Raw genomic sequence first — 109,356 nt, forward strand, 5'->3', positions numbered from 1 at the left:
TGTAATCAGCTTTAGTTTTGACTGAATAATTTTGAATTCTTATTATTCAACAATGTGTCTAGATCATTTGTGAATATATTGAATAGCATGTATCCCAGGGTGTACTCCAGAGATATGGAGGTGATTTTCTATTGTGAGAACTAACCATTTAGCCTCACCCTTTCTTTTCTCTCTTTTAATGAGTAATTCTATTTTTAATTAATTAATTTATTAATGAGAGCACTTTTGATGAGATACCTTAGCTGAAGATTTTCTAAAGATACAAGTCTTCTTATCTGCTTCCTTGTGCAGTGCCTCAGAAAAAGGTCATCAATTTGCAAGGAGCAACTACTCTCTACAAAAAACATGTCGACTTTTGCTTGTTTAATCATATTTATTCATAGATCTATTCATTCTTTCTTTCATTATATTTTCATCCAATTTTATTTGGATGAAAGCCAGACTTTCTAGCTTGTAGTACCCAGGAACACTTTTCAAAATTCAGCATGACATTTACCACTTTCTATTTCTCCGGTAGCTACATGAATTTAAGTAATAGATTGCACACTGCAGTTAGTAACTTGGCAATCTGTTTTATAATCTTGTCAAAACCCACTGATCCTGATTTTTTAAAAATATTTTCCATTCTTATTTGTGATTGTCTTTCTTCTCCTTTTCAAGGGAAAATACATTTGGGTACTCAGTTTCCCTTCATGATTGTTAAAAGTGGTAAAGAAACACGAAGAATGATCATGTTGACTTACGGTTCATAAGAATTTTAACATGTGAAGAGCAATCTAGGAAGAGTTTGACCCACCTCTTCTATTTAATTTTGTTTTGATCCATGTTGAATGTAACCCTTCTACCAGCTATTGAAAGAAACCAAAAAAGTTGGGTTCAGTAAACAATGAGTGACGTTAGGTTACCTGTACCTTTAAAGCAGATTTTTAAAAAACTAATAAAGACATACGACTTTTCTATCATACCTTTCTACAAAATCCCAGTTCATTTTTAACTTCATATTCTATTGTACTCTACACTGTAAACATATAAAAGTAGATAATAGATCAGGTAACTAACATGTTGCTGATAATTTTGCTATGGCATTAAAAAGTGTTCCTCTCTATGTTTTAATCATGATGTCTGCTACACAAAAATGTGATCAGTTAACAAGAGTTACAATAAGATCACTTGATCCTTGTAAAGGTCTGTCTTGGAAAAAATTGAGATACTTTAAATGTGTGTTAGTCTAGATCGCATGGGCCTAATCAATTTCCTGAATATATGGGTTTCTGATTAAAGCTAGTGTAAACATGGATGTTTCAACAAGGTGTCTTCTGTTACCCATGTTACTAAGAGAAGCACAAGTTTTATAACTTTACTGCCTTATGGGGATACAAAAGCAGTCTACCTGAGGATTTTCAGAGACATCTAGGTGCGTCTAGTACTATGAAGTGCTCTTCTGAAGTTGATAGGGAGGACTTTACAGGGAAGTTGTCACTAACTCCACCATGCCATTGCAAATGTCAGCTTTGAACAAAGAATGTACATAGCTGAAAAATGACTTAGTCCTTGGTATTACTGTCACTCATTGGAAAGTCTGAATTCTTTCACTAAAAATGCATTGCTTGATCGTATTGTCATACCGACGACTTTGGGATTGGTTTGCCTTTTAGGTGGATATTAGTATAAAGGATTCTATAAAATATTCATTGGAAAAAAAAAAAAAAAAGCTATGAAAATTCAGTAGGTTTTCTAGAACAACTATATGGAGTCCTTTTTTTCCTAGATGTAGACTCCTAGTAAGATGACTTCAGGGGACATCCTGAAGTAATCTAGTTCAACACCCCTCTCAAAGGCCAAACTTGTTATTTGGAGGTCTTTTTTTTTTTTTTTTTTTAACCTGTCATAGAATTCTGAGGGATTTTTGATATTTATAGCCTGTGACTAGAATTTAAAATGCCTCTGAAATAACAGGTTGAGACCTGTTAAGTGACCTTTAGTGCCAAAAGGAACATAGCAATGAGTCTGTAGGAAATCCAAAAGGGGGAGGAGGGAGGCATAGTTTCAAATATAGTCAAGTATGACATTGTAAAATATTTGCATGTAAGTGCAAAGAAAATGGACATGGAGCCAGAATGGCCTAGGTGAAATGGAATTCGAAGGTAAGAGAATGGGAAAGGCAGATGGAAGCAGGGAGAAGAGGGTTAGGAGTAGTGTGGGTAGTAATGGCTGACAATGAGAAAGATGTATTTATATGGTGGGGGTTCATGCACTGGTGGTACTTTCAGATAAGAAGGCATGAATTCTGGTTGAGCAGTATGTGGATGCTCAGAAACAGGAAGGTTATAAGATTTTGAGCTCTGACAAAGTGAAAAATTAAGGTTCCCAAGTAGGAGTTTTAGGAACATCCCAGAAACATCTAGATTTTGGGGAGTATTTTGTCTTTCCCTGTCCTGTGTTCAGTATATCTGATATGACTGCTTTCTTATTTGGCTGTTCTGTTTCAATTCTGCGTAGTTAGCATGAACATATTTCAAGTTCTGACTTAATCCTAAAAAGGAATAAAAAAAAAAAAAAAAAAAAGATTGGGGAAACTACTCAAAGATAGACGACAAGCATTTTCAAAATATTCTGCTAAATATCTTGTGAACACTGCTTTTAATCCCAGATTACTGGAAAAAGAAATAGCAAGGTCTTTTTTTTATTTTTATTTTTATTTTATTTTATTATTATTTTTATTCCCAGGTTCAGGTTTTACAGAAGCAAAATACTACTTTGAATTCCTTGTAGATGTTTAGCTTTTGTCTAACACTGCAAATTCTTTATGCTGAATGTTACACTGGTATATTCTTTTCCTTTTCTGATTCTGTGAAAGCATTCTTCATTTCTTAGTTGTAGAAAGAAAGTGATCATTCACCTTAACCTGTTTGCTATTTCTTACAAGCTGTTCAGATACTCTCATACAGACCTCCAGAGGAAAATTTATAAAACAACTTAGGGTGCAAGTTCGATTGGTATACTCTGTTCTTCAAAGGAATTTACTATTCCATTATATTCACATGGATCTGTTTTTATGGAGAAAATGATATGAAAATAGATTGTTTCCATCATAAACAGAACATGTTAGTAGAATTTTGTCTGTATTTGAACTGTGGTAACATAATGTCAGGGAAGTTGCTCTTTCTTTTTAATTTAATTCTTAGGTGTCCTATGGTACACATCGAGTTTGTTTGGTTTTGTGGGTGTACTGAGAATCTAGAAATAAAAAGTAATTAGAAAATAAGGTATTGATGAGTAACCCTTGAGCCTTAGCTGTAAGCAGACTCCTAGTTACTCAGGTCTGACTCCTGTAATAGGGGTTCTCCTTGAGTGTAGCAGGTAATGAGATATTACCTCCCAGTCCCAGAGTCACTGTTGTGCTAGATGTGCACCACCTCACAGTGGAATAGTGGGAGCTGTTTTGCCACCTGAAATGTTTCAACTTTGCAAAAATGTGAGTGAAGAATAAAATGTGAGACAAACTGAGTTGCATTAAATGTAGGATAATAACTAGACTGTTGTCTTAGATGGAAAGGTTTTTTATTAAAGAAAAAGATTTTATATTTTTGTTACAGTTGAATATATAGTGGTGGCTCTTTTTGGCTGGAAATGATGTGTAGGTTAAGTTAAATTAATAATGTAACCATGGTAATAAAGTAATAAGCACTAATGTGGGCTTAATGAAAATGATTTTGTTAGCTAATTTTACTGAACACATTAACTAAGGGCTCAAGTAAAACTAAGGGTGCAGATTTTTGTGTCTTTTCCTAATACAGTGTTTCTAGACAACAAAATCCTCTGCTTCCACTAGGGGATGATGAGCAAAGTGGGATACTACTTTATATTAGCAATAACTATGGTGTTGCAGTGTTTTAGTTTAGGTCAGGAAAGTGTTAAAATTCAGGGAATGTTTGCTCCAGTATAACTTGAACACAGATACCTCATAGCCAAGAATAAAAAAAAAACAACCAACCAACCAAAAAACAAACAAACAAAAAAAAAACCATGGTTCATGGAAATGGGATCATAAAGCTGTCCCCAACTTTGACATAGTAATGTTGCATCAAAATAATTCTGCTATATTTTAATTTTATACATGTTGGAGAAGGTAAAAAAAAAAAAAAAGAGGGGGGTGGAAGGAAGGGGGGGGGGGCAGACCACAGAGGGACAGCATAACAACAGAAACAGTACTTTGATTAGAGGCACTGCTGTAGGAGTTTGTAGAACATCAAGCTGCTTGCTCACCATCTGATTTGCAATTACAGACTTTGGACAATACCTACAGCTGCTGTGATGCTTTGTAACCTGATGAATCATTGCTGTACATAAGCACTAAGTACTTGTTGATTAAGACTGATTGTAGACTGCTGAATCCACAATTACATTATAACTTAAAATCTTTACATTAGATGATGCAAAGGAAAGCTTTTCCTCTTTTAATCTTCAGCTATTAAAATTTTACATGGCTATTCACATGGAATGTAGTGATATGACTTAAGAACTGGATCAGAAACATAATTTGTTCCTGATCTTAGGAAGACAATTAAGCCATAGCATTTCATTTCTTATTAATGTAAATAGTTTTATTAATCCTATTATCATAAAACATTTATTTTTTTGTGCTCAAGTGTATGATTTACATAGAATAGCCTGAGTTGGAAGGGACCCATAAAGATAATCGTCTAACTCCTGGCTCCACACAGGACAACCCGAAAATAATATGTCTAAGAGCATTGTGCTTCTTGAACTCTGTCAAGCTCGGTGCTGTGACCACTGCCCTGGGGGACCTGTCCCAGTGCCCGACCACCCTCTGGGTGCAGAACCTTTCCCTATCCCCCAGCCTGACCCTCCCCTGTCCCAGCTCCATGCCATCCCCTTGGGTCCTGTCGCTGTCCCCTGAGATCAGAGCTCAGCTCCTGCCCCTCTGCTCCCCTCGTGAGGGAGCTGCAGGCAGCCATGAGGCCTCCCCTCAGCCTGCTCTGCTTGGGGCTGGACAAACCAGGGGGCCTCAGCTGCTCCTCGTATGTCTTACCCTCCAAACACTTTACCATCTTTTTAGCTTTGCTTTAGACACTCTAATAGTTTTATGTCCTTCTTATATTGTGGTGCCCAAAAATGCATGCAGTACTGAAAAGGAGATCAGAGGAAAATACTGGGAAACAACTTCCACACAACAACCCTTATGTGAGAAAGACTACTGCTAAAGAAACTTGATAGAAAAAGTCAATAGCAAAAATGTGATTCAATGCTACTTTAAAATCTTGCAGGGCCACAAGACAGAAAGCTGACAATAACATATCTTATATTAACCAGAAGCTAACATACTGGTCTGGATTGGAGAGATGAGTCATGGTCTATGCCTGGGCCCTAAAGAAGAAGAGATTGGGCTGTACGTTCCTGTCTCAGAATCCTTCTCTATGAAAATCTAACAGGCTTTGTGCTCTTTCCTGCCCTGTTCTACGTTCACACACAATTGGCTTTAAAGACCATATACGGAAGTTGTGAATGATCAGGCTAAATTAAATTGTATGTAATTTACCCTGTAAAGTTTTTCTGGCCTCCTTCCTCCACTCAGGCAGAAACTATGAAAACAGACTTCTTAGAGTTCTATATGACTGTATGATGCTGAAATAACAAAGCTTCATCAAGGGTCTCAGGGTATTTATCTACAAAAATAAATATTTATATTGAGCTACCTGACTGAAAGCTAATCACATTTAGCACAAAGACTCAGTTTTCAGAGGAAAAAGGCACCAAGGCTACGGCCCAGCATAGACTATGACAGGAGACCTGCACTCTGATAGCAGGAGGATGGCAGCACAGTTACAGCATGAGTTGTACCTTTCCTCATCCTGGTATTCCAAGGAGGACAGACTGCAGCCATAGGACACCCAAACTGAGGAAATAAAAGAAAATGAGCAGCCACCATATCTAATATTTACAGAGGATGAAGCAGGCAAAATTCAGAGATGAAAGATAATGCCTATGAGTCAAATAAATTTTTGATTCCTAAAAGACAGGAAAGATCTATCTTAAAATACCTTCATTGTCAGTGAGGACTTGATAACTCACATGTCATGTCCCTTGTTGCATACAAGTGATCATGGCCAGACCCTTTAGACAAGTGTCTTTGTGCTTGGATTTTGGTGCAAGAATGTAATGGAACAAGTCAATACTTAGAAACCTTAATAAAACCAAAATTATATTGCTCTTCCATATGATCACAAAAGATAAGACAACTAGGAGAGGAGAGCCCACTGTAACTCCATGTGAAAAAAAAAATAAAAAAAAAATCTACTTCCAGAAATCCATAAGTTTATGATGATGTTTTAAGTTCTGGAAAGAATTTCAGCTGGTCTGAGTATGTCTGCTTTGCAAAGGCTGTTGACAACAGCTTCTAATTGGTGGTGGCGGAGGGTGCTGCTTAACACATACTTGGTGTTCAAAATGATGGTGTTTTTGCTCAGTGGAAGAAATCTTGAGCTGTTCATGTGTCATCAATATTTCTGTCTTCCCTAGATTTCACGCTTAGTCATGGCTTTTCATCTTCTTCAAATTCACTAAAACAGTTTATCAAATCATTTAAAAATAACCGTATGTTGCTGATGTCAAGAAAATAGCAAAAGGATACCCATCCACAGTAAAAATGAACAAGCTGCCAGACAATCCATTGCATGGAGGTTCTGAGCTACTACTCTACTACACAGTATTTTTGAGCATGGCAGCATAGCCGACAACATTCACACCACATTATTCATATATATATATATATACAAACAATATATATATATATGAATAAGTTCACTGTTTGTACTTAACAGAGGATTTTCTTTACTCTTAAGTTCTGAAGATTTCTCCAGCTTCAGGCTCTTCCCCAAATTGTAATTGGTTACATGTCTTCATTTTCCAAGTGTACATTACAAATTATTACAAAAAGTTATTTCCTTGAGTCTTCCTGCTCTTTAATTTGTAGGCTGACACACAAATGATTATTCATGCCTTGGAGCAGAAAATAACACTCATTACATTGCTTTCTTTTGCCTTTGTGATTCCTGCCCATGTAACAGTGGCGCTAGCACACTGAGTTTTAAATTGGCAGTCAGCACAGTTCTTGCTGATCTGCAGCTGTGTGTGTGTTTAAGTGCTTTTTGAACAAATATACTGCAATTAGTGCAATTCGAAGACCTCTCACCCAAAGTTGTCTGCATGTGTTGCACTCAAATAAACAAAACAGAAAACATCAAGGCGGCTGGGACTGCATGATATCTAGCCAGAAATTTCTCTCTCTGGCAATTTATTTACATCCAGAGCACCACAGTGACCGTCACCCTGTGGCACATCTGAATACATTGGAGTGTTGTGCATTTTGAAAACATCCCAAACGTTTGCTCACTGCTTGAAATCCCCTGAGTAATAAACTGCATATGTTTTCTAAAAGTCCCCCTATCACTTAGCATCTCCCTTTGACCAGACCACCTTACAGCTTGATTTTTGCCCCTGCTAATAATTTGACATCTGTTCAGTCCCCAGTGGACATGAAAGCAACTATTGCCTGTACTATTCACACCTAAAATTATAGCTCTGTGTGCCACAGGCTGTGTTCTTTACATGCATGAATGCTGCATACACATGTGTTTGCTACAGGAACTGTGAAGGGAAAACATGTTATTTTGGACATAGGGACTCAGAGAAATCCTCCTTCCTTGCCTGGCATGCCAGAGGCCCCAGGAACAGTTCCAGTTCTGGCCAGCAGTGCCAGGCTGAGGTGATTCCCTGCTTACGGGAGACTGGAGCTCTCAACATTCACACAGACACCCGTACCACTCTCCAAATCTTTCCCTTAGGTCCCCCTTGTCTGCCTGTGAAATCCAGTCACTCCTCACAGCACTGCCTGTAACTTCTGTGAGCTTCTCACTCTGACGTTTGTTATGTCCTGAAATTCCTCATGTCACGTTCAGCAGTTTATTGTGTTCAGTTACCTCTACCTCAGGCTGGGGCCTAGCGCTTTCATGTAGACTTCAAGAGCAATAGTACGGATTACTGAACCAATTCAAAAAGTAGTATCAGCAGACAGGTAATCCCAACTGATTTTTTTTTTTTTTTTTTTTTTTTGGGGTGGGGGGGAGGATCAGTGGCATAACATTCCTTCAAACCTTCCTGTATATCTTTCTACAACACCCCAAAAGCACTAGCAATGGTTCTAGAAAAAGCTGCCATCTCCTAATGCATAAGGGCCTCAGACACTTAGTCTTCAAAGATGTGAATTAACAAAGCAAAATGCCCTTGAGTGTATACTCCCTTCTTAAAACCCAGCATGCCTTGAATCCATCATATTTGTGTCATGTACATGCTAGGCAGAGCCCGTTTCAACCTTAGGTTTACTGCTGGAACAGAAACTCACATTTCCTCTGTTCTACCTCAACCCTCATGCTATGGAGTCAGTCCAGGGTACAAATAACAACGAAGGACAATGGCAAGCATAACACTGGTATCAAAACCATGTGGATACAGACTAAAAATCCAAAGTTACTATCTGACTAAGACTCTGCAATCTAATAGAAATAATCACAGGTAAAATGCTGTGAACTAGAGAAGACTGATTCCTGGTCTACTTGGGAGAAATCTTCCAATAAGAATGGCCAGTTCCACTCCTTCTAAATGGGGCTGCTGATCTCAGGTGAAAAAAGAATGCACATTAGGGGAAAAAAAACAAAACAAAACAAAACAAAAACTTAATATTTATAATATTTTGAATATAAACTACATATTCATAATTCTGCCAGGAGACACATGGATATGTGATTTTGAGCTCGACTTGCTGACCGTAAGCTTTTTAGACCAGTGCTTCAGTGAAGGAATTTCCCATTCAAGTATTACAGATTAAGAAGTTATAACTGTGCCATGGATAATATAGATATCAGGCATTTTAAAATCAGCTGGAGTTACAAGGAAGTCTTCACTGCAGAAGAATCAGAAGTCAGTGTTTGAATGTACATACTACAGTCAATATATTCTGTTGAAATGCTGCACTGAATATGGTTTATGGGATATGGTTTAGTGGAGGGCTGTTAGTGTTAGGTCAGAGGTTGGACTCGATGACCTTGAGGTCTCTTCCAACCTAGAAAATTCTGTGATTCTGTGAAGTATATTAACAGGAACAAAGTGGGGAAACGTAGAAATCAAAATGCTAACCAATCAAAACTACTCATATTCATGTTCTAGCCACTGGCAGTTGTTAAAGGGGAGCAAATATTTTGTGGCTGACTGAAAGTAATTAACATCTGGAATGCATGAATTTTCTAATGATTCTACATGTTGAAGAAAGGACTTTCAAAATCACAGATTTTCTGGAACGGTATTAAATTAGTGCTGCAGATGAGAAGAAAGAAGTGTTAGCTTTATGCACAATTGCTGAGTTTGGCAAGGATTTTCTGAGGTTAGACGAAGCAAAACAATCAGTTCTTAAAATCTCTTAAGAAGCATGATCATGCAAGTCCTCATAATATTCTCCGGTACAATTATCATTGAAAAGAAAGGAGACCAAACTGTGAACACCTTATGCTGGTCTTGCAAAATTATTATAATGAAAGTTAATCAGAAATTGTTTGTCGTGGTTTAACCCGGCCGGCAGCTAAACACCACGCAGCCATTCGCTCGCCCTCCCCACTCCCTCTCTGGGACGGGGGAGAGAAATGGAAAGTGAAGCCCGTGAGTTGAGATAAAGACAGTTTAATAAGACAGGAAAATAATAATAACAAAATAATAATAACAATAATAACAATAATGTTACAATGGTGATAATAGGAAAGTAATAATAATATGTACAAACAAGTGATGCACAATGCAATTGCTCACCACCCGCTGACCGATGCCCAGCCTAACCCCGAGCAGTCCGGCCCCCTCCCCCCGGCTAGCCACCCCTATATATTGTTTAGCATGACGTCAGATGGTATGGAATACCCCTTTGGCTAGTTTGGGTCACCTGTCCTGGGTCTGTCCCCTCCCAGCTCTTACTGCACCCCCAGCCTGCCTGTTGGCAGGACAGAGCAAAAGGCTGAGATGTCCTTGGCTTGGTATAAGCACTGCTCTGCAACAATTAAAACATCGGGGTGTTATCAGCACTCTTCTCATCCTAAGCCAAAACACAGCATTCCACCAGCTACTAGGAAGAAAATTAATTCTGTTCTAACTGAAACCAGGACATTGTTGAAATTCTGCAAAGCACAACCTAATTTTATTGCAAAGCACTGATGTAGGCATATGTTCACATACTGGCTATGAAGTGATGACAATCCATGTTAATAATAGCAAAGAGATCACTGAGAAATGGCATGATATTAATACAAATGAGAAAAGAGCATTTTAATTGCCTATAGCATGTCTTCTAATGGAAAAAAAGCACTGACTCATCGTCATATAAGGTACTTCTTGCTTGATAATGTTAGCACTAGCAATCTCATTCTAGAAACACACTCATTTGCTGGCTTCATATTCCATATTTCCTCTATGACTAAAAGTAGGATTCTCTCACACTGTATGCTACACCTACTCCTCTCCTTCTGGTTAACTAAGGCATTTCTCAATACATGACTGCAGAAGATGTACCCATGAGGTAGTCTCTGTAAGCTACATAACGACTAAATTTAGTTGGGGCTTATGTTGCAAACTTGGCCCAAAATGACTCATGGCCTTTTCAGACTCATTTATTCTATTGGCAGCATTTTTTTTTTCTTTTCTTTTTCTCTTTTTCTCTGTTCCTCTTGATTAGACTACTCTTCTGATGTCTTTAGGAAGAGACTCTGTACCTGATTACCTATCTAATCCAGCCAAACCCTGATCCTCTGATCAATTTACTATGTTATTACCTACTTTGCAGGACATGATATGTGGTAATATCCCTTTATTACTTGAAGTGGGTTAACTTTTGCTGATTCTTAGGTGCCCACCAAGCCACTCTCTCACTCTCCTGCCTCAGTAGGACAGGAGGAGAAAATACAATGGAGAAGCTCATGGGCAGAGATAAGAACAGGGAGGTCACTTTTAGTGAAGTAATACTTCTGTTGGAAGGGACTTGTAAGGATCATCAAGTCCAGGTCCTGGCATCACACAGGTCTACCCAAAAGTTTAGACCATGTGACTAAGTGCACAGTCCAATTGCTTCTTAAATTCAGACAGACTTGGTGCAGTGACTACTTCACTGGGGAGTCTGTTCCAGTGTGGAACCACCCTCTCAGTGAAGAACCTTTGCCTAATGTCCAGCCTAAACTTCCCCTGCCTCAGCTTAACACCATTCCCGTGGTCCTGTCACTGGTGTTTACAGAGAATAGGTCACCTGCCTCTCCACTCCCCCTCACGAGGACGTTGTAGACCGTGATGAGGTCCCTCCTCAGCCTCCTCTTCTCCAGGCTGAACAGGCCCAGTACCCTCAGCCGCTCTTCATACGTCTTCCCGTTTAGGCCCTTTACCATCTTCATCACCCTCCTATGGACACTCTCAGTTTAATGTCCTTGTACTGTGGTGCCCAGAACCGCACACAGTATTTGACGTGAGGCCACACCAGCACAGAGTAGAGTGGGACAATCACTTCCCTCGACCGACTAACAATGCTGTGCTTGATGCACCCCAGGATATGGTTGGCCCTTCTGGCTGCCAGGGCACACTGCTGGCTCATATTCAACTTGCTGTCAACCACAACCCCCAGATCCCTCTCTGTGGGACTGCTCTCCAGCGTCTCGTCACCCTGTCTGTATGTAAAGCCAGAGTTGCCCTGTCCCGGCATTTGCTCTTGTTAAACTCATGTGGTTGGTGATCGCCCAGCTCTCCAATCTGTCCAGATCTCTCTGCAAGGCCTTTCCACTCTCATCCAAGTCCACACCTCCTCCAAGTTTGGTGTCGTTGGCAAATTTGCTCGGAACACATTCTAGTCCTACATACAAATCATTTATAAAAACATTGAAGAGGACTGGCCCTAAAATGGAGCCTTGAGGGACCCCACTAGTGGCCATCCACCAGCTTGATGTAGCCCCATTAACCACTACCCTTTGAGCCCTGCCCATCAGCCAATTGATCACCCATTGTATAATGTTTTTGTTAAGTTGTATGCTGGACATTTTGTCCAGTAGGATCCTATGGGAAACCGTGTCAAAAGCTTTGCTGAAGTCCAAAAAAATCACATCAGCATGTAATGAGTTTATTCTGCAAATCCTTATTTAACATATAGTTTAAATTAGTTTTTACATTTGAGCATATTCCTCCATGTTAAGGAGGAAGAATCCTTAAAAGAAGAATCAACTTATCAGAATGGACAGTGGCAATTACTTTCTCTGTATGCAATGGATAGAAGCCAAACCTCAACAATTAATTTTAATTTCTATTCTAAATCATTCATAATCACATCAGCACAAGATGACTTGATTCTAATGTCACTTTTCGACAAAGTAGGGAGAGAAGGGCTACAGAAAGGTCTTCTGCTTGTCATCTCAAACTTGCAGATAACATTGTAGAGGTTAGACATAAGTCAGAGTATTGAACACCTTTTGGTTCTTACTAAACAATGAATCAAATCATCAGTGAATCCTAACTAATGGGATGGAATAATGATGAATAAACCGTCCAGTAAACCTGTAATTTATAAAGTTATTTTCAGTAGTGTGTTACACCCATTTTAAAGTGAAATAAAAGCACCAGGTGAGATTTAGGGAGAATCTGCTTAGCAGCTGGTGATTTGGGGATGAAATGCACTTGCACTTGCTTGCCTTTTATTTCTAGGTGCACACACATCAATTTTTCCTAGTAATACCAGTCTGAAGTAATGCTGGTCTGAAGTGTTAGACCAGCTTTGTTAGCTTGTCTTGTTCCACAGAAAAAGAAAAGCACAAAAACCACAAACAACTTATTTTACAGTGTACAGTACAAAAAAAAGTCTACTTATAAAAACATCAGGCAGTGTCTCAGATATATTCCCTGCAATACTTAATTTGCTCAGAGCAGGCTTGAATGCAGCAGAATGTAGCAAAATGTAGCAGGCAGAAGAGTTTTGTTTAGAAATTAAAGGTTGGAAAAAATGTAGTAGTCAAATTCCTGTTTATAATCTGAAAGAGGCAGCAGGGATTGTCTTTTGGGAATGAAAGGCTGGAGCAGGAAAGAACAGAGGATAAATAGTCTCATTCCAAATTTCTCAAATGGGGAATGCAGAGTATTTTGTTCCTTATGGAAACCTGATTTCATTGCAAAAAGATAGTGTTAAAGTTTTAAGTCTTTCAGAGAGTTTTTAGAATAGAATGGCTCCCAGTTTGTACTCATTCTTTATAAAAACCCACAAAAACCTGAGGTCTAGAGTACATATTGACAATAATTACAGCATCTAAAAGGCATTCCTACAGCTAAAACACAAACAGCACAAGTTACTTATAATTGCAGCTGCAGGAGGGTGAACGGAGGAAGAACAGTAACATCCAATTCAAATTATTTGGAGGAAAGGAAAACAACTTGAAGCAAAAATGAAGCTCTCCATGTTAGCTATGCTCTGGTTAGTACTCTTGCACAAGATAATCCAGGTGGGTTGTTTCCCAAACAATGAAATTGCATTGAAGTGCTTGGTCAGAAAGAATGCTTTCCCCTCCTGTGCTTCTCTTGCATGTTTGTATTCACTGCAAACCACGGGCACCACCCCAGTGTCACCCTCAATTTTCTGGTAGGGCAAGATGCAGTCAGATCCCAGATCTACCATAATATCTCCACACTGAAGTTTCCAGCCTGGAATTTGTTGTCTTAGGTCTTGTGCTCTAGAATCAGTCGGAAGCATTTAGCATAGTTCAATTTTCAATCATCCAGAATTTTTCAGTACTTCATGATGAACAAGCATCCAGTGACATCAAGTAAAAAGGGTAGGAGAACCCTGCCCAGATAGGAGACATCTCTTTGATAGATGAATCTTTATTGGAGATTCAGTAAGAACAAATGAAATCTGTTGTGAAAATGATGTGAACAAATAGGGACTAAACATTCAACAAAACAGTTGTTTCACACATTAATCAGCAAACATTTATGAAGGTAGTTTACTGGTTATGTTTCCAGACTATACCCAACTGCATTTTTAAGCAATGTATAAAAACAATATATAGGAACAATTTCTCTAACTAGAAAGATAAACCATGAGGTATTAACACACACGATTCAGTAGCCTTCCAGAAGAGAAAAAAAGGATGAGATCTTGAGCCTTTAAGGAAAGGCAAAGCATTTGACATCTTCTTTTCTTACCAAATTGTCTTTAATGTTTTCTGTTTTAATGCCAAGACCTACCAAATATAAGTGTATATAATAATATAAGAGGTAATGGACTGACAGAGATACTCTTCTTTCTCTCTTTTTTATTTGTTTCTTTTATTAAATGCTATTTAAAAAGCAGAGCTCTAAGCATAAGCTTACAGTACCTGGTTAGGGATTTTTTTTTTTTCCTCCATAAACTGATGCTCTAAAGATTGTACATGTAATTGTTACTATGTATTTTTCTTAGCCTATGTATTTATTCTTAGATCACAGCTCAAAACTCTTTGCAGCATGAAAATGAACTGCAAGGGTCAAAGCTGCCACAATCATCATTTCTGACATTACCAGTATGGCAGTTCAGGATGCCGATGCAGGAAGGGAGAAGAGAAATAGGAAAAGCCTATAATGTAAAGGGGGCATTTTTTAAAAAAGGAGATAGATATGTTAGGATAAAGATGACTGCAGAACACTACAAGAGTCTGAGGAATAGGAGATATATTTCCCTGTATCATTCCTAACTTTTTTGTTTTGTCTTTCAAAAATGGCCATGTAATGTTGCATCAGCAGCATTTACATCCATCTGTCATATTTTCCAAGAGCAGAAATACAGACAGATTAGGATTTTCTGACTAGTAAAACTGTTTGGAAGTACTTTTGCCACACAGATTCAATGAAAAGCTCTACATAGAAAGTGAACAATAAAGTTTTCTATTTTTTACATACACTTGTATTCAGTGAAATTTTTCTCAAGTTTCAAATTAGAGAGAGGTGTCAAGCATATTTCTTACATAGTTTGACTGATACCATGCTTATGCTGAATTGTTTATTTTCAGCTATACTTAATATTGAAAACAGTCTTCTTTAGGCATATGAGAAGGTGAATAAGAAGTGGCTCAGTTTTCAGAAGTATCAGATACTTGCTGCTTAAATTCAAATCAATGCATTTTAAGTTAAAAACTGTGGAAGCACAGAATGTGACAGGTGGAGCTTGCCTGGACCAAACTTATGTTTAAAACAAAAATCAAATGAGTGCTTGCATGCAAAGACCATAAACCATCTGATTGCTATCATTTAGATTCTTGTGGCAAAAAATGGTGAGGTCTTCAAGTAAAATGGATATATCCAACTAAACAAATTAAACCAAATACTAAAAGTAGCCACCTGTTAGTCCTCTCTTTGATTGCATGTCATATTTTACCACTCAATTAAAAATATACTTGGCCAGAGAACAAAATGAAAAAGGTATTATGTATGTATGTATTATGAAAAATATATTATGCATGACTAGTCCAGTGATCAGTTCAAAGGATGAATGGACAACTGTCCTCTATTCCTTGCTCCACTGAACAACTTTATCTGTGATTATGAAGTATCAAAGTAGCTATGATGTGCTGTTGAAGACTTAAAGAACTCAATCCCTAATCAAGAAACAAAACAAAACAAAACAAAAAACACCCCGCAAAACATCTAAAACCGAGTCTGCTGTAACCAAGCTGAGTTCTCCCAGCAGCTGAGTATAGCAGACTGATAGATACTACCCTCAGACTGTTTTTAGGAAGGTGGAGGCAGAGGCACCATCTCTGGACCTATCCTCTTGTGCTGAGTTGGATGCATGAATTCACGGGATGAATCCCAATGGTGTATCAGCATTTCTTCAGTTCACCACAGCCCATACAGACGTGATCCTGCTCTTGCCTGCCAACACACAGAGAGTGAGGAAGCCTGGTGTTCTGAAGATCTCTTTCTCTAATGTGAATACTTACTAAGGCAGTCAGAAATACAAATCTTCCTGGTGAATCTAGACCTGTTTTTCCTTCCAGAAACTTGCATTTACAGCATCTACAGTCTAATGCTTGTTTCATGAACTCAAGAGGATGAGATTTCTCTGGCATTAAATGTACATGCGTATTGAGTATTAAATATCTCCAATGAATTTGCTGCAAGATTTAAGAATTATTTAAGAATAATTCACTAGAATAGGGCACTCACTGAGTGTCTTATATCTTTCAGACATACTTTATTCAAGCAGAAGCTTGGCTGTGTAAGCTATTTTAATTAACACTTTAAACTAAGCCTTCACCACCTGCTCTCCTTTATAATTACAAATGTAAAGGGAATCTCATTCTCAGTAGTATCATTAAAATTCAAGATATTAAAGAAAAGACATAAATGCATGCCATTTTATTCATTCCAAGGACACTCATTTGCTGTTTTCCTTTTTACTGTTTTGGTCTCATCTAGGACTCAAAGGACTGAGCAGTGCTAAATGGTGCCAAAATATTTCCTTGACTGAGCTCCTGGGACTGCCTTTGAAATCATGGATGACTCACGTGAGCTTCTGAATCACAGAAAAGAAATATATACAGTAGCAATATTATTCTGGGCCAATAAAAATATGGTTTCAGGAGAATTTCATGGAATTTTTCTGTATCAAATTCCTTAGCTTTATCTGTTGTGGGGGAAAATGGTATTATGGTTTTCATCAGACACAACAGCAACAACAACAACAAAAAGGACTTGTACCACCAAATAATGCAAAATGAATGACAGAAGTTAAAAAAATAAATCCTCACAGTACCGTGCTACTTAAATTTATTATTTCCTTCCTCCAGGTGCTCAGAAAACTACCCATTTAAGGTTTATTCTGTCCTGCACTGGCCCAGCAATTTGCAGAGCAATCCAATCATCCTTTCGAGCAGCATGATCAGCGGGGAGAATATTCTCAGCCAGCTTCCTCAGAAATGTCCCAGTGCCTCCTACAGTATTAAACGGCCATAAGCACGTTACCAGATGTACACCAAAGACAGAGCTGAGTAAACAGCCAACAAACTACTGGGACTGTGGGGGAAGAGTCCTTTCAGCAGCATTGAACAAAGATTTTATATAATTAACATAAAAACTCTTGCTAGTTAGTTCCTGGTATATCAGAATACATGAAATAAATGATTCTATCATTAATTTCTCTTGCTAATGGAAACTCAGCACAGGAATGTGGATACTAGTCAATCTTTTGGATTCATAATGTCCATCTGAAAGACCCTATCCTTGGCATCTACAACCCAAAGAAATCCTCTAGAGATTTCTTCTGACTTGCTCAAGAACACAGACAGATAAGGTTCCTTTGCAGGAGATAATGGTTATTTTGAATGAAATGAGTTATACTGGGTATTAAATTACTACTATTTTTAGATGTAAACAAAAAAGACTGCATGCTATAAATTATTCAACAGCTGTTAAATAGAAACATTAGGACTTACAGAGGTTTTAGCTTGCCCAGAATTGGAGTCTGATTTGTTCCCAAATGAAAAACAGAAACCATATTTCTGAAATTAATTCAGATACAAAATTATTCAAATAATGCATTAATATTTACAGCTCATAATCCCAGCAGCTTCTTTATTCTTTTAGCATTTCATATTTATGTTGATTTTTTTTTTCTGTATTTCTTGGTAGTTAATATTAAATAGTTTTAATTCATTAATGTCCTAATAGACTCATGGAATTATTTCAACTTCTTCGTTGGCCCAAATTTCCATTAGAATCGATCATTTCTGATATAATTACATTTCATTAATCAAACTAAAAATGAGACATATCTAATGCCAGTAATAATTTAGATATGATCTATTATCATTTTAGTCACAGCAAGTGATTTCTAGCCTGCCACACTTCTTTTTTTTTTTTTTTTTTTCCCATTCAGTGTGCTATGGTATGTAGCAAAATATGTAATGTCAGTTTAAATTACCATGCAAGATTCAAAGATAAGAACTGAGGACACTATTACTTCCACTCTTCTGCCTAGTAACTTGAGGATCTCCCTCATATTAAAAATGCTGAAGTTACATGATATTTAGCATTGACAAGGCTTTGGATAAGAATTTCAGAGAGCCCTAGAAATGTCCGGCTTCACTGCTTATATCAGTGGAAAAAGACACCCTAATGTGATGCTCAAAGTGATTTTAATAAAATGCATCAACACTGGGAGGAGCAGGCAGACTCCAAATTGTGCTCCTGCCCACACAGCTGTCTTGATAGAAAACTGTTTCCACCCAGAAGTGTTATATTATTCTAGTGCTTAAAAGGATCTGGAAAGAACTCAGGACTATCATTGTTTACACTGTTACAGTCTCTTGCCCATTGCTCTCCTGTCCCACCAGGTGGTGGCATGGATGAAGAGGCTCATAAAATAATATAGGTCGGAAGGGACCTCATCTGCTCCAGCCTATTTCTCCACCACTGTATCTAGGCTACGTCAACTAGCCTAGATATATGCTACATGCTCAAGACTTTGCCCAGAAATGTTTTCAATATTTACAAAACCGGAAACTCCACAAAATCTTTGGGTAACCTGTCCCAGTGTATGTTTGGATGAGGCTGACTAAGCTATGTAGTCCGACCAGTACTTTGCACAGGAGGAGGTCCTTTTCACAGAATCACAGAATTGTAGGGGTTGGAAGGGACCTCCAGAGATCATTGGGTCCACCCCCCCTGCCAAAGCAGGTTCCCTAGAGCAGGCTGCCCAGGTAGGCGTCCAGACGGGCCTTGAGTATCTCCATAGAAGGAGACTCCACAACCTCCCTGGGCAGCCTGTCCCAGTGCTCCGTCACCCTCACCGTGAAGTTCTTTCACATGTTGGTGTGCAACTTCCTGTGCTCTATCTTGTGGCCATTGCTCCTTGTCCTGTCCCCACAGATGACTGAAAAGATGTTGACCAAACCTGTCTGTCTTCCACACCTCAGGTATTTATACACATGGGTGAGACCCCCTCTCAGTCTTCTTTTCTCCAGGCTGAACAGACCCAGGTCTCTCAGCCTTTCTTCATAGGGAAGATGCTCCAGGCCCCGTATCATCTTTGTGGCCCTCTGCTGGACTCTTTCCAGGAGATCCCTGTCTTTTTTTGTACCGGGGAGCACAGAGCTGGACACAGTACTCCAGGTGAGGCCTGACCAGGGCAGAGTAGAGGGGGAGGATCACCTCCCTTGACCTGCCAGCCACACTCCTTTTAATGCATGCCAGGATCCCATTGGCCCTCTTGGCCACCAGGGCATGCTGCTGGCTCATGGTCATCCTGTCTCCCACCAGGACCCCCAGGTCCTTCTCCGCAGAGCTCCTTTCCACTTATAGCATTTGTACAAGTTTTTTACAACAAACTAGAGTTCTGCAAAAACTTCTTATTTTCCTGAGAGTCTATGAATATGCTTCATGCTATACATGCTGTTTACTTAGTTCTTTAATGCTACTAAATGATGGATTCCATTCTCTGAAGAACACTCAACCTATGGATTGAAAAGATTGAAATAAGACTATTGCTCTAGGAATTCGGATTTAAATGCAACAAAAATCTCAGACATGTAAGCTATCAGTTACATACTTATGATTACATGAGGACAATTAACTACTATATAAAGTATGCCCAAATCTGGCACATTGACCAGGGAACTGTTTAAAGGTAATACCAGAATGAACACAGTGTTTCTCCATGAATAACACAGGACACCTGAGAAGTTGCAGAAGAGCAAAGTATTTGTCCTTTCTAAAGCTAAATTCTCTCCTGAGAACATGCAGCTAACAACTGTGAACAGGATTCATAATCCTTTTCAAGAGGGATTGCTGGAAGCGTCAGCACTGCTCCTAAGCACCTCTTTCACAGCACTAGTTACAGCACTCATTCAGAGTTGCTCGGAAAAAAAGAAGGTAACACGTGGCTGAACGCATGGGTTTTACTGGCCTGCATCATTTGCCTAGTAGTAGGACTCCTGGCTTCTATTTTCTCCTAAAGCTTTCTGTTTCTGAGATTGTTGACCCTACAGCTATCTAACATAAAATTGTCTTTTCTGATCCACTGAGTTAGGGCTATTCTTCCATATATATATGCATATATATAATTGACATATACCTCCTCCCTGCAGCCATGAAACTTGGGTACTTTTATGAGCAAAGTGAATCCTTAGGATTCATAACAGAAGTGCAAGCCACTGGGTTCATGACAGAAAGATGGACATGGACACCACTGTCTAAGGGAAAACTAGACATAGCATGAGACTTCGCTGCTGTTCTTGATCATTTCAGCATCCTGACTCAACTTAGCCAGGAGATATTTTAGCAGATGTAGAACTGCAGTTGAAGCATATGTAGAACCTGCAAGTTTATCAGGGAGATGACTGGTGAATTTCATATGCTTTCAAGTTCAGCTAGCTACTGAGCAGATGTTTTCTCCTTTGCAATTCTGGAGTCTGACACCTGAGATTTATCTATATATTGTAACTGGCTCCGAGCACCTTTCCTGTGTATTTTAATTACTGAATTTACCACTGAAGTTGAAGATAGCTGCCCTTTTCTTATGGCCAAATTAAATTCCAGCTAGAAGCCTTTTAATTAGTTCTGATGTTCAGTAGACCAAACATAAGAGAAAATCACAAGGGATTTTTATGGTTTCATTTTGCCCATGCTTACTCCTACTGAAATTCTGACTCAGTTGGCAAAGAGGAGGCCAATATGTAGCACTGCATGATTCACTACAAATATTTCAGAACTCTCTGGCAGCAGTTACATTAAAAAATTTATAAATGTATTTTTTTCTGGAGAGAATCCCATGGTTCAGCTCTTCCAATGTGGGCAGACTCAGTTGCACCCAAAACAAAGGCGGGCAACAGTAACTTCAAGTGAGGTTTAGTCTTTCAAATTTCTACATTCCTGTGAGATAATCTCAAGAATTTTTGAATTTATGTCCATTTTCCCCAAGCTTTTAGAACTGGCATATAAAGACTATATTGTGCATTATTCAAAGACCTGAAAAGTTCTTGAGAACTAAGAGAATGTAATTTTATTATTATTATTATTTTTAATATGACTAACTTGCATAGATGACTTTCTGTCTGCAAGTACATATCCCACTTTACATTCAGAGCTTTGTGACCCTTCACATTATCTGCCCTGACAGTACTTTTCCTTCTTTTCCTCATGCTCATGCTACTGTGCCTTCTAGTTGAAAACCCCAATGCTGTTGCTATGGTGGGGTCTCATGCAAAATAATAGCCACCAGTGTAAGAATGACCTGTTCCTTTGTCCTTTTCCTACACCTTTATTGTAGCTTTTGGTTTGCATTATGGGGGGAAAAACTATGGGAGTTAGAGAATGGAATGAGCCATCTTTCTCTGGGTTTACCATTTCTTGTCTTGTTCTTTTTCTTCTTGATCTGATCAGTCTGGTGTCCAGTGCCACCCTTTAAATAATTTCAGGGGTCTGGAGTGGGCTTTGCCTCTGGGGAGGTGACATGTTTCTTTCTTTTGAAGCCTGTCCTTTGGATAAAGACCAACCCCAGACCTCCTGCCCTGTTAATATTTCCAGTTTGTCTGGAATGACCTGAAAAATGTGTCTGGCCACATTTTTTTGTAAAGTGAGAGGTGCTCATGATGTGGGTCTTAGTTACTTCCAAACCTTTTTTCAAGGTTTGGAGTTTATAAGCAGGCTACAGAATAAGATCTCCTACAACTCCCGCATACATAACAAGAACACCTTGAAAAAGAGAGAGGCTATTGCCATGGCTCCATATAAATCCATGTACACTAAGGGGTCCCCATAATTCTCTACCATCACCATTTTCACCTGCCTTCTTAAAATAACAGATTCTTCTGGGGCCACAAATGCAACTTCATAATCACCTTTGCAAATTGAAAGGAGGTATGTTTGCTCTGATCAGTCTTTGAGTCTTTGTTTCAGTGCTGATCACATTTGTGTGATGTTGTTGATTTACTTCTTATATCTCACAACCTCCAAGTCTACGTCCAGGTAAAGATTAATTTTGTGAGAGCCTCAGTCAGGAGGAAGTGCATGGACCAGATATTTTTTTAAGAGGACTGCTCAGGGAAGGACCTATTCTCAAAGCACCAGTCATTGGCTCTTTCTCTATTGCAACTCCTGAGCCCTCATATTTTTTTTTTTCTGGGACAAAGATTGCTTTTGTGAGTGTTGTTATCATTAGCTGTGTTAGGAAATATGTATGGTAAACTATGTCATCTCGGTAACCTGGTATTGCAGATACTATTGTAGAGTATGAACCCAGAGTTTGCTGGCAAAGTCACGGTTAAATTTATCTGAAAGGTCCATACATGTTCATCATGACAAGATAGCCATGTCTATAGCAGGACAGATACACTTAGCCATGACTTGCCTGGCTGAATGCAAAGTTTATATGCCTTTTGACATCTCCTTTATGCAGTGGTCGAAGGATATTACATTATATCCTAAATTCAGCAGATCTGTCTTTATTGCTCTTTTTCTGCAAGTACAAGGTTCTTGTACTGTTCCTCCTGATCTTTTCTTCATTCTTGTGGAGACGGTTTATCTGCTAGTTACAGCTTTTATGGATGATATTCTGATTACTTTTTCAGCAAAGTCTTTATATAAGAACACATACTAATAAGTACTCCAGAAAGGCCTATAGGTATAGGTATCATACTTCTGCTCCTATGAGCCTGTGAGGAAGGACATTTGCCACCCTGCAGCTGCAACCTGTGCCATAGCATGCCATCCTGATAACAGAGAACAGATACCACAACAGATAACTCTTTAACCAGCAGCCATCCAACACTATCTGAAGAACTTCTGCACAGCAAGTTGGTAAAACCTTCCCCACCCGAGAGAGGAGCAAGCACAGGCCACATAGGTGTGCAAGTGAATCCCAAGAGCGTACCCCAGAGATACACAGCCTCTATCACCCTTTCCCTGCTGTTCAAATGACAACACTACTGTCAGTTTGAAGCTTGCTATTTTAATTATGGAAAATCTGCCATTGCATTCATCCCCAGAAACAGAACTAGTTATCACATTTACGTAGTATCTCCTGGCAAAACAGCATTCACAGCATCCCTTCCTATTCCCCCAAACCTCTCTTAGGCTGGGAAACTGTTTTTATTAACTCTTACCAGCCTCTCAGTTGTGTCATGAGCTTACTAAGCTGCAATTCTCCTGCTTCTTCTACCCCTCCCAACATCTCACCCCAGAAGACAGACACTTTTCTATCTGCCTCCCCAGCTCACACAGGATGCACATAGTGAGAAGTCTGAGGAAGGTCTCATGCCAGGAAGGCTTCGCATACTACTGCCTTGTGGCTCTGCTGGAACACTGCATTTGCATCCTTATCAGACTCACTCCTGAGGATAGGCATGGAGCCAAAACCCAGTTCCAGACAAGCAGAGATAACTTGAGGTTTACGGTCACAACATGGCTCCCAAGTGCTGCATGACAAACAGTGATGATGTGTAATCGTAGCTGTCAAAGTCATCGCTCGCTTTCCAGAGGAGTGCCACTCAAGGCAGGATGCACAGACACAGACAGGTGCTGTCAACACAATTCCTTCACAGAGCAAACACAAACCTTTGCCTAAGCTCGTTTCATGCCCTTCCTCTTGCAGTGGTGATATGAAGATGCTCAAGAGGGCTTATGATTGCCAGAGATGACAATGAAATATGATCACATTAAGACAGCTAATGTTAGGTCTCATGAGCATAGGGTGCGGACCAGAGTCATACCAGTTAATAGGTTCCAGGGAGACTCCCTTGTATACTTTACTTTTATAAAAAGAGCCAAAAGGGCTGCTGCAGAGGTACCAAACCATGGTTCCCGCCACGTAATATTCAGTAAGTCTGTACTGTTCACTTTGGAAGTGAACAATACAAAGGCAAACTGGTGCACAGCAACTCAGGAGCAAGCAATCACTTAAAGGCTTAATCGTCAGTGACAATTTAGATTGATTTCTGAGAAAGAAATTCTTGTTCCAAATAATTTGATAAATTATATAATTTCTATAGGGAGAATTAAGCTGCACTGAATATTGACATGCTCTCCTTCTCCTGACAGTATAAAAAAGAAACATATGAATGCTATATGTTGAATGAAACATATGGCTTAGGCTAGCACAAACAAACATGAAAAGTTTGCCTATACTTTTCTGTAGTGTTTCTACTGAGATGAAGTATGTTGATTAGCATATGACTAATTCTCTAATTCTTCTGGTAGAAAAAAAAAAAACGTGAAGAAATTATATACCTTATTACCATACAGGATGTCTGTGCTCATGAGTTCTAAAGCTGGAACAGAATAGAAAAGAGGCCTTTTTTAATCATCTCTTGGTGTTAATACAAAGGCACCAGAAGGAGCAGATGAAACAAACCATTTAAGTTAATACACACTTGTCAAGCGAAAAGCAGCATGATGACATGACTCTAGTCTCTCAGAGGAAAGATTTTTTTTTTTTGCTCAATGAAAATTGATGTACCAGTAAAATGTCCAACACAAAAATAGAAATGAAGTTAAGAAATACAAAGCTCTTTGACTTGTCTCATCTATTCTCCCTGCGCTAATAAATTATTATTATAGGAGTATAAAGAGGAGAAAGCAATATACCACCATAGCTTGACAAAACTAGCAAGATGCTTCCTTTTAATGTCAACATACAATGACTATTTTCGTAGTACTGATACAGGTGTCAGCTCTCTCCCATTATAGGTAAGCAACACGCAGGACACAGAAACCACTTGAATGAAAACCTATCCCTTGCTAAACAAACAACCAATAGTGTGCCAAAAAATGTCTTGTAGCAGATTCCGTATGACATGCATGTCACAGTTCATTTGGATCTGCCAGATTTACATGACAATATGCTCTGTGTATCAATCCAATGTACTCTGTGTATCTATCTTTATTTCATAAGCACGTTAGGTAAAAATAAAACAAGGTCTCAATCTCCTTTCAACAGACCAATCAAACTTGGTAATTTCCCAATTGACAAATTTGTTAATTCACAAATTCCTTAAATCACAAATACACTAACTCATAAATTCACCTTCTTGTTCACTGCTGAGTAAAATAGTTGACGTTTGCAGGCATGGGAGTGGGCAGCTCAAGGTATAACCCAGTGTTAGTCCAAGTCAGAGAAATTTCAAACTGCATACTGCCCACTGTGGCATACAAGCCATCATCTCAATGGTTAATTGGCTTGCAGACTCCCATAATGATTCCTAATGGTTCCATTCCCAGCAGGCATCACCATCCCTTGATGAGTTATCTAATATTTTAATGAGTACTATTATCCAAGAGGACAAACTTAAGAGACCCTTCAGTAGTGTTGTGATCATTTGGGCAATGGTGGTGGTGGTGGTGTTTATGTCTCCTTTATAATGTATTAGCTTCTCCACCCAAGTCTAGGTCGCAGATACAGACTACCAATATTTAAACAAAAGGTAAGGCTGGTGTGGGCAAGTAGGGTAAGTGGAAAGTTCACTGAACTCCATGCCTGAGACACCATTCCTGTAATACTTTATTTTTAAACTGTGACCCATTAGCTGATTATATCTCTTGTGGCATTGTGTGTGTAGCAAACTGGTTTAATCCTGCTTCAGTTGGCAACCTGGATGCAGTGCATGCACAGTAAACATTACCCAAACCACTCACTACTTTAGCTACAGTTGTAATGAATTTCCACCACTTGGAGGTGCATGTCATGCATCTGATATAGTCTACTTGCCACACATCCCAAAGGACATTTCCTTTTCTAAGATCTGGACAAGATAATCTTTAGTTTCCTTATCAAATCCACAGGTTGCCACTATATAGAATCATGTAAAGGAACCAAAAAAATGATTAAGTTGCAAAAGACCTTCAAGATCATGAAATCTGCCACTGTATGATCTGCTTGTTACTTAGTAAGTGGCCAACCTCATCTTGTGATGTGCAAATCCTATGCTCCAGTGTGTCCAAACCATTCATGCAGCCATTTACTGAGCCATTCAGTATTCAAGGCAGAAGAAAATCCTGCCTGATTTATACTAGCTAAGTGGTTAGCTGGCCAAGTGGAACAATATTTGTGACCACTTTGTGAGCATAAATGGGACAGGATTTTCTTCTGCCTTGGGTACTGAACATCTAGGTAAATTCCATCATTTTGTGGTGTGCTGCTACATGCCCTGTAGTAATAGGATGACTGTTGATGGTATCTTGTATTTGCTCCCAATATTTGCTTCCCCGTATATCTCAGTTCTATGCCTGTCAATCGTGTTTTATCCAGTTTCCTCACCATTGTATAGCACCAGCCCATACAGCAAAGGAATCAACATGTACAGTCTGTGTGCCATTTCTGTGAGCTAGTACTATGGCACAGAGATCCACTAATTGAGCAGAACCTTCTAGTTGCTCTGTTAGTACAAGTTCATTGGTTACAGATACGGTAGCAGCTGTTTCTCACTATTTATCCTGTATTTTGCAAGCACTCCTGTCAGTAAAACACAGACCATCTGGCTGAATTCCTGAATTCGCAGCTATAACGGATAAGGAGACTCCATGTATTCAATGGGTATTCCTATGTGCTTCACAACTGCAACAACTTTACTCTCTTTTGTTAAGTCATCTCCAATTTTGTGATGACAGGTATACCACTCTTGCCTTTGTACAGTGGCCTTATGTGCTACACCTAAAGGTACTGGTTTACCAGCAAGAATAGGCTTAAGAATAGGTCTTGGCAATGTGATTTTACTCTCCTTCCCTGGGTCAAGGGTTCAATTGCTACTAGCTTTTTGTAAGCTGCTAACAGCACCTTTTCAAAAGTGGAATCCTTGTCCTCAGCGCTCTGCATTATATACATGACATATATGTCACAACAGTGACCTCCTGTGGTAATTTTACTGCTTCTAGTTCTTTAGACAGAGAATGAGCAGTGGTAGGACTATGTTTCAAACCTGTGGTGAGTAAATGTATACTGCTGTGCCCGCCAGGCAGAAGCAAATCTCTCCCTATCCACATGCGACACTAGGGTCATTAAAAAAAAACAACACATCTACAGTTGCTGTCCATAGAAAGGCATGCAAATTATGGCAATTGACTACTGGTTACACTTGAAGCAGTTTGGTGTCAGCATTCAGGGCATTATAATCCACTGTTAGTTGCTGCTTGCCATTTGGTTTATGTAATGGCCATTCAGGAGAATTTTAGGGGGAATGGGCCTTAGACATGATTCCTAGTTTCTTCAGCTGCTTTTCAAATGCAGTAACAGGACAGATGGCATCAGAAGGTAACTTATACCATGCAATATGAACTACCTTGCTAGGTGATATGGGGCAGCTGTTTGTAACAAGCTAATAGGGGTGTGTTGATGCAGGCACACTGTGGGTCAAATGGGATGGTGTCCCTGTTTCCCATTTTCCCCACAAGCGCACCCATGACTGGTCCTTCGATATATCCATACATAAGATATTAATAAGGTTGGATGGACTCTACATCTGTTAGACAGAATTAATTTATCCCTGGCCAGTGGGTGAGTTGTGACTTGCCCATTGATGCCTACAACTGAAACTAGTTGCTTGCTAAGTGGAAGCTGTCCTTTTTAAGTGTCCTTTATTACCATTAACATCTGGGCTTCTGTGTTGACAAGGAATGTTGCAAAGTAGCGATCATTAACTGCAACCATCATCTCAGGACTTGGATCCCTAACAGTTGGAGTAGCCACCATGAATACTTCCATTGGATCAAGCCCCTACCCTAGTTTCCCATGCATTCATGGTCTGAGGTTCAGTGCTGATAACTTTGGATATCTCTACGAGCTCATACCCGTAACGTTCTCCAGCTTTCTAGGAATTACTTTATCGAGTCATACACCATCACTCCCATCCCCTGGTATGGACCCCAGAGGGCTATCATGAGGAGTTAATGAGGGAAACCTGGCCAGTTGCCATAAATGGGAATCAGCAGCCCATTTAACTGACTTGGAGAGATCCCTTGATCTGGACACAATTTCCATAACCTCTTAAGCTCAGTAGAGACTGACCATGCTACCCAGTTTCACCATCTTGCTATTCCATTTTGCAGTGACAAGCTAGCTCTTTTGCACTGCATTTACTTTAGCTGAAGTTCTCCTATTTTTTGTGATGTATAGTGTATATCTGCTAAAATACAATAGAGGACTCCAGTTTAAGCCTGCCTTAACAGTTAAAGCTGAGTCCAATGTTTATTCTGCTCCGTTTTACTGTATGGCAGACATGTCCCTGGCCAGAAACTACATCCCAGGGAACTGGCTCTGTGGAAGATGGTTGTTTGGTACTTGGGGCAATGTGTGCTGGTCCTTCTAGATCAGTTAAAATGTGGGTTTTCAGAAAGATAGTTTGCAGGCTTGTTGCCAAGGTCCACTGCCATATGCTTTACAGTCAGAAGGATGTTAGCTAGTAGGCTGTATAGTCAGAAGGATGTAAAGTATATCCTCATCACAAAATGCAAGTCCGTAAAGTACTTAAAATATTTGGAAAACCTCTGTATCTCTTCTAGTACCACAAGCTTGGAGCAGAGTGGCTCGAAAGCTGTGCAGAGAAAAATGATCTGTGGGTGCTGGTTGATGCTTGCCTAAACATGAGCCAGCAGTGTGCCCAGGTGGCTGAGAAGGCCAACAGCATCCTGGCTTGTATCAGGAATAGTGTAGCCAGCAGGACCAGGTAGGCGATTGTTCCCCTGTACTCAGCTCTGGTGAGGCCCCACCTCAAGTACTGTGTTCAGCTTTAGGTCCCTCAGTACAAGAGGGATATCGAGGCCCTGGAGTGTGTCCAGAGAAGGGCTACAAAGCTGGTGAAGGGCCTGGAACACAAGTCCTGTGAGGAGGGGCTGAGGGAGCTGTAGTTTTTTAGTCTGGAGAAGGTGCCCACTAGTGGGGGGCACAGGGCTGCTGCGCTGCCTTCCATGGGAGCAGACGTCACCCCAGCGCCCTGCTGGCAGTGCCCACTCCTGCTCTTCTCAGGCTGCCTCGCGCTGCCTGTGCATTGAGGAGGCAGCCAGTGTGGGGCCTGGTGCAGAGCGAGGACTCCACTTGGCCCTGGCTCAGAGGGAGGCAGCGTCCCCACCGCTGGGGAGGGGAGAGGATGGAGAGGAGCTGCTCCCCTGCCACTGCGCAGCTACCTCGACAGTTCTTGGGAGCTTTCTGCCCTTGTCTCTCCATAGGTGCTCTGCACTCGGAAGGAGTTCAGTGAGTACAGGCAGGATCTGACCACACTCAAGCTGGAGGTGGAGAAAACCAGGAGGCAAGAAGAGGTAGGCAAAGCTCAGCAGATAGATGTCAGTGGCACGGTGCAGAAGGCTAGGTCTTTCCTTGTTGGATCTGAGGGAGGCAGGGAATGCAGAAGATGTGAGGGCTGTGCTGGAGGGCCAGGTGTTGTGGTAGCGAAAGGACACCCAGCCCCAAGCTCAGCTAGTGCAGGCGGCTGGAGGTGGGGTGAGATGTATCTGTGTGTGTGTTTGTGTGGGGGGGTGGATCAGGAAAGCCACTTGCAAGCACACAGAGCCCTGACGGAAGCCCTTCTCTTCAGCCCTCGTTGCATGGCAGAAGCAGGGCACTGGAATGGGCGGCATGAAACCTCAGCATGCAGGGACGCGAGGCATTTCTGAGGCAAGAGTGAGCTAAAACCTGCTGTTCCCTTTCAGGAAAAGCTTCAGCAAGAGCTGGCCAAGTTAAAGAAACTTGACAGAAGACTGACGGTAGGGATTAACCGTTCTCGCCAGAGCTCCTCCAGTAATGCGTACTTGGTCACAAGAGAGAAAGTCAGCCTACTGCAGCCTCAAAAACCAGCTGGCCCAGCTTCCTGCAAAAGCAGAAGAAACTTTCTCCACTCTGGCCAGTACAGAAGGCTGAAAGTGACTCCAGCCTTGAGTCTGGCGAGGCTCTGAGCAAGGTGCCCCCATGGCAGGCTCTTCTGCCCCCACAGGGGAATCCCAGAGTCAGCTGAGGTCCGAGAGCACCACAGGCTCTCAGACCTCCCACGGGCCCACAGTTTGTCAGGCAGCCCGCTCCTCCATCTGTTGCAAAGCACCCTGTCCAGAGAGGAGCACGGAGCCTACGTGTGCGTGTCAAACCAATCCCATTCAAGCCTGAGGCGGAAGCAGAAAAGAAAAGAGTTTAGAGCTCTTGGAAGGAGCCATGGAGCAGCATGTCACTGCTAGTTTCCAAAAGTCAGACGCACTGCTCTGCATAGTTGGGAAGAACAGAGAGGTGAGCACTGTGCCCGACGAGAGGGCTCAGAGGAGGAGCCCGGGGTCTGCGGGAGTGCTCTGGGGCCAGAGGATGCTCCCAGGAAGCTGGGAGGGATCGAAACATGGTCAGGCCGCAGGAGGCTTGCAGGGAGCCGTGCCTCTCTCTGCCCATCCCGGGTAGCGTACTGCTAGCAAGTGGGAAGAGAGCTGCAGGATGGTGTGGGGGTGGGCTGCAGAAGGGATTGGAGAGCCTGAGTGTCTGAGTGCCCCTGTCTTTCTAGCTCTGGCACAGATGGGGACTTGGAGAAGGAGGTAGTGGGCTGCTGGACCTCTTTCTGCTGGACTCCCAATCGGAGTCAAAATCCCTCTGCTGCCAGGCACCAAGCCTGTCTTCTGCAGGACAAAGCTGGGGGAAAAGGTAACAGAAGAAGTAAGGGGTGGAAGGGGTGGCAATGGTCTCTTCTGTCACGGGCTCCCTCTCCATCGTTCCAAGAAGGCCTTGTGGCCACCTGCGCTACGGTGGGAGCCCCAGCACTTCAGTCCAAGTGGAGTCAGGGATGGATGCTCCCGGCTCCGCAGCACAGAGACAAAGGAGGACTAGCCTACAGCAGTGGCCTGCGCTGGCCAGAAGTCAGGAGAGGGTGTTCCACGGCTGGGCTCTCCACAGGGACATGCTTGCCAGCACCAGGCTGGGGTCTCTTAGGGGAGGGTGCAGCCTTCTCCTGCTTTCCCTCTCAGATGTAGAAATGTAGAAAATCCCAGGCTTCTCTGCTTGGGATCCGCATGCAGTGTCCTCCTCCTCTTCCTCCAGCCTGGGGGAGGGAGCACTGCTCCCGAGGCAGAGACTTCCTGGAGGCAGAGGAAGGAGGGAGGCAGGCTGCCCGCCCCTTGGGCCTGCGTAACCCTGAGGAGGCCATTTTCTGTGGATTTTCCTGCTGTTCCCTTTCAGGAAAAGCTTCAGCAAGAGCTGGCCAAGTTAAAGAAACTTGACACAAGACTGATGGCGGGGAGTGACCGTTCTCGCCAGAGCTCCTCCAGTAATGCGTACTTGGTCACAAGAGAGAAAGTCAGCCTACTGCACCCTCCAAAACCAGCTGGCCCAGCTTCCCACAAAAGCAGAAGAAACTTTCTCCACTCTGGCCAGTACAGAAGGCTGAAAGTGACTCCAGCCTTGAGTTGGGCAGGGAAGATGCCAAGCTCCTGGGCAGCATCCATCCTGTGACTGAGTCCGAGAGAAAGTCACCTGTCCCTGCAGACGGTGTATTCAAAGCTGCCTCGGAAGAACAGGCGGCTAGAGAAAGCCAGAAGATTGAAGAGATGGCTCGGGCTGTGGTGCGGCAAGTGTTGGAGAGGGTGCAGGCACTGGACCAGTCTGTCTGTGTCTTCAAGAGGGCTCGCCCTGGGATCAGAGAAAGACTGTGTGCAAGTGCCGAAAGCGCAGAGCCTTCAGAGACATCTCCTCTTGCGAAATTGCACTGCTGGCTAAGAAGGTTGTGGCGAGCGTGATGAAGGTCTTTGAGAAGTCCTGTGAATCCAGCACGCCCAGTGCATCTGAGCCAAGGCCAGAAGCCAGGCAGAAGGAGCAGCCCTTGGCCAGGAGAGCCTCCCAAGTGGGGAAGCCGGAAGAAAAGAAACCAAGGGAAGCCCTTGAGGGAGCATCCTCGCAGGCTTCCCTTGACAAAGCCACCAAAGAAGCCGTTGGAAGTGTCTGCGACGCTTTGGAATCCTTTGCAGCTTCCCGGTTTGAGCAAGCCTACAACTGCACATACTCTGAAATCGTGGCGCTTCTGACTGTTGATCCCTCTGAGAGGCAGCCACAGCCATCCCAGGTGCCTCTCTCAAGGGAGGCCATGAGGGAAGGGTGGGGACTACGAAGAGCAGAGCCCAGAAGCAAGTCAGAGAGAAAAGTTGCCCAGGTCTCACGACTGAGTCGCAGGATTGTGAGGGAGAGCATCCAAAAGGCTGTCTCCGAAGTTCAGCGGCTGCACACAGAACTGCAGGCCTATGCGAGAACCATTGTCCTTCATGTGGTTGAAGAAGTGAAGGACAAGTTGGAGAGGGAAATGAAGGCAAAGGCCACTTCAAAAAGCAAAACCGTGGCAAGCGGGATGACGAGCTCCGTATCGGAGCAGAGCTCTCAGTCTGCGACTGCACGGAAGCTGGAGAAGAACTTGGGAAGGCGTGTCAGCCAGCAGCCTGTCCCAAGCAATGGGAAGGAGAGCTGTCCCTCGGAGCACCTCTGAAGATCACCCGACCTCCTCCAAGTTGTCTGGTGAGGCTCTGAGCAAGGTGCCCCCATGGCAGGCTCTTCTGCCCCCACAGGGGAATCCCAGAGACAGCTGAGGTCCGAGAGCATCACAGGCACCATCCCTCCCACGGGCCTACAGTTTGTCAGGCAGCCCGCTCCTCCATCTGTTGCAAAGCACCCTGTCCAGAGAGGAGCACGGAGCCTACGTGTGCGTGTCAAACCGATTCCATTCAAGCCTCAGTAGCCTGAGGCGGAAGCAGAAAAGAAAAGAGTTTAGAGCTCTTGGAAGGAGCCATGGAGCAGCATGTCACTGCTGTTTTCCAAAAGTCAGACGCACTGGTCTGCATAGTTGGGAAGAACAGAGAGGTGAGCACTGTGCCCAATGAGAGGGCTCAGAGGAGGAGCCCGGGGCGTGCGGGAGTGCTCTGGGGCCAGAGGATGCTCCCAGGAAGCTGGGAGGGATCGAAACATGGTCAGGCCGCAGGAGGCTTGCAGGGAGCCATGTCTCTCTCTGCCCATCCCGGGTAGCGTACTGCTAGCAAGTGGGAAGAGAGCTGCAGGATGGTGCGGGGGTGGGCTGCAGAAGGGATTGGAGTGCCTGAGTGTCTGAGTGTCCCTGTCTTTCTAGCTCTGGCACAGATGGGGACTTGGAGAAGGAGGTAGCGGGCTGCTGGACCTCCCACTCGGAGTCAAAATCCCTCTGCTGCCAGGCACCAAGCCTGTCTTCTGAAGGCAAAGCTGGGGGAAAGGGTAAGAGAAGGAGGAAGGGGTGGAAGGGGTGGCAAAGGTCTCTTCTGTCACAGGCTCCCTCTCCATCATTCCAAGGCCTTGTGGCCATGGTGGGAGCTCCAGCACTTTGGTCCAAGCAGGTGGAGGAGTCAGGGATGGATGCTCCCGGCTCCGCAGCACAGAGACAAAGGAGGACTCGCCTACAGCAGTGGCCTGCGCTGGCCAGAAGTCAGGAGAGGGTGTTCCACGGCTGGGCTCTCCACAGGGACATGCTTGCCAGCACCAGGCTGGGGTCTCTTAGGGGAGGGTGCAGCCTTCTCCTGCTTTCCCTCTCAGATGTAGAAATGTAGAAAATCCCAGGCTTCTCTGCTTGGGATCCGCATGCAGTGTCCTCCTCCTCTTCCTCCAGCCTGGGGGAGGGAGCACTGCTCCCGAGGCAGAGACTTCCTGGAGGCAGAGGAAGGAGGGAGGCAGGCTGCCCGCCCCTTAGGCCTGCGTAACCCTGAGGAGGCCATTTTCTGTGGATTGTCCGCTGTTGACGTGTGAACCAGCGGGCTTGAAGTTTTCCATCTGAAGGTTCATTTCTGGCATGGAAAGCTCTTGCATTTCTAGCCGGTGGCCCAAGATGCCTACTTTGCTGGTGGGGTTTGGCCTTCTCTCCCCAGCCCAGGCCGGACCCTCAGCCTGGTGGGGGTGTTTTTGATGTTTCAGAAGGAAGGTCCAGCCAGGAAGTAAGCCAGGAATCAGAAACCTATAGCGCAGAGGTTGGAAAAGGCTAGCCTGTGTGCATGAGGAGCTTGGAAGTGCCTTTGTCTCTCTGCTACTTTCTCCTGCCCCATTCATAGTCTGGAACACCCCTCTTCCAGCTTCACCAGCCTTCTGCTCAGTTTCATCTGGGAGATCCATATTGTCGCCTACTGCGCACAGAGTACAACTGCCTGCACGACCCGCATCTGCAAGCCTACTACAATCGCAAAGATAACCTGCAGCGCCTGAAGAGCAAGGGCTACATCACCAGTGATGGCAAAGTAGGTTTGGACGTTGCACTGACCAGCACAGGTCTCCTCTGGCAGAGGCCAATGGGATGAGGTTTATCATGGAAGCGCTACAGGCTTGGGGCAGAGTGGCTCAAAAGTTGTGCAGAGGAAAAGGACCTAGGGGTGCTGATTGATGCTTGCCTAAACGTGAGCCGGCAGTGTGCCCAGGTGGCCAAGAAGGCCAGCAGCATCCTGGCTTGTATCAGGAATAGCGTAGCCAGCAGGACCAGGGATGTGATGGTCCCTCCCTGCACTCTGCTCTGGAGAGGCTGCACCTCGAGTGTTGTGTTCAGTTTTGGGCCCCTCAGTACAAGAAGGACATCCAGGCCCTGGAAGCTGTCCAGAGAAGGGCTACGAAGCTGGTGAAGGGCCTGGAACAAAAGTCCTCTGAGGAGCAGCTGAGGGAACTGGGATTGTTTAGCCAGGAGAAGAGGAGGCTCAGAGGAGACCTTATTGCTCTCTACAACTCCCAGAAAGGAAATTGTGGGGAGCTGGGGGTCAGCCTCTTTTTGCAGATGACTAGGGATAGGACTAGAGGGAATGGGCTCAAGTTGTGCCGGGGAGGGTTTAGGTTGAAAACTAGGAGACATTTCTTCTCAGAAAGAGCAGTCAGGCATTGGAAGGGCCTGGAACACAAGTCCTGTGAGGAGCAGCTGAGGGAGCTGTAGTTTTTTAGTCCGGAGAAGAGTGGCCACTGGCGGGGGGCATAGGGCTGCTGTGCTGCCTTCCATGGGAGCAGACGTCACCCCAGCGCCCTGCTGGCAGTGCCCACTCCTGCTCTTCTCAGGCTGCCTCGCATTGCCTGTGCATTGAGGAGGCAGCCAGTGTGGGGCCTGGTGCAGAGCGAGGACTCCACTCGGCCCTGGCTCAGAGGGAGGCAGCGTCCCCACCGCTGGGGAGGGGAGAGGATGGGGAGGAGCTGCTCCCCTGCCACTGCGCAGCTACCTCGACAGTTCTTGGGAGCTTTCTGCCCTTGTCTCTCCATAGGTGCTCTGCACTCGGAAGGAGTTCAATGAGTACAAGCAGTACTCATTGGGCGGCAGGAAACCTCAGCACGCAGGGACGCGAGGCATTTCTGAGGCAAGAGTGAGCTAAAACCTGCTGTTCCCTTTCAGGAAAAGCTTCAGCAAGAGCTGGCCAAGTTAAAGAAACTTGACACAAGACTGATGGCGGGGAGTGACCGTTCTCGCCAGAGCTCCTCCAGTAATGCGTACTTGGTCATGAGAGAGAAAGTCAGCCTACTGCAGCCTCAAAAACCAGCTGGCCCAGCTTCCCGCAAAAGCAGAAGAAACTCTCTCAACTCTGGCCAGTACAGAAGGCTGAAAGAGACTCCCTCCAGCTATGAGTTGGGCAGGGAAGATGCCAAGCTCCCGGGCAGCATCCATCCTGTGACAGAGTCCGAGAGAAAGTCACCCATCCCCTCAGACGGAGTATTCAAAGCTGCCTCGGAAGAACAGGCTGCTAGAGAAAGCCAGAAGATTGAAGAGATGGCTCGGGCTGTGGTGTGGCAAGTGTTGGAGAGGGTGCAGGCACTGGACCAGTCTGTCTGGGGCTTCAAGAGGGCTCACCATGGGATCAGAGAAAGACTATGTGCAAGTGCCAAAAGCGCAGAGCCTTCAGAGACATCTCCTCTTGCGAAATTGCACTGCTGGCTAAGAAGGTTGTGGCGAGCATGATGAAGGTCTTTGAGAAGTCCTGGGAATCCGGCACGCCCAGTGCATCTGAGCCAAGGCCAGAAGCCAGGCAGAAGGAGCAGCCCTGGGCCAGGAGAGCGTCCCAAGTGGGGAAGCCGGAAGAAAAGAAACCAAGGGAAGCCCTTGAGGGAACATCCTCACAGGCTTCCCTTGACAAAGCCACCAAAGAAGCCGTTGGAAGTGTCTGCGACGCTTTGGAATCCTTTGCAGCTTCCCGGTTTGAGCAAGCCTACAACTGCACATACTCTGAAATCGTGGCGCTTCTGACTGTTGATCCCTCTGAGAGGCAGCCACAGCCATCCCAGGTGCCTCTCTCAAGGGAGGCCATGAGGGAAGGGTGGGGACTACGAAGAGCAGAGCCCAGAAGCAAGTCAGAGAGAAAAGTTGCCCAGGTCTCACGACTGAGTCGCAGGATTGTGAGGGAGAGCATCCAAAAGGCTGTCTCCGAAGTTCAGCGGCTGCACACAGAACTGCAGGCCTATGCGAGAACCATTGTCCTTCATGTGGTTGAAGAAGTGAAGGACAAGTTGGAGAGGGAAATGAAGGCAAAGGCCACTTCAAAAAGCAAAACCGTGGCAAGCGGGATGACGAGCTCCGTATCGGAGCAGAGCTCTCAGTCTGCGACTGCACGGAAGCTGGAGAAGAACTTGGGAAGGCGTGTCAGCCAGCAGCCTGTCCCAAGCAATGGGAAGGAGAGCTGTCCCTCGGAGCACCTCTGAAGATCACCCGACCTCCTCCAAGTTGTCTGGTGAGGCTCTGAGCAAGGTGCCCCCATGGCAGGCTCTTCTGCCCCCACAGGGGAATCCCAGAGACAGCTGAGGTCCGAGAGCATCACAGGCACCATCCCTCCCACGGGCCTACAGTTTGTCAGGCAGCCCGCTCCTCCATCTGTTGCAAAGCACCCTGTCCAGAGAGGAGCACGGAGCCTACGTGTGCGTGTCAAACCGATTCCATTCAAGCCTCAGTAGCCTGAGGCGGAAGCAGAAAAGAAAAGAGTTTAGAGCTCTTGGAAGGAGCCATGGAGCAGCATGTCACTGCTGTTTTCCAAAAGTCAGACGCACTGGTCTGCATAGTTGGGAAGAACAGAGAGGTGAGCACTGTGCCCAATGAGAGGGCTCAGAGGAGGAGCCCGGGGCGTGCGGGAGTGCTCTGGGGCCAGAGGATGCTCCCAGGAAGCTGGGAGGGATCGAAACATGGTCAGGCCGCAGGAGGCTTGCAGGGAGCCATGTCTCTCTCTGCCCATCCCGGGTAGCGTACTGCTAGCAAGTGGGAAGAGAGCTGCAGGATGGTGCGGGGGTGGGCTGCAGAAGGGATTGGAGTGCCTGAGTGTCTGAGTGTCCCTGTCTTTCTAGCTCTGGCACAGATGGGGACTTGGAGAAGGAGGTAGCGGGCTGCTGGACCTCCCACTCGGAGTCAAAATCCCTCTGCTGCCAGGCACCAAGCCTGTCTTCTGAAGGCAAAGCTGGGGGAAAGGGTAAGAGAAGGAGGAAGGGGTGGAAGGGGTGGCAAAGGTCTCTTCTGTCACAGGCTCCCTCTCCATCATTCCAAGGCCTTGTGGCCATGGTGGGAGCTCCAGCACTTTGGTCCAAGCAGGTGGAGGAGTCAGGGATGGATGCTCCCGGCTCCGCAGCACAGAGACAAAGGAGGACTCGCCTACAGCAGTGGCCTGCGCTGGCCAGAAGTCAGGAGAGGGTGTTCCACGGCTGGGCTCTCCACAGGGACATGCTTGCCAGCACCAGGCTGGGGTCTCTTAGGGGAGGGTGCAGCCTTCTCCTGCTTTCCCTCTCAGATGTAGAAATGTAGAAAATCCCAGGCTTCTCTGCTTGGGATCCGCATGCAGTGTCCTCCTCCTCTTCCTCCAGCCTGGGGGAGGGAGCACTGCTCCCGAGGCAGAGACTTCCTGGAGGCAGAGGAAGGAGGGAGGCAGGCTGCCCGCCCCTTAGGCCTGCGTAACCCTGAGGAGGCCATTTTCTGTGGATTGTCCGCTGTTGACGTGTGAACCAGCGGGCTTGAAGTTTTCCATCTGAAGGTTCATTTCTGGCATGGAAAGCTCTTGCATTTCTAGCCGGTGGCCCAAGATGCCTACTTTGCTGGTGGGGTTTGGCCTTCTCTCCCCAGCCCAGGCCGGACCCTCAGCCTGGTGGGGGTGTTTTTGATGTTTCAGAAGGAAGGTCCAGCCAGGAAGTAAGCCAGGAATCAGAAACCTATAGCGCAGAGGTTGGAAAAGGCTAGCCTGTGTGCATGAGGAGCTTGGAAGTGCCTTTGTCTCTCTGCTACTTTCTCCTGCCCCATTCATAGTCTGGAACACCCCTCTTCCAGCTTCACCAGCCTTCTGCTCAGTTTCATCTGGGAGATCCATATTGTCGCCTACTGCGCACAGAGTACAACTGCCTGCACGACCCGCATCTGCAAGCCTACTACAATCGCAAAGATAACCTGCAGCGCCTGAAGAGCAAGGGCTACATCACCAGTGATGGCAAAGTAGGTTTGGACGTTGCACTGACCAGCACAGGTCTCCTCTGGCAGAGGCCAATGGGATGAGGTTTATCATGGAAGCGCTACAGGCTTGGGGCAGAGTGGCTCAAAAGTTGTGCAGAGGAAAAGGACCTAGGGGTGCTGATTGATGCTTGCCTAAACGTGAGCCGGCAGTGTGCCCAGGTGGCCAAGAAGGCCAGCAGCATCCTGGCTTGTATCAGGAATAGCGTAGCCAGCAGGACCAGGGATGTGATGGTCCCTCCCTGCACTCTGCTCTGGAGAGGCTGCACCTCGAGTGTTGTGTTCAGTTTTGGGCCCCTCAGTACAAGAAGGACATCCAGGCCCTGGAAGCTGTCCAGAGAAGGGCTACGAAGCTGGTGAAGGGCCTGGAACAAAAGTCCTCTGAGGAGCAGCTGAGGGAACTGGGATTGTTTAGCCAGGAGAAGAGGAGGCTCAGAGGAGACCTTATTGCTCTCTACAACTCCCAGAAAGGAAATTGTGGGGAGCTGGGGGTCAGCCTCTTTTTGCAGATGACTAGGGATAGGACTAGAGGGAATGGGCTCAAGTTGTGCCGGGGAGGGTTTAGGTTGAAAACTAGGAGACATTTCTTCTCAGAAAGAGCAGTCAGGCATTGGAAGGGCCTGGAACACAAGTCCTGTGAGGAGCAGCTGAGGGAGCTGTAGTTTTTTAGTCCGGAGAAGAGTGGCCACTGGCGGGGGGCATAGGGCTGCTGTGCTGCCTTCCATGGGAGCAGACGTCACCCCAGCGCCCTGCTGGCAGTGCCCACTCCTGCTCTTCTCAGGCTGCCTCGCATTGCCTGTGCATTGAGGAGGCAGCCAGTGTGGGGCCTGGTGCAGAGCGAGGACTCCACTCGGCCCTGGCTCAGAGGGAGGCAGCGTCCCCACCGCTGGGGAGGGGAGAGGATGGGGAGGAGCTGCTCCCCTGCCACTGCGCAGCTACCTCGACAGTTCTTGGGAGCTTTCTGCCCTTGTCTCTCCATAGGTGCTCTGCACTCGGAAGGAGTTCAATGAGTACAAGCAGTACTCATTGGGCGGCAGGAAACCTCAGCACGCAGGGACGCGAGGCATTTCTGAGGCAAGAGTGAGCTAAAACCTGCTGTTCCCTTTCAGGAAAAGCTTCAGCAAGAGCTGGCCAAGTTAAAGAAACTTGACACAAGACTGATGGCGGGGAGTGACCGTTCTCGCCAGAGCTCCTCCAGTAATGCGTACTTGGTCATGAGAGAGAAAGTCAGCCTACTGCAGCCTCAAAAACCAGCTGGCCCAGCTTCCCGCAAAAGCAGAAGAAACTCTCTCAACTCTGGCCAGTACAGAAGGCTGAAAGAGACTCCCTCCAGCTATGAGTTGGGCAGGGAAGATGCCAAGCTCCCGGGCAGCATCCATCCTGTGACAGAGTCCGAGAGAAAGTCACCCATCCCCTCAGACGGAGTATTCAAAGCTGCCTCGGAAGAACAGGCTGCTAGAGAAAGCCAGAAGATTGAAGAGATGGCTCGGGCTGTGGTGTGGCAAGTGTTGGAGAGGGTGCAGGCACTGGACCAGTCTGTCTGGGGCTTCAAGAGGGCTCACCATGGGATCAGAGAAAGACTATGTGCAAGTGCCAAAAGCGCAGAGCCTTCAGAGACATCTCCTCTTGCGAAATTGCACTGCTGGCTAAGAAGGTTGTGGCGAGCATGATGAAGGTCTTTGAGAAGTCCTGGGAATCCGGCACGCCCAGTGCATCTGAGCCAAGGCCAGAAGCCAGGCAGAAGGAGCAGCCCTGGGCCAGGAGAGCGTCCCAAGTGGGGAAGCCGGAAGAAAAGAAACCAAGGGAAGCCCTTGAGGGAACATCCTCACAGGCTTCCCTTGACAAAGCCACCAAAGAAGCCGTTGGAAGTGTCTGCGACGCTTTGGAATCCTTTGCAGCTTCCCGGTTTGAGCAAGCCTACAACTGCACATACTCTGAAATCGTGGCGCTTCTGACTGTTGATCCCTCTGAGAGGCAGCCACAGCCATCCCAGGTGCCTCTCTCAAGGGAGGCCATGAGGGAAGGGTGGGGACTACGAAGAGCAGAGCCCAGAAGCAAGTCAGAGAGAAAAGTTGCCCAGGTCTCACGACTGAGTCGCAGGATTGTGAGGGAGAGCATCCAAAAGGCTGTCTCCGAAGTTCAGCGGCTGCACACAGAACTGCAGGCCTATGCGAGAACCATTGTCCTTCATGTGGTTGAAGAAGTGAAGGACAAGTTGGAGAGGGAAATGAAGGCAAAGGCCACTTCAAAAAGCAAAACCGTGGCAAGCGGGATGACGAGCTCCGTATCGGAGCAGAGCTCTCAGTCTGCGACTGCACGGAAGCTGGAGAAGAACTTGGGAAGGCGTGTCAGCCAGCAGCCTGTCCCAAGCAATGGGAAGGAGAGCTGTCCCTCGGAGCACCTCTGAAGATCACCCGACCTCCTCCAAGTTGTCTGGTGAGGCTCTGAGCAAGGTGCCCCCATGGCAGGCTCTTCTGCCCCCACAGGGGAATCCCAGAGACAGCTGAGGTCCGAGAGCATCACAGGCACCATCCCTCCCACGGGCCTACAGTTTGTCAGGCAGCCCGCTCCTCCATCTGTTGCAAAGCACCCTGTCCAGAGAGGAGCACGGAGCCTACGTGTGCGTGTCAAACCGATTCCATTCAAGCCTCAGTAGCCTGAGGCGGAAGCAGAAAAGAAAAGAGTTTAGAGCTCTTGGAAGGAGCCATGGAGCAGCATGTCACTGCTGTTTTCCAAAAGTCAGACGCACTGGTCTGCATAGTTGGGAAGAACAGAGAGGTGAGCACTGTGCCCAATGAGAGGGCTCAGAGGAGGAGCCCGGGGCGTGCGGGAGTGCTCTGGGGCCAGAGGATGCTCCCAGGAAGCTGGGAGGGATCGAAACATGGTCAGGCCGCAGGAGGCTTGCAGGGAGCCATGTCTCTCTCTGCCCATCCCGGGTAGCGTACTGCTAGCAAGTGGGAAGAGAGCTGCAGGATGGTGCGGGGGTGGGCTGCAGAAGGGATTGGAGTGCCTGAGTGTCTGAGTGTCCCTGTCTTTCTAGCTCTGGCACAGATGGGGACTTGGAGAAGGAGGTAGCGGGCTGCTGGACCTCCCACTCGGAGTCAAAATCCCTCTGCTGCCAGGCACCAAGCCTGTCTTCTGAAGGCAAAGCTGGGGGAAAGGGTAAGAGAAGGAGGAAGGGGTGGAAGGGGTGGCAAAGGTCTCTTCTGTCACAGGCTCCCTCTCCATCATTCCAAGGCCTTGTGGCCATGGTGGGAGCTCCAGCACTTTGGTCCAAGCAGGTGGAGGAGTCAGGGATGGATGCTCCCGGCTCCGCAGCACAGAGACAAAGGAGGACTCGCCTACAGCAGTGGCCTGCGCTGGCCAGAAGTCAGGAGAGGGTGTTCCACGGCTGGGCTCTCCACAGGGACATGCTTGCCAGCACCAGGCTGGGGTCTCTTAGGGGAGGGTGCAGCCTTCTCCTGCTTTCCCTCTCAGATGTAGAAATGTAGAAAATCCCAGGCTTCTCTGCTTGGGATCCGCATGCAGTGTCCTCCTCCTCTTCCTCCAGCCTGGGGGAGGGAGCACTGCTCCCGAGGCAGAGACTTCCTGGAGGCAGAGGAAGGAGGGAGGCAGGCTGCCCGCCCCTTAGGCCTGCGTAACCCTGAGGAGGCCATTTTCTGTGGATTGTCCGCTGTTGACGTGTGAACCAGCGGGCTTGAAGTTTTCCATCTGAAGGTTCATTTCTGGCATGGAAAGCTCTTGCATTTCTAGCCGGTGGCCCAAGATGCCTACTTTGCTGGTGGGGTTTGGCCTTCTCTCCCCAGCCCAGGCCGGACCCTCAGCCTGGTGGGGGTGTTTTTGATGTTTCAGAAGGAAGGTCCAGCCAGGAAGTAAGCCAGGAATCAGAAACCTATAGCGCAGAGGTTGGAAAAGGCTAGCCTGTGTGCATGAGGAGCTTGGAAGTGCCTTTGTCTCTCTGCTACTTTCTCCTGCCCCATTCATAGTCTGGAACACCCCTCTTCCAGCTTCACCAGCCTTCTGCTCAGTTTCATCTGGGAGATCCATATTGTCGCCTACTGCGCACAGAGTACAACTGCCTGCACGACCCGCATCTGCAAGCCTACTACAATCGCAAAGATAACCTGCAGCGCCTGAAGAGCAAGGGCTACATCACCAGTGATGGCAAAGTAGGTTTGGACGTTGCACTGACCAGCACAGGTCTCCTCTGGCAGAGGCCAATGGGATGAGGTTTATCATGGAAGCGCTACAGGCTTGGGGCAGAGTGGCTCAAAAGTTGTGCAGAGGAAAAGGACCTAGGGGTGCTGATTGATGCTTGCCTAAACGTGAGCCGGCAGTGTGCCCAGGTGGCCAAGAAGGCCAGCAGCATCCTGGCTTGTATCAGGAATAGCGTAGCCAGCAGGACCAGGGATGTGATGGTCCCTCCCTGCACTCTGCTCTGGAGAGGCTGCACCTCGAGTGTTGTGTTCAGTTTTGGGCCCCTCAGTACAAGAAGGACATCCAGGCCCTGGAAGCTGTCCAGAGAAGGGCTACGAAGCTGGTGAAGGGCCTGGAACAAAAGTCCTCTGAGGAGCAGCTGAGGGAACTGGGATTGTTTAGCCAGGAGAAGAGGAGGCTCAGAGGAGACCTTATTGCTCTCTACAACTCCCAGAAAGGAAATTGTGGGGAGCTGGGGGTCAGCCTCTTTTTGCAGATGACTAGGGATAGGACTAGAGGGAATGGGCTCAAGTTGTGCCGGGGAGGGTTTAGGTTGAAAACTAGGAGACATTTCTTCTCAGAAAGAGCAGTCAGGCATTGGAAGGGCCTGGAACACAAGTCCTGTGAGGAGCAGCTGAGGGAGCTGTAGTTTTTTAGTCCGGAGAAGAGTGGCCACTGGCGGGGGGCATAGGGCTGCTGTGCTGCCTTCCATGGGAGCAGACGTCACCCCAGCGCCCTGCTGGCAGTGCCCACTCCTGCTCTTCTCAGGCTGCCTCGCATTGCCTGTGCATTGAGGAGGCAGCCAGTGTGGGGCCTGGTGCAGAGCGAGGACTCCACTCGGCCCTGGCTCAGAGGGAGGCAGCGTCCCCACCGCTGGGGAGGGGAGAGGATGGGGAGGAGCTGCTCCCCTGCCACTGCGCAGCTACCTCGACAGTTCTTGGGAGCTTTCTGCCCTTGTCTCTCCATAGGTGCTCTGCACTCGGAAGGAGTTCAATGAGTACAAGCAGTACTCATTGGGCGGCAGGAAACCTCAGCACGCAGGGACGCGAGGCATTTCTGAGGCAAGAGTGAGCTAAAACCTGCTGTTCCCTTTCAGGAAAAGCTTCAGCAAGAGCTGGCCAAGTTAAAGAAACTTGACACAAGACTGATGGCGGGGAGTGACCGTTCTCGCCAGAGCTCCTCCAGTAATGCGTACTTGGTCATGAGAGAGAAAGTCAGCCTACTGCAGCCTCAAAAACCAGCTGGCCCAGCTTCCCGCAAAAGCAGAAGAAACTCTCTCAACTCTGGCCAGTACAGAAGGCTGAAAGAGACTCCCTCCAGCTATGAGTTGGGCAGGGAAGATGCCAAGCTCCCGGGCAGCATCCATCCTGTGACAGAGTCCGAGAGAAAGTCACCCATCCCCTCAGACGGAGTATTCAAAGCTGCCTCGGAAGAACAGGCTGCTAGAGAAAGCCAGAAGATTGAAGAGATGGCTCGGGCTGTGGTGTGGCAAGTGTTGGAGAGGGTGCAGGCACTGGACCAGTCTGTCTGGGGCTTCAAGAGGGCTCACCATGGGATCAGAGAAAGACTATGTGCAAGTGCCAAAAGCGCAGAGCCTTCAGAGACATCTCCTCTTGCGAAATTGCACTGCTGGCTAAGAAGGTTGTGGCGAGCATGATGAAGGTCTTTGAGAAGTCCTGGGAATCCGGCACGCCCAGTGCATCTGAGCCAAGGCCAGAAGCCAGGCAGAAGGAGCAGCCCTGGGCCAGGAGAGCGTCCCAAGTGGGGAAGCCGGAAGAAAAGAAACCAAGGGAAGCCCTTGAGGGAACATCCTCACAGGCTTCCCTTGACAAAGCCACCAAAGAAGCCGTTGGAAGTGTCTGCGACGCTTTGGAATCCTTTGCAGCTTCCCGGTTTGAGCAAGCCTACAACTGCACATACTCTGAAATCGTGGCGCTTCTGACTGTTGATCCCTCTGAGAGGCAGCCACAGCCATCCCAGGTGCCTCTCTCAAGGGAGGCCATGAGGGAAGGGTGGGGACTACGAAGAGCAGAGCCCAGAAGCAAGTCAGAGAGAAAAGTTGCCCAGGTCTCACGACTGAGTCGCAGGATTGTGAGGGAGAGCATCCAAAAGGCTGTCTCCGAAGTTCAGCGGCTGCACACAGAACTGCAGGCCTATGCGAGAACCATTGTCCTTCATGTGGTTGAAGAAGTGAAGGACAAGTTGGAGAGGGAAATGAAGGCAAAGGCCACTTCAAAAAGCAAAACCGTGGCAAGCGGGATGACGAGCTCCGTATCGGAGCAGAGCTCTCAGTCTGCGACTGCACGGAAGCTGGAGAAGAACTTGGGAAGGCGTGTCAGCCAGCAGCCTGTCCCAAGCAATGGGAAGGAGAGCTGTCCCTCGGAGCACCTCTGAAGATCACCCGACCTCCTCCAAGTTGTCTGGTGAGGCTCTGAGCAAGGTGCCCCCATGGCAGGCTCTTCTGCCCCCACAGGGGAATCCCAGAGACAGCTGAGGTCCGAGAGCATCACAGGCACCATCCCTCCCACGGGCCTACAGTTTGTCAGGCAGCCCGCTCCTCCATCTGTTGCAAAGCACCCTGTCCAGAGAGGAGCACGGAGCCTACGTGTGCGTGTCAAACCGATTCCATTCAAGCCTCAGTAGCCTGAGGCGGAAGCAGAAAAGAAAAGAGTTTAGAGCTCTTGGAAGGAGCCATGGAGCAGCATGTCACTGCTGTTTTCCAAAAGTCAGACGCACTGGTCTGCATAGTTGGGAAGAACAGAGAGGTGAGCACTGTGCCCAATGAGAGGGCTCAGAGGAGGAGCCCGGGGCGTGCGGGAGTGCTCTGGGGCCAGAGGATGCTCCCAGGAAGCTGGGAGGGATCGAAACATGGTCAGGCCGCAGGAGGCTTGCAGGGAGCCATGTCTCTCTCTGCCCATCCCGGGTAGCGTACTGCTAGCAAGTGGGAAGAGAGCTGCAGGATGGTGCGGGGGTGGGCTGCAGAAGGGATTGGAGTGCCTGAGTGTCTGAGTGTCCCTGTCTTTCTAGCTCTGGCACAGATGGGGACTTGGAGAAGGAGGTAGCGGGCTGCTGGACCTCCCACTCGGAGTCAAAATCCCTCTGCTGCCAGGCACCAAGCCTGTCTTCTGAAGGCAAAGCTGGGGGAAAGGGTAAGAGAAGGAGGAAGGGGTGGAAGGGGTGGCAAAGGTCTCTTCTGTCACAGGCTCCCTCTCCATCATTCCAAGGCCTTGTGGCCATGGTGGGAGCTCCAGCACTTTGGTCCAAGCAGGTGGAGGAGTCAGGGATGGATGCTCCCGGCTCCGCAGCACAGAGACAAAGGAGGACTCGCCTACAGCAGTGGCCTGCGCTGGCCAGAAGTCAGGAGAGGGTGTTCCACGGCTGGGCTCTCCACAGGGACATGCTTGCCAGCACCAGGCTGGGGTCTCTTAGGGGAGGGTGCAGCCTTCTCCTGCTTTCCCTCTCAGATGTAGAAATGTAGAAAATCCCAGGCTTCTCTGCTTGGGATCCGCATGCAGTGTCCTCCTCCTCTTCCTCCAGCCTGGGGGAGGGAGCACTGCTCCCGAGGCAGAGACTTCCTGGAGGCAGAGGAAGGAGGGAGGCAGGCTGCCCGCCCCTTAGGCCTGCGTAACCCTGAGGAGGCCATTTTCTGTGGATTGTCCGCTGTTGACGTGTGAACCAGCGGGCTTGAAGTTTTCCATCTGAAGGTTCATTTCTGGCATGGAAAGCTCTTGCATTTCTAGCCGGTGGCCCAAGATGCCTACTTTGCTGGTGGGGTTTGGCCTTCTCTCCCCAGCCCAGGCCGGACCCTCAGCCTGGTGGGGGTGTTTTTGATGTTTCAGAAGGAAGGTCCAGCCAGGAAGTAAGCCAGGAATCAGAAACCTATAGCGCAGAGGTTGGAAAAGGCTAGCCTGTGTGCATGAGGAGCTTGGAAGTGCCTTTGTCTCTCTGCTACTTTCTCCTGCCCCATTCATAGTCTGGAACACCCCTCTTCCAGCTTCACCAGCCTTCTGCTCAGTTTCATCTGGGAGATCCATATTGTCGCCTACTGCGCACAGAGTACAACTGCCTGCACGACCCGCATCTGCAAGCCTACTACAATCGCAAAGATAACCTGCAGCGCCTGAAGAGCAAGGGCTACATCACCAGTGATGGCAAAGTAGGTTTGGACGTTGCACTGACCAGCACAGGTCTCCTCTGGCAGAGGCCAATGGGATGAGGTTTATCATGGAAGCGCTACAGGCTTGGGGCAGAGTGGCTCAAAAGTTGTGCAGAGGAAAAGGACCTAGGGGTGCTGATTGATGCTTGCCTAAACGTGAGCCGGCAGTGTGCCCAGGTGGCCAAGAAGGCCAGCAGCATCCTGGCTTGTATCAGGAATAGCGTAGCCAGCAGGACCAGGGATGTGATGGTCCCTCCCTGCACTCTGCTCTGGAGAGGCTGCACCTCGAGTGTTGTGTTCAGTTTTGGGCCCCTCAGTACAAGAAGGACATCCAGGCCCTGGAAGCTGTCCAGAGAAGGGCTACGAAGCTGGTGAAGGGCCTGGAACAAAAGTCCTCTGAGGAGCAGCTGAGGGAACTGGGATTGTTTAGCCAGGAGAAGAGGAGGCTCAGAGGAGACCTTATTGCTCTCTACAACTCCCAGAAAGGAAATTGTGGGGAGCTGGGGGTCAGCCTCTTTTTGCAGATGACTAGGGATAGGACTAGAGGGAATGGGCTCAAGTTGTGCCGGGGAGGGTTTAGGTTGAAAACTAGGAGACATTTCTTCTCAGAAAGAGCAGTCAGGCATTGGAAGGGCCTGGAACACAAGTCCTGTGAGGAGCAGCTGAGGGAGCTGTAGTTTTTTAGTCCGGAGAAGAGTGGCCACTGGCGGGGGGCATAGGGCTGCTGTGCTGCCTTCCATGGGAGCAGACGTCACCCCAGCGCCCTGCTGGCAGTGCCCACTCCTGCTCTTCTCAGGCTGCCTCGCATTGCCTGTGCATTGAGGAGGCAGCCAGTGTGGGGCCTGGTGCAGAGCGAGGACTCCACTCGGCCCTGGCTCAGAGGGAGGCAGCGTCCCCACCGCTGGGGAGGGGAGAGGATGGGGAGGAGCTGCTCCCCTGCCACTGCGCAGCTACCTCGACAGTTCTTGGGAGCTTTCTGCCCTTGTCTCTCCATAGGTGCTCTGCACTCGGAAGGAGTTCAATGAGTACAAGCAGTACTCATTGGGCGGCAGGAAACCTCAGCACGCAGGGACGCGAGGCATTTCTGAGGCAAGAGTGAGCTAAAACCTGCTGTTCCCTTTCAGGAAAAGCTTCAGCAAGAGCTGGCCAAGTTAAAGAAACTTGACACAAGACTGATGGCGGGGAGTGACCGTTCTCGCCAGAGCTCCTCCAGTAATGCGTACTTGGTCATGAGAGAGAAAGTCAGCCTACTGCAGCCTCAAAAACCAGCTGGCCCAGCTTCCCGCAAAAGCAGAAGAAACTCTCTCAACTCTGGCCAGTACAGAAGGCTGAAAGAGACTCCCTCCAGCTATGAGTTGGGCAGGGAAGATGCCAAGCTCCCGGGCAGCATCCATCCTGTGACAGAGTCCGAGAGAAAGTCACCCATCCCCTCAGACGGAGTATTCAAAGCTGCCTCGGAAGAACAGGCTGCTAGAGAAAGCCAGAAGATTGAAGAGATGGCTCGGGCTGTGGTGTGGCAAGTGTTGGAGAGGGTGCAGGCACTGGACCAGTCTGTCTGGGGCTTCAAGAGGGCTCACCATGGGATCAGAGAAAGACTATGTGCAAGTGCCAAAAGCGCAGAGCCTTCAGAGACATCTCCTCTTGCGAAATTGCACTGCTGGCTAAGAAGGTTGTGGCGAGCATGATGAAGGTCTTTGAGAAGTCCTGGGAATCCGGCACGCCCAGTGCATCTGAGCCAAGGCCAGAAGCCAGGCAGAAGGAGCAGCCCTGGGCCAGGAGAGCGTCCCAAGTGGGGAAGCCGGAAGAAAAGAAACCAAGGGAAGCCCTTGAGGGAACATCCTCACAGGCTTCCCTTGACAAAGCCACCAAAGAAGCCGTTGGAAGTGTCTGCGACGCTTTGGAATCCTTTGCAGCTTCCCGGTTTGAGCAAGCCTACAACTGCACATACTCTGAAATCGTGGCGCTTCTGACTGTTGATCCCTCTGAGAGGCAGCCACAGCCATCCCAGGTGCCTCTCTCAAGGGAGGCCATGAGGGAAGGGTGGGGACTACGAAGAGCAGAGCCCAGAAGCAAGTCAGAGAGAAAAGTTGCCCAGGTCTCACGACTGAGTCGCAGGATTGTGAGGGAGAGCATCCAAAAGGCTGTCTCCGAAGTTCAGCGGCTGCACACAGAACTGCAGGCCTATGCGAGAACCATTGTCCTTCATGTGGTTGAAGAAGTGAAGGACAAGTTGGAGAGGGAAATGAAGGCAAAGGCCACTTCAAAAAGCAAAACCGTGGCAAGCGGGATGACGAGCTCCGTATCGGAGCAGAGCTCTCAGTCTGCGACTGCACGGAAGCTGGAGAAGAACTTGGGAAGGCGTGTCAGCCAGCAGCCTGTCCCAAGCAATGGGAAGGAGAGCTGTCCCTCGGAGCACCTCTGAAGATCACCCGACCTCCTCCAAGTTGTCTGGTGAGGCTCTGAGCAAGGTGCCCCCATGGCAGGCTCTTCTGCCCCCACAGGGGAATCCCAGAGACAGCTGAGGTCCGAGAGCATCACAGGCACCATCCCTCCCACGGGCCTACAGTTTGTCAGGCAGCCCGCTCCTCCATCTGTTGCAAAGCACCCTGTCCAGAGAGGAGCACGGAGCCTACGTGTGCGTGTCAAACCGATTCCATTCAAGCCTCAGTAGCCTGAGGCGGAAGCAGAAAAGAAAAGAGTTTAGAGCTCTTGGAAGGAGCCATGGAGCAGCATGTCACTGCTGTTTTCCAAAAGTCAGACGCACTGGTCTGCATAGTTGGGAAGAACAGAGAGGTGAGCACTGTGCCCAATGAGAGGGCTCAGAGGAGGAGCCCGGGGCGTGCGGGAGTGCTCTGGGGCCAGAGGATGCTCCCAGGAAGCTGGGAGGGATCGAAACATGGTCAGGCCGCAGGAGGCTTGCAGGGAGCCATGTCTCTCTCTGCCCATCCCGGGTAGCGTACTGCTAGCAAGTGGGAAGAGAGCTGCAGGATGGTGCGGGGGTGGGCTGCAGAAGGGATTGGAGTGCCTGAGTGTCTGAGTGTCCCTGTCTTTCTAGCTCTGGCACAGATGGGGACTTGGAGAAGGAGGTAGCGGGCTGCTGGACCTCCCACTCGGAGTCAAAATCCCTCTGCTGCCAGGCACCAAGCCTGTCTTCTGAAGGCAAAGCTGGGGGAAAGGGTAAGAGAAGGAGGAAGGGGTGGAAGGGGTGGCAAAGGTCTCTTCTGTCACAGGCTCCCTCTCCATCATTCCAAGGCCTTGTGGCCATGGTGGGAGCTCCAGCACTTTGGTCCAAGCAGGTGGAGGAGTCAGGGATGGATGCTCCCGGCTCCGCAGCACAGAGACAAAGGAGGACTCGCCTACAGCAGTGGCCTGCGCTGGCCAGAAGTCAGGAGAGGGTGTTCCACGGCTGGGCTCTCCACAGGGACATGCTTGCCAGCACCAGGCTGGGGTCTCTTAGGGGAGGGTGCAGCCTTCTCCTGCTTTCCCTCTCAGATGTAGAAATGTAGAAAATCCCAGGCTTCTCTGCTTGGGATCCGCATGCAGTGTCCTCCTCCTCTTCCTCCAGCCTGGGGGAGGGAGCACTGCTCCCGAGGCAGAGACTTCCTGGAGGCAGAGGAAGGAGGGAGGCAGGCTGCCCGCCCCTTAGGCCTGCGTAACCCTGAGGAGGCCATTTTCTGTGGATTGTCCGCTGTTGACGTGTGAACCAGCGGGCTTGAAGTTTTCCATCTGAAGGTTCATTTCTGGCATGGAAAGCTCTTGCATTTCTAGCCGGTGGCCCAAGATGCCTACTTTGCTGGTGGGGTTTGGCCTTCTCTCCCCAGCCCAGGCCGGACCCTCAGCCTGGTGGGGGTGTTTTTGATGTTTCAGAAGGAAGGTCCAGCCAGGAAGTAAGCCAGGAATCAGAAACCTATAGCGCAGAGGTTGGAAAAGGCTAGCCTGTGTGCATGAGGAGCTTGGAAGTGCCTTTGTCTCTCTGCTACTTTCTCCTGCCCCATTCATAGTCTGGAACACCCCTCTTCCAGCTTCACCAGCCTTCTGCTCAGTTTCATCTGGGAGATCCATATTGTCGCCTACTGCGCACAGAGTACAACTGCCTGCACGACCCGCATCTGCAAGCCTACTACAATCGCAAAGATAACCTGCAGCGCCTGAAGAGCAAGGGCTACATCACCAGTGATGGCAAAGTAGGTTTGGACGTTGCACTGACCAGCACAGGTCTCCTCTGGCAGAGGCCAATGGGATGAGGTTTATCATGGAAGCGCTACAGGCTTGGGGCAGAGTGGCTCAAAAGTTGTGCAGAGGAAAAGGACCTAGGGGTGCTGATTGATGCTTGCCTAAACGTGAGCCGGCAGTGTGCCCAGGTGGCCAAGAAGGCCAGCAGCATCCTGGCTTGTATCAGGAATAGCGTAGCCAGCAGGACCAGGGATGTGATGGTCCCTCCCTGCACTCTGCTCTGGAGAGGCTGCACCTCGAGTGTTGTGTTCAGTTTTGGGCCCCTCAGTACAAGAAGGACATCCAGGCCCTGGAAGCTGTCCAGAGAAGGGCTACGAAGCTGGTGAAGGGCCTGGAACAAAAGTCCTCTGAGGAGCAGCTGAGGGAACTGGGATTGTTTAGCCAGGAGAAGAGGAGGCTCAGAGGAGACCTTATTGCTCTCTACAACTCCCAGAAAGGAAATTGTGGGGAGCTGGGGGTCAGCCTCTTTTTGCAGATGACTAGGGATAGGACTAGAGGGAATGGGCTCAAGTTGTGCCGGGGAGGGTTTAGGTTGAAAACTAGGAGACATTTCTTCTCAGAAAGAGCAGTCAGGCATTGGAAGGGCCTGGAACACAAGTCCTGTGAGGAGCAGCTGAGGGAGCTGTAGTTTTTTAGTCCGGAGAAGAGTGGCCACTGGCGGGGGGCATAGGGCTGCTGTGCTGCCTTCCATGGGAGCAGACGTCACCCCAGCGCCCTGCTGGCAGTGCCCACTCCTGCTCTTCTCAGGCTGCCTCGCATTGCCTGTGCATTGAGGAGGCAGCCAGTGTGGGGCCTGGTGCAGAGCGAGGACTCCACTCGGCCCTGGCTCAGAGGGAGGCAGCGTCCCCACCGCTGGGGAGGGGAGAGGATGGGGAGGAGCTGCTCCCCTGCCACTGCGCAGCTACCTCGACAGTTCTTGGGAGCTTTCTGCCCTTGTCTCTCCATAGGTGCTCTGCACTCGGAAGGAGTTCAATGAGTACAAGCAGTACTCATTGGGCGGCAGGAAACCTCAGCACGCAGGGACGCGAGGCATTTCTGAGGCAAGAGTGAGCTAAAACCTGCTGTTCCCTTTCAGGAAAAGCTTCAGCAAGAGCTGGCCAAGTTAAAGAAACTTGACACAAGACTGATGGCGGGGAGTGACCGTTCTCGCCAGAGCTCCTCCAGTAATGCGTACTTGGTCATGAGAGAGAAAGTCAGCCTACTGCAGCCTCAAAAACCCGCTGGCCCAGCTTCCCGCAAAAGCAGAAGAAACTCTCTCAACTCTGGCCAGTACAGAAGGCTGAAAGAGACTCCCTCCAGCTATGAGTTGGGCAGGGAAGATGCCAAGCTCCCGGGCAGCATCCATCCTGTGACAGAGTCCGAGAGAAAGTCACCCATCCCCTCAGACGGAGTATTCAAAGCTGCCTCGGAAGAACAGGCTGCTAGAGAAAGCCAGAAGATTGAAGAGATGGCTCGGGCTGTGGTGTGGCAAGTGTTGGAGAGGGTGCAGGCACTGGACCAGTCTGTCTGGGGCTTCAAGAGGGCTCACCATGGGATCAGAGAAAGACTATGTGCAAGTGCCAAAAGCGCAGAGCCTTCAGAGACATCTCCTCTTGCGAAATTGCACTGCTGGCTAAGAAGGTTGTGGCGAGCATGATGAAGGTCTTTGAGAAGTCCTGGGAATCCGGCACGCCCAGTGCATCTGAGCCAAGGCCAGAAGCCAGGCAGAAGGAGCAGCCCTGGGCCAGGAGAGCGTCCCAAGTGGGGAAGCCGGAAGAAAAGAAACCAAGGGAAGCCCTTGAGGGAACATCCTCACAGGCTTCCCTTGACAAAGCCACCAAAGAAGCCGTTGGAAGTGTCTGCGACGCTTTGGAATCCTTTGCAGCTTCCCGGTTTGAGCAAGCCTACAACTGCACATACTCTGAAATCGTGGCGCTTCTGACTGTTGATCCCTCTGAGAGGCAGCCACAGCCATCCCAGGTGCCTCTCTCAAGGGAGGCCATGAGGGAAGGGTGGGGACTACGAAGAGCAGAGCCCAGAAGCAAGTCAGAGAGAAAAGTTGCCCAGGTCTCACGACTGAGTCGCAGGATTGTGAGGGAGAGCATCCAAAAGGCTGTCTCCGAAGTTCAGCGGCTGCACACAGAACTGCAGGCCTATGCGAGAACCATTGTCCTTCATGTGGTTGAAGAAGTGAAGGACAAGTTGGAGAGGGAAATGAAGGCAAAGGCCACTTCAAAAAGCAAAACCGTGGCAAGCGGGATGACGAGCTCCGTATCGGAGCAGAGCTCTCAGTCTGCGACTGCACGGAAGCTGGAGAAGAACTTGGGAAGGCGTGTCAGCCAGCAGCCTGTCCCAAGCAATGGGAAGGAGAGCTGTCCCTCGGAGCACCTCTGAAGATCACCCGACCTCCTCCAAGTTGTCTGGTGAGGCTCTGAGCAAGGTGCCCCCATGGCAGGCTCTTCTGCCCCCACAGGGGAATCCCAGAGACAGCTGAGGTCCGAGAGCATCACAGGCACCATCCCTCCCACGGGCCTACAGTTTGTCAGGCAGCCCGCTCCTCCATCTGTTGCAAAGCACCCTGTCCAGAGAGGAGCACGGAGCCTACGTGTGCGTGTCAAACCGATTCCATTCAAGCCTCAGTAGCCTGAGGCGGAAGCAGAAAAGAAAAGAGTTTAGAGCTCTTGGAAGGAGCCATGGAGCAGCATGTCACTGCTGTTTTCCAAAAGTCAGACGCACTGGTCTGCATAGTTGGGAAGAACAGAGAGGTGAGCACTGTGCCCAATGAGAGGGCTCAGAGGAGGAGCCCGGGGCGTGCGGGAGTGCTCTGGGGCCAGAGGATGCTCCCAGGAAGCTGGGAGGGATCGAAACATGGTCAGGCCGCAGGAGGCTTGCAGGGAGCCATGTCTCTCTCTGCCCATCCCGGGTAGCGTACTGCTAGCAAGTGGGAAGAGAGCTGCAGGATGGTGCGGGGGTGGGCTGCAGAAGGGATTGGAGTGCCTGAGTGTCTGAGTGTCCCTGTCTTTCTAGCTCTGGCACAGATGGGGACTTGGAGAAGGAGGTAGCGGGCTGCTGGACCTCCCACTCGGAGTCAAAATCCCTCTGCTGCCAGGCACCAAGCCTGTCTTCTGAAGGCAAAGCTGGGGGAAAGGGTAAGAGAAGGAGGAAGGGGTGGAAGGGGTGGCAAAGGTCTCTTCTGTCACAGGCTCCCTCTCCATCATTCCAAGGCCTTGTGGCCATGGTGGGAGCTCCAGCACTTTGGTCCAAGCAGGTGGAGGAGTCAGGGATGGATGCTCCCGGCTCCGCAGCACAGAGACAAAGGAGGACTCGCCTACAGCAGTGGCCTGCGCTGGCCAGAAGTCAGGAGAGGGTGTTCCACGGCTGGGCTCTCCACAGGGACATGCTTGCCAGCACCAGGCTGGGGTCTCTTAGGGGAGGGTGCAGCCTTCTCCTGCTTTCCCTCTCAGATGTAGAAATGTAGAAAATCCCAGGCTTCTCTGCTTGGGATCCGCATGCAGTGTCCTCCTCCTCTTCCTCCAGCCTGGGGGAGGGAGCACTGCTCCCGAGGCAGAGACTTCCTGGAGGCAGAGGAAGGAGGGAGGCAGGCTGCCCGCCCCTTAGGCCTGCGTAACCCTGAGGAGGCCATTTTCTGTGGATTGTCCGCTGTTGACGTGTGAACCAGCGGGCTTGAAGTTTTCCATCTGAAGGTTCATTTCTGGCATGGAAAGCTCTTGCATTTCTAGCCGGTGGCCCAAGATGCCTACTTTGCTGGTGGGGTTTGGCCTTCTCTCCCCAGCCCAGGCCGGACCCTCAGCCTGGTGGGGGTGTTTTTGATGTTTCAGAAGGAAGGTCCAGCCAGGAAGTAAGCCAGGAATCAGAAACCTATAGCGCAGAGGTTGGAAAAGGCTAGCCTGTGTGCATGAGGAGCTTGGAAGTGCCTTTGTCTCTCTGCTACTTTCTCCTGCCCCATTCATAGTCTGGAACACCCCTCTTCCAGCTTCACCAGCCTTCTGCTCAGTTTCATCTGGGAGATCCATATTGTCGCCTACTGCGCACAGAGTACAACTGCCTGCACGACCCGCATCTGCAAGCCTACTACAATCGCAAAGATAACCTGCAGCGCCTGAAGAGCAAGGGCTACATCACCAGTGATGGCAAAGTAGGTTTGGACGTTGCACTGACCAGCACAGGTCTCCTCTGGCAGAGGCCAATGGGATGAGGTTTATCATGGAAGCGCTACAGGCTTGGGGCAGAGTGGCTCAAAAGTTGTGCAGAGGAAAAGGACCTAGGGGTGCTGATTGATGCTTGCCTAAACGTGAGCCGGCAGTGTGCCCAGGTGGCCAAGAAGGCCAGCAGCATCCTGGCTTGTATCAGGAATAGCGTAGCCAGCAGGACCAGGGATGTGATGGTCCCTCCCTGCACTCTGCTCTGGAGAGGCTGCACCTCGAGTGTTGTGTTCAGTTTTGGGCCCCTCAGTACAAGAAGGACATCCAGGCCCTGGAAGCTGTCCAGAGAAGGGCTACGAAGCTGGTGAAGGGCCTGGAACAAAAGTCCTCTGAGGAGCAGCTGAGGGAACTGGGATTGTTTAGCCAGGAGAAGAGGAGGCTCAGAGGAGACCTTATTGCTCTCTACAACTCCCAGAAAGGAAATTGTGGGGAGCTGGGGGTCAGCCTCTTTTTGCAGATGACTAGGGATAGGACTAGAGGGAATGGGCTCAAGTTGTGCCGGGGAGGGTTTAGGTTGAAAACTAGGAGACATTTCTTCTCAGAAAGAGCAGTCAGGCATTGGAAGGGCCTGGAACACAAGTCCTGTGAGGAGCAGCTGAGGGAGCTGTAGTTTTTTAGTCCGGAGAAGAGTGGCCACTGGCGGGGGGCATAGGGCTGCTGTGCTGCCTTCCATGGGAGCAGACGTCACCCCAGCGCCCTGCTGGCAGTGCCCACTCCTGCTCTTCTCAGGCTGCCTCGCATTGCCTGTGCATTGAGGAGGCAGCCAGTGTGGGGCCTGGTGCAGAGCGAGGACTCCACTCGGCCCTGGCTCAGAGGGAGGCAGCGTCCCCACCGCTGGGGAGGGGAGAGGATGGGGAGGAGCTGCTCCCCTGCCACTGCGCAGCTACCTCGACAGTTCTTGGGAGCTTTCTGCCCTTGTCTCTCCATAGGTGCTCTGCACTCGGAAGGAGTTCAATGAGTACAAGCAGTACTCATTGGGCGGCAGGAAACCTCAGCACGCAGGGACGCGAGGCATTTCTGAGGCAAGAGTGAGCTAAAACCTGCTGTTCCCTTTCAGGAAAAGCTTCAGCAAGAGCTGGCCAAGTTAAAGAAACTTGACACAAGACTGATGGCGGGGAGTGACCGTTCTCGCCAGAGCTCCTCCAGTAATGCGTACTTGGTCATGAGAGAGAAAGTCAGCCTACTGCAGCCTCAAAAACCAGCTGGCCCAGCTTCCCGCAAAAGCAGAAGAAACTCTCTCAACTCTGGCCAGTACAGAAGGCTGAAAGAGACTCCCTCCAGCTATGAGTTGGGCAGGGAAGATGCCAAGCTCCCGGGCAGCATCCATCCTGTGACAGAGTCCGAGAGAAAGTCACCCATCCCCTCAGACGGAGTATTCAAAGCTGCCTCGGAAGAACAGGCTGCTAGAGAAAGCCAGAAGATTGAAGAGATGGCTCGGGCTGTGGTGTGGCAAGTGTTGGAGAGGGTGCAGGCACTGGACCAGTCTGTCTGGGGCTTCAAGAGGGCTCACCATGGGATCAGAGAAAGACTATGTGCAAGTGCCAAAAGCGCAGAGCCTTCAGAGACATCTCCTCTTGCGAAATTGCACTGCTGGCTAAGAAGGTTGTGGCGAGCATGATGAAGGTCTTTGAGAAGTCCTGGGAATCCGGCACGCCCAGTGCATCTGAGCCAAGGCCAGAAGCCAGGCAGAAGGAGCAGCCCTGGGCCAGGAGAGCGTCCCAAGTGGGGAAGCCGGAAGAAAAGAAACCAAGGGAAGCCCTTGAGGGAACATCCTCACAGGCTTCCCTTGACAAAGCCACCAAAGAAGCCGTTGGAAGTGTCTGCGACGCTTTGGAATCCTTTGCAGCTTCCCGGTTTGAGCAAGCCTACAACTGCACATACTCTGAAATCGTGGCGCTTCTGACTGTTGATCCCTCTGAGAGGCAGCCACAGCCATCCCAGGTGCCTCTCTCAAGGGAGGCCATGAGGGAAGGGTGGGGACTACGAAGAGCAGAGCCCAGAAGCAAGTCAGAGAGAAAAGTTGCCCAGGTCTCACGACTGAGTCGCAGGATTGTGAGGGAGAGCATCCAAAAGGCTGTCTCCGAAGTTCAGCGGCTGCACACAGAACTGCAGGCCTATGCGAGAACCATTGTCCTTCATGTGGTTGAAGAAGTGAAGGACAAGTTGGAGAGGGAAATGAAGGCAAAGGCCACTTCAAAAAGCAAAACCGTGGCAAGCGGGATGACGAGCTCCGTATCGGAGCAGAGCTCTCAGTCTGCGACTGCACGGAAGCTGGAGAAGAACTTGGGAAGGCGTGTCAGCCAGCAGCCTGTCCCAAGCAATGGGAAGGAGAGCTGTCCCTCGGAGCACCTCTGAAGATCACCCGACCTCCTCCAAGTTGTCTGGTGAGGCTCTGAGCAAGGTGCCCCCATGGCAGGCTCTTCTGCCCCCACAGGGGAATCCCAGAGACAGCTGAGGTCCGAGAGCATCACAGGCACCATCCCTCCCACGGGCCTACAGTTTGTCAGGCAGCCCGCTCCTCCATCTGTTGCAAAGCACCCTGTCCAGAGAGGAGCACGGAGCCTACGTGTGCGTGTCAAACCGATTCCATTCAAGCCTCAGTAGCCTGAGGCGGAAGCAGAAAAGAAAAGAGTTTAGAGCTCTTGGAAGGAGCCATGGAGCAGCATGTCACTGCTGTTTTCCAAAAGTCAGACGCACTGGTCTGCATAGTTGGGAAGAACAGAGAGGTGAGCACTGTGCCCAATGAGAGGGCTCAGAGGAGGAGCCCGGGGCGTGCGGGAGTGCTCTGGGGCCAGAGGATGCTCCCAGGAAGCTGGGAGGGATCGAAACATGGTCAGGCCGCAGGAGGCTTGCAGGGAGCCATGTCTCTCTCTGCCCATCCCGGGTAGCGTACTGCTAGCAAGTGGGAAGAGAGCTGCAGGATGGTGCGGGGGTGGGCTGCAGAAGGGATTGGAGTGCCTGAGTGTCTGAGTGTCCCTGTCTTTCTAGCTCTGGCACAGATGGGGACTTGGAGAAGGAGGTAGCGGGCTGCTGGACCTCCCACTCGGAGTCAAAATCCCTCTGCTGCCAGGCACCAAGCCTGTCTTCTGAAGGCAAAGCTGGGGGAAAGGGTAAGAGAAGGAGGAAGGGGTGGAAGGGGTGGCAAAGGTCTCTTCTGTCACAGGCTCCCTCTCCATCATTCCAAGGCCTTGTGGCCATGGTGGGAGCTCCAGCACTTTGGTCCAAGCAGGTGGAGGAGTCAGGGATGGATGCTCCCGGCTCCGCAGCACAGAGACAAAGGAGGACTCGCCTACAGCAGTGGCCTGCGCTGGCCAGAAGTCAGGAGAGGGTGTTCCACGGCTGGGCTCTCCACAGGGACATGCTTGCCAGCACCAGGCTGGGGTCTCTTAGGGGAGGGTGCAGCCTTCTCCTGCTTTCCCTCTCAGATGTAGAAATGTAGAAAATCCCAGGCTTCTCTGCTTGGGATCCGCATGCAGTGTCCTCCTCCTCTTCCTCCAGCCTGGGGGAGGGAGCACTGCTCCCGAGGCAGAGACTTCCTGGAGGCAGAGGAAGGAGGGAGGCAGGCTGCCCGCCCCTTAGGCCTGCGTAACCCTGAGGAGGCCATTTTCTGTGGATTGTCCGCTGTTGACGTGTGAACCAGCGGGCTTGAAGTTTTCCATCTGAAGGTTCATTTCTGGCATGGAAAGCTCTTGCATTTCTAGCCGGTGGCCCAAGATGCCTACTTTGCTGGTGGGGTTTGGCCTTCTCTCCCCAGCCCAGGCCGGACCCTCAGCCTGGTGGGGGTGTTTTTGATGTTTCAGAAGGAAGGTCCAGCCAGGAAGTAAGCCAGGAATCAGAAACCTATAGCGCAGAGGTTGGAAAAGGCTAGCCTGTGTGCATGAGGAGCTTGGAAGTGCCTTTGTCTCTCTGCTACTTTCTCCTGCCCCATTCATAGTCTGGAACACCCCTCTTCCAGCTTCACCAGCCTTCTGCTCAGTTTCATCTGGGAGATCCATATTGTCGCCTACTGCGCACAGAGTACAACTGCCTGCACGACCCGCATCTGCAAGCCTACTACAATCGCAAAGATAACCTGCAGCGCCTGAAGAGCAAGGGCTACATCACCAGTGATGGCAAAGTAGGTTTGGACGTTGCACTGACCAGCACAGGTCTCCTCTGGCAGAGGCCAATGGGATGAGGTTTATCATGGAAGCGCTACAGGCTTGGGGCAGAGTGGCTCAAAAGTTGTGCAGAGGAAAAGGACCTAGGGGTGCTGATTGATGCTTGCCTAAACGTGAGCCGGCAGTGTGCCCAGGTGGCCAAGAAGGCCAGCAGCATCCTGGCTTGTATCAGGAATAGCGTAGCCAGCAGGACCAGGGATGTGATGGTCCCTCCCTGCACTCTGCTCTGGAGAGGCTGCACCTCGAGTGTTGTGTTCAGTTTTGGGCCCCTCAGTACAAGAAGGACATCCAGGCCCTGGAAGCTGTCCAGAGAAGGGCTACGAAGCTGGTGAAGGGCCTGGAACAAAAGTCCTCTGAGGAGCAGCTGAGGGAACTGGGATTGTTTAGCCAGGAGAAGAGGAGGCTCAGAGGAGACCTTATTGCTCTCTACAACTCCCAGAAAGGAAATTGTGGGGAGCTGGGGGTCAGCCTCTTTTTGCAGATGACTAGGGATAGGACTAGAGGGAATGGGCTCAAGTTGTGCCGGGGAGGGTTTAGGTTGAAAACTAGGAGACATTTCTTCTCAGAAAGAGCAGTCAGGCATTGGAAGGGCCTGGAACACAAGTCCTGTGAGGAGCAGCTGAGGGAGCTGTAGTTTTTTAGTCCGGAGAAGAGTGGCCACTGGCGGGGGGCATAGGGCTGCTGTGCTGCCTTCCATGGGAGCAGACGTCACCCCAGCGCCCTGCTGGCAGTGCCCACTCCTGCTCTTCTCAGGCTGCCTCGCATTGCCTGTGCATTGAGGAGGCAGCCAGTGTGGGGCCTGGTGCAGAGCGAGGACTCCACTCGGCCCTGGCTCAGAGGGAGGCAGCGTCCCCACCGCTGGGGAGGGGAGAGGATGGGGAGGAGCTGCTCCCCTGCCACTGCGCAGCTACCTCGACAGTTCTTGGGAGCTTTCTGCCCTTGTCTCTCCATAGGTGCTCTGCACTCGGAAGGAGTTCAATGAGTACAAGCAGTACTCATTGGGCGGCAGGAAACCTCAGCACGCAGGGACGCGAGGCATTTCTGAGGCAAGAGTGAGCTAAAACCTGCTGTTCCCTTTCAGGAAAAGCTTCAGCAAGAGCTGGCCAAGTTAAAGAAACTTGACACAAGACTGATGGCGGGGAGTGACCGTTCTCGCCAGAGCTCCTCCAGTAATGCGTACTTGGTCATGAGAGAGAAAGTCAGCCTACTGCAGCCTCAAAAACCAGCTGGCCCAGCTTCCCGCAAAAGCAGAAGAAACTCTCTCAACTCTGGCCAGTACAGAAGGCTGAAAGAGACTCCCTCCAGCTATGAGTTGGGCAGGGAAGATGCCAAGCTCCCGGGCAGCATCCATCCTGTGACAGAGTCCGAGAGAAAGTCACCCATCCCCTCAGACGGAGTATTCAAAGCTGCCTCGGAAGAACAGGCTGCTAGAGAAAGCCAGAAGATTGAAGAGATGGCTCGGGCTGTGGTGTGGCAAGTGTTGGAGAGGGTGCAGGCACTGGACCAGTCTGTCTGGGGCTTCAAGAGGGCTCACCATGGGATCAGAGAAAGACTATGTGCAAGTGCCAAAAGCGCAGAGCCTTCAGAGACATCTCCTCTTGCGAAATTGCACTGCTGGCTAAGAAGGTTGTGGCGAGCATGATGAAGGTCTTTGAGAAGTCCTGGGAATCCGGCACGCCCAGTGCATCTGAGCCAAGGCCAGAAGCCAGGCAGAAGGAGCAGCCCTGGGCCAGGAGAGCGTCCCAAGTGGGGAAGCCGGAAGAAAAGAAACCAAGGGAAGCCCTTGAGGGAACATCCTCACAGGCTTCCCTTGACAAAGCCACCAAAGAAGCCGTTGGAAGTGTCTGCGACGCTTTGGAATCCTTTGCAGCTTCCCGGTTTGAGCAAGCCTACAACTGCACATACTCTGAAATCGTGGCGCTTCTGACTGTTGATCCCTCTGAGAGGCAGCCACAGCCATCCCAGGTGCCTCTCTCAAGGGAGGCCATGAGGGAAGGGTGGGGACTACGAAGAGCAGAGCCCAGAAGCAAGTCAGAGAGAAAAGTTGCCCAGGTCTCACGACTGAGTCGCAGGATTGTGAGGGAGAGCATCCAAAAGGCTGTCTCCGAAGTTCAGCGGCTGCACACAGAACTGCAGGCCTATGCGAGAACCATTGTCCTTCATGTGGTTGAAGAAGTGAAGGACAAGTTGGAGAGGGAAATGAAGGCAAAGGCCACTTCAAAAAGCAAAACCGTGGCAAGCGGGATGACGAGCTCCGTATCGGAGCAGAGCTCTCAGTCTGCGACTGCACGGAAGCTGGAGAAGAACTTGGGAAGGCGTGTCAGCCAGCAGCCTGTCCCAAGCAATGGGAAGGAGAGCTGTCCCTCGGAGCACCTCTGAAGATCACCCGACCTCCTCCAAGTTGTCTGGTGAGGCTCTGAGCAAGGTGCCCCCATGGCAGGCTCTTCTGCCCCCACAGGGGAATCCCAGAGACAGCTGAGGTCCGAGAGCATCACAGGCACCATCCCTCCCACGGGCCTACAGTTTGTCAGGCAGCCCGCTCCTCCATCTGTTGCAAAGCACCCTGTCCAGAGAGGAGCACGGAGCCTACGTGTGCGTGTCAAACCGATTCCATTCAAGCCTCAGTAGCCTGAGGCGGAAGCAGAAAAGAAAAGAGTTTAGAGCTCTTGGAAGGAGCCATGGAGCAGCATGTCACTGCTGTTTTCCAAAAGTCAGACGCACTGGTCTGCATAGTTGGGAAGAACAGAGAGGTGAGCACTGTGCCCAATGAGAGGGCTCAGAGGAGGAGCCCGGGGCGTGCGGGAGTGCTCTGGGGCCAGAGGATGCTCCCAGGAAGCTGGGAGGGATCGAAACATGGTCAGGCCGCAGGAGGCTTGCAGGGAGCCATGTCTCTCTCTGCCCATCCCGGGTAGCGTACTGCTAGCAAGTGGGAAGAGAGCTGCAGGATGGTGCGGGGGTGGGCTGCAGAAGGGATTGGAGTGCCTGAGTGTCTGAGTGTCCCTGTCTTTCTAGCTCTGGCACAGATGGGGACTTGGAGAAGGAGGTAGCGGGCTGCTGGACCTCCCACTCGGAGTCAAAATCCCTCTGCTGCCAGGCACCAAGCCTGTCTTCTGAAGGCAAAGCTGGGGGAAAGGGTAAGAGAAGGAGGAAGGGGTGGAAGGGGTGGCAAAGGTCTCTTCTGTCACAGGCTCCCTCTCCATCATTCCAAGGCCTTGTGGCCATGGTGGGAGCTCCAGCACTTTGGTCCAAGCAGGTGGAGGAGTCAGGGATGGATGCTCCCGGCTCCGCAGCACAGAGACAAAGGAGGACTCGCCTACAGCAGTGGCCTGCGCTGGCCAGAAGTCAGGAGAGGGTGTTCCACGGCTGGGCTCTCCACAGGGACATGCTTGCCAGCACCAGGCTGGGGTCTCTTAGGGGAGGGTGCAGCCTTCTCCTGCTTTCCCTCTCAGATGTAGAAATGTAGAAAATCCCAGGCTTCTCTGCTTGGGATCCGCATGCAGTGTCCTCCTCCTCTTCCTCCAGCCTGGGGGAGGGAGCACTGCTCCCGAGGCAGAGACTTCCTGGAGGCAGAGGAAGGAGGGAGGCAGGCTGCCCGCCCCTTAGGCCTGCGTAACCCTGAGGAGGCCATTTTCTGTGGATTGTCCGCTGTTGACGTGTGAACCAGCGGGCTTGAAGTTTTCCATCTGAAGGTTCATTTCTGGCATGGAAAGCTCTTGCATTTCTAGCCGGTGGCCCAAGATGCCTACTTTGCTGGTGGGGTTTGGCCTTCTCTCCCCAGCCCAGGCCGGACCCTCAGCCTGGTGGGGGTGTTTTTGATGTTTCAGAAGGAAGGTCCAGCCAGGAAGTAAGCCAGGAATCAGAAACCTATAGCGCAGAGGTTGGAAAAGGCTAGCCTGTGTGCATGAGGAGCTTGGAAGTGCCTTTGTCTCTCTGCTACTTTCTCCTGCCCCATTCATAGTCTGGAACACCCCTCTTCCAGCTTCACCAGCCTTCTGCTCAGTTTCATCTGGGAGATCCATATTGTCGCCTACTGCGCACAGAGTACAACTGCCTGCACGACCCGCATCTGCAAGCCTACTACAATCGCAAAGATAACCTGCAGCGCCTGAAGAGCAAGGGCTACATCACCAGTGATGGCAAAGTAGGTTTGGACGTTGCACTGACCAGCACAGGTCTCCTCTGGCAGAGGCCAATGGGATGAGGTTTATCATGGAAGCGCTACAGGCTTGGGGCAGAGTGGCTCAAAAGTTGTGCAGAGGAAAAGGACCTAGGGGTGCTGATTGATGCTTGCCTAAACGTGAGCCGGCAGTGTGCCCAGGTGGCCAAGAAGGCCAGCAGCATCCTGGCTTGTATCAGGAATAGCGTAGCCAGCAGGACCAGGGATGTGATGGTCCCTCCCTGCACTCTGCTCTGGAGAGGCTGCACCTCGAGTGTTGTGTTCAGTTTTGGGCCCCTCAGTACAAGAAGGACATCCAGGCCCTGGAAGCTGTCCAGAGAAGGGCTACGAAGCTGGTGAAGGGCCTGGAACAAAAGTCCTCTGAGGAGCAGCTGAGGGAACTGGGATTGTTTAGCCAGGAGAAGAGGAGGCTCAGAGGAGACCTTATTGCTCTCTACAACTCCCAGAAAGGAAATTGTGGGGAGCTGGGGGTCAGCCTCTTTTTGCAGATGACTAGGGATAGGACTAGAGGGAATGGGCTCAAGTTGTGCCGGGGAGGGTTTAGGTTGAAAACTAGGAGACATTTCTTCTCAGAAAGAGCAGTCAGGCATTGGAAGGGCCTGGAACACAAGTCCTGTGAGGAGCAGCTGAGGGAGCTGTAGTTTTTTAGTCCGGAGAAGAGTGGCCACTGGCGGGGGGCATAGGGCTGCTGTGCTGCCTTCCATGGGAGCAGACGTCACCCCAGCGCCCTGCTGGCAGTGCCCACTCCTGCTCTTCTCAGGCTGCCTCGCATTGCCTGTGCATTGAGGAGGCAGCCAGTGTGGGGCCTGGTGCAGAGCGAGGACTCCACTCGGCCCTGGCTCAGAGGGAGGCAGCGTCCCCACCGCTGGGGAGGGGAGAGGATGGGGAGGAGCTGCTCCCCTGCCACTGCGCAGCTACCTCGACAGTTCTTGGGAGCTTTCTGCCCTTGTCTCTCCATAGGTGCTCTGCACTCGGAAGGAGTTCAATGAGTACAAGCAGTACTCATTGGGCGGCAGGAAACCTCAGCACGCAGGGACGCGAGGCATTTCTGAGGCAAGAGTGAGCTAAAACCTGCTGTTCCCTTTCAGGAAAAGCTTCAGCAAGAGCTGGCCAAGTTAAAGAAACTTGACACAAGACTGATGGCGGGGAGTGACCGTTCTCGCCAGAGCTCCTCCAGTAATGCGTACTTGGTCATGAGAGAGAAAGTCAGCCTACTGCAGCCTCAAAAACCAGCTGGCCCAGCTTCCCGCAAAAGCAGAAGAAACTCTCTCAACTCTGGCCAGTACAGAAGGCTGAAAGAGACTCCCTCCAGCTATGAGTTGGGCAGGGAAGATGCCAAGCTCCCGGGCAGCATCCATCCTGTGACAGAGTCCGAGAGAAAGTCACCCATCCCCTCAGACGGAGTATTCAAAGCTGCCTCGGAAGAACAGGCTGCTAGAGAAAGCCAGAAGATTGAAGAGATGGCTCGGGCTGTGGTGTGGCAAGTGTTGGAGAGGGTGCAGGCACTGGACCAGTCTGTCTGGGGCTTCAAGAGGGCTCACCATGGGATCAGAGAAAGACTATGTGCAAGTGCCAAAAGCGCAGAGCCTTCAGAGACATCTCCTCTTGCGAAATTGCACTGCTGGCTAAGAAGGTTGTGGCGAGCATGATGAAGGTCTTTGAGAAGTCCTGGGAATCCGGCACGCCCAGTGCATCTGAGCCAAGGCCAGAAGCCAGGCAGAAGGAGCAGCCCTGGGCCAGGAGAGCGTCCCAAGTGGGGAAGCCGGAAGAAAAGAAACCAAGGGAAGCCCTTGAGGGAACATCCTCACAGGCTTCCCTTGACAAAGCCACCAAAGAAGCCGTTGGAAGTGTCTGCGACGCTTTGGAATCCTTTGCAGCTTCCCGGTTTGAGCAAGCCTACAACTGCACATACTCTGAAATCGTGGCGCTTCTGACTGTTGATCCCTCTGAGAGGCAGCCACAGCCATCCCAGGTGCCTCTCTCAAGGGAGGCCATGAGGGAAGGGTGGGGACTACGAAGAGCAGAGCCCAGAAGCAAGTCAGAGAGAAAAGTTGCCCAGGTCTCACGACTGAGTCGCAGGATTGTGAGGGAGAGCATCCAAAAGGCTGTCTCCGAAGTTCAGCGGCTGCACACAGAACTGCAGGCCTATGCGAGAACCATTGTCCTTCATGTGGTTGAAGAAGTGAAGGACAAGTTGGAGAGGGAAATGAAGGCAAAGGCCACTTCAAAAAGCAAAACCGTGGCAAGCGGGATGACGAGCTCCGTATCGGAGCAGAGCTCTCAGTCTGCGACTGCACGGAAGCTGGAGAAGAACTTGGGAAGGCGTGTCAGCCAGCAGCCTGTCCCAAGCAATGGGAAGGAGAGCTGTCCCTCGGAGCACCTCTGAAGATCACCCGACCTCCTCCAAGTTGTCTGGTGAGGCTCTGAGCAAGGTGCCCCCATGGCAGGCTCTTCTGCCCCCACAGGGGAATCCCAGAGACAGCTGAGGTCCGAGAGCATCACAGGCACCATCCCTCCCACGGGCCTACAGTTTGTCAGGCAGCCCGCTCCTCCATCTGTTGCAAAGCACCCTGTCCAGAGAGGAGCACGGAGCCTACGTGTGCGTGTCAAACCGATTCCATTCAAGCCTCAGTAGCCTGAGGCGGAAGCAGAAAAGAAAAGAGTTTAGAGCTCTTGGAAGGAGCCATGGAGCAGCATGTCACTGCTGTTTTCCAAAAGTCAGACGCACTGGTCTGCATAGTTGGGAAGAACAGAGAGGTGAGCACTGTGCCCAATGAGAGGGCTCAGAGGAGGAGCCCGGGGCGTGCGGGAGTGCTCTGGGGCCAGAGGATGCTCCCAGGAAGCTGGGAGGGATCGAAACATGGTCAGGCCGCAGGAGGCTTGCAGGGAGCCATGTCTCTCTCTGCCCATCCCGGGTAGCGTACTGCTAGCAAGTGGGAAGAGAGCTGCAGGATGGTGCGGGGGTGGGCTGCAGAAGGGATTGGAGTGCCTGAGTGTCTGAGTGTCCCTGTCTTTCTAGCTCTGGCACAGATGGGGACTTGGAGAAGGAGGTAGCGGGCTGCTGGACCTCCCACTCGGAGTCAAAATCCCTCTGCTGCCAGGCACCAAGCCTGTCTTCTGAAGGCAAAGCTGGGGGAAAGGGTAAGAGAAGGAGGAAGGGGTGGAAGGGGTGGCAAAGGTCTCTTCTGTCACAGGCTCCCTCTCCATCATTCCAAGGCCTTGTGGCCATGGTGGGAGCTCCAGCACTTTGGTCCAAGCAGGTGGAGGAGTCAGGGATGGATGCTCCCGGCTCCGCAGCACAGAGACAAAGGAGGACTCGCCTACAGCAGTGGCCTGCGCTGGCCAGAAGTCAGGAGAGGGTGTTCCACGGCTGGGCTCTCCACAGGGACATGCTTGCCAGCACCAGGCTGGGGTCTCTTAGGGGAGGGTGCAGCCTTCTCCTGCTTTCCCTCTCAGATGTAGAAATGTAGAAAATCCCAGGCTTCTCTGCTTGGGATCCGCATGCAGTGTCCTCCTCCTCTTCCTCCAGCCTGGGGGAGGGAGCACTGCTCCCGAGGCAGAGACTTCCTGGAGGCAGAGGAAGGAGGGAGGCAGGCTGCCCGCCCCTTAGGCCTGCGTAACCCTGAGGAGGCCATTTTCTGTGGATTGTCCGCTGTTGACGTGTGAACCAGCGGGCTTGAAGTTTTCCATCTGAAGGTTCATTTCTGGCATGGAAAGCTCTTGCATTTCTAGCCGGTGGCCCAAGATGCCTACTTTGCTGGTGGGGTTTGGCCTTCTCTCCCCAGCCCAGGCCGGACCCTCAGCCTGGTGGGGGTGTTTTTGATGTTTCAGAAGGAAGGTCCAGCCAGGAAGTAAGCCAGGAATCAGAAACCTATAGCGCAGAGGTTGGAAAAGGCTAGCCTGTGTGCATGAGGAGCTTGGAAGTGCCTTTGTCTCTCTGCTACTTTCTCCTGCCCCATTCATAGTCTGGAACACCCCTCTTCCAGCTTCACCAGCCTTCTGCTCAGTTTCATCTGGGAGATCCATATTGTCGCCTACTGCGCACAGAGTACAACTGCCTGCACGACCCGCATCTGCAAGCCTACTACAATCGCAAAGATAACCTGCAGCGCCTGAAGAGCAAGGGCTACATCACCAGTGATGGCAAAGTAGGTTTGGACGTTGCACTGACCAGCACAGGTCTCCTCTGGCAGAGGCCAATGGGATGAGGTTTATCATGGAAGCGCTACAGGCTTGGGGCAGAGTGGCTCAAAAGTTGTGCAGAGGAAAAGGACCTAGGGGTGCTGATTGATGCTTGCCTAAACGTGAGCCGGCAGTGTGCCCAGGTGGCCAAGAAGGCCAGCAGCATCCTGGCTTGTATCAGGAATAGCGTAGCCAGCAGGACCAGGGATGTGATGGTCCCTCCCTGCACTCTGCTCTGGAGAGGCTGCACCTCGAGTGTTGTGTTCAGTTTTGGGCCCCTCAGTACAAGAAGGACATCCAGGCCCTGGAAGCTGTCCAGAGAAGGGCTACGAAGCTGGTGAAGGGCCTGGAACAAAAGTCCTCTGAGGAGCAGCTGAGGGAACTGGGATTGTTTAGCCAGGAGAAGAGGAGGCTCAGAGGAGACCTTATTGCTCTCTACAACTCCCAGAAAGGAAATTGTGGGGAGCTGGGGGTCAGCCTCTTTTTGCAGATGACTAGGGATAGGACTAGAGGGAATGGGCTCAAGTTGTGCCGGGGAGGGTTTAGGTTGAAAACTAGGAGACATTTCTTCTCAGAAAGAGCAGTCAGGCATTGGAAGGGCCTGGAACACAAGTCCTGTGAGGAGCAGCTGAGGGAGCTGTAGTTTTTTAGTCCGGAGAAGAGTGGCCACTGGCGGGGGGCATAGGGCTGCTGTGCTGCCTTCCATGGGAGCAGACGTCACCCCAGCGCCCTGCTGGCAGTGCCCACTCCTGCTCTTCTCAGGCTGCCTCGCATTGCCTGTGCATTGAGGAGGCAGCCAGTGTGGGGCCTGGTGCAGAGCGAGGACTCCACTCGGCCCTGGCTCAGAGGGAGGCAGCGTCCCCACCGCTGGGGAGGGGAGAGGATGGGGAGGAGCTGCTCCCCTGCCACTGCGCAGCTACCTCGACAGTTCTTGGGAGCTTTCTGCCCTTGTCTCTCCATAGGTGCTCTGCACTCGGAAGGAGTTCAATGAGTACAAGCAGTACTCATTGGGCGGCAGGAAACCTCAGCACGCAGGGACGCGAGGCATTTCTGAGGCAAGAGTGAGCTAAAACCTGCTGTTCCCTTTCAGGAAAAGCTTCAGCAAGAGCTGGCCAAGTTAAAGAAACTTGACACAAGACTGATGGCGGGGAGTGACCGTTCTCGCCAGAGCTCCTCCAGTAATGCGTACTTGGTCATGAGAGAGAAAGTCAGCCTACTGCAGCCTCAAAAACCAGCTGGCCCAGCTTCCCGCAAAAGCAGAAGAAACTCTCTCAACTCTGGCCAGTACAGAAGGCTGAAAGAGACTCCCTCCAGCTATGAGTTGGGCAGGGAAGATGCCAAGCTCCCGGGCAGCATCCATCCTGTGACAGAGTCCGAGAGAAAGTCACCCATCCCCTCAGACAGAGTATTCAAAGCTGCCTCGGAAGAACAGGCTGCTAGAGAAAGCCAGAAGATTGAAGAGATGGCTCGGGCTGTGGTGTGGCAAGTGTTGGAGAGGGTGCAGGCACTGGACCAGTCTGTCTGGGGCTTCAAGAGGGCTCACCATGGGATCAGAGAAAGACTATGTGCAAGTGCCAAAAGCGCAGAGCCTTCAGAGACATCTCCTCTTGCGAAATTGCACTGCTGGCTAAGAAGGTTGTGGCGAGCATGATGAAGGTCTTTGAGAAGTCCTGGGAATCCGGCACGCCCAGTGCATCTGAGCCAAGGCCAGAAGCCAGGCAGAAGGAGCAGCCCTGGGCCAGGAGAGCGTCCCAAGTGGGGAAGCCGGAAGAAAAGAAACCAAGGGAAGCCCTTGAGGGAACATCCTCACAGGCTTCCCTTGACAAAGCCACCAAAGAAGCCGTTGGAAGTGTCTGCGACGCTTTGGAATCCTTTGCAGCTTCCCGGTTTGAGCAAGCCTACAACTGCACATACTCTGAAATCGTGGCGCTTCTGACTGTTGATCCCTCTGAGAGGCAGCCACAGCCATCCCAGGTGCCTCTCTCAAGGGAGGCCATGAGGGAAGGGTGGGGACTACGAAGAGCAGAGCCCAGAAGCAAGTCAGAGAGAAAAGTTGCCCAGGTCTCACGACTGAGTCGCAGGATTGTGAGGGAGAGCATCCAAAAGGCTGTCTCCGAAGTTCAGCGGCTGCACACAGAACTGCAGGCCTATGCGAGAACCATTGTCCTTCATGTGGTTGAAGAAGTGAAGGACAAGTTGGAGAGGGAAATGAAGGCAAAGGCCACTTCAAAAAGCAAAACCGTGGCAAGCGGGATGACGAGCTCCGTATCGGAGCAGAGCTCTCAGTCTGCGACTGCACGGAAGCTGGAGAAGAACTTGGGAAGGCGTGTCAGCCAGCAGCCTGTCCCAAGCAATGGGAAGGAGAGCTGTCCCTCGGAGCACCTCTGAAGATCACCCGACCTCCTCCAAGTTGTCTGGTGAGGCTCTGAGCAAGGTGCCCCCATGGCAGGCTCTTCTGCCCCCACAGGGGAATCCCAGAGACAGCTGAGGTCCGAGAGCATCACAGGCACCATCCCTCCCACGGGCCTACAGTTTGTCAGGCAGCCCGCTCCTCCATCTGTTGCAAAGCACCCTGTCCAGAGAGGAGCACGGAGCCTACGTGTGCGTGTCAAACCGATTCCATTCAAGCCTCAGTAGCCTGAGGCGGAAGCAGAAAAGAAAAGAGTTTAGAGCTCTTGGAAGGAGCCATGGAGCAGCATGTCACTGCTGTTTTCCAAAAGTCAGACGCACTGGTCTGCATAGTTGGGAAGAACAGAGAGGTGAGCACTGTGCCCAATGAGAGGGCTCAGAGGAGGAGCCCGGGGCGTGCGGGAGTGCTCTGGGGCCAGAGGATGCTCCCAGGAAGCTGGGAGGGATCGAAACATGGTCAGGCCGCAGGAGGCTTGCAGGGAGCCATGTCTCTCTCTGCCCATCCCGGGTAGCGTACTGCTAGCAAGTGGGAAGAGAGCTGCAGGATGGTGCGGGGGTGGGCTGCAGAAGGGATTGGAGTGCCTGAGTGTCTGAGTGTCCCTGTCTTTCTAGCTCTGGCACAGATGGGGACTTGGAGAAGGAGGTAGCGGGCTGCTGGACCTCCCACTCGGAGTCAAAATCCCTCTGCTGCCAGGCACCAAGCCTGTCTTCTGAAGGCAAAGCTGGGGGAAAGGGTAAGAGAAGGAGGAAGGGGTGGAAGGGGTGGCAAAGGTCTCTTCTGTCACAGGCTCCCTCTCCATCATTCCAAGGCCTTGTGGCCATGGTGGGAGCTCCAGCACTTTGGTCCAAGCAGGTGGAGGAGTCAGGGATGGATGCTCCCGGCTCCGCAGCACAGAGACAAAGGAGGACTCGCCTACAGCAGTGGCCTGCGCTGGCCAGAAGTCAGGAGAGGGTGTTCCACGGCTGGGCTCTCCACAGGGACATGCTTGCCAGCACCAGGCTGGGGTCTCTTAGGGGAGGGTGCAGCCTTCTCCTGCTTTCCCTCTCAGATGTAGAAATGTAGAAAATCCCAGGCTTCTCTGCTTGGGATCCGCATGCAGTGTCCTCCTCCTCTTCCTCCAGCCTGGGGGAGGGAGCACTGCTCCCGAGGCAGAGACTTCCTGGAGGCAGAGGAAGGAGGGAGGCAGGCTGCCCGCCCCTTAGGCCTGCGTAACCCTGAGGAGGCCATTTTCTGTGGATTGTCCGCTGTTGACGTGTGAACCAGCGGGCTTGAAGTTTTCCATCTGAAGGTTCATTTCTGGCATGGAAAGCTCTTGCATTTCTAGCCGGTGGCCCAAGATGCCTACTTTGCTGGTGGGGTTTGGCCTTCTCTCCCCAGCCCAGGCCGGACCCTCAGCCTGGTGGGGGTGTTTTTGATGTTTCAGAAGGAAGGTCCAGCCAGGAAGTAAGCCAGGAATCAGAAACCTATAGCGCAGAGGTTGGAAAAGGCTAGCCTGTGTGCATGAGGAGCTTGGAAGTGCCTTTGTCTCTCTGCTACTTTCTCCTGCCCCATTCATAGTCTGGAACACCCCTCTTCCAGCTTCACCAGCCTTCTGCTCAGTTTCATCTGGGAGATCCATATTGTCGCCTACTGCGCACAGAGTACAACTGCCTGCACGACCCGCATCTGCAAGCCTACTACAATCGCAAAGATAACCTGCAGCGCCTGAAGAGCAAGGGCTACATCACCAGTGATGGCAAAGTAGGTTTGGACGTTGCACTGACCAGCACAGGTCTCCTCTGGCAGAGGCCAATGGGATGAGGTTTATCATGGAAGCGCTACAGGCTTGGGGCAGAGTGGCTCAAAAGTTGTGCAGAGGAAAAGGACCTAGGGGTGCTGATTGATGCTTGCCTAAACGTGAGCCGGCAGTGTGCCCAGGTGGCCAAGAAGGCCAGCAGCATCCTGGCTTGTATCAGGAATAGCGTAGCCAGCAGGACCAGGGATGTGATGGTCCCTCCCTGCACTCTGCTCTGGAGAGGCTGCACCTCGAGTGTTGTGTTCAGTTTTGGGCCCCTCAGTACAAGAAGGACATCCAGGCCCTGGAAGCTGTCCAGAGAAGGGCTACGAAGCTGGTGAAGGGCCTGGAACAAAAGTCCTCTGAGGAGCAGCTGAGGGAACTGGGATTGTTTAGCCAGGAGAAGAGGAGGCTCAGAGGAGACCTTATTGCTCTCTACAACTCCCAGAAAGGAAATTGTGGGGAGCTGGGGGTCAGCCTCTTTTTGCAGATGACTAGGGATAGGACTAGAGGGAATGGGCTCAAGTTGTGCCGGGGAGGGTTTAGGTTGAAAACTAGGAGACATTTCTTCTCAGAAAGAGCAGTCAGGCATTGGAAGGGCCTGGAACACAAGTCCTGTGAGGAGCAGCTGAGGGAGCTGTAGTTTTTTAGTCCGGAGAAGAGTGGCCACTGGCGGGGGGCATAGGGCTGCTGTGCTGCCTTCCATGGGAGCAGACGTCACCCCAGCGCCCTGCTGGCAGTGCCCACTCCTGCTCTTCTCAGGCTGCCTCGCATTGCCTGTGCATTGAGGAGGCAGCCAGTGTGGGGCCTGGTGCAGAGCGAGGACTCCACTCGGCCCTGGCTCAGAGGGAGGCAGCGTCCCCACCGCTGGGGAGGGGAGAGGATGGGGAGGAGCTGCTCCCCTGCCACTGCGCAGCTACCTCGACAGTTCTTGGGAGCTTTCTGCCCTTGTCTCTCCATAGGTGCTCTGCACTCGGAAGGAGTTCAATGAGTACAAGCAGTACTCATTGGGCGGCAGGAAACCTCAGCACGCAGGGACGCGAGGCATTTCTGAGGCAAGAGTGAGCTAAAACCTGCTGTTCCCTTTCAGGAAAAGCTTCAGCAAGAGCTGGCCAAGTTAAAGAAACTTGACACAAGACTGATGGCGGGGAGTGACCGTTCTCGCCAGAGCTCCTCCAGTAATGCGTACTTGGTCATGAGAGAGAAAGTCAGCCTACTGCAGCCTCAAAAACCAGCTGGCCCAGCTTCCCGCAAAAGCAGAAGAAACTCTCTCAACTCTGGCCAGTACAGAAGGCTGAAAGAGACTCCCTCCAGCTATGAGTTGGGCAGGGAAGATGCCAAGCTCCCGGGCAGCATCCATCCTGTGACAGAGTCCGAGAGAAAGTCACCCATCCCCTCAGACAGAGTATTCAAAGCTGCCTCGGAAGAACAGGCTGCTAGAGAAAGCCAGAAGATTGAAGAGATGGCTCGGGCTGTGGTGTGGCAAGTGTTGGAGAGGGTGCAGGCACTGGACCAGTCTGTCTGGGGCTTCAAGAGGGCTCACCATGGGATCAGAGAAAGACTATGTGCAAGTGCCAAAAGCGCAGAGCCTTCAGAGACATCTCCTCTTGCGAAATTGCACTGCTGGCTAAGAAGGTTGTGGCGAGCATGATGAAGGTCTTTGAGAAGTCCTGGGAATCCGGCACGCCCAGTGCATCTGAGCCAAGGCCAGAAGCCAGGCAGAAGGAGCAGCCCTGGGCCAGGAGAGCGTCCCAAGTGGGGAAGCCGGAAGAAAAGAAACCAAGGGAAGCCCTTGAGGGAACATCCTCACAGGCTTCCCTTGACAAAGCCACCAAAGAAGCCGTTGGAAGTGTCTGCGACGCTTTGGAATCCTTTGCAGCTTCCCGGTTTGAGCAAGCCTACAACTGCACATACTCTGAAATCGTGGCGCTTCTGACTGTTGATCCCTCTGAGAGGCAGCCACAGCCATCCCAGGTGCCTCTCTCAAGGGAGGCCATGAGGGAAGGGTGGGGACTACGAAGAGCAGAGCCCAGAAGCAAGTCAGAGAGAAAAGTTGCCCAGGTCTCACGACTGAGTCGCAGGATTGTGAGGGAGAGCATCCAAAAGGCTGTCTCCGAAGTTCAGCGGCTGCACACAGAACTGCAGGCCTATGCGAGAACCATTGTCCTTCATGTGGTTGAAGAAGTGAAGGACAAGTTGGAGAGGGAAATGAAGGCAAAGGCCACTTCAAAAAGCAAAACCGTGGCAAGCGGGATGACGAGCTCCGTATCGGAGCAGAGCTCTCAGTCTGCGACTGCACGGAAGCTGGAGAAGAACTTGGGAAGGCGTGTCAGCCAGCAGCCTGTCCCAAGCAATGGGAAGGAGAGCTGTCCCTCGGAGCACCTCTGAAGATCACCCGACCTCCTCCAAGTTGTCTGGTGAGGCTCTGAGCAAGGTGCCCCCATGGCAGGCTCTTCTGCCCCCACAGGGGAATCCCAGAGACAGCTGAGGTCCGAGAGCATCACAGGCACCATCCCTCCCACGGGCCTACAGTTTGTCAGGCAGCCCGCTCCTCCATCTGTTGCAAAGCACCCTGTCCAGAGAGGAGCACGGAGCCTACGTGTGCGTGTCAAACCGATTCCATTCAAGCCTCAGTAGCCTGAGGCGGAAGCAGAAAAGAAAAGAGTTTAGAGCTCTTGGAAGGAGCCATGGAGCAGCATGTCACTGCTGTTTTCCAAAAGTCAGACGCACTGGTCTGCATAGTTGGGAAGAACAGAGAGGTGAGCACTGTGCCCAATGAGAGGGCTCAGAGGAGGAGCCCGGGGCGTGCGGGAGTGCTCTGGGGCCAGAGGATGCTCCCAGGAAGCTGGGAGGGATCGAAACATGGTCAGGCCGCAGGAGGCTTGCAGGGAGCCATGTCTCTCTCTGCCCATCCCGGGTAGCGTACTGCTAGCAAGTGGGAAGAGAGCTGCAGGATGGTGCGGGGGTGGGCTGCAGAAGGGATTGGAGTGCCTGAGTGTCTGAGTGTCCCTGTCTTTCTAGCTCTGGCACAGATGGGGACTTGGAGAAGGAGGTAGCGGGCTGCTGGACCTCCCACTCGGAGTCAAAATCCCTCTGCTGCCAGGCACCAAGCCTGTCTTCTGAAGGCAAAGCTGGGGGAAAGGGTAAGAGAAGGAGGAAGGGGTGGAAGGGGTGGCAAAGGTCTCTTCTGTCACAGGCTCCCTCTCCATCATTCCAAGGCCTTGTGGCCATGGTGGGAGCTCCAGCACTTTGGTCCAAGCAGGTGGAGGAGTCAGGGATGGATGCTCCCGGCTCCGCAGCACAGAGACAAAGGAGGACTCGCCTACAGCAGTGGCCTGCGCTGGCCAGAAGTCAGGAGAGGGTGTTCCACGGCTGGGCTCTCCACAGGGACATGCTTGCCAGCACCAGGCTGGGGTCTCTTAGGGGAGGGTGCAGCCTTCTCCTGCTTTCCCTCTCAGATGTAGAAATGTAGAAAATCCCAGGCTTCTCTGCTTGGGATCCGCATGCAGTGTCCTCCTCCTCTTCCTCCAGCCTGGGGGAGGGAGCACTGCTCCCGAGGCAGAGACTTCCTGGAGGCAGAGGAAGGAGGGAGGCAGGCTGCCCGCCCCTTAGGCCTGCGTAACCCTGAGGAGGCCATTTTCTGTGGATTGTCCGCTGTTGACGTGTGAACCAGCGGGCTTGAAGTTTTCCATCTGAAGGTTCATTTCTGGCATGGAAAGCTCTTGCATTTCTAGCCGGTGGCCCAAGATGCCTACTTTGCTGGTGGGGTTTGGCCTTCTCTCCCCAGCCCAGGCCGGACCCTCAGCCTGGTGGGGGTGTTTTTGATGTTTCAGAAGGAAGGTCCAGCCAGGAAGTAAGCCAGGAATCAGAAACCTATAGCGCAGAGGTTGGAAAAGGCTAGCCTGTGTGCATGAGGAGCTTGGAAGTGCCTTTGTCTCTCTGCTACTTTCTCCTGCCCCATTCATAGTCTGGAACACCCCTCTTCCAGCTTCACCAGCCTTCTGCTCAGTTTCATCTGGGAGATCCATATTGTCGCCTACTGCGCACAGAGTACAACTGCCTGCACGACCCGCATCTGCAAGCCTACTACAATCGCAAAGATAACCTGCAGCGCCTGAAGAGCAAGGGCTACATCACCAGTGATGGCAAAGTAGGTTTGGACGTTGCACTGACCAGCACAGGTCTCCTCTGGCAGAGGCCAATGGGATGAGGTTTATCATGGAAGCGCTACAGGCTTGGGGCAGAGTGGCTCAAAAGTTGTGCAGAGGAAAAGGACCTAGGGGTGCTGATTGATGCTTGCCTAAACGTGAGCCGGCAGTGTGCCCAGGTGGCCAAGAAGGCCAGCAGCATCCTGGCTTGTATCAGGAATAGCGTAGCCAGCAGGACCAGGGATGTGATGGTCCCTCCCTGCACTCTGCTCTGGAGAGGCTGCACCTCGAGTGTTGTGTTCAGTTTTGGGCCCCTCAGTACAAGAAGGACATCCAGGCCCTGGAAGCTGTCCAGAGAAGGGCTACGAAGCTGGTGAAGGGCCTGGAACAAAAGTCCTCTGAGGAGCAGCTGAGGGAACTGGGATTGTTTAGCCAGGAGAAGAGGAGGCTCAGAGGAGACCTTATTGCTCTCTACAACTCCCAGAAAGGAAATTGTGGGGAGCTGGGGGTCAGCCTCTTTTTGCAGATGACTAGGGATAGGACTAGAGGGAATGGGCTCAAGTTGTGCCGGGGAGGGTTTAGGTTGAAAACTAGGAGACATTTCTTCTCAGAAAGAGCAGTCAGGCATTGGAAGGGCCTGGAACACAAGTCCTGTGAGGAGCAGCTGAGGGAGCTGTAGTTTTTTAGTCCGGAGAAGAGTGGCCACTGGCGGGGGGCATAGGGCTGCTGTGCTGCCTTCCATGGGAGCAGACGTCACCCCAGCGCCCTGCTGGCAGTGCCCACTCCTGCTCTTCTCAGGCTGCCTCGCATTGCCTGTGCATTGAGGAGGCAGCCAGTGTGGGGCCTGGTGCAGAGCGAGGACTCCACTCGGCCCTGGCTCAGAGGGAGGCAGCGTCCCCACCGCTGGGGAGGGGAGAGGATGGGGAGGAGCTGCTCCCCTGCCACTGCGCAGCTACCTCGACAGTTCTTGGGAGCTTTCTGCCCTTGTCTCTCCATAGGTGCTCTGCACTCGGAAGGAGTTCAATGAGTGCAAGCAGTACTCATTGGGCGGCAGGAAACCTCAGCACGCAGGGACGCGAGGCATTTCTGAGGCAAGAGTGAGCTAAAACCTGCTGTTCCCTTTCAGGAAAAGCTTCAGCAAGAGCTGGCCAAGTTAAAGAAACTTGACACAAGACTGATGGCGGGGAGTGACCGTTCTCGCCAGAGCTCCTCCAGTAATGCGTACTTGGTCATGAGAGAGAAAGTCAGCCTACTGCAGCCTCAAAAACCAGCTGGCCCAGCTTCCCGCAAAAGCAGAAGAAACTCTCTCAACTCTGGCCAGTACAGAAGGCTGAAAGAGACTCCCTCCAGCTATGAGTTGGGCAGGGAAGATGCCAAGCTCCCGGGCAGCATCCATCCTGTGACAGAGTCCGAGAGAAAGTCACCCATCCCCTCAGACGGAGTATTCAAAGCTGCCTCGGAAGAACAGGCTGCTAGAGAAAGCCAGAAGATTGAAGAGATGGCTCGGGCTGTGGTGTGGCAAGTGTTGGAGAGGGTGCAGGCACTGGACCAGTCTGTCTGGGGCTTCAAGAGGGCTCACCATGGGATCAGAGAAAGACTATGTGCAAGTGCCAAAAGCGCAGAGCCTTCAGAGACATCTCCTCTTGCGAAATTGCACTGCTGGCTAAGAAGGTTGTGGCGAGCATGATGAAGGTCTTTGAGAAGTCCTGGGAATCCGGCACGCCCAGTGCATCTGAGCCAAGGCCAGAAGCCAGGCAGAAGGAGCAGCCCTGGGCCAGGAGAGCGTCCCAAGTGGGGAAGCCGGAAGAAAAGAAACCAAGGGAAGCCCTTGAGGGAACATCCTCACAGGCTTCCCTTGACAAAGCCACCAAAGAAGCCGTTGGAAGTGTCTGCGACGCTTTGGAATCCTTTGCAGCTTCCCGGTTTGAGCAAGCCTACAACTGCACATACTCTGAAATCGTGGCGCTTCTGACTGTTGATCCCTCTGAGAGGCAGCCACAGCCATCCCAGGTGCCTCTCTCAAGGGAGGCCATGAGGGAAGGGTGGGGACTACGAAGAGCAGAGCCCAGAAGCAAGTCAGAGAGAAAAGTTGCCCAGGTCTCACGACTGAGTCGCAGGATTGTGAGGGAGAGCATCCAAAAGGCTGTCTCCGAAGTTCAGCGGCTGCACACAGAACTGCAGGCCTATGCGAGAACCATTGTCCTTCATGTGGTTGAAGAAGTGAAGGACAAGTTGGAGAGGGAAATGAAGGCAAAGGCCACTTCAAAAAGCAAAACCGTGGCAAGCGGGATGACGAGCTCCGTATCGGAGCAGAGCTCTCAGTCTGCGACTGCACGGAAGCTGGAGAAGAACTTGGGAAGGCGTGTCAGCCAGCAGCCTGTCCCAAGCAATGGGAAGGAGAGCTGTCCCTCGGAGCACCTCCAAAGATCACCCGACCTCCTCCAAGCTGTCTGGCGAGGCTCTGAGCAAGGTGCCCCCATGGCAGGCTCTTCTGCCCCCACAGGGGAATCCCAGAGTCAGCTGAGGTCTGAGAGCACCACAGGCACCATCCCTCCCACGGGCCCACAGTTTGTCAGACAGTCCGCTCCTCCATCTGTTGCAAAGCACCCTGTCCAGAGTGGAAAGCGTTGCCCAGGAAAGTGGTGGTGTCACTGTCCCTGGGAGTGTTTAAGGAAAGGTTGGACATGGTGCTTGAGGACATGGTTTAGTGGGTGACATTGGTAGCAGCGTGATGGTTGTATCAGATGATCTTGAAGGTCTTTTCCAACCTTAGTAATTCAATGATTCTATAAAGCTGCAAGTGCTGAGCAACTGGGGCCACCCAGAATACACCTGTGTGTATCAAATCAGGCTCCATGGTGATCCTGAGGGAGAGCTGTCTGGTTTACCTGGGAATAAATTACATTAATGTTCCCCCAGTTCAGTCTCTTTTTTCTGTGATATTAAGTTTTGGGAGATCTCCGTGTCTTCATCTCGACGCACAAGCTTTTTCATCCTATTTTTCCCTCTGTTCCGTTGGCCACACTGCGGCCTGAAGTCACACATAAGCCCTGGCTAACTTCTTTTTTGCTCCTCTACCACAGGCGGACAGCGAACGCCCGCACCCGGGCGGCCACGAGATGGCGGCGGCAGCCGTTGGAGGCGCGGCGCGGCCCCGGAGCCGCCCCGTTGCCACAGGGACGGGCGTGGCGCTGCGGCCGGGGGGGGGCAGCGGGGCCGGGGCCGGGCACAGCCCGGTGCCGTCGCTGCCCAGTACCGGGCTGTGTGCCCGCCTCCTGCCTCTGGTTGTGGAAGGAGTGGTGGTGGCACGGCGAGGGGCCCTGGGCACGTTTCCAGCCCCGTGCCCTTCTGGTGCCTGCAGCCTGCCGCCCTGGTAGCTGGAAGCAGACGTGGCTGAGGCTTGAGTGCCCTACGTCTAGGCAGCAGGCGGTGCGGTTTGTTTTATAGTGATGCAGGTCTGAAGCAAGGAGCTTGTCCCTAGGCGTCAGGCGAGGCTTCTGGTGCTTTGGTGGGAAGATCTCGGGGGTATACATGGAGCTGAGCATTTGCCTTTTTCCAGGTCATCTGTGAGAGCCCCATGGCCAGGCTGTCTTCACAGGCTAGATCCCACCTAGCTTACCTTCCTCTAGTGCTTGCGAGGCTCTAAGCCTGGCTGCTGGTCCCACCTCCTAATACTCTGAATTAGAACATCCCTTTGGTTTGCAGAGATCCTCTAGATGTTGTCAGGTGGGAAAAAATATAAACCACAAACACCATACACCATGGGTGAATCCCAGTAGAGTTCAGTCTGTTTGAAGAGAGGAGATTTTCAATCAGCTGCGGGCATTTTCCCTTGTAAATAAGCTGTGTAAGGGGCTTATTTCTTTGAAAAATGCTCTTTCATTTTAAACTATCAAAGTAGAGATCCAAATGTCTGGCAATCCAGCAAACTAAAATGAATGAGAGTATTTGGGATAATGAGGTAGAGCAGTTTCAGATGGACCAATTAGTGTAGTGAAATAAAACAGTCTAATGGCTCTTTGCCCTTGATACCAATGAAAGTGAGTTCTTTAGGGCATTTTGTTTAGAAGTGAGTTTCAGCATATTTGTGTTTGCCTAGTAGCTCCCGGAGAGGATGTCTGCCTTAAGATAGTTTACTTACACCTAGGTAACTGCATTCGCTGCATTTGGAGTCATCGCAGTAAGTCTGTATGCCTTTCATAGCCTAATTCCTTAGATTGTCTTTTTCTTCCGTTTGCCACCTCATTTTCCCTTTACGGAAATTTCCCTTCCTTGTAGAGTGTTTTGATGTTTCTGTTTGATTGCTTGTTTGTTTTTGCATGCAGAAAGTTGAGAAACCAGTATTTCTGGTGAGGGCTTGACTCACCTTATTTTATTAAGGAGGGGATGACTTGGGGATCAGGTTGGATTATTTTACAAATGAAGACCTAGAAATGGACAAATTAGAATGCTGCCCTTGCATTTGGTGGTAGATGTGGAGGAAAGGAAACTAAAGGTTTAACTGCTACTAGCTGTCTGTTGTGACTCTGCTCTTGGTGTCCTTGACATGGTCTGCTGCCTGAATATATGTGGTGCCCTGTACTAGAACATTTTCTATGAAAACCTGAATGCTATTTCAAAACTTAAACAAAGGCCTTCTTTGTTGAATATGATCTTCCAGAATTTGTCTTTGCTATGTGCCCTTGAATAAAGAATCCTTGTCTTCTAACTTCATGCTGAAATGCAGCATGTTGCTCAAATTTCAGGTTGACTAGATTTGATAGTTGCCTGAAAAAGGGATGCTAACAGTTTATTTTATTTATTTTATGATATTTTCTTTTCCATTACTACAGAATGCTATTACCGGATGCCCACGAAGCGACCAGAGAAACCAATGAACTCAGATATCCCACTTCCTCCAACATCCCAGATTCCAGGTCTTGCAAAAGCTCCCAATGAAGGGACATTTGGGTGCCGCAGGAAATGGATCAAAGACACTGATTCAGCTTATGTAAGGCTGGCAAAGCAAGGAGGCCGACCTGGTGTGTGACTTTTCTGGCTGTTTGTTCTGGCATTATTTTCTTTGGTTTTCCATGAGTTTTGTGGCAGTAAAATTTTGCAGATGTTTCAGAAGAATCTTCTGAAATTAAACTAGGGGAAAAAGTATTTGAAATTGTGACATAAGAGGTCTGCTTGTAATGTACACCTTTGCTGTGTATTGAATTAACTACCTGTTGTCAAAATAGGTAGTTTTGCATTTTGTCTGAACTACTTGGAAAATGCTGGCAGTTTACCTGCATTTGAGATAGGTCTTTACAGTTTATGCTAGGGCTCTTTAAGTAACAGTCTGGTAAAAACAGTCTTGTCACAAAGAATTGTTATCAGAAAGCTTGGTAGATGTCTGTGAGGTGTTTTTTTTCTAATGACATCCAGTTTGTTATGGTTCTGTGTATATTCTGTTCTTGTACCAGGACACTCCATGTTTTTGTTGTTTCCATTATTGAGAAAGAGAAGTTAAGAGACTTGAACAGATGGCAGGCGTGCACACTTAGAGCAGGATGACAAATACAGGAATATGAATTAACAGACACCAGCAGAAACGTGTCAAAACTTTTAGAAGATAAATAAGGGTACAAATGAAACATGGTGCTGCAAGGTTTTGATTGCCTGTTTAACCAAGGAAGACAGATGTTACTTAGTGAATACTAAAAGGTGTCTCTTCTTGGTAAAACAGCAGCCTGAAAAGATGATGCTTTTATAACCAGAATAAGAGTCAGAAAAGTAGCAGCTTTTGTCTTTTCATCCTAAGACTTGTTGAAGCACTACGCTCCTGTTACAAGCAAGTCATCTCCAGTAGCATACGCTGTGCCTGACTGGTACTCACACCGCTCCAATCCTCCAGCAGCCAATGAGCCACGGTAGGTCTGCCAAGAGCCTGAATAACTTCCTGGGTTCTCTCTTCATCTGTCAGTGTTTCAGAATTATTTTGTAATGAAGCGAAAAATACATATCCCTGGTAAAAACAAGTGTTAAACATCTGTCTGCAGGAACTATGTTTCCACTCTACCAGATTTTATGGTTCACAAAGAGTTCAATGCTGATGACCATCACAGTAATAATTACGAGACAAGAAGAGGGCCTTTCGATTTCGATATGAAAAGTGTTTGGCAGCGGGATGCTGAGGACAAAGAAAATGCAGAGAAAAAAAAGGTATGACGGAGATGGCTTTGTTTGCAGAGCTTGTCCAGATGCTTCTGACTGAATTTGTTGGTTCTTACGAAGGGAAGTTGCAGTGTAGTAAATTTATGTTTAAGTGTTGCAGGTGTAGCGTATGAACCAGATATGCAATTTCCAATTGCACGTGCACATATTTAAGTGTAAATGAAAGCTGGGAATTAGTTTCTATCTTCTTATGCTGTGTTTCTACTGAAATTCACTTCTGTTGAATCGAATTCTTGTTCAGTCCTGGGGGAGGAAGGAATGAGAAGGAGGAGGAGGAGGGAACAGAAGGCTGTTCAGAAAAAAGGGTTTGTTTTAAAGTTCAAGAGGGAGTCCTGAAAGAGGCTACACTAGCTGCCTATGAACAGAAGATTTATCCACCACAAAATGAATGTAGGGCAAACTATGCTTAGAGCAAACTTTTCTGTGATGATCTTAGGTTTAGAGGACAAAACCCCATCTCCCATCCTCCATCTTTCATCCTCCCCTCCTGCCCATTTAAGGCTTACATTTTTATAAAAAATAGTAGTCCTATAGTAGTCCTAAAAAATCTGTAGTCCTGGGTGCCTCAGTTGCCATATTGCTTTGGAATATACATGGAAAGACTTTTGATGTACTTGAACACTAGTACATCACTTCCACTTAACTACAAGCGCAGGTGTTGGACATTTTAAGTAAAAAGCCCTTAACCTTTGCTGAGGAGAGTAACAAGTGCAAATTCAGAATGATGTCTTGTGTCAATGGGGATATGTTGTCCTTCTGAACAGGCTTGGGAATGTCATCTTAGCCTGCAGAAGTAGTCATGCACATAATGTGTGCTTCAGGTATAACTTGCTGATGCCTTTAGGTGAAACTTTTTTTCAGTCAGTCTCAGGGCATTGACACTTGAAACTCAAACTGCCATGGAAGCCTTCTAGAGGATCAAAATGTGAGGCAGATTAAGTGCTCCCTTACTTAAGAACTCATTGTCTTTACTGCTCTGAGACAAATTTGATTTTGGTAATGGTATGTGTAGTTCAAGTCCATGTGGGGACTGGTGGAAGGTCTTTTTCTGCTAGGTGTGGAATTTGATCAAGGCCCTGTTTCATTCAGTCTTGTACATGAAAGTTCTCATAAATTTTTTATTTATCACTGAGTACAATGTGAATAAATGGTACTTATTCAGCTCAAATTCCAAATCTGTAGAGGCCCTAATATGTAATCTATATTACTGTTTTGGAAGCTGAATTTTGTCTAAGGTACTAACTCCCAAACTTTACTCTTCTATAGTTAGGTGCCTCAGATAACAGATTCTGTGGCTCATGCCTTAGCTTTCTCACCCCCCTTCACACCACCATCTCTGAAATGGTTGTCCTATTGCAGAGTACCTTTTTTGTACCCTCACAAGAAGTGTCTCATATACCTTGAGACATCACATGATGCTTCTTTTGCATCTACTTCTACTTCCTTCCTTTTATTAGAGGTTTCTATTCTGTGGTTTGTTCAGAGCACTTTCCTGAAGATTCTTCCAGTGAGACAATACAACTAGCCCTACCACACAGTCTTTGTTTTTAGTTTTCTCACTGTACATTTTGTATAACGAAGGGTAGAGAGAGATTTCAAAACCACCACAGAAAAAATTCTGAGCAATACTCAATTTACTGCTTGACTAAATAATGACAGTGCAGTAGCAAACTACCTCAAGTATTTAGGTGATGTTGAATGTCTGGACAACATTATTCAGTCCAGCCTGATAAGGCAGCCCTTAAGAAGAGAGATGTATTATGCAATCATGGAGGGAAATCCCAAAGGGAGTCCTTATGGACAACTGCAAAAACATTTTAACCTCTAGGGGTTCCTGCTGTACTCAGTTTGAAAACATTGTTCCCGAGTGGGCCCTTGCTCTGGAGCTTTAAACATTTATGCCATGTTCCTCTGAAGTGTTAGAATCTCCATTGCTCCTCAAGTTATGGCTGTCACTGCATCTTATTAATCTTCATGGTTTTGCAATACATTGATTAGTACGAGATTAATTAACTCAATGTCTTGAGTTCTGCTAGGTATACATCCCTTATCTGTCAGTAAGAGTAAGCAATGCCAGTAGGGTTTTCTGTTGAGCTTTTTTCTTATGGCAGTTTTACTAGTGGTGTGCTGAGTGAGCCTTTGGTTTCTGTAGTAAACGCTTCTTGGCCAAACACTTAAGCCTATGTATTCCTGCAAAGAGTAGTTCATATCTTGCTCACGGTTGATATGCAGTTATGAGTGTTTGTGGAGGAATGAGAGGCTTTTCTCCGTGCCCAGGTGCAATTTGTTCATCTCTGAATGTTGCCATTTTTTCCTTCCAAAGATTGAAGAATGCAATCAAGAGATCTGGCTATGCGTTTTGTATCTGTAATGGTAAAGCGCTACCATTGTGCTAAATTGTACACCTTGAAGACAAAATTTCCTTTTTGTGCTTCTGGTCCATATTCTCTTGGTCTTGTTTTTCTGCTATGTTGATTGCAGTTTTCTGCTGCTCCTAATGAAGGACAGGTCTGGAGAGCTGCGGTATGGTGTTCCTTTAATGTTAGCCTTGGTGAAAAATACAGATTTTTTTTATCAAATAATTGTGGTTATTTTGGAGCTCTATGTCTTGAATGAAAATATTTTTTATTTTTTCCAGGATTCTGCGTTACGCATGTACAGGACTCTGTGTGTATGCATGCGTATGTATACATGTACACGCTCTAGTAAAAGGATTACTCACCTGAGGTCAGGATTTAACCTCAAATATGTCCTTGGAGTGTAATGTGGAATCCTGCCCTTGATCTCAGGGGAACCAGGATTTCACTCAGGTGCTTTCAGCTTTCCATATTAACAGGAAGTATCTATTGTACCTACCACCCATGCGTGTGGAAGAGTGTTGAGATCAGGGTTTTCACTGAGGAAAACCACAACCAAATACATTTACATTTTCATGGTATGACTATATTACATCATGAGTTGTTGGGTATAAATGAAGTAGTTGCTTTACAAATTACAGTTAGTGTTTCTTGAATCTGAAATTAATAAATGTGTGTTCATAGAGAGTAAGATGAATACGTTGTGTCTGAGGTCATAGCTGTCAGGCATTTGCACAAACAAGATAAAGGACTTTTAAGTGTTTCTGAAATGATACCTTTCTCATGGATTAAAAGGAGTGACCCCTTTTGTTAGCAGTCCTAGGCATGCAGTAACAGTCAAATGCTGTAAATGTAAGTAGTCACTCTTAGATTATGTTGTTAACTGTATCATCACAAATGGAGAGAGCACTTCAGCCAAGTGGAAAATGTCCTACGTAGTTTGCTTTTTCTGGGAAACTCGGTTTGCTTTTTATTTGGGAAGCTCAGTGGCTGTTGAATAGAGGCTTGTCAGAGTCCTCCATCTGGAACTTCCATGGTGTGTCAGTTCTGAAATGGTGAAGTTTAATGCTGAAGAGAAAAAAAGCAGTGACTCTTCTTGCACAGCAGAAGTGTTTTTGAAATGTAAAGCAAAAAAGGGCTGCCACAGCAGATGAGCATTCACAGATTTTGAAAGCAGTTGTAGGCAGCTGATTTTTTTTTTTAGAAAAAAAAAACCTTGTCATTTTGGACAACAGACCCCAGTCTTAATCCAGCATCACTGCATGCTCTTTTCAGTGTCATCTCTTCTTCGATGGGTATTCAAGTTTTTCACCTCTTTAAGCTTCAATAAAACATCATTCTGTTTAGCTGAAATTCTGGGATTTTTATTCTGGTGCAACTCTGGTTCTGAAGTGTGTAGGAACTTATCACTGACTTTCTGTTTCAGAATAAGTAGAACTGCACTAGGCTTCATTTGTTCTTCAAACATAGAAAACTATGCTCTTCAAACATTCATGTCTACATTTTTTACTGGCTTCTTCGTGGGTCAGATGTATTCAAACAACAGTATACTTTGCCCTTTCTAAACAAAATCTGCACAGGGTCCTGGGAAAGTCTGTGGTGTGTTTACATCTGTTTTGGAAGCTTTTCATCATGAATGTTTTCATTAGAGTTGTTTTTAGTGTCCACAATCCAATTGCAATTGATGATGATGCATCTAATTTTTGCACTCTGTTCATAATTTTTGCTCTTTTAGGTTAACTATATGGCAGTAGGAATGTCTACGTAGGTGAAAAGTATCTTTATCTTTAATGTACTTTTAAATTTACAGAGCAATATATTTCACTTCCAGTTACCTTAATTTATTTTGCAAGCAGGCTCTTATTCTATGGGGTACTTTTCTGTATTGCAAGTTTTTTTTTTAAAAAAAAGTGTGGTCAAATAATATGTAGGTTCCTATTAAGGGAATATATTAGAACAACACAAACACTTTCTTGATAGGCTTTGAAAATTGTACACACCATCTTGAGGATTCCTGCCCACTCTTTCTTTTTATGCAATGAAGGAAGTTGTACATAGTCTTTGAAGAATTTTTGTTGTTGCTCTTTTTTGCTTTTTTTTCTCTAAGTAGCTCTCAGTGAAAAATATTGGAATTACTGGGGATATTTAATTGAGTGCTTTGATTTGAGAGGGAAGTATATTGACCCTTCATCAGCTGTTAGTTTTGAAAGCTGTTAAAATAAACAGTGTTGATGTGTGTTGCTAATGTTTTTCCACTACTTTTTGGGTTCTCTGACTTTGAGGCCTAGAGTTTGTGGTGTCCCTTCACCATCTTTCTGGGTGTCCTCTTATGAGGACATAATGAATAAAGAATAAAAATAAAATATACATTCCTCTTATAGGCTTTTCTCAGTACATCTGTATTTGTTGGAATTTCAAGCCTCAAATTCATATACCACCATTGCTTTCTCATCCCATTGTATGAGATGTCCTATGTTTTTGTTTTGTTTTGTTTTTTAAATTAGGCTGGAAGTTAGTTTCTGGTCCCCCTGGCTTCATTAAGACTGGGATGTTATCTTGCACTGGACATAGGGAAATATGCCAAGATGAGAAGTTGCAATTGTTTGAATTAGTTTGAATTTGAAGCCTAACTTTTGGTAGAAGTGTACTGTGAGGGAAAAGCTCATAGATGAGCATGTTTGTCATTACTGACATAATGAACAAACAGCTGATCTTACCTGGTATAACTAAGGTGCTTTTAAATCTTTTTCTATTCCTCTATACTCCTCTGCTCGCTCTTTTTGAAATAATATTCCTACGATAGTACAACTTGATGATTTTTTGGGGCCTTTAATATAACTATCACTTCTGACACCACTTAGTTATTTTTATAATTGTTTTTATTAAGTTAAGATCTCTCTCATTCAGGTAAAGCTCCCAGCTATAAACACTACGTGTCCAACCAGAATGCCAAGTATTGCTATGAACAAGGAATTCAGTGGGAAAAATAGGCTTTCCTTTCCACCTATGTAAGTAACATGTTTATGAAATTCATTAAACTCCTAAACCTGCAAGCCTATGTGCATGCAAGTAATATTACTGCTTGGGAACTTGCAGAGATTAGAGAATTTGTGCACGGCCTTTCCGGATCCTTACTGCTACTAAACTTACTTACTGCCACCATCTGTAGTGGTGAAATATGTTAAATAGGAATTTAATTTATACAGTAAAGCTATTATTTTAGTTATTTACAAAACTTTTATTTAGGGAAAGTATGCATACAGTTGTGTGGTAAAATATTGTCGTGTAGTTAAGTACTCTTTTACTGCATTCTAAATTATCTGTTGTTAATACCAGTGAACAGATGCAAACTATTAGAGTGCATTGTTAATTCTGTGAGCGTAGATTACAGAGGCACAGGTAGGACTACCATGTTCAGAAATCACATCGGCTGTAGCCTAATGGAAGGTCAGGCCCAGCAGACATACTGTTATCAACACCTGGAAGATAATTAGTCTTCTAAGCGAGCGATGACAACACTAATCTGTGTGCACAGCTGAATTGCTCCAAAGTACTTTGTGTTAAAAACAGATTAGAGATAAACATCAGAAAATAGTCTGTTTTGGAAGTATGTTAATGATGCAAAATGTGTGATTGAAATGTCTAATGAAATGTATACTTATGAGCAAATTTTTGAGATAAAACCTAAACAATGCAGAATGTGTGTCATCAGCCTTTTCAGCTTACACGTTCTTGCTTAGATTTTTCTTTCTCACTAACTTTTTCTGGTCAGCAGGCCAGAATTATGCCAGTATTATACATGTGAAGTTCCAATAACATGAATGGTTCTTGTCATTTAAAACTACATGTATATTTACTGAATCAGTCCCAGCTGCGTGCTTTGTTTTTTTTCCTATGATGATGACATATAGCATGTATATGTACTGTTACTTACAAATAAGTTATATTATTTAAGGCTATTACTTTTTCTGTTCAAAATACATTCTTTCCACTTAATCCCAATTTTGGTTTACTTATGCTATTATTTAACATGTTTTGATTTACAGGCCTGCTCAGAGAAAAAGCGAAGCAGTAAACTTTAGCAAATTAATTAGCAATGGTTACGGGACTGACTGGTATCAACAACATACTGCATGGAAAAAAAAGATTCAAGAAACTTCAGAAAACAGTGAGCAGTCCACAGGTAAAATTATTGCAAGCTGTTTCTTTTAAATCTTTTAATGTTAGTTGGATTTGAATTATGGGTGGCCTGAATAATTTGATTCTTTCTCTTTAAGTATGCTGAGACTTACTGAGTTACCGTGCTTGGCTTACAGCACCCTGCAAACAGCTTAGGGAAAGTGCCCTCCTGCTTGTAGTCAGCAAAGGCAGGGGCTTTCATGGCTTTCTTTTCCATCTTTGCAGTTGTAGAAGTATGTTCTGTTCTGATCCAATGGCTCTTTTTGTAAAGTACTGAGGAGACACAGTTATCCTCCTCCTTGAAGTTAAGCAGACTGTAAAATAGTTGCTATTTGTTTTCGAATAGTCCTTGTTTCCTACTATTTTTTCTGAGAACTTAGAGTTGTCATCCATACTCATGTATATGAAACAGATCACCTTTTCTTAATAAATAAATAAATATGTCCACATGATTAAAAATTTTGGTTTTGCAACAGTTTTATTGGATTAAAAGTGAATGCTTGTCTATATGCTGTGGATTGACATGACTTTCTTGAACTTGAAAGATCAGTGTGTGGAAAGTTTAGTGGCTAGTAAAATTAATTTCTATGACAAATCAACACCTCCTGAATTGATTTTTTTTGGTCTTCCATTAACGTTAAAAACAATATATCTACCATATTTTTTTCTTCATATGTAAATATATGAAGAATATATGAATTTATATATTTTATACAAAAAATTGCACTTCAAAGATTGTATTCAGTTTTGAGCTCCTTACTAGAAGAAATATTGAGTTACTGGAATGCATTCAGAGAAGAGCAACAAAGCTGGTGAAGGGAATAGACAACAGTGTTAATGAGGAGTGGCTGAGGGAACTGAGGTTGATCAGTGTGGAGAAGAGGCTGCAGGGAGACCTCATCAATCTACCTGAAAGGTTGTAGCAGGGTGGGTGTCGGTTTCTTTTCTCAGATGCAAAGTGATAGGACTTGAGAAAATGGTCTCAAGTTGTGCCAGGGGAATGTTTAGATATCTGAAAGGATTTATTTATGGGAAGGGTGGTTAGGCATGGGAAGAGGCTGCTCAGGGAGGTGGTTGAGTAAACATCCCTGGAGGTGTTTGAGACATGGATATGGCACATAGAGACATGGTTTAGCAGTGGACTTGGTGGTGTTAGACTGATGGTTGGACCTGATGATCTTGGAGGTCTTCTCCAATGTTTTCCAACCCTAACCCCAATTTATAAAAATGAAAAATAAAAAACCCAAACAATGTATTTTAGTTTCAAAAATAATGGAAGTGGGCCTCAAATGGGACATTTGGGGTATAAAGAAAACTGAAGATTTTCAGAATAACCATGATACTGGTTCGGTTATATCACAAACATAGAATAAAATAATGGGTATATTGTATAAAGACTGATGAAAAATCAATATGCTGCATACTTTAATATAGAGATGCTTCTCAAGAGGCTTTTCTTTTACAAACTGCTAAATAACGTGAAACCAGCTTTGCCCTTATTTGTCATTCTGTTTCTTGTCTCAGTATAAAAGGAGGGTTCTTAATGCTTTCAGAAGCATGGTTTCATAAAGACATGTTGTACTTTGATTCAGTTTGACTTCACCCTCTTTGTGCTTTGAGGTGTGTGCTGAAGATAGCACTTGGGTACTTTTGTCTGCTTATTGGAAGCAATTGACAGCATGAGCACCTTGCAGCTTCCTTTTGAGGTGGAGCTTTGTCTGTTGTCTGCTTCATAATATAAGTCCAAGACATATCAGACAGGAGATACAGCCCGTTGCGCATATGAATGTATAACTCACTTGTGGTGGTTTACAGTTTTGTGTCATACTGCAGACTTTCCATGTAGCTTGTCATTCTTAGTTAAAAATTAAAGTACTGGAATTTATATGCATTTTGACGTGACTGAGAGAAACTAAATGTTAGTTGACCTTTTTAGTCTTATGGTTATCACAACTACTTTTATCTTTTTTTATTGCAGATTCAGAGCCATCACAGTCTGAATCAGTACCTGCAAGCAGTGAATTGAAGCCAGAGTTTCAGGGATGTAATAAGTAACTTAAAAGATGATTGGGGAAAGTAAGGCATTATATGGCTTATGATAAAGTCCACTATTTACATCTTTGTTGGTTTACTTTTGTCTGATTAGATTATTTTAACGATTGAACTCATCCCTGATTGAGTAGCTCAGTTCATTTATAACAGGAGTGAACTTTATTGTGCTTGATGACAGCAAATTCTAAAGAATAGCTGTCAGTGCATATGCCTAGGATTTTCTTTATATATATAGAGCAAAACTAAAGTTCTCTCCTACACCAGACTTCTGCTCCCTTGCTGTTGTCAAATAGTATTGTCCTGTTGCTGCTCATTTGACTATATACATGTACAATATCAATGTGTCCAAACCAACAGGTTTCTTTAACTATAGTTATGCTTGTCACCTCTGACAAAAAACAGTGAGGGAGAACTGCATGGTATGGGAGGAAATGTAAAGAGAAAGACTTGAACTGGTCTGGCTACTTGCAGGAGAAAAGAAGTCAAACCTTCATTGGAAAGATGGCTTCTTAGTGCCCAAAGAACGTGTAGACCAAATATTCAGATTTCTTAGAAAATTCTATTGCTATGCATGCTAGAACTAGTTGATTGGTGATAGTGTTCAGCCACGTAATTAAGCTAAGAGTTGTTGGCATTTCCTGTTACACATTTCCTTATTTTACAGAAGGTGGGTCATTAAGGAAACAGTGACACAGACTAAGCTGTGCATATCTACACATTCAGCCTTTTTAGATGAAAAAAAAATATCCTGAATTTGACTACAAAAATAAATGGTATGCTAGATGTGTTTATTCACACCAGCAAAACACTTTGTACTTTGAAAAAAATAAATTGTTTTAGGACTCTAAAATATATACACTGACATTTTAACACTTGTTCTTTTATCTGCTTGAATTAGAACATACCCTTAAACACTGTGAATAATTAAATACTTCATTATAAAGCCCATTAGAAAGTGGATCTAATTTCAATAGGATATTTTTGCTTACGTTATAAAAAGTTAAGTTTTTAATAAATTGTATTTATTTTCCTTTTCTGTGTGCACTTATTACATGGTACGCCTCCGAGTCCAGGAGCTGAAGATTTTAAAATGTAATACTGATTATGCATTTCTATGAACAGAATATAGAATACTTCAGTAGGAAAAGATGTTCCAAGATCATCTAGTCTGAGTGCCTTCAGGACTAACCAAAAGTTAAATCATCTTACTGGGGGTGTTGTCCAAATGTATCTTGAACAATGACAGTCATGGGGCATCAACCACCTCTCTAGGTGGTCCAGTGTTTGACCACCCTCACGGTAAAGACATTTTTTCCTCATGTCCAATCTGACCCTCCCCTGATAAAACTTTGTGCTATTCCTGTGCATCCTGTTACTGGTGACTAAGGAGTAGAGACCAGCACCTTTCCAAACATAAGAAAATTTAAGTTGCATCATCAAGCTGTATCTGAAAGGGGGAAAAAAACAGACACTATCTTAAGACAGTTTTCACTTAAAAATTGTCTTGTGGATTATGTTCAGGCAACTTAAAATCTTTACATTTAGCATGAAAGCAGAGTTTTTGATGAAATATAGTTTTGTAGGCTAGAGTACCAGGAGATGTCAGAGCTGGAACTTACAGTATTAAAACCTGACCAGTAGAAAGACCTACCAGTCATAAGAGGGAAACACTACGGAAAAGCCAGTGTGAAGAACTTGTCTATGTATAGCGAGCAAATTATTAATACCAGTGGAACTTCAGCTATAAAATTTTACACAAATGCAGTAATCATCAGTAGCTGCTTCATGTTCTGAGAAAAATAACCACTTCATGTCTTTTTCAGAATTAGGCTGTCATATGATGCCTTCTCTGGGAATTCAGCTATCTATTCAATGCAGTCTTTGGAAAAGGTTATAATTTTTACTTGAATATCCTTAAAAAAAACATAATAGAGCTGAGCTTGATCCTGTGAATGGTAAACTGCAACATTAAACCAAGTCTTTGTAGCATACTTAAATTTTACAAACTATCAGTGGTAGTACAACTTCTCAGTCCCACTTTGATATTCTGACTCCTGTTATTGTAGGAGAGCCTTCTTTTACAAGTATGGCTTGTGGTTAACCGAATAAAAATAAAAAATAAAAAAAAAAAAATAAAAGAAAGGGGAAAAGTGAGATGATGATGAAACTCTGGTGTGAAGTTGCATAGCAGCAAGGTAGCCAAACCTTTTCTAAGACTAATTAGTTGAGTAAGAGGTTTTATTTGTTCTTAAGCATACATTGAAGTAATTTCAATTTTATTTTTGTAGATTTTTTTTTTTTGTAAGGTACTTAGTACATATTTACTTAAAAAGTTGGGGATAGTAATGTTACAGAAAAATAACAGCATGGGCATTTAAAAGTATTCACAAATTTGTATATTGCCTGTTCACATAGACTTAAATGTGCTTGCTGCACCAAAATCCTCAAAATTTGTTCCATCAAATAAGAATGCCTGTGTGGGTGTTCAATGCTGACCTGAAGAGGAGAATTCCAATTGTTATTTTCTGAAGTCTTTTCTTGTTAGGATCTTGTGGTTTAACCCAGTAGGCAGCTAAGGACCACACGGCTGCTTGCTCATCCCCGCTCACCCCACACCAGTGGGATAGGGGAGAGAATTGGAAAAAAAGGGAAAAACTCATTACTTGAGATAAAGACAGTTTAACAGGACAGAAAACGAAGGGCTAATAATAATGATAAAAGAATATAGAAAGCAAGTGATGCACAATGCAACTGCTCACCCCCTGCTGAACAATGCCCAGCCTGTTCCTGAGCAGCAGCCACCCCCATGCCCAGCCATCCCCCCTCAGTTTTATTGTTCCTCATGATGCCACATGTTTTGGGATATCCCTTGGACCAGCTGTCCTGGCTGTGTCCCCTCCCAGCTCCTGCTCACGCCCAGCCCCCTCGCTGGCAGGACAGCACAAGGAGCTGGAAAGGCTATGTGAGCACTGCTCTGTGAGAACTAAACCATCCATGTGTTATCACCATTATTCTCATCCTAAATCCAAAACACAGCACCATGCCAGCTACTAGGAAGAAAATTAGCTCTGTCACAGACAGATCTATACAAGATTTCCTGGAGTAATTTTATTAGTTTGAGTAGTTTGATATGTAAAGCTTCCTTGCTTTAGAATATTTTCCTCCATGTTGCAGCTTTAGTCCAGAACTGTCCATTTTTTAGGCAATTGATTGAGGCAGAGACAACTGAGATCCTGTTTTGGTCACTCAGCACTGTTCAATTGCTTTACTAGAGTTGTGTTTTTAGAAATATTTGTAGTAGTGGTTTTAAGTTCAAAAGTGTATGCCATATCCTACTTTAAAAATTCTTTTTTTTTTTTTTTTTTTTTTTTTTTTTACTTCAGTCACTGTTAGCTATTGCCCACATGACATTCCTCAAGTTCTCAAAAGTTTGTTTTATGTGCCATTAATGTATGGTCAGCTTTCCTTAGTCAAGCCAAGGAAACACGTGCTCTGCACTGTTGGCCAACCGAGTCTTCATAGATCACAGTTTGAGTACCATGAGTTAAAATATTAACAACCTGAAGTGCTTTTTCAGACTAAGATTTCTCCTTATAAGAGCAAGTGGTGAACCCTGGAACTTGTGTTTGTACCTTCAGCATAATGCAGCAGCAACAAAAGTTACAAGCTCTTCAAGAGACATCAAATCAAAGTAGTGTAACAAAATCAGAAAGTTTCCAATGAATTCAAGTATGGACAGGTTTTGTTTAAGTCCACCTTATCACCCAGTAACTATGTAATTTTATTTGTTTCTGAGTCAATGCAGTCATGAAGTTGGCTAAGTTTTCAAATTCATCATCAGTTCCATTGAAAAGCAGCGGAAGTTTCTGAGCCTAGAAGGGTTTTCAGAGAGCTGCAGAAGTAAAAAGCTGGGCACTCACTCACAACAATCTAGCCTTACTTGTTTTAAATGCTAGAATGTTATTTAGCTGTATTGTGCTCCATCTCTGAGCTGAATGTCTTTAATAGTAAGTGACATAATTTCATTTGTTTTGGAATACTGATCACTTTGCAAGCCCAAAGATAAAAATGCAGTTATACTTTATGATTTACTTCCAAGTATACTGAATATGTGAATACTTTTAAAAGAGAATTCCAGATGCAGATTTAAAAATAATTTGGCAGTTTAGATACATAAAGAATAGATTTCCTTTTACATGCAACTGCTTAACTGGAGGAACATCTAATGGCTGTTTCCATTTTAATATGACTGAATACATCCTTTATTCTTATTACTGCCATCTTTTTAGATTAGACTTAAATATAAACATATTTCCAGAGATCAGGGTTATATATGCATTAATTTTCTTTGTGTAGCAATGGAAACAAAAATTGAATCGGTCTCTGCATCTTAAGCATGTAAAATGTCATTGACTTCTGCATATCTATTTCTTAAATCCTCATGTCTGCAATGAAGGTGCAGATTTCAGCAAAAGATGTAGAATGAATCCTACTTTTTTTTTTCCATAAAGAGTAGCCACTACAGAACTATGATTTTGCAGTTCTTTGCATATTATTTTCAGAGTGTATCTACATATCATGCAATAGCCTGTAGCAAATAAACAAACACTTAGAAACAGAAAAACAGAAGTTCAATATTGGTGCTTTTTTTTTTTTTTGCTTTTTTTTTTTTTCCCTCCTATTAATAGTTTTAATGACACTAAATGTCCAGAATGACAGAACAACCAAAGTGCAGTAGGTGAATGTCTGAGAAATCTGTGCTGAATTACTGGTTATAAAAATGCTCTGTGGTGAGCAGGAAACAGTAGTCTTTTGGTTGTGAAAGGACAGCCTTCCTTTCCATACATGCAAGTTTTTATCCATGCAGTATAAAAATCTGAAAAGTGAGGCCAGTTACAGTTTTTGTAATTTGTTTTGCCATAATCCTATTATGTAGGGGTGTATTTTTCACGCTTCTAAAATAACACCTATGGACATATTTTGTACTTTCATCTTTCCTAAAAAAAAAAAAAAAAAAAAAAAAAAAAAGAGAATGGGAAGCCAAAGATTACAAAAACAGGAAGCTTAAAACCAATTTAAATTTTAAATAACTTTTTCAGGAGGTGACTGAGAGCAAAGGTTACTACAGTAAGCAGTTACTAAATTCAGAGAGATACACTATTTATTGAACTTTTCAGACAAGGCATCTATGGTAACCTGATTGTTCTTTATTTACAAAAGGAGTAATTTACATTGGTAAATGGCATAGTTGAATGACAAGCCTCTTGAAAGCCAAAGCAGAGTTTTCAATGGATCCTGAGACAAAGGAAGTAATACGCCTATTTAAAGGAAAACTTCCTTCTGCAAAATTAAGATAGATTTCTAAGGTGCTTATTTTGGGTCATATACTACCGTAACTTTCAGGCATTGACAAATAATCAAGGAACAGAAAACAGGAAGATACATGGGGAGACTGAGCTTCTATTTTACCTATTAGAGATTTGAACGGGTGCCAATCTGAATGGGTGCCAGATTTTTCTTAGTTTGTTGAGCAATTATTTTAGTACACCTCCACCTCATGGCTAGAAACACGTCTGTATGGAGGGGATTTCTCTCTTTTATATTCCCATACAAAGTATTTTGGTATGAGATATGAAATTAAGAGGTTTGACTCTAAATGTCCCAACACGTGATGTTGTGATAAATACACTGTGGCAATGTCTTGTGCCCAACGTGTTTGCCCCCAGATGTACAGAAGAATCTCCCAAGAATTACCTGTTATGACAAACTACAGTGTGAACAGGAAAACTGTTTTTAAAAATTGTTTCAGGATTCTGGGCTTAATGTATTTGGTTATGGTGAGAACAATGCTAGTTTTGTGCTTGTGGACTGCTTTATAGTTTTTTGCTTGTTTGTTTTTGGTTTAGATTTCTTGCTAATTGACAGAAAAGGATAATACTTTAATCCTTTTACACTTAGTATAACACAACTGATTAAAGACAGAAACTGAAACAAGTTTATCTTCTACTGAAGAACTCCTGCGTCTCTCTTCATAGATTATACATAATAGTCAAGTCTCCGATTTTTAAGACGGAGCAGTGAAAGTGTTAGGCAAGAGTATTTTCAGTCTCTTTTTCCAGGTTCCTCGGAACTTGTTTCAAACGTGCGGGGCTGCAGCTCTGCCGACAGCTTTTACTCCAAGTATTACATCATTATCACTAGGTGGTGCAGTGGCCGGCTGACTCAGGTTTCTGCTTCCACGGAAATGTTTCAAAACCACACAGCGGGCTCCGCTTTGACACCGGCCTCCCCCCCAGCGTGCTGCCCTGGCTTTCACACGCCTGGGATCGCTGCCGGGAGGCGAAGTCCCAGCGGCGAGCAGCGGCACCCGGCTGCCTCCCTTCCTCCTCGGCACTCCTCGCCAAGGCGCTGAGGTACTGGGCAGGCGAGCGGGAGCCCTTCTCGCCGGGCAGGAAGGGTACAAGCGGCGAAGGAAGGCTAGAAAGCGCCGCTCACCGGCTCTCGCACCTGTGAGGGCGCCTCCTGCCGTGAGGGGACCCTTGGGGTCCCTCGGGGCGGCGCCTGGGGCCGGGGCCGGCGGGAGGCGGCTCGGTAGCGGCCGGGGGAGGGGGGGGGCCGCGGGGCTCGGCGCGGTTCCCGGCAGGTGAGGGGGGGAGGGAGGCGGGCGGCCATTTCGAAGACGTTGCCGACAGTGCTCAAAGCCAGGCGGCAGGTGAAGAGCATCCTCCTCATCCTCGGCCGTCTGCCGTGGGCACGCAGGGATCGCTTCGCCGCTTCACCGCCGTGTCCTGGCCCCTTGCTGGTGCGCCTCGGGGAGGCACAGCCCTGGAGAAGCGCTGTGCTGCTCCCAGCAGCGGCACCCCGAAGCTGCTGACACCTGTCGCGCAGCCCCAAGGATGCCCGCTTTTTTTTCTAAACGTGATTTTTATGCTTTACCTCCTTTCTCACAGATTGTGATACACGCTCGGTGCATCTAGTAAATGTGAAGTTTAACTTCATTCAATAAAATTCATTGCAAATTCAAATGCATTTCCTTAATTCAGTGGCTTTTAACATGCCATCCTCACCTCATCTTTTTTTTTTTTTTTTTTTTTTTTTTTTTTTTTTTTTTTGTATTTCGGTTCTTTCAAAATTCACCTGTTTGCAATCCTGTTGCAAAACTGGCTGCTTTCTGTTTCCTTATGGTGTCATCCCCGGGGCTTTGAGAGTTGAGAACCTGCCTCTGGTAGCTACATGCTGTCAGGCTCTTGGTAAAGGAGGGTAGAGCAAAACTTTGTGATTCAAGACTTCCTGTCAGGGCATTTCCAGAAAGAACCAACTTCTGCACGTAGCCTTAGTCGCTTCTGAAAATAATAACAAATGAATCATCCTCTAATTATGTCTGTCATCGTATTGGTACCAAAGCCCCAGTGATACTTTTGTCTATTCAAATGTAAAGGAGAATGCAGAAGGGAAATTTATTTTATTTATTTTTAATAGGTTAGGGTAATGGATTAGGAAAAAAGAGATATTTAAGATGGATGATGGACTAGAGTGCTGGACCTTCTGGGACTCATATTTGGTTTAATCTTCTTCACCCTGAGGCTGGGCCAGATAGAAATGCTCTTATGATCAGTAGGAGGAGTTTGACAAAGAGAATACAATGAGTAAGATGTTTCCTGGAACTCGGGTTTCAGGCATATGACAGTTAGAGATGAGCTGTGGAGACCTTCTGGAGGCAGAGGTAAAAGGGGACTAGACCAGGTTCAGCCATTGCTGACCATGAGGGAGGTATAGAAGGAGGAGGACTGCCTACCTAGCTTTGAGACTTGCCTCTCTCTGGCCCAGGTCTTGCTTACACTGGAGAGCAGAAGTCATGGTGAGGTGGGGATTATGTTAGGAGGTGGTTAGTTTTGGTGTCAGTGCTTTGGAAGTGGTGGTGCTCAGCTGTAGGAACGGCACATGCTCGTTTTGCTAGAGTTAGAGAATCTGTAGCATGGCTGAATCGTTTTTTGGTTTTAATATTTATGCCAGTGTCATCTCTGTAGAAGGTTTCTGTCACTGTTATTGATGCTTTTTTTTTTTTTTTTAATGTAATTCTAGGTTAAAGCATACATGGCTCCTGGGATCTCAAATGAGAAGAAAAAGGAAGATGAACAGTCTTCAAAGTAAGATTCAAATATTAATTGTCTTGTCCAAGTTCACGCTCACCTTCTTCCTCAAACTGTAAAAATCATTACACAGGCATTTAAGATAAAGTATATGACACAAATATTGATTATAAGATCAAGTATCTACACAGAGTGCTTTTCTGGATAGCCTTTTTCATTTATCATGGCAGTGATTTTTTCTTAGCATAGGTGATGCTTATATGATTTTTAACATGTTGAAATGTTGACTTTGGTTGCTGCCTATAGCTGGACCTACCTGCCTGAAGAATATGAACAAAAATTTCAATCTCTTTGTCTCATCTTTACTTTCAACTTCTTTTAGTAAAATCATATGCGCATGTTTAGTCTGCAGATATCCATGTTCTGTTTAAACCCCCAGTAGTTACATTTGCTTTACAGCAGTGTGGGGGAATAAATTGTCTGTTCCATTGAGTTACAGCCCAAGATTTTTATCAGGCAAACTTTGCCTCTACTGTAAATCCTGGGCATTGGTCCCATGTACAGATAGTAATATGCTTACTTTTATTGCTCGTTTTACCCCAGGGTCCAAGTCTGCAATTAGATTTGGATGGACAGATAACAAGTGCAAGCTAGTAACAATGTGTAACTGCAGTGAGACCGTGGGTTGAAGAGCATTGCTGGTTGGATATGAGATGAAAAAGGTAAAATATAGACACAGCTGAGGAAGGAAGCTCTGTGTAGGCCAGGCGTGAAGACAGTGGTGTTGGCACATACCGCTTGACTTTCTCAGTACTTTTAACAGAGGCCTCGCCTTTTTCCAGTTTATTTCCTGGAGAGAAGCTTTTATTGCTGGTATTCTCATAATGAAGGAAATATTTTTTGCTTGTCTGAGAACAAATTGTAAAGCAATTTCAAGTCATATCCTATTTGTACCTAAAAGCCATTTCAGTAAACACCATCACAGGCAGCTATTTCATCTGCATTAGTGACCTATTAGGTATGGGAGGAGAGTCTCACAACGCCTAACTAACAGGAATTATTCAGAGAGGGCAGCCTGGGAATTCTGCTCATGTGAGCTGGCAATCTCCTGTCTGCTCCTTGCTGAAGTGCAGTAACCTACTCTTTATTTCTCTGAGTTTACAACTTCCTTGAAGAAGAGGATGAGCTGGGTGGAAGGAGAGGAGAGGAACCACCCACATTATTAGGCTGCTCTTTTGGTTGCTGAGGGCAGTAGTTGGTGGTGGGCAGAGACAAACAGGGTAGATCAGGGTGTATTATGTTGGCTGTAATGGCTGCTGCTGAGTAGTTAGTGGCACTAGAGAGTTTCAAGAACAGAAATGATTTAACTTTGGGATTGTAACTATTTTCTTTGCTTTTTGAGGAACAACTCAGTGAACTCAGTATGGGCAGCTAGCAGATTTTAGACTTCTAAAGGTATCTAGTACATCCTGTACAGGATTGGTACATAAGGACATGGAACCTACAGGAAATCACAGCCCTTCTGAGAAGAATTAGAAGACAGACATGATAACCTAAAACATCTAAAATAACACTAACGCCTATGTGTAGTCTCCAGAGTTGTTCCTGCAAAGTCTTTTTTTTTTTTTTTTTTTTTTTTTGCATAAACTCCAGGCAAACTCTTTTCGTTTGTCTCCTCTGACAAAGCAGTCTGAATTTGCTGAGCTGTGCTGTGTCTGCAGTGAGCGTTCATTAAGCTATTAAGTCATCTTCTTGTGTCTGGAAGATATTTAGTTCTTGATTTCATCTCTCAAAAACTGCTTTGAAGTATTGGTTGGTATTTTATTCTAGCTTGTTATTATTGACTAGTCTTTCCTACTTGTTTCCACTGAACTTGAAACATCAAGCACAGAAGGAAGATGTTTTATGAATCATTTAGCTTGCTTAGTCCACTACCAAATTTTCCATGAAGGCAATTCCCACATGCTAAATAGTTCAGTTTTCCCTCATTGCTTTGGCATTTCCTGATTCTTCAAAAATATTTTTTTTTTTTTTTAAGGTGTATCACTTCCTTAGAAGAAGCAACTTAAAAGGAAGTGAATTCTTCTTACATTTTCCTCTCTTCTTAAACTATTTTTCTCTTACATGGTTTTTCTTTGCTTCATATTACCATTTGCTTCTTTCCTGTCCTATTTCCGCTCCTCTGTACTCTTGCTACTGATTTCAGGATGTTGATTCTTTCCTTCTGGCTGGATGACAGAGTTACAGTGAGCCAAATTGCCAGATATTCTCTTTGGGCCTGTCTGCAATGCCCAAAACTTCCCACCCTTCTCAAGTGGCTAGGAGGATCACTCAAAACACAAAGGGGTCAGAGTTTGCTTTTCAACTTTGTTGTAGACTGCCAATGTGGTAAGGTGGCCTATGGAATATTCCCTGGTCCTATTCCCATTGCTCTGCTCATCATAATGCCCTGCACTGGTTCACACCTTTAATATTGTTCAAGGTAAAGTTTGTACTCTTGTAAATGCTTCCTGCTGCCTAGACTATTCTTCAGCAATTGCATCTGTGCAGTGTTCAATATCAGATGTGATTCGTTATGCAATTGAAGGTGTTATGAAATTTAGGATTTCCCTAATGTGATGTGTGATAGGATAGTGCAGACATGCTTAGATGTGGTATTTCCCAACTTTTACTGCTTGAATTTGGAAAATTAGGATCTATTTTATACACGTTTTTGTGTATATTTGCTATGTTTCACAATGCTGCTGTCCTGACAGAGGGAATGCGATCCATCTTTGTAACCCTCACCTGGAGAAAATGAAAGAAGACATCCTGTACCATTTTGCTCTTGGGACTGGTACCCATGATTTTCCTGCGTTGTTTGGAGATGTAAAGGTAAGAAGCTGCATTTCATTCGGCAAGCCTAAGGCTTTTCTGCAGAAGGGAGAATACAGCTGTCTTCAAAATAAGATTAAACAAGGCAGCATATCACCAATTGAGGAAGGAGTGAAAAGGAAATAAGACTTGCAAGTTTTTGCTACTATCAGTATCAATTGAGGATAATAGTTTCTGGCTGTCTCTTCATATAGTGAAAAGACAAATGCTGTAGTCTCTATACAGGTAGAATTCCTTTTGGAGGCTTTGAAGTCAATATCTCTATTATACTAATTTAAACAGGACGAAGCCTTTGGATGCTGTATAAAATATATATATATTTTCATAATTTTTCTTAATGGCCTTCTAGAATAATTATGAGAAGAACCACATCTGTGAATAGTTTTGTGTTAACTTCAGGTGTTTGCATACTTATGTTTATCTTTGCATGTTCTTTGATAACCTGAATCATACAAGTGATTTTGTTTTGTTGAATTCCATCCACAACAGTTTGTGTGTGTTGGAGGAAGTCCTTCACGGATGAAAGCTTTTATTGCCTACATAGCTGAAGAACTGGGACTTGGGAACCAAGATGGTGACTATCCTAACATCTGTGCGGGAACTGACCGTTATGCAATGTACAAAGTGGGACCTGTTTTGTCAGTCAGTGTAAGTGACCATTCAAACACAGAACTGGAATATAAAAGTGTCCAGATACCTCACATACGTCATACTGGCCACAGTTCTTTGATGCAGTTCAAAGCAGAAAATATGAATGCATATTCCTTTTAAACACTTAATAGAATCAGGTTTTAGAGGGTTTTCAGCCATGTTCGAAATAGTCCCATTGGCTAATTAAGAATTCCTTTCTAGCCCTTTCTTGTATAAGGGCAGGTCTCCAAAACCCTAATTCCCTTCTTGTCTTATTTTCCCTCTGCATACCCCTGAGGTGTTGCAGGAACAGCCTTATAAATATTTTGAGCAGACTGACTGTTGTCTTATCCCTACTCACTATCCTGAATAATGGAAAAAAAGATCACCTGATGTATGTGGGGCATTTGAAAAAATGTCTATATCACATCCAGAGCTAAATACCTACAGTGGCATTTTCAAATGTGTTCCCTTAGCTTAAGAGTAGTATTCCATGGTACTTGTGCTGCCAACTCATTTTAAAACTTGTAGCTTTATTTGTAGACAAACTACACACTTGAATTGCAACAACATAAAACTGTAGTATCACTCTGACATTATTAAGCATGTTGAGGTGGACTTACACCTTGCTGAACTTTGTGACTAAATAGGAACAATTGTGTTTTGAAAACCTTTAGCTTAACTAGCCACATTTCAGGTTGGTAAAAAATCAGAGTAGGGTTTTTCTTGTGTTTAAGACAAGTTCTGTGATGAAGGACATTTGAAACCTTAGGAAAGGACACTGATTGTAATTTTGAGAATGTAAATAGGTTGTGATTCAAGATTCTTAGAAATATTGAACTTTATCCGTAGTCTGCAAATTCAGTGTGAGTCCTTCTGTTTGTTTTTCAAAGTTTCTTCAGTGGGCCCGTAAGGTTAGGGTTTTTGCCAGAGGTAATTAAGAGACATTTGGAAGAAAGTATCAAGAGGGAGATATCGTCTAACTCCTTCTTCCATACGTATTTTGCATTGTCTATGTGAATGTCGAACATGAATTTCTGCTTTCATTTCAGCACGGTATGGGCATTCCTTCTATATCAATCATGTTGCACGAGCTGATCAAACTGTTGTATCATGCCAAGTGTTCCAACATAACCCTTATTCGCATTGGCACCTCGGGTGGAATAGGTATTTCCCCTCTTGATTTCCTTTTTTCTTCAAACCAAAGAATGTAGGGATATAGGAATGTAGGGGAATAGAGTGTCTCTTTGAAAGTCAGTGATTTATGGTAAAAACAGTTGTCTGCAGGAGACTGAATACATTTAATCGTGTATCTTTTCTTTTATTCCCTGTTCCTAATTGTCCTTCCATATGAAACAATGAATTGTTTTGCTTCTATAATTTTGCAAGGAAAGGTAGTATCAGCTTCTCTGGATAGACAAAATGCATGGAAGAGATATGACAAAGTGAGAAGGACATTCCTGCCCTATATGAAATAACAGAGATAAAAAATCTAAGAGGAAAATGTCAAAGTTTCATTCTTTCAAAAATATTTGCAATAATAAACTGAAGCAGTTAGGCATGCACAAAGAAAAACTCTTTGTGAGTTAAGGGGCACCTTTAAAAGAAGCAGGATAGGGTCGAGATGTGTGTTTTCATGTCTGTGGAAACTAAGCATTAACTACATTATGCAGTTGTGTCTGTTTCTCTTTACTGCAGGTCTGGAGCCAGGCTCAGTGGTTATCACTAGGCAGTCTGTAGATGCCACCTTCAAACCTCAGTTTGAACAGGTTGTTCTGGGAAAAACCATAATTCGCAGCACGAATCTAGATGAAGAGCTAGCTAAAGAGCTGATGCAGTGCAGTAAAGAAATCAATGAATTCAATACAGTCATTGGAAACACTATGTGCACTTTGGATTTCTATGAAGGTAAGGCTGGCAACAGGCCAACAGCAGCATATTGGTAAGCAGCAACAAATCCCTACTGAACTGTATTTTAACATTAAAGTTCTAGTCCAATGAAAATACCACATCCCACGCTTTGAGCTGTCCTGTTGACTATAATTAACAAATGTTTTAATATACTTAAAATCAAACACTGTGCTTAGCAATTTGCTGTATCAAACTTTTAATTTTGTGGGGAATTATTCTACTCACCTCAAACAGGTCCTCTGAAATGCTTATAGTCCACTATACAATTTTCGTGAACTTGTCAGTTAGGTATGTCTGTCATAAAATTTCTGAAATTTACTGAGGCGTCCAAGAGTACAAGAGGAGTCACTTGTATCTGTTTTGTTTTGTTTCCCAACTAGTTCAATATCTAAATTTTGTTTGTTTTGTTTGTTTGTTTGTTTGTTTTTTCCCTAAAGGAAATGTCGAAACTTGTTTCCCATGCACAACTGAAGACAATATTTAGCTGAGTTGTGTCAGTCTTGCTACACAGGAGAGGCAAACCTCCAAGGCTTACTATGAATTAGCATGTAGACATTCAATTGCTTTTCTGGTCTCCCAGATCTGTTAATAAAAATCTTCCAAATCTTGCGAGAACGGATTGTAGACTGCACCTGATACTGCTTTCTCTAGCAGTTACTGGCAGTGTGAGGTGACTAAGGGTGCAATGCGCAGGGGAACACACATTGTTACTAGTCTACAAGGTGGGTCAGAAGCAGACAATGTCAGTTTGTGTATCTTTTCAGACACAAAAAGCAAGGCCAAGCAACACCTAAAAAAAAAAAAAAAAAAAAAGCATCAGGAATGTTCTCAGTACATAAACAAGAACTGAAAAAAAGCTCAGGGATATTAATTTAGAAATACACCTGAAAACAAAAGGATACTGTGTAAATCACTGTGTCATTTAACTATACTGTAGGTAAGGTGCTACCATTTTATCTGTAGGCATTAGTCTTAATTTGAACAAACAAATTTTCTCAAAGAATGGTGCTAGTATTCACTATTTAGCTTAAGAGACTCCTCACCTCCTACCTTTGTAAGGTACTATCAGAAAGACATTTTGAGGCCCGGCAGTACTTCTAGGCAATGATTAAACATGCAGGAAAAAGTGCAGCACTTCTGTACAACTTAAAGGAGATGTAGTTTGTTGCAGAGTTCTGACACGTCTCACGTGGGAGAAACTACTTGTTACATTTTCCTGTTTATGAGTTTGACAGTTTAAGATGGAGAAGACCAATTAAGTTACTGTGAGTCATATTATAAAAAATGCAAGTAATACACAGAAACTCTAAAAATAGCTAAGAATCACTTCGTCTTATTTCTCTTGCATGTGAAAAAGATAGTAGTAGTAAATAGCAGTAAAGCCTGGACACTGTATAGGGGAAACTGCAATAATTGGGTATTTTAGAAATTGAATTTGTTCTGTGACGTCCTCAATCTGAAAATTTCTCCAAAATGGCTTTGCAGGACAGGGCAGGTTGGATGGTGCAATCTGCTTATACAATGAAGAAGAGAAACTGCAATATTTGAAAGCGGCTTATGATTCTGGCGTCAGAAACATTGAGATGGAATCTTCTGTCTTTGCAGCAATGTGCAATCTGAGTGGTGTCAGAGGTAAGCTAACATGAATTTGCTTTATTCAAGCTAGAGGATTTTTTTTTTTTTCTGCAGTGCTGGCAATTTCTGGCACAAACTGTGAATGTGGCTTTAATAGACCTTCTGCATGAAACATCTCTGGTTATAGTTCTGTTACTGTAACTGCTTGATTTGTGTCATATGTATTCAAATCTTATGCAAACTGCTTCTCATATTTCTTGTATAGTTTAGGCCTGGTCATTTGTTATTCCAGCCCTTGGCAAGCACACAAATCATAAAAGTACCTAATTACCCTATAGAACTAATTTGTTTTATTCATTTAGTTCTTGAAGTTTGCTGGAAGCACCTGTTTAATTTAATCAAGCAGCTGATTCTCATATAAGTAAAATTTTAATCACTTCCTATACATTCATATCAAATTGAAAACTGATGTATTTTGTGTAGACTTAGAGCTGTAATTCCTAAATAGTTAAAGATCTTTGGAAGCATCATGAATAAACCATTCCTAATTATAAAATGAGATTTTAATATTTTTTCATAAGCTAATTTTCAGTGAATTTTGGTGAAGAGAAAAAAAAAACACAAAAAACAATTAAATATGATGCAATACAACATCTATTCACTTACCATGTTAACTGTAGTCTCTCACTTTCCTTGGCAGAGAATCTGCTAATTCAAAACATCTTTGTTTCTCAAACTTCCTTAGGTACAAGGAGAAGGAAATTAACAAAAATAAGGAAAAAGGCCGATGCTTATATTGAACACCTTCTCTTCTAACTGACATGAGAGTTGTTAAAAATCTAGCCCATGGTATCAGTAATCCATTAGGTAGCGCGCTCCTTTTTGCTGTCTGTACTTTGGAAGTTTGCAACGTGTGTTAATGTTCATGCTCTGCAAACTGTCACCAGCAGAAGCCCAGGTACAGAAGAACAACAGTAGAGATCAGCTTGAGTGAAGGGAGGGATTTGGTGCTCTGGTTATCAAAAAGTAGCAGGTTAGCCTGAGATAATCCACAAGATCCTCATCTATTTTCCAGGCTCCCACAAATGCTGAAACAGTTTATCTGCTGGCTCCCGGATTTACAGTGCAGGAATTCAAGTTAGGGGTAAGGCAGATGACAGTGGGCAGCAAATATCTGCTAGAACAGACAGTTCTCTGATCAGTTCCTACCAGTCAAGCCCTGGATAGTTACGAAATATAATTCCTATCTAGAAAAACATGAGTTGTGAGTATAATGAGTATCTGGAGACGCCTAAGAGCTCTTGCTCTGCTAATGTATTGATCAGTTGTCTTAAAATTTTTGTAACTTTTTTTAATGTCATCCATAGCATGCTAGTCCTGTAGTGTTTTATGGTACTGTACACTGTTTTCTAGGGTTTGTTTTCTATCACATGTTCTCATCTCATAGCTGTTTGTTCAAATGTTTATCAGTTTGGACTGTTGAAGTGCCAGAATGTCATTCCTATCTGTTCATTTCATTCCTGTCTTTTCATTTCTAGCTGCTGTAGTGTGTGTCACTCTTCTGAATCGTCTTGAAGGGGATCAGATTAGCAGCTCACATGACATACTTGTGGAGTACCAGCAGAGACCGCAGAAATTAGTGGGATATTTCATTAAGAAAAGTCTTGGGAAAGTATGAAATGTCCACCTTTGGTTTTTTTAGAAGCAGAAGGCTTTTATACAGCTGAAGTTATGGTCATAACTTCAGTGCATTAAAGATCTTTTGCTTCAGAATAGCTTACAGCATTCTCTGTGTCTGTGGAAGTTAATCACGTATGTCAATGTGCTTTGGAAACTGAATGTGCTGAATGGACTTCAGTTAAGATTAATTTAGTTTTGTGTTGCTGGGATTTAAGACTCACATTTCTGTGAACTGGAAAGTGGATCTGTTTTGAAGGACAAGCTTGCTATAATGTATGAAAAAGCTTTATTTATCCCTGCTGCTAAGAAGAAAATCAAATGTGTCTTGCAAAGTACTTGCAAACCACCAAATTAAAATTAACTTAAGAATGCTAATCCTTTCACATTGTATTTTAAATATTTATATATATAATTGCCTTTGTTGCTTTACTTTATAAAGAAAACTTAGAGTGAATGTAGATTATTTTTTCCAGACTTCGACAGATAAACAGTATTATTTTCATATATTAAAATTTCATGAAATTGCAAAGTGTGAGACTAAATTTCCTCAGCATTAAGGACTTGACACTTATGTGTTGAACATCTGTACTTCTGAGATCCTGAGTTAACCCAATAAGGTCATTCATGTCCTATTTTAACTATGCCATTGAATCAGCATCCAGGAAACACACTGGAATTTTGCATTGAAGAACTTGAAATCTTTTGCTGAATCCTGGCTCCTGCTGAGTGAAGAGGAACCACAGGCATTCAGGAGATGCACAGCATCTTCACAGGACTGCATGATGGTAGTTCATTTTCTTCCTCACATTTTGTTCCTTTTTGAATTGGTTTTCATCTCTACTCTTGCAACTTCTTCAGGAAAAAGGGAGAATACCTATTGACTGTACATGCCACCAAAACTATTTCTACAAAGTTTTCTGCACTCATTGGCCTAGCACTTGTTTTTTATTCTTATTTTTAAATCATGGTCATTGCTGCTTTGTGGTTAAGAGTATAAACATGTGGTCAACTAAAGAAAAATGTGTTTATCTCTCTCTCTACTGCAAGGGATAGTCCAGCTGCTTTTTTTTTTTTTTTTTTTTTTTTTTTTCTTAATATCCAAACATGGTTTAAATTCCTGTGATTTACTAATTTAGTTCCCTTTCAGTTTTAAAAACAGATTTTCTCATTTTATGTTCAGGATATACAACAAAGGTAAGCTTTTCAAAAGAGCTTATTTTCATTTCCCCTGGTTGACGGAAGGAGGTGGGAGGGAAGGATTCCACATTTTGTTTGAACTGTTCCTCCCTTACTTAAAAAAAGAAAAGGAAAATCTGTGGTTAGCTGTGCCCAGTAGTTGCCTGGGCATTGTGTGAAACCCTGTGAGGTCCCCAGGAACTGTGTGGCAAAGAGCATTCTTGCCTGCAACCTCCTGTTCCCAGACCAGTAGGAAGGAAATAAAAATGAGATTGCATAAGAAGCAACGTGCCACCCTCAAGGCTGACAAGGAGCCTACACGGAGTTGGTTGGTATGGGTTTGGAAGAGAGAGCCCTCAGCAGACTCTCCTTCCATGTTCTCCTTCCCACTGTTCCTTACGACATTGTACTTTTCTTCCTGCTAAGATATTTTTCTTCTGTGCTTTCTGAAGGTGAAGTAAGGGGATGTATGGTTTAAGAAAAAGAAAATTAGAAATCAA

At 47.1% G+C, this 109,356-nt stretch overlaps 2 protein-coding genes across 11 annotated transcripts; both read left to right on the forward strand.

The window, feature by feature from the left end:
- Window positions 1-16,562: 16,562 nt before the first annotated feature.
- Window positions 16,563-91,950, forward strand: LOC311432080 (uncharacterized protein C7orf57 homolog). Of its 7 annotated transcripts, none has more exons than XM_084510144.1 (8): window positions 79,341-79,560; window positions 80,234-80,311; window positions 80,964-81,152; window positions 81,920-82,028; window positions 82,158-82,320; window positions 87,597-87,697; window positions 88,736-88,872; window positions 90,847-91,950. In XM_084510144.1, the coding sequence occupies exons 3-8, from the start codon at window positions 80,978-80,980 to the stop codon at window positions 90,921-90,923; spliced, it is 762 nt and encodes a 253-aa protein (XP_084366270.1). In that variant the 5' UTR covers window positions 79,341-79,560; window positions 80,234-80,311; window positions 80,964-80,977; the 3' UTR covers window positions 90,924-91,950. The 7 variants fall into 7 exon arrangements, with proteins under 7 accessions (XP_084366268.1, XP_084366270.1, XP_084366273.1 ...); XM_084510147.1 differs by having other exon boundaries at window positions 79,363-79,560; window positions 80,279-80,311; XM_084510142.1 differs by lacking the exons at window positions 79,341-79,560; window positions 80,234-80,311 and adding an exon at window positions 16,563-16,619.
- Window positions 91,951-97,118: 5,168 nt separating this feature from the next.
- Window positions 97,119-108,209, forward strand: UPP1 (uridine phosphorylase 1). 4 transcript variants are annotated; one of them, XM_084510138.1, is made up of 8 exons: window positions 97,119-97,333; window positions 99,003-99,067; window positions 101,767-101,884; window positions 102,374-102,532; window positions 103,567-103,681; window positions 104,213-104,422; window positions 105,911-106,057; window positions 107,539-108,209. In XM_084510138.1, the coding sequence occupies exons 2-8, from the start codon at window positions 99,015-99,017 to the stop codon at window positions 107,676-107,678; spliced, it is 942 nt and encodes a 313-aa protein (XP_084366264.1). In that variant the 5' UTR covers window positions 97,119-97,333; window positions 99,003-99,014; the 3' UTR covers window positions 107,679-108,209. The 4 variants fall into 4 exon arrangements, with proteins under 4 accessions (XP_084366264.1, XP_084366263.1, XP_084366265.1 ...); XM_084510137.1 differs by lacking the exon at window positions 97,119-97,333 and adding an exon at window positions 98,433-98,643; XM_084510139.1 differs by lacking the exon at window positions 97,119-97,333 and adding an exon at window positions 98,678-98,783.
- Window positions 108,210-109,356: the final 1,147 nt, after the last annotated feature.

Source organism: Aythya ferina, assembly GCF_964211825.1.
Source record: "Aythya ferina genome assembly, chromosome: 2".
Lineage (NCBI taxonomy): Eukaryota > Metazoa > Chordata > Aves > Anseriformes > Anatidae > Aythya > Aythya ferina.

What these genes read in the sequence shown, in the direction of transcription:
- LOC311432080 (XM_084510142.1), top strand. An exon ending in AAAATGCAGAGAAAAAAAAG is followed by an intron (nt 82,321 to 87,596) that starts GTATGACGGAGA and finishes TCTCTCATTCAG; the next exon opens with GTAAAGCTCCCAGCTATAAA. An exon ending in AGGCTTTCCTTTCCACCTAT is followed by an intron (nt 87,698 to 88,735) that starts GTAAGTAACATG and finishes TTTGATTTACAG; the next exon opens with GCCTGCTCAGAGAAAAAGCG.
- UPP1 (XM_084510137.1), top strand. Translation starts at nt 98,614, where the DNA reads ATGAGCTGTGGAGACCTTCTGGAGGCAGAG. An exon ending in GAGACCTTCTGGAGGCAGAG is followed by an intron (nt 98,644 to 99,002) that starts GTAAAAGGGGAC and finishes ATGTAATTCTAG; the next exon opens with GTTAAAGCATACATGGCTCC. An exon ending in GACCTGTTTTGTCAGTCAGT is followed by an intron (nt 102,533 to 103,566) that starts GTAAGTGACCAT and finishes CTTTCATTTCAG; the next exon opens with CACGGTATGGGCATTCCTTC.